This window comes from Globicephala melas, chromosome 6, assembly GCF_963455315.2.
Source record: "Globicephala melas chromosome 6, mGloMel1.2, whole genome shotgun sequence".
NCBI classification, from domain to species: Eukaryota; Metazoa; Chordata; class Mammalia; order Artiodactyla; family Delphinidae; genus Globicephala; species Globicephala melas.
The window spans coordinates 73742127-73886305 of NC_083319.1; the positions used below are offsets into that span (position 1 = coordinate 73742127).

Consider the following 144179-nt stretch of genomic DNA (forward strand, 5'->3'; position numbering starts at 1 on the left):
AGGTCACTGCTACTTTCCGTGTCTCCTGGTGCGCACGAGACCTTGTGTGTGCTCTCCAAGAGTGGAGTTTCTGTTTCCCCCAGTCCTGTGGAATTCCTGCAGTCAAACCCCACTGGCCTTCAAACCCTGCTGGCCTTCAAATGCTCCAGGGGCTCCTCCTCCTGTTGCCAGAACCCCAGGCTGGGGAGTCTGACATGGGGCTTAGAACTCTCACTCCTGTGGGCGAACTTCTGTGGTATAATTAGTTTCTAGTTTGTGGGTTGCCCACCCGGCAGGTACTGCACCCCTCCTGCTGTATCTATCTTTGTGGCTTCTTCTTTGTCTTTGAATGTAGGGTATCTTTATTAGTAGGTTCCAGCACTTTTTTGTCGATGGTTGCTCAGCAGTTAGTTGTGATTTGGGTATTTTCGTAAGAAGAGATGAGTTCACGTCCTCTACTCCATCATCTTGTCTCCTCTGTCCAAACTATACACTTCTAAATAAACCATGGGTCAAAGAAGAATTCACACAAGAAATTTTAAAATATTTTTAAGTGATTGAGAATAAAAATACAACATCAACAGTTACAGAATGCAGCTAAAGACGTACTTAGCAAGAAATTTATAGCTTTAAGTCTTTCTTTATATGAGAAAAGGAAAAAGATCTAACTTTCCACCATAAAAGCTCCAAAAATAGAGCAAAGAAACCCAAAATGGTGAAAGAAAATAATAAAGAGCAGAAACCAACAAAATAGAAAACAAAAGTCGTAGCCAGCATAATGCTATTACCATATACCCACAAAGACATTATAAAACAAAAGAAAATCACAAACCAAAATTCCTCAGGCATATCAGTGCAAAATTCCTTAACAACATATTAGCAATGAAGACATTAAGATCACATAATAAAGGGAGATTTGAATGCCAAGAATACATGTAGTTAAGGAATAGATGGTGATTTAAAGTAACTCCATTGTCCTCTTTTCTAATGGATCCTAGGCTGGTGGAGAGTACCTATGGTAGAAAGGTTGATGTGTTTCCACAAGCTATTAAGATAGTGATTGTGAAAAATGAAATATTGGATATATTCTTAATGGGAGGCATTTAATGTGGGAAATTGGAAACTAGAAATTTTGAGGTTCTAAAGGAAAACCTAGAGGAGAATCAGGGAAATTGTGATAGGGTTTGCTGGAAGGTCATAATTAAATAAAAATTCTGCTAGATTTCCTTCTAGTGGGTCCAGCCTTGCTTACCTGAAGTCAGATATTCAGGAAACTAAATTTGAAGCTTTCTTATGGACAGGATATTTAACCTAAGCACACAGACTAGCATGAAGTAAGCATTTAAGTAGACACATAGTAAACAGAAGAACATCACTGATATTTGAATTTTTCCCACATTATGACTTTCAGGAACCTGAGCATATGAAAGAAAGTAACATAAAGTAGATATTTCAAAGTACAGATCTTCATCAACTTAGGATGGGGTTTCAATGAACCCATCCTCAGTTAAAAATATCAGAAGTCAGAAATGCAGTTAATACACCTAGGCCAGCAAACACTGCAGCTTAGCCTCGCCTATCTTAAACATGCTCAGAACACTTACATTAGCCTACATGGGGTAAAGTCACCTAACACACACAGCCTATCTTATCCTAGTGTTAAATCATGGAATTTATTGAATACTATACTGAAAGTTGAAAACAGAATGGTTGTGCTGGTACAGAATGGTTGTAAGTGTGTTAGTAGTTCACCCTCGTAATCTTGTGGCTGCTACTGCCCAGCATCACAGAGAGCATCATACCAGATATCATTAGTCTGGGAAAAGATCAAAATTCCAAATTTGAAGTACAGTTTCTGCTGAATGAGTATCACTTTTGCACTAAGGTAGAAAAAATCATAAGTCAAACCATCATCAGTCAGGGGTCGTCTGTACTGGTGAAATTTATCTGAAAAGAAGAAGAGAGTAAATTAATACCTATAGGGAGTTTGGAATTGTACATTGAGTCCACATTTCTTTAAAATTTCAGGTTTTGTTTTAAGAGAATTTTCTATCAGTATATAAAGAGTAATGTTTTGATTTTATTTACAAGTTAAATTATTTAACTCTCCCCCCGCCAAATCTTCACGTAAAGTGCAGTTTTAAGATCGTGTGCCATTTTTATCTGTGGTATAGGATACCTCCTGCTACTCTACCATGTGCTTCTAGGAGTGTTTATACATTGTTTGAGAAACATCTGACAAAGTATCAATATTTTAGGAAAGCAGAATAAAAGGAGAATATTAAAATTAGGGCTCTGCAATGGTATAACGTGCTGCTATGAGAATAAAGACCATGTGTTTTAGTACTTTTTCATCCACAGTGTAAGACACATGAGTTCTCAGTACCTACACCTAATTGGAAGATGACTAATTGGTTTCTGCCTTTTGTTTTTTTTTTACCAGTTCTTCTCTTAACCCTTGTCCCAGTAGCTCACTGACATTTTGTGTAAAGTTCACTTTAAAGTTAAACCTTCCCTTCAATACAGCATTTTAATTTAACTGTTTTCTAAACTCACTAAACAAAAATGTTTAAACAGCAGGTACATATTTGGAAATGAAGGTGCTATTTACAGCATGTACGTATGACATGAAATATACCTACTTTAAGGAAGAGAACAGTGAAACAATGTTTTACTGTATTTTTTATTATAGTAAAATGTATAGTTCTTCGAGTAAATTATTGTGAGAATACAGATATTTCCATAAAACTCCACTGCAGTTTATTCATATTTACAATTATAATAAATCTTTTCCAACTCAGCTATAATAACCTGATTGAGGCAAAAACTGAATTGCAGAAGAATGGCGTCTGCAGTGTTGCCCCAATTTTACCGCAACGTGTATAAGCAAAGTGTAATTATGCAGTAAAAATAAACTTAAAGAATTATGAGCCAGGTTTACAGATTAAGACATTCTTTTAATATCTGAGCAGTCAGTGGTAGTGTTAGTTATCTATGGCAATTCCTTACCATGGATTTACTAAAGCCTAAACATTTAGATTTCATTAAAGCCTATCCAGTGGACAGGAATGCTGGACTAATTATTTAATACCCAACAGCAGGGCCTTTTTACGTTGTTAACAGGGTGTATTTGCAGTGCCCAGAAGGCTTGGGGTTATCACTCCAGAAAAGCTTGTTTCAACCTCCTGATTTCATTTGGTTCTCCTAACGCCTCACTGGACCCCTGCGATTACCTTTTTCACAGCGTTTATCCCACTTTGTTGTCATTTCCTTGTTAGAAGCCTGACTCCTCCACCAGCCTGAGTTCAAGTCTGCTGTGTTCTTTTTGGTGTCACTACCACAGTGCCAGCACATTAGGAAATGTGATCCATAAGGACAGAGCAAGCATTACATCCATGGAACAAGTATATGTTTGTTCTCCTAGACACATCACCAGGGAGATTTTGGTGTTTGTGTGCAATGTTTTTAGACAGCTTTGGTCAGTTTACCTGGTCTAGGACCATATCTCCTTCTCCTAGTGCTGCTTTCTGTCCTCCAGCCCCATTCCCCACCCCAAGCCCCGCTGAAGGAATAAACCCCTGGTAGAAAGAAGTCAATAGGAGAGAGAGGGATTATTTGCCCAGATCTTTAAGACTGATTTTTTAATCCCTGTCTTAGCCAGAGTTCTCCAGAGAAACAGAACCAATTTCTCATCTATCTCTATCTATCTATCTATCTATCTATCTATCTATCATCTATTGAGAGAGGTTTATTAAAAATTGGCTCACGTGATTATGAAGACTGAGAAGTCCTGTGATCTACCATCTGCAAGCTGGAGACCCAGGAGAGCTGATGGTATAATTCCTGTCCAAGTTTGAAGGCCTGAGAAGCAGGAGAGGTGATAGTGTCAATTTCAGTCCAAGGGTAAGAGAAGATAAAATGAGATGTCTCATCTCAAGCAGGCAGGCAGGAATGGGACACATCCTCCCTTATTCACTTTGCTGTCCACTTTACTGTGTTCACCACTTCAAATGCTGATCTCATCCAGAAATGGCCTCTCAGACACACCTATACATAATGTTTAATCTGGGCACTCTGTGACCCAGTATGTTGACGTATTAAATAAACCAACAAGGTCCCACCTTGAGATCATACGTATTCCTGCCCCTGGGTTCAATGAAACATTTCCTCTTTTTAATGATTTGCCTGTTTGGCTTAATCGAAACTGGTTTTATTACAAGTAATGAAATATTTTAACTAACATACCATAACTTACGACTTTTAGTTTGAAGTGTCAGCAATGAATAAGCTGTATTTTTCAATCAAATGGTTTTTCCTCATTCATCTGTGTTGCTACTAGGTCATATAGTAAGTGGGTTTATCATGGGCACTATTATAGCACAGTTAAATCTCAATCTGCAAAAACAGGAGGTTGGGTGGGAGTCTCTGTTTAGTATCTTCCTTAATCTTTTTGTTATTTAAATTAAAATCACCTGTTTAAATAGCCAAACTTAACTTCAAGCCATAAAACAGGCACTCCTCAGAGTAGGAGCTTTAAAAAAATTACCTTCCTGTAGAGACAAGTTGGTATCTTAGCACTGAGCTTGTTTCAACGATTACAGTGATGTCCCAAACCACATCTTGGGGAGCCCATTCTACTGCTGACCTCTGTGATTTGGGGGAGTACCCAGCAAAAAAAGCAAATGGTGATATCCGATGTTTCGGAAATAAACTTAGGCGTTCACACATAAATTCTACCCCTCACTAACTCCTAGGCTTTTTAGGATATTTCTTTATAAGTAGTTTACTGCTCATTCTGGTGTTTATGCTTTGTGATGACCTTTGCAGTGTGGCAAGAGGAAGGTTTTATGTCCATGCTCTCTTGTGATCATTTTGTCATAAACAGCCTGGCATAATCAAAGAAAACTTAATGAACTGACAGTAGAGAGAAGCAATATGGGATTTGTGTTTTTTCATGATTTCCGTTTATTTACGTAGACTCTCTTAAAGTTTTAGCCACCTTAGATGCATACAGTACACACAACTCATGTTATAAGTGAGGACACTGAGGCCCAGAGCTCAACCCAAGATTAAAACTTGGTTAAAATCTATCACTGAACAGGTTGTGGAGGTCCTGATTTCCTGTCTAGTAATCTTTCTGCCTCACTGTGCTTATTTTTGGTAATACCAATTAGGCAAAAAACCAATTTATTTATTAATAGGGAAAAATACTTGTGGTAGTATCCTTCCTAAAACAACCTATAAGTGACCCTAGTCGTTTAAAACAGCAAGCAGAACCTGAGCCCTGACCCAAGACATCTAATTTCAGGCAACACTAGCATACTGCCCTCACTCTGACACTAACCAACCTGACTCCATTGGACATTTATGCACCCATTCAAAACAATAACAACAATAATAATAAACCCTAAATACCCTTATCAGTACAAATAACCTGCCGTCAAGTGACATAAGATTCTTTTCTTTTCTAGCAGTTCTCATCAAATTAATTCCTGTCTACTGTAAATTAAAACATTCAAAGCAGCAGTCTGACTAGAAACATAAACTATTCCAAGGTATTTCCAAACCCAGTCTACTTCTTATAATATTTAGTGCGTATCTTGTTTTGGGACTATTTTTGCCTTGAGTGTCAAGGAAAGAGATTTCTATCTGAATAGACAAGACATGAAGAAAATGTAAATTGTCCATATATGAGGAGGATGTTGTTTGTTGTTGTTATTTGGAGTGACTTCACAAAGTAGACTACAAGAGTTTGGGTATGGGTATGGCTGAAGCTTCCTAGGCTTTCTATTTTGGCCACTATTCTCCCACTCTTTTCAATCCATAGCTATGTGGCTATGGAATACCATTATTTACAACGTATGCACATATAAGTCTTCTGGAGCTAGACCCATTTAGAAATGGGAAGGTTATGCACAGAGAGTCCAGGGTCTAAGAGGCAGATGGTCCAGATCAAATTCTAGCTCTGCCACCTTATCCATCCGATGAACCTGGGCAGTAAGACTTTAAAGCTTGACTAGGCGCTATGTAAAATTCACAGTTGTGAAAATCAAATAAAATTGTCATGAAGGCACTTTATAAAAAGTAAAAATCACTAAACGAATGTCAAGTATAGGCCCCAGGAAACTTAACTGAGATCAACATGAGTAAATCTTTACTTACTTTCACAGCAAAAAAAGATCATTAAGATACTTCTTTTAAGTTCTATTTAATAAGACAAAATGCCAAGAGGGAAAAAAAAAATTTGGAGAGTCTGCTTAATAACAGACCATGATTAATCACTTTAATAAATGGGTTGATGTTGGCTATGCTACTGATCATCAAACCAATTTCAGTAATTCCATCAATGCAATAAAGATATTTCATCCAAATTTTCTGAGCCAGTGGTTGGCTTAGATTCAGATATGGAAATTTCTGCTTGTGTTTTTAAAATAAATTGTGTCTTGTGGCAGTAAAAGAAAAACGATATCCTCAATTTTAATTATTACAGTGGTTTTCTAATGGTTCTCAGATGCAGAATTTTTGTCCGAAGGAAACCTTAGTAGGAAGTGTCCTATATGTAGCAGTACGTTTGTTTCAGTTGATGTTAGAAGGCTCTCCACAAACCCCACCCAAGCTCCAATCTGCCCTCTTTGCTCTAGAAACACCTGAGGAATAGCTACATGACGCTCTTAGGAGCACAGTTTGAAAACCATTCGTTCTGGAAACAAAGCACTTTGAAGTAATTTGAAATAAAGTTTAATCATGATGCAGTCTCACAACAATGCCAAATGTTACCTTTGGCACAATGAGATCTTAGATATATCTGTTGATTGACTAGCTCTATGGGTTCATATAAGGAAGCAATACAAATTATATTTTCTTTTCTCGAAGTTCTCATTGATTAGCATTAGCTTCTAAAAATTCTGACCTCAGTGATATTGGATATTTTTTAGTGGTCCTGGCTACTTCTCACAATACACTTAGGGGTTGACCAGATATCATGCTTGTTAGTTTTCTGGTACAGCTTCCATTTATAATCAGTTTTCATTCACTTTGATAATTTGCCTAATGAAAATGCTGTACATTTTATAAAGATATATTCTCCCCACTTTATACACACAAAAAACTCTTGGTTTGAAATATTCCCTGGATGGAATTATAGAACAAAAATTTATATTTGAGCATATGTTTCAGAAACATTTTGACCCTATAGCTATTTAAAACTGGGAAAGATTCCTAGCATTCTGATTTGATCCAACAAAATTGAAATCATGAGAGTAAAGGGTAAACTCCTATTTCCACAGACTTTCATGCTTACAAGAAACAAGAAAAGAGAGTGAGAACTTTAAGTGAATTAAAACGACTGAGAATTATGAAGTTGCCCATAAAACTTTTCCTTATCAATTGCTTCTGGATAGAGCCTGATCTAGGCAGAATATGAAAGGAACCCTCTTGCTTCAGATGGTAGGACGTCCTTCTAAATCCAGGTTTTTCAGTAAGGCTTTGTGATCCTTATTCCCAGGAATTCAGCAAATCGAGAAAGAATAGAGAAAATCATCAAGTGTTATCATGCAAGTTTCCTTATTTTTCCATATCCATCTGAGCTTATTGGAACCTCTTAATTGATGAATGAGGACTTTATCAAGCCTGGCAGGAGTCGTTATGTTTCTGATTTTCCTTGAAATGTATCTGTCATGCAGCTCAAAATTGAATAGCCAGTTTGGGGCCTAACCAGAGACATGGCACTGACTTAAGATACTCTGAAGGGGATGAATGATTAATGCAGTTTATAGACAGGATAGCGCTGCTTCTGTCTCACATGCTTTTTGTATGTAATCTCCAGTGGTTCAAGTTCAGATGGATCTAATGAAAAAGGACTAGATGTTTTCCACCTTCCCTTCAGAGCATGCTGTACAATTTATCCACTGACAAAATGTGCTAATGAAATGTCACCTTGGACAGCTTGCTAAAGGATTGATGGGCTGAAAGTTTTGCACTTTAACTTTTGCAGGAAAAATGAATAAGTCCTCCAAACTCTGTATGATATAGAGATCCATTATGGTTTTCTAACTCAGGAAGTAGCTATGCCACTGATGGAATAGTGGATAGAGAAAAACACTGATGGAACAAAGTTTATAAATAAGGAAATTGAGGATGTGTGGCTTTATTATACCTCCATTCTAAATTATTGTCAAGTTACATGATTTTATGAAGGCATTTCCTTCTATATACCTTACACAATTGTTTTCAATCTATTGGTCTATCAATGAGAAATAGAACCATCAGCCTCTGTAGACAGTTATCCTATTTCTTTATTTGTTGTTTGTCCCTTCATTACCAGAATCCCAACTATATAACCTATCCTGAGAATGGTTTTAAACCTTTTAATTCTTTCCACTCATAAAAACTTCATAATCTGTGAGCAATGGCCACTGGAGACCATTAAAGAAAGAGAATTGAAAATGGCAGACAAAAAAATCAGGATGTGGAAGAAAATAAAACTGTACATAATCAGAGAGACTGTTGATAGCAGTAAGAGAGCAAAATATACAAAGTGGACCAGCACTGAAATGATAAAATCAAAGACGCAAGTGAAAATTAAGCAAAAATAATGGGATGCAGAAAATAACTGAGTTATAAGCTATGTACATCTACACTGACCAAAATAAGTAAAAATAACCACACAGTGACTCAATACACACACACACACACACACACACACACACACACACACAAACATACACACACAGAAGCTTAAAGTGTATAGGCCTACAGAAAGTAAGTTAGTTAATGCCTCATTTTATCTAGAATGGTGAATGGAAGAGAAAAGAAGGATATTTTCTTACTCCTTAGTCCAAGGAGAAAATCTGGTAGAATCTACCAAGGCAAGAAAATTATCTGTGATCAAGTTCCATAATTGTTAAAATGAGAATGAGAATATTATTAGGGTAATGCTAGCTGCTATAATAATTAAGTCAAGTCCCCAAATTTCAGAGGCTTAATAGAATAGAAATTAGTTTTCCACATAGTATCAAACTTAAAACAGTGGGGAGTTAACATTATCCTCTGCTAAGACTGACAGATCTTGATTCTTTCCATCTTGGGGCTTCACTATTTTTAATATGTAGTTCTCTAAAGGTTGCTTAATGTATAAAACTTCCAAGAAAAAGTAACATGAGAGTCAGCGTATGAGGTGTTTATAAGGCAGACCTAGTAGAGAGCCACTACTCTGTAGACTATATGACTAATCCTAACTACAAGAGGTTGGAAAATGTGGACTAGGTGGATGTCTGGAAAAAGGAGGAAACAAGACAAATAAATATACTGATAGCAGTTCCTTTCACTTTTGTTGGAAAAAATCAAAGAATATAGTGCCTATATAATAAGCTCATTATCTCATAAGCATTTCTTTTTAATTTTACCTGTCCCTCTAATATTAAATGCCTCATAAGTATTATTATTATTTGGTTCTAATTAGGATAATTATTACTTGGTTCTAATTAGGATAGCTATTTTTGTAACCATTGTTGGGAGGGAGCGGGGGAAGACACAGCAAAAGGACAATTTACTTAATAAAAGTGAAAACAAATAGATTATGCCCTTTTGATTATAAAATCACTGAAAAGGGAGGAGTTCTGAACTCACTGACCTTCACGGTCCTTTTGGAACTGAAATATGTTTGTCCTTGATTTGTTAATATTCTGCCATATTTAATGCTCTCTTAACACATATTCTGTGTATTGCATCTCAGCATGATTTCTAATTTTTTATTATGTACATACTTGGATGGTAACGATGACATAAAAGCCGCTCAAAGGTATATTGAATATTTACACTTGTTTCATTTTTAAATCCAAAAAGATACTCTGTTTTAAATGCATCCATGTCACATTGTAGTTGCCAAGATTTTTGAAGCATGCTAAACTAAAATTTGACAAAAGAAGTTACCAAATTGGTGATTAGAAATTCAAAGACAGGATTAATTTTGTTTAATAACTTATGTTTTATGTGCTAGATATTTTCAGCTTTTGAAACTCATATGTTTTTACAGTCTAAAAAATGAGGGCTGTCACTGTGGCCTATACAACGTTACCTTTCCCTATAATAGAAGTGTGATTAGTACACAGATACTGACTCAATTACTGATGTTTATGTAAGTTTTTGTGATTTTATATACTTTTAAAAATTATGATTGATATTACTCTTAATATAAGTGGATGGAAAGATTACTGAAAACAGAGCAAGATTTGGAGTTAGTTAGCAAGACAAGTTTGAATCTTGTTTCTACTTTAGGTTGCATGCATTTGAGTGTTTCTTAGACTCCCAGGATTATTACTTTACTGTCAGACTTTGGTTGCTGAATTATGAGCCTCTTATAGATGAAGTTACGTGACCAAGGTATAGTTCCTACTGATAACAAAATACCCTTGTCGAACACCTAATATGTACCAGAACAATTTTGCCTGGTGCTTTATCTAATCAGCTCATTTAAATTTATAATTATCTTATGAAGAAGGTAATGGTTCACTTAAGATAAGCAGTTAATATATAGCGGGGAGATTCCAAAAAAGCTGAGAGGGCCAGAGTGAGACAAAAGAGAGGTATTAAATACAGAATAATAAACACCTAGCAGATTAAAGGTATCTCAGGAATTCCCAGCTAGAGTTTCCATCCACGCTATGTGGTTAAGGAAAAGAAGCAGAAGTGCTGGTAAGATGCTAAGTGTAGGATAAAAGCAGGATTTGCTTTGAACCTTCCTGGACCGTGATGAATTTGGCAAATACAGAGTGGTATATACTAGTAAAACAATTATTCTTGAAGAAGTGTGTTTGTGGGAGGTTGCTGGAAAGGGGAGTGTATAGGTGGATAGGGTTTTACTAAATTATCCACATAAACCTACTTAGTTTTCATTGTAGAGTGTTGGTAAAGGAAACTAGTGTCCATTCTACCTATTTCTTAGGTCAAGTTCCCTGGGAAGAGTCAAAATCAGACAAAGGGATTGGCGGAACTGTAATGCAGTTGCAACAAATTCCTCAGGCGATCTAGTTGGTATGGCCCCCAAATTGAGGCAAGGTGACAGGGCCTTTGTCCCTCAATGGAGACCAGTCACTGACTGCAGCCATCCCCCAGGGTGGGAATGGCAGCAGTACAGCATAATATTTTCTACAGTGGGTAGATCTCCTACTGTAAAAAAGTCAAAAAAATCCTTAATCCAAATGAAAATTTCAGACATTTACCACAAAATAATCAAAAAGAGGAGAATTAAGTTATATAAAGGACCTGAGAAAATGGTAGGAAATAACTAAAGTTAGTTAATATTATTTAATAAGACTCAGATGAAATATATTCAGATGATGGAAATAAAGTAGATCGCCTTGTTGTCAGATGTTTGTAATACTGTGTGAATTCGGGGATTGTTGAGTTTCTTACGATGAAATAAAAATATGTGGATTTGTAATTTCATGCATTTTGGTGCATGAAGTATCCCAAGTTTGAGATAATCATTTCCCCAAGCTCTTTTCAGTTTCAACAAAAATACAACCACCCAAATCACTTTGGATACAAAATTTCTGAGAAGACAAAGATTTGCTGTGCTCCAGCCCCAGAAAGGAAATCAACTGAGCTGGAAAGGAGGGACTCAAAGACTTGAGATGATCATAGAGAGTGAAGTAGCAACCAGGTTATGAAGGACTTTGTTAGGCAGAGAAAAGGTCTTGGATTTTGTTCAGTGGGGTGATTGATAGAGCTGCTCAAACGGGTTTCTGAGAGAGAGCTGATCACTAAATTTTCATAAGTATTGTGAGCCTGTTTTTAAACATCATCCACACTCAAGGTTAAATTAAATTATTTAAATTTACAACTAAATGAATCATTTTGGAAACAAAGACAATCAAAGCCCACCACTTCCTAAATTATTTTGCTATAGTTTTCTATTATCACAATAGACATTTTACAACTATTGTATCTATATGGTGGACACGCAATGCAATGGAGTGCTACTGCACACCTCTTTCCAGCTCCACATTCAGTGATATCACATGACGATGCTGGCTTGAAACTGGTGGGAGTTTTGAAACAAAGGAAATCATTAAGCTAATCACTACAAAACAGAGATTTTTTTTTTCATTCCCCAGAGAGCTGGTTGCTTAACATTTATCAACAATTAATCTAATTCTAACTGAAATGAGAAGAAAATAAAGATTTTTAAAATATCTAATTGAAATAAGAAAATTAATTTTAGCAAGACAGTGGCATAATTAAACTTTGTTTTGTTTGCTTTTTTTTTTGGTTTTATGTTTAAGATAACTCTGGCTGTTGTGTAGAGAAAAGACAAGAGAAGCGAGGGAGAAAGTTGGGAAGTTAGTGGGATTTTATTATAGTCACGTATGCTGGTCTCAATGAAGCAAAGAGAATGAATTAATTAGAAATAGGACAAATATTGTTGTCAGACTTGAGGAAGAGAGAAAAGGATCCAGGATGACTGTAATATTCTGGCTTGAACAGTGTGTTCCTGATGGTGCAATTTACTATGACCATAAAAACCAGAGGAAGAAGGAGTAACAGAGAGCTGGTGACAGGAGTGAAGGAAGAAACAGTGCAGTTTTGAACATGCTAAATTTGAGGTGCATTTTAAATATCCAACTTACATAGCCTGGAGCATCATGCCAGGGAGTTAAAGGAACATCAAAAGCATTGAGAGCCTTGGGACTGCATGAGATCACCAAGGAAAGAGGGTGACAAAAGAGTAAACATCCTACATCAATGTCTTTATGACTCTGACACCTCACATTTCTGCTTTTCACTTGATGTTGACAGAATGTCTTAAAGCATTCCTACTTTTTTAATACTCCATGGACAAAATAAAGCAAGGCCTAAATGCTGTGGTTTCTGTTTTACTTTGGTGAGTTTTAGCCATATACTAGCTAACGCTCTTCCTTTCAATCCTGGATTATTTCAAAAGTCCTCAGTATTACAAGAATTTTCCCTAATGGGTGTGTAGCTGCAAAGAGAGGTAATTCAGTGATCCAAAGACAAAATCCACTGACAAATTATGTATAGACAAGAAGAAGAGATAACAAACCACCTTGATGACAATCATGATGATTACTCTTTTCAGTTTCTCCTTTATAGAATAACCTCTTTAGGATTCCAGAATCATTGTCACCTGTAACCGACTGATTGATTCCCTTGATTCCAGTTCCTTCAGCAAGTATCCTAGCCTGTGCCAGTTCCTTGGAAAATACATGCATAAAAGCCCAAGCATTAGGCAAACTTCCCTTGCATTAAGACCTAACCATCCCTGCCAGAAGTCAGTAATAATCTGACATATACTACAGACTTCAATTGTACAGAGAACATATTGTAAAATATATATTTCCATATTCTAATATTTGCAGATCTTGAGATATACATCTTTAAATTTTATGACTATCACAGACACAAATGTCCAGATGTTAAGTTTTAAAACAGATCCAAAGCATCATACCTATACCAGAGTCCTCAATGTCTGACCAAGTCATGGAAGCAGCTTGAACATCAGCTAATGAAATTTGCTATTTGAAGCAAATATAGAACTTATTGTTTGCAAAGGTGAACATTTGGAAAGATCTATCTTTCCTACATATAACCAACCTGTTTGTTTGGTTTTGAATGCTAAGTTCTTACTAAAATTCTAACTCTATACAATACTACAAAGCTTCAGTAATCAAAACAGTGTTGTGCTGGCACAAACACAGACATATGGATCAATGGAACAGAATAAAGAGCCCAGAAATAAACCCACACACCTACGGTCAACTACTCTTCGACAAAGGAGACAAGAATATACATGGAGAAAAAGTATCTTCAGCAAGTGGTGCCTGGAAAGTTTGACAGCCGCATGTAAATCAGTGAAATAAGAACACACCCTCACACCGTGCACAAAAATAAACTCAACATGGCTTAAAGACTTAAACATAAGACATGACACCCGAAAACTCCTAGAAGAGATCATACGCAAAACATTCTCTGACATAAATCATACCAATGTTTTCTTAGGTCAGTCTCCCAAGGCAATAGAAATAAAAACAAAAATAAACAAATGGGACCTAATCAAACGTACAAGCTTTTGCACAGCAAAGGAAACCATACACAAAACAAAACAAAAACTACGGAATGGGAGAAAATATTTGCAAACCATGCAAACGACAAGGGCTTAATTTCCAAAATATACAAACAGCTTATACAACTCAACAACAAAAAATCAACCCAATTGAAAAATGGGCAGAAGACATGGACATTTCTCCAAAGAAGAAATACAGATGACCAATAGGCACATGAAAAGAGCTCAACAGCACTAATTATTAGAGAAATGCAAATCAAAACTACAATGAGGTACCACCTCACACCAGTCAGAATGGCCATCTTTAAAAAGTCTACAAATAACAAACACTGGAGAGGATATGGAGAAAAGGGAACCCTCCACTGTCAGTGGGAATGTAAGTTGGTGCAGCCACTATGGAAAATAGTATGGTGGTTACTCAAAAAACTAAAAATAGAATTACTATATGATCCAGCATTCTCACTCCTGAGCATACATCTGGAAAAAACCATAATTCAAAAAGATACATGCACCCCTATGTTCATAGCAGCACTATTCACAATAGCCAAGACATGCAAACAACCTAAATGTCCATCAACAAATGAATGGATAAATAAGATGTGTACATATATACAATGGAATATTACTCAGCCATAAAAAAGAACAAAATAATGCCATTTGCAGCAACATGGATGCTAAGTAGGTAAGTCAGAAAGAGGAAGACAAATACCATATGCTATCACTTATATGTGAAATCTAAAATATTTCACAAATGAATCTAGCTATGAAACAGAAACAGACTCACTGACATAGAGAACAGAGTTGTAGTTTCCAAGGGGGAGGGGAAGTGGGGAGACATGGACTGGGAGTTTGGGGTTAGTAGATGCAAACTTTTACATATAGAATGGATAAAAAACAACGTATTGCTGTATAGCACATGGAACTATATTCAATATCCTGAGGTCAACCATAATGGAAAAGAATATTCAATAAAATGTGTATATATATCTGAATCACTTTGCTGTACAGCAGAAATCAACAAAACATTGTAAATCAACTATATTTCAATTAAAAAATAAAATTCTAAGTTTGTAAAATAAAGTCCTTATAAACTAAGAAGTTAAACCTTAAATCAGTTTTCTAAGCCATATATGCCTATATGGAAATGTGCTGTCTACCAACTAATTTTTTTTATTATTATTATTTTAGCCAAGAAACAGAGCTAAGCCCAGTACTCCCAAATGCATCTACTATATACCATATATTAGGTATCTCCCAACACTTCATTTTAACAAATGCTGATTTATATGCTAGCATTCCTTTCACTATGCTTTCATTGTGACAGTCTTCTGCATTTTACTAAGATTGTATGTACCTGCTTTGATAGCTATTCTTTTCCTTTGAAAATTAAAATTCATCAGAAAATTTCCTATATTATTAATTTTTATTTCTTTGTCTTTTCTTTAACTTTTTGGATGCTCATATATCCCAAAATAGCACAACTTAATAAAGTCTATCTTTGTAAATCACCACTTAAATCTCAAAAATAATCATAATTGATTAACTGGGAAAAAGAAAATAAAAGACATTCCAAATACTCAAAGCTTTCAATGACATGCCTTGAGTTTTCAATGAAGTTTGATATAAAAACTGAAAAGAGCTGAATTTTTCTACGTAATGAAATGAATTTTTTTTCTAAGCTTCTGAACTTCCCATCCCTGAAAATAAAGCCTGGGTTAGCATCTGCCAAAGGAACTTTGGAGGACATTTCTTCACTGGCTGGAGAGAGTCTACTTTTTCATCTCTATTTATCAGTGTACAGATAAGGGAAAACTTAACCAGTTCACTTCTGTATTTCCTTCAATATCTTCTTTGGAAGGGAAAGAGGCAAGAAACCTCATCCTATGAGATCCTATGATCTCAGCCTATGGATCCTCATCTCATAGGATCCATAGGATCCTATGAAGTCCTATGTACTTAATGGAGATGAACTACAAATTTTGCTCTGAGCTTTCTGGCAGCAAACATGAAAAAGCAGCATAACACAAAGTCTAACATGATTTATAAGTTCCATAATTCCATGGACCAACCCATTAGATAAAAATAAATTATATGTATATAACTTATTTATATATAATATAAATATATAAAATATAAATATATATTGTAAATATAAATGTATATTGTAAATATATATCGTAAATATATATTTTTATATATATATATATATGTATATGCATTCCTGCCTCAAGACTGAAATTTTTCCCAAGTGTCTTTAATTAGAGACAGAAGTGTAAGTTAAAAAATATTGTATTCAAAATGTCTTTATAGTAAATATCAAAAAAATTCCAAGGGTTGCTCCTAAAGCAATATTAAGTCTAGAAAGGTAAAGCACTAAGACATTTTCATAATTTGTTAAGAAAAGGTTTGAGTATCAGTTGTTCAAATTTCCAGATTTTATGAAATATTTTAGACAAAAGAAGACCATAAATGTTTAACTGTACTCAGTCTGATTTTTATTCTGCATATTTTAGTGTAAATATGAAGAATCTTTTAATTTGGAGATAATGAAAACTTTCTGTATAATTTGTTCACTTCCCTTAACTTTTCTCTACCCTTGCTTTACCTCCAGTCTATAAAATCAAAGAAAACATTTTTCATTATATTGGTGCTTTATTTACCTGTGCTTTGAGTCCTTGGATATGCAAGAGAATGCAGCAATGAGATTGCTGCATGGAGAATCCAATTCAGTCTTTAAAATATTTGAAACAATTTAAAGAGTAAACAGGAAGAGTCTGTGGCAGTAACATCACATTTCAGTGTTGCTCAGAATGAAGAAAAGCTGGGAGTTCTGCAGAGTCAACAGTCACAACAGAGAAGGAAGCACTGAACCTGAGTTAGTACTAGCTTTAGAATTCTGTTATTTAATATTCACTAAGGGTATTCCAAAAATGTCAGGGCCTGCCCTTTAAACTTTTTTTGTGCATCTGTGCATTTTCTGCCCTTTTAAAGCCCTGATTCACTAACTTTTTAAGCCAGTGGTGAAAATATTTCTAGTTTCCACTGAGACACATTGGGGAAAAATGGCATTTAATAATAATTAGATGAAGAATATTTCAGTTAGAATCAAAAGGACGTTCTGGGAACTTTTCTAAAGGAGTAGACACACAATGAGCTGGAGAAGCAGGAAGGCTGGTGGTGTAATTCAGCCTAAGTCTGAAGAGCTGAGAAGCAGGAGCTCCTGTGCTTGGAGGCAGGAGAAGATGGATGACATCCCAGCTCAAGGAAAAAGAGAGGGGATTCACCCTTCCTTCTTTCATGTTTTTTTTTTTTTTCCATTCAGGCCCTCAACAGACTGATGCTACCACCCACATTGGTGAGGGCAGATCTTCTTTATTCAGTCTACTAAATCAAATGGTACTCTCTTCTGGAAATACCCTCACAAACACACCCAGAAATAAAGTATTATCTGGGCATCCCTTAGCCCAGTCAAGCTGACATAAAATTAACCATCACAGGAAGGGCGCATGTAAATTGAAGATGGTTAACTGATGCTTTGACTTTTCTGTGATCCATGGTAAAACTCGGGAAGTTGTGCTATCTTAGATAGTAGGTTGCCTATCAGATTATTAACTACTCTATTCAACTAAAATAAAAATCATTATTGAGTTTTGCAGACCTGAGTAAGCCTCTCAAACAATGGTTATGCCCTAATATAAAAAGTGATGAAATTAAACATTTTAGAGCAGTTTTTATAGTGATTCATTTGATTTCTTAGGCCTTTTGTTTTGTGCTCTACTTATTTAAATATCTCCTTTCAGTGATAATAGTTATCTTATTTACTCAGAAACAAAACAAACAAAAAACCCAAGGTAGTAGAAATACTGAAAACCAGAAACTGTATTAGAAATAATAGGAAGGTTTATCAAGTACAAGCATAAGCACATATATAATTGTTAAAGATCTATTTTTATCCAACTAATAATTGCTTTCCATGTCAAACTAATACTAAAAAATATAATTTGTGGGCTTCCCTGGTGGCGCAGTGGTTGAGAGTCCGCCTGCCAATGCAGGGGACACGGGTTCGAGCCCCGGTCCGGGAAGATCCCACATGCCGCGGAGCAGCTGGGCCCGTGAGCCATGGCCGCTGAGCCTGCGCGTCCGGAGCCTGTGCTCCGCAACGGGAGAGGCCACAACAGTGAGAGGCCCGCGTACCGCAAAAAAATAAAATAAAATAAAATAAAAAATAATTTGTGGGAAAAGAGCACAGATAATATCCATTTAGTAAATAGAATCAATATGGCCTTCCTGTGAGAAATTCTTTAGTTATATGATTTAAAACAAAACTAAACTAAACTAAAACTTAAACAAATCAAAAATTAAGTAAATTAAAAAAAAACTGTAAGAGGGAGAAGAGGAGTGTCAATGCTGGTACAGTGTCTTAATTCAGTAGTAGGTAAGCTATAGCACATGGGCCAAGGTTGACCCACCACCTCTTTTTGTACAGCTATGGAGCTGCAAATGGCTTTTATATTTTTAATTCGTTTCAAAAATATTAAAAAACTAAATATTTCATGATGTGAAAAATAGATAAAATTTAAATTTCAATGTTCATAAAGCTTTTTTGGAACACAGCCACAGCTCATTCATTTACGTATGGTCCATGGTTTCTAGGCTGCTACAACAATGGAATTGAGAAGCTGTGATTGATAGAGTGTATATGTCCCACAAAGCAGGACATATACACTGACTGGGCCTTTGCAGGAGAAATTTGTCTATTCCTATGTTAATTCAGAGACTTGCTAATTATTACCTGTTTGAAGAATATTAATGGGTAAGTGTTTATATCACATTAGTAAAGTTATGGTAAAATATTTAATACCTATTATATATAATACGCATGGATATAGTATAAACATGAGTATATATATTTTTTTAGTCCTTACTAATTGTCATGTACTGTGCATATTACACGCCTGTCTCATTTAGTTCTCCCAGGCAATATATGCAATATTTGAGTTATTTCACTTAACCCCTGAAGTAGTCATGCAAGGATGTGCTAGAGTTAAACCCGTTTAACAAATGCAAATCCTGAAATTCACATAGACTATCTGGTTTCCAGAGTCAAACATCTGGAACTCAAGCCCCATTTAATCTAACTCCAAATTTCATACTCTTATTCACTGCTACAACTTTATGTTTAGTTACATATTTATATAAATTAAAATTTATATACAAATGCTAAGACATCAAAGTCTAAAGCAATTATGCAGCATATTTATTTTAATTTCAATTTAAATATATATTTTGCTGTTTCAAGAAAATCTTAAGGACAGCAATAAATAATGTATTTAATGTTGCCAGATAGAGCCTACTACTGCAGACAATGGCAGTTTCATAAAGGGCCAATATATTTTTCTCTTTTTCTCCTGGAATATTTTCTATCTAAGCAGAGTGAGTAGCCACAGAGAATATCACTCATTCTATGAACCTCCAGGGAATAGTCCTAAAAACACTTGTGAGATAGTAGATGAAAACTGAAGGAGGAAGGGAACTGAGGGAATAGTAAGCAGAGGAAAACTGGCCATCTGCTTACCAGTCTGAAATTAGTCCGGTTTTTCTCCAGCTAAATTCACACAAATTAAGTTCAAGTGATTAAATTGTACCAAGTGGAGATTCATAACCTTCCTAATTCTGTGAATCAGGAATTAATTATTGGTGGGAATGTTCATCAAGACTGTCCTGACCCACAAAAGGCTCTTCTCCAGCCATTCTTTTAAATATGTTCCTAGGGGGGAAAACGTCTCATTCTGGATCTTGGGTTGTAACTGACTTAGAATTGAATTAGAATATCTGAAGGGATTCTAATAAAAATTTAACCTGTAAAACTACACATTATTTGAGACTAAAACACTTTGTGACAAATTTACTAAAGTGAATTATATTTTTAAAGGGAAAAGGGAGACACCAGTTAAAGAAAAAAATAATATTCTATGTATAAATATAAGATGTAAAGTGTCCATTTTTTTTCCTTGATGAATGATATTTAACTTAGTACAAAGAAACTAAAATTTAAGAAATTTCTACATATGCCAGTAAACTTATTAGATGTTTCACTTATGCTATTTTGTATAATTCCTACAGCAGCCCTGTGAAACATACATTTTTCTCTCATTTAAAAATTTAAGAAAAGACAAAACAAAAGTAGCTGTTGTAGAGTAAGTCCTTGCTCGTGTTCATTGTTCAGTTCCTTTTCCCCTTATCCATACTGGATAGAGTGTTCCTCCTTTCCCCTTGACTTCAGGCGTGGCCATGTAAATTGCTTTGGCAAGTGGAATACTGTATTAGTGAACTGATGACACAGGAGGTTTAAAATATGCTTCCGTTTTTGGCTTTCTCTTTTGTGCTTCTGCCCTTGTCATGAGAAGTTTTCCCTGGCATCTTAATACCCTTCAGCTGAGCCCACAAGCTGACCCAAAGACCATGGGCAAGAAAAACACTTAATGCTGTATGCCACAGATTTTTATGTAGGAAAATATGACTGAAAAATTGGTGATGGGATGATACCATAAAACAAAACAAAACACACAAATGGGAAAAACTAAAATATGTGCTGTTTTATTTGGAATTAGGTGGGAGGCAGCAAAGAGACTCTCTTACGGGAAGCTGGAAGAATGAGCCCTGTAATAGTGGCAAGACTTTCGGTAAAATTTTAGTTACAGTTATTTAAAAGAGAGAAAATAAAATTTTGAGGCAAAATGTTGAATGTGTGAGTTACTTAAGATACTACAAGAAAGTGATGAGCTCATTAAAGAACAAAATAAAACAAAAACTAGCCAGTTGGCAAGCGAAACTTAGAATAGAGAGCTCAAAGATTGCATGGCTGGAGAAAGGAACTGTCGGTCTTCAAATCAAAGGTGTATCCTAACCAAGATGGCCGTAATCTTCCCCTCAGCTTTCTTCCAATGCTAGGTCCCCTGCCTCCCTTATTTTAGGGCGTTTACTTCAGAAAACTTTCTATTGTAAACTCTTTCTCTGCCCTTTTGAGAGGTAAATATTCTCCCAGCCTCTTGCCAGTTTTACAATACAAAAAGGGTTTTCTTATGTAAAGCAATTATACTCCAATAAAGATGTTAAAATAAATAAATAATTCATTCATTTTTAAAAATAGAATTTTCTCTACCTAAATTATGGTGAACCATGGAAGGAACTTAAATAAGTAAGTCCATTACATTTTTTAAAAAAGTTATTATGAAGATAATATATATTTGATTTTATTCAGTAAATGTGTACCTAAAGACATCATTAGATTGAATTTTTGTAAGCCTAATAAAAATGTAAATCCATTAAAAAAAAAAAAAAAAAAAAGACCTGGGAGCCACCTCTTTGAAATACAGTCATCAAGGATGAGAGTGCTCCTACCTCCCAGTCCCAGTGGAAAGGTAGGCTAGTGTCTTCAAGGGGCATCAGTTAGCAAACACAGATGGCCTAATCATAGAGAAAAACATCTGCAAACTCAGGAACAACTGAATGTGATGGCACATCCCACTGACCAATCTCCTTCCTTAATGTCCTCTAGTCCTTTTCCACTAGATCACTCACCTCAGCACTTAAAAATACATTCACCTTGAGTTCAGTCTCTTTCCTCTGCGGCAATAAGCTTAACTAAGGCTTCCTGTTTTTTTTAACTTTGTCCAGTGTAATCTTTCTTTGACAGTCCACTGAAGAACAGCCTCAGATAAAGGACAACTACTCACTCTGAGCATTACACTAAGACATGATCTCAGAGCAAAGACTAAATCAAGCCTGTGGCTGTGACATTCTTTGTTAAAACCTCTGAAAGGTGTAAGATACATCTAGTAGATCTTCGAAGCCAACAAGACTCCTAGGAAATGTAGGGTCATAAGCCCATAGAATCCTGATGTATACAAACCTCTAGTAACTAAGGAGAGAGAGAGAGGTATTTTGTAAAACTATTTTAGAGGTGACATTTGGCACATGGATTTGACCGGAATCAAATACATAGAAATTCAGAATGTTTCAAGAGAGTTGTACTAGCAAAGGCACCTCCTCCTGCCTGCACTAAAAGAATATGAGATTTTTGAGATATTAAAAGACATTCAGCAGGAAGCTGACCAAGAAATCTGCTCGATGCCCTTTTCAAAAATGGCCAAGGAGAATGATGCAAAGGAGAAAATCCCAGAGAGTGGAGTCAAGAGCTAGAGAGAACAATCGACTGAACTGAACTGAAGCTTAGTCAAGGTACATTTCCTGTCCCCAGGGTACAGGATTCTGGCAATATTTGCTCCTTAGGATCTCAGAATTGCTGTAGACTCATAACTTCTATTTGCCTCCTTTTCTTTCCATTTTGAGTTAGGGGTGTTTATTGGGTTATCCTGCCCTTTTCTACCATCACATGTTGGGTGCATGGGATGGGAGGGGTGCGGACAATTTATCTAGCTCTCCAGATCCATAGGCACTGCATCTGGACCTGGTTGAGCCTGATGCCATGTAAAAATGGGACTATGGGGATGTTTTGAAGAGGAATTTAGTGTTTTTCACATGGGGAAATGGAGTGAATGGATATTTGTGACCAAACGGAAGCTGGAGTTATAGCAGCAATAAAGACACCCCACTCCAATCTCCTGATTATGGGGAGGGTGAATGTGATGCTGGATTATATGCAGATGACTATGAAATGACAAGAGGTCTGTTTGAAATGGGTTGATGACCTTGGGGTGACATCTGTCCCAGTCAGAGGAGCTCAGGGGTATTGAGGAAGTTCCAATTTTACATATGTATCTCTTAATAGCATCTAAAGTTTAAAAACTTTAACTTTACTCACTAAGTAACAGAATCCTCAAGAGAGATAAAGTATAATGTTAATTATTAATAAATGATTTAAAATATTATTCTACTTGCATGACAACATGTTTTAATTAGGTTGAAACTGCATACTAATTGGTAAATCTAAGTTGAGTAGAGTCTCCTTGGAAGCATACATTTACTTTTACACAGTGTTTTAGATAGTTTTATCTATTTGCATGTTTGAAGGAACTTGTGTTAAAATCTGATCTTAATATTGTACATATGATCACCACAACTGGTTAATACCTGTAAGGGGAAGAGTACCGAATTAGGAATGAGATGTGCTACTCACCACCTCTATGGCCTGGAACGTGCATTTAACTTCCCTGAACATCAGTATCATTTTCTATAAAATGGGGCTGATATTAAATGTATTGTAGAGTTAGTGTGAAATTAATTGCTGCTATAGTATATGCATAGTTTCTATTGAACAGTAAGCTCTCAGAGATTTAATTTCATACCTGTCCCCCTGTGAACACCCACACACAATTTTTCCTCAATGCATAAGAAATTGTTTATCTGACATGAAATACAAAGTTGGAATCTTTAAATGGATCTGTGGGCTTAGGACACAAAATGCTCAACTCCATTCACTCTTAATTTTCAGCCTGTCCTTTTCATAGTGCTGGTCAATCACATCAGAACTAGTTGTTCTATTCTATGGCTACTTCTCTTCTTAATCATGGTGGCTTAGAAGACCAAAATATTAGAAAATCAAATTAATTCAAAACAGCAAGTTATTTGAAAATAAAGAGGCTTTAAATTCAGGAGAATGTAAGTCGTAGAGGATAGAGGTAGGAGCTGATCTGAACTTGTTAAAACCTTATCTAATGGTATGTCTCCAGATCGCTCCCCTTGTGTTTTGTGTAGCCAGTTGCCACATTGGAGATGGTGCGAGGAGGGTAGATGTAAGGCTTAGCTCCTACAGTGATGCCTATAAAATGACCAGTGGTCTGTCTGAAGAGGGTTGATAATCTTGAAGTAGACATCTCTTCTATTGGAGGGGCTTGGGGAACGCAACTACTTTCTGCTTTTACATCCTCTCTCCTGTGCAGGGCCTGCTCTGCTGCCCTGCCCTCTCAGTCTGTTGCTCACTACATCTGAGCCTATCTCACTGGAGTATGAGGTTAGATAGGTTTAGATTCAAATCCCAGAACCACTATCCAAAGAACCATATAATCTTGTATAAATTTCCTAAAATATTAGAACCTCCCTTCCTTAACTATTAAAGAAATTTTAAAAAAATCCAGCTCATAAAATCCACACCTCTTCTCAGATGAAATGAAACAACATGTGTCTGTGATGTAGCATGACAACCTTTAGCTGCCATTCAATAGAAAACAGCTAAATCAGCTTTTATAGCCTCACCTCTTTAAAAAAAAGTCACATATAAACCTGAGGCAAACAATATGTTGAAGGTCCATGTGAAAATTTTATCAGATATCCTTTGGAATTAAGAAACAGAAGGAAATCAGAAATTGACAAAATTCACATCTGGTTCTACCATGAAAGTAGAACAGATTAACTTCTGAGTTACGGGTACACACAAGGGGATCACTTCTACTGAAAGTGTGGTCCTCAGTATTGATTATTTGGATAACAAAGTCAGTTTCATCAGTCTGTTTTTAAATCCTAATATAATTTGTTGGAAAGTGTTCCAAAAGCATTTATTTCTGGTGACATTCTAGCTAGAAATAGATAAGATGCCTTTATAAAAAGGTATTCTGTATTAGAGAGCAAATATATCAGCACTAATCTCTTGAGTTAGAACTGAAAAAAGGTATACAGATAGTTACCATAACCATTGCATTTTAAATGGTCCAGAAATGTCTGGTAAGTAGAAGCTTGTAGTAAATATGTATGAGAGAAGAAATGTAAAGACTTGAATTTTGCCCAGAGCACTTACTGAGACTATTTGGGAAAACAGAGGAAGACCTTTTCTGAGCTTACCAAAAAGTTGTCATAAATCCACATTTCTGTACACATACACTCACGTACACACACAATACACATTTTGGTTCCAAGGAATTGAAGTATGGTGGTATGTTATAACAAGAAAAAAATTTAAACTAAGATTTTTTTAATCTCTAATTATTTCCAAGAAAACATTTGAGTCTAGCTTATTAATTAATGTAAATTTATATTCGAGATTGAAGTTTGTCATCTGACGTGGAAAGCTGAAAGGGAGAACAGATCATTAGTTTTCTAACAACCAGTGTTCTGCGTTTAATATAGACTGCTAAAGAAAATAAGCAGCAGCTTTGCGGATTATTCAAAGGCCCAAACTTCAGAAGGAGAGTTTTAAAATGTTGTACACTGGAAGCAGAAACAAGGAAATGGACACGCTTAAATCCCCAAGGTCAGCAAGAGATCAGTTATAGGCACCTTTCAACCTAATCAAGACAGGTTATTCACTCTTTACACTGTGTCAACGATATAAGAGAAAAATATCGATAGAGAAATGTGATGAACAGACTTTACAACTCCAACCACTGTGTTCCTGCCCTTGTATTATCCTCCACTCCCTTGATTGTGAAAGAGACCTGTGACTTGCTTCTATCAACAGAATATGACAAAAGTGATAAGATGTCACTCCCCCGATTAAGTCATGCTATATAAGACTTTATCTTGCCCCCAACTGCTCTCCTTACTGACTTCGAAGGATCAAGCTTATATGAGCTGTATGGTCACAAGGAAATGAATTCTGCCAGCAACCTGAGTGATCTTGGAAGTTCATCTTTCCCCATCGATCCTCCAAATGAGAACCCAGTCCTGGCTGATATCTTGATTGCAGCCTTGCAGAGGACCCAACTAGGCTGTGCCCAGATACTTCACCCAGAGAATCTTTGAGATAATAAATGCATATTGTTCTAAGTCACCAAGTCTGTGACGACTTGTTACATAGCATAGAAAACTAATATACGGAAATCCATCAATCTTCACAGAACAGCTTGGTGAAGGTAGAGCTTTCTTTGGAGTATTGTTTGGTTTAAGGATAACTAATCTCTTTTCAGGTGCCTTAGTAGTACTGGACTACACATTGTGTGGAGAGGGCTCATTTAATGCCAAGTAACTATATGCAATGAAGCTTAAGCTCCAAATTCAAAAAAATGAAGGCTAAACGGGGAAAACCTATCAGACTGATTATCCAAAGAACTTATGGTTTCACCAACTTATTTTCTGTTGTTTCTTTTCTTTCTTTTTTTTTTTTTTTGCGGTACGTGGGCCTCTCACTGCTGTGGCCTCTCCCATTGCGGAGCACAGGCTCCGGACGCGCAGGCTCAGCGGCCATGGCCACGGACCCAGCCACTCCATGGCATGTGGGATCTTTCCCGGACCGGGGCACGAACCCGTGTCCCCTGCATCGGCAGGCAGACTCTCAACCACTGCGCCACCAGGGAAGCCCTGTTGTTTCTTTTATTTTTTGTTTTTAATTGTGGTAACATTGGGGTAAAATACAATTTGCCATCTTAACCATTTTTAAGTATACAATGCAGTAGCATTAAGTACAGTACATTCATATTGCTGTGCAGTATCCAGAACTCTTCATCTTGCAAAACTGAAACACTGTAACTATTAAACAACTCCCCATTCTTCCCTCTGCCCAGCCCCTTGCAACCACCTTTCTACTTCTGGGTTGGATTTTGACTACTCTAGGTACCTCATGTAAGTAGAATCACACAGTATTTGTCTTTTGTGATTAACTTATTTTACTAAGCATACTGTCCTCAAGGTTCATCTATGTCGTAGCATGTGACAGGATTTCTTTCTTTTTTAAACCTGAATAATACAGTAACTCCCCTACATATGAACCTTCAAGTCACAAACTTTCAAAGATGCAAACATGCCTTTGCATGTCCAATCATATAAAGTAGTTCACGTGTCTGGCATACATTGTCATGTGCATGCATCCTCTACAAGTGGTTGTGCTTTTGTGTACTTTACAGTACTGTATAGAGTACAGTAGTACAGTATCTTTATTTCGAACTAGATCTGCAAGAGGACGACTTCATTGAACTCCTTGCTGTGCAACACAAGGAGCTTACTAATGAAGACCTGATGGAAGTGGAGCCCCAGAGAAAGGATGAAGAGAGACAAGAGGAAGAAGTAACTGAAGAGCTGAAGAGATTCACGATGCAGGAAATGGCAAGGGGATTTTCTTTATTTGAGGAGGCATAGGATCTGAATGTAGAACGGTACACGGAGGTTGCAGTAGCCGTTCAGTATGCAATCTACTGCTACCACATCATCTATGATGAGAAAAAAAGAGCAACTACCCAGACATCACTGGATCATTTTTCCAAGAGCATAGAGAGAATTGAACCTAGCAAGGAACCGGAACCTGTGCTGTCAACATTAGGTGAGAATGAAACTAGAGCTTGCCCTCCATCTCCTACTGCTGGTGATCCTTCAGCTCTACCATCTCCCACCTCCTCTCCCTCCTCCAGTCAGTAACTCTTCTTGCCTGTTCACTTGATGCCAGCCCCTGTATGCCAGCTGTTGTACTGTACACTGTACTTTTCAAGGTACAGTACTGTAAGATTAAAAATGTTTCCTTTATTTTTTGTGTTTGTTTTTTATGTATTATTTGTGTGAAAAGTATTATAAACTTATTACAGTACAGTACCCTATAGCCAATTGTGTTACTTGGGTACCTAGGCTAACTCTGTTGGACTTAAAAACAAGTTAGACTTACAAACTCACTCTCAGAAGGAACTCGTTCATATGTAGGGGACTTACTGTATTCTATTATTTGTATTTACCATGTTTTGTTTATCCATTCATCCATTGCTGGACAATTAGGTTGTTTCCAACTTTTGGCTATTGTGACTAATTCTGCAATGACTATATAAGTGTACAAATATTTCTTCAAGACTCTTCTTTCAATTATTTTGTGTACATACCGAAAAGTGGGATTGCTGTATCATATGGTAATTCTATTTTTAATTTTTGAGAAACTGCTGTACTGTTTCCATAGTAGATGTACCATTTAACATTCTCACCAACAGTGTACAAGGTTTCAACTTTCTTCATATCCTCACCATTTTTTATTTTCTGTTTTTTGATGGTAGCCATCCTTACGGATATGAGGTGGTATCTCATTGTGGTGCTGATTTCCATTTCCCTAATGGTTAGTGATATTAAGCATCTTTCCCTGTGTTTTTTGGCCATTTGTATATCTTCTTTGGAGAAATGTCTATTAAAGTCTTTTGCTTCTTTTTTTTAATATATTCCAAATATGATTGGTTTATTTTATTTTACTCTGATGCAAAACCAAAGATTCCATGACCACAAAGAGACCTATATAATACAAGGTCATGAAAAAGTGGTGTGGGATATGCAGGACGTGATGAACAACTGGAGAGTCGGGTCATCTCCTTTGTAACATGACACTACACCATTGCTGAGCAACACATGGAAAATAACACTGCGGAACTGAACTGAAATGTGGCACGAACGTGACAACTTCCGGGCATGACTTCAAGCACACCTCCCTTAGGATGGACTCGATATCTAGACTTCAGTGTGGGGAGGATTACAATTCTTTGGAAGAATAAAAAGTTCACACTTTTGCAATTTCACAGAAGAATTTTAAGGCCAAAACATAGTGGGTTCATTTCTCTTCACCTCCAGGGACAAAGCTGATGCTTTACTCAAAACCACGTTAAGAAGAATTACAATCCTGCAGCCTGTGGAACAAAAAACACATTCACATAAATATAGACAAGATGAAAAGGCAGAGGGCTATGTACCAGATGAAGGAACAAGATAAAACCCCAGAAAAACAACGAAATGAAATGGAGATAGGAAATCTTCCAGAAGAAAGAATTCAGAATAATGATAGTGAAGATGATCCAAGACTTCAGAAAACGAATGGAGGCAAAGATCAAGAAGATGCAAGAAATGTTTAACAAAGGCCTAGAAGAATTAAAGAACAAACAAACAGAGATGAGCAATATAATAACTGAAATGAAAAACACAGTAGAAAGAATCAACAGCAGAATAACTGAGGCAGAAGAATGGATAAGTGACCTGGAAGACAGAATGGTGTAATTCACTGCTGCAGAACAGACTAAAGAAAAAAGAATGAAAAGAAATGAAGACAGCCTAAGAGACCTCTGGGACATTAAACACAACAACATTCACATTATAGGGGTCCCAGAAGGAGAAGAGAGAGAGAAAGGACCTGAGAAAATATTTGAAGAGATTATAGTTGAAAACTTCCCTAACATGGGAAAGGAAATAGACACCCAAGTCCAGGAAGTGCAGAGACAAACCCACAGCAAACATCATACTCAACAGTGAAAAACTGAAAGTATTTCCTCTAAGATCAGTAACAAGACAAGGTTGCCCACCCTCACCACTATTACTCAACATGGTTTTGGAAGTCCTAGCCACGGCAATCAGAGAAGAAAAAGAAATAAAAGGAATACAAATTGGAAAAGAAGAAGTACAACCGTCACTGTTTGCAGATGACATGATACTATACATAGAGAATCCTAAAGATGCCACCAGAAAACTACTAGAGGTAATCAGTAAATTTGGTAAAGTTGCAGGATACAAAATTAATGCACAGAAATCTCTTGCATTCCTATACACTAATGATGAAAAATCTGAAAGAGAAATTAAGGAAACACTCCCATCTGCCATTGCAACAAAAAGAATAAAATACCTAGGAATAAACCTACCTAGGGAGACAAAAGACCTGTATGCAGAAAAGTATAAGATACTGATGAAAGAAATTAAAGATGATACCAACAGATGGAGAGGTATACCCTGTTCTTGGATTGGAAGAATCAATATTGTGAAAATGACTATACTACCCAAAGCAGTCTGCAGATTCAATGCAATCCTTATCAAATTACCAATGGCATTTTTTTACAGAACTAGAACAAAAAATATTAAAATTTGTATGGAGACACAAAAGACCCTGAATAGCCAAAGCAGTCTTGAGGGAAGAAAATGGAGCTGGAGGAATCAGACTCCCTGACTTTAGACTATACTACAAAGCTACAGTAATCCATACAATATGGTACTGGCACAAAAATAGAAATATACATCAATGGAACAGGATAGAAGGCCCAGAGATAAACCCATGCACCTGTGGTCAACTAATCTATGACAAAGGATGCACGGATATATAGTGGAGAAAAGACATCCTCTTCAATAAGTGGTGCTGGAAAAATGGGACAGCTACATGTAAAAGAATGAAATTAGAACACCATGCACAAAAATAAACTTAAAATGGATTAGAGACCTAAATGTAAGACGAAGCGATATAAAACTCTTAGAGGAAAACATAGGAAGAATACTCTCTGACATAAATCACAGCAAGATCTTTTTTGATTCACCTCCTAGAGTAATGGAAATAAAAATAAAAATAAACAAATGTGACCTAATGAAACTTAAAAGCTTTTGCACAGCAAAGGAAACCATAAACAAGACGAAAAGACAACCCTCAGAATGGGAGAAAATATTTGCAAATGAATCATCATACAAAGGATTAATCTCCAAAATATATAAACAGCTCATGTAGCTCAATATTAAAAAAACAAACAACCCAATCCAAAAATGGGCAGAAGACCTAAATAGACATTTCTCCAAAGAAGACATACAGATGGCCAAGAAAGCACATGAAAAGCTGCTCAACATCACTAATTATTAGAGAAATGCAAATCAAAACTACAATGAGGTATCAACTCACACCAGTTAGAATGGGCATCATCAGAAAATCTACAGACAACAAATGCTGGAGAGGGTGTGGAGAAAAGGGAACGATCTTGCACTATTGGTGAGAATGTAAATTGATACAGCCACTATGGAGAACAATATGGAGGTTCCTTAAAGAACTAAAAATAGAATTACCATATGACCTAGCAATCCCACTCCTGGGCATATACCCAGAGAAAACCATAATTCAAAAAGACACATTCACCCCAATGTTCATTGCAGCACTACTTACGATAGCCAGGTCATGGAAGCAACCTAAATGCCCATCAACAGATGAATGGATAAAGAAGATGTGGTACATATATACAATGGAATATTACTCAGCCATATAAAGGAACGAAATTGGGTCATTTGTAGAGATGTGAATGCATCTAGAGAATGTCATACAGAGTGAAGTAAGTCAGAAAGAGAAAAACAAATATCGTATATTAACGCATATATGTGGAACCTAGAAAAATAGTACAGATGAACTGGTTTGCAGGGCAGAAATTGAGACACAGATGTAGAGAACGTATGGACACCAAGGGGGGGAAGCGGCGGGGGTTGGGGGTTGTGGTGTGATGAATTGAGAGATTGGGATTGACATGTATACACTGATGTGTATAAAATGGATGACTAATAAGAAGAAAAAATAAAAAATAAACATACACAGGTTATTTGTGAGTAAAAAAAAAGAAACAATTATGAGGTCTCTTGGAACTCCAGAATTCACGGACACCTCTTATAGCAATGGATCATGATTATTTACTAATAAAGTTCACTTGATATGGACATGCAGAAATTAAAAAAAAAAAAAAATTACTCTGAGGGTGTAAAAAAACAAAACAAAACCACATTAAGCTTCTAGTTCAAATCCCAGCCTGACCTTGTGCCCTCCTGCATTGAAGGTCTTTCCATGGATTAGAGCTGACAGGGTCAGTTTCACTCCTGCTTGAAGGGGCTGAGTATAACGCAGCCAATCAGGCTGGCATTATTCACTTTAGCCGATAGAGAAGTTCTACAATCCAGCTTGTACTTAGCAGCGATGCTGAAACGTGTGTTGTTACTGCCGGTGGTCCACAAGAGGTTTATTGATGTTTCAATCTTCTCATTCACCTTCTGGTAGATCTACCTTCCAAATTCAGTGCCGTTGTTCATATGAGTGTGCAGCTGGAAGTCTGTGGCCTTGTAACCCAGGGCGAAATTATTGTGACAGTTTGGATTTGGCTGTGTCAAAACTCATCTGATAACCAGCAAGCCAACCTTCAAAGGCCAACACAGCCCAGCCATAGATGGTTTGGTCCAGAAAAACTGATACCAACATTACTGCCAAGACCGAAAGAATCTCGTTTATAGGAGGCCTTCAAGTTCCCACTCTTCTTTCCTGTGTTCCCTACAAATATGGTATCAAGAGTCAGTTTTGACCCTTCAGCCAACTTATTCTATTCTCCAAAGACATTTCTGTCCCAAGAGTACTGTCTGTGTTCCACTTTTGGGTGAAGGTCAGTCCATAGTTACAAATCTTGTATTTGGTCTCTAGGTTGCCTGATGCTTTCCCTGTATCATTGTAAGCATGACCAGAAGTAGAAAATTCCACTCCACTACATGACTTGGTTCTCAGATCTATTCTGACCATGCCAAATCCATATCCTTCGTTGAAGACATCCTTGGCAGCCTTTCCTAGGTCACAGTAAGTTGGTGTGTTACACATATCTCCGACGGCAGGGCCTGTCCGCCCAGCCAGAAGAGTCCATCCACTCCACTAGAGCACTGCTTAAGGTCTTCTTCAGGCCAACGCTGTCCGCGCCTGTGCAGCCCCACACCTGCGGTATCTGTGCGCTGCGAGCCCCACACTGCGGCTGTGCCAGAGTGTTGCACCGGGGTCGCGCACCACACACGAGAGCCGGACTAACACCCCCAACTGTCCGAGTGTGCGCGTGCGCGGCAGGGCCCGGCCTTTGGCTTCTTTCTTAATTATTTTTGTTGTCGTTGAGTGGTAGGAGTTTTAAAAATATATACTCTGAACATTAACCCCTTATCAGATATATGATTTATAAATATTGTTTCCCATTCCATAAGTTGCTTTTTCACTCTGTTGATTGTGTCCTTTGATGCACAGTTTATCTATTTTTCTTTTGTTTCCTGTGCTCTCTCTTTTTTTTTAAATCACACAAGTATTCCCCAGTGCTCTAATCCAAGATTCAAAGAGAATGATCATCATCACACAATGGGATGGAATGGAATAGATTCATCAGATGCAGTCACAAGTCCCAGTCTTTCTACCTTTTAGGGATACTTGTCTAACTTTTTTAGTAAAAGCACTGCTTAAACCCTGTCAAATCTCCATGAAGGAGATGGGCTTGAATGTATAGTTCTCTACGTCCTGCTTATTGGGCTTACCTATAGCTAGAGTTGGGCTGTGGGAGCATCTGAGCTCTCTCTTTGGGCCCACCAGACAAAACAAAAAACAAAAGAAAGAAAACCAAAGCAAACAAAAATACTTCCGAAGTATAAAAGACCATGTGTCCAATTTTAAGGATAGATATCGACTATAGCATGGGGACGCAGTGTACAATGTGGTGGATAATTTTACTGGTGAGGACTGTATCCAAAATAACTGAGTGTTCAGGAAAAAATTTACTAAGTATTTCATCTCAGAATTGCTATGATAATTTGGCATATAACTGTAACTACCTCTGAACAAGTTGCCCTGTCAGGAATATGGAAGAGGCGAAAGTTCCTCAAAAAATATTTTAAATTAAAACCAATATACTGGAGTACTAAAATAACAAAACCTCTTTGTGACCTCAAATAATTCTCTCTCTGGACGTGTTCCCTTACCTGTAAAAAATGATGCTAAATAAATGAGTTGAGTTAATCTGTCTTTTAGTTTGATTCAAAATCAATGAAGTATATGGGAAAAGCAGGGTGCCTACATGATTACATGACTTCATATACCTCAGAATGGGTTTTGTTTTACATATAATTAAAAGCAAATTATAAGCAAAGAAGATAATTACAACATCTTACAGAGTTCATGTGTGTGTGGTCATGTGGTTAAATGTGGATGTGAGGGTACTGCACAAGGTAAGCTCCTTACAGTGAATTTACTAAGTTTACATTTCCCATACGGCAAGTTTCTTAAGGGTATTTAAGGTTTTAATGCAAGAAGCATGCGTGACATTACTCTGTTAATATTACAGGAAGTCTTTACTTTTGTATAGCTTATTTTGGCTGTAATAAAGTCTGCAACTCACATTTTATATGCAATAAATGTATAGGATCTATTTCTCTCAGGGTCTTTAACAACTATCTTTACTACTGCAGCAAAATATTTTAGTGAAAATGTGTGATTTGTGGGTGCTAAACATGGAGATGAGGTTGGAGGGACATGGTGGGACAAAGTGGCATAATGGGCTGTGAGGATAATAGATGCATTCTTTGGTTTACTGGATGACCATTTCACACCAAGAAGTAAATTAAATTCATGCAGTAATAATTTTTTAAGAGCCAGAAATACAGAACTATAGAGAAATGAACCCATGTGAGCTCCTTCTTTTAGTCATATTGGCCCACACAAGACTCCTAAACAGTGTGTGTACCAAGCACAGTAAAAGATGATACTGAAACTATTCCTTTTCCTTTTTCCTTTCCTTTTCCTCTAGCTTTTCTTTTCCATTATGAGGTATGCTTAGCTATTCAGCAAACAATTATAGATGACAAACTATTGTACTAGTTATGTCATGAAGAGCTAAAGAATGTTGGCAGAGACATGAATAATGCTCAGAATTTTCACTCAATCTTTAAGTGCAGTATTACTATTAATTCATTCTAGAATTATACAGACATTAGCAAGGTACATAATTATGGTAGTAATTTTCTTTAATATTATAATGTCTTATAAATGTTAGGATTGCTTTTCCAGAAGAGGGAAGATAAAAGTTTCCCTTATTCTGAACTTAATCTTCTGTGAATGAGTTACCCCAATTGCCCTCCCCAAAGTCTACCTATGGAATTGAGCTAGAAAACACCATGTCCTACACAGCAGCAAAAATTGCTACATAGTTATTTGTCTTTAAAATACCCTTCTTGTAAACAAGAGGAGTTATTCAAGAGATTTGCAGCATATCCTTGGTGAAGACAGGAGAGGAGAAAAATCTAGAGGTATATGTATTGTGCTTTGCTTTATATCATAAACATGTAAATGGAAGGTCAAGCATTTATTATTTTAAACAAATTCAAGTGAGGAGGGATGTTTTATTTTGTAAATAATTATGGCCTTATTTGTTTTAAGTTCAAATCTCCATACATCAAATTTTATTAAATGGAGCACATCTGTATGAGATCTAAATGGAAAACCTGAGAAGAGTTCATGTTTAATGTAGTGATGATTTAATGAATTAATCATTCATTTGTATATTAAATATTAGCCAAATATTTACCTAGACTCTGTTTTGTTCGGAATAGACTAGATCTTACTGCAGGAACAAATAACCACTATTACTGACTCCAAACAGACCAAAAAAAAGTTTATTTCCTACACTAGTTACATGTTGGTGACAGGATAACTAGGACCTCTGTTCATTGTCACGTCACCTCCCCTCTGAGACTCAGGCTGATGAAGCATTCACTAGCTACACCATGCCAGACACTGTGGTAGAACAGGAAAAGAATATGTTCAGGCCCGCATCATCTCTTAAAACTTCTACCCAGAAATGACACGTCACCATGACTCATGTTTCATTGGCCAACACAAGGCCCATAACACGAGTCTGAAGTGCAGTATGAGAAATGCAGTAAACTGAATTTCCTATTCACATGTTTAGGTGTGATTTCCTGTCCCTAACTAAATACAGAAAACAAGCAAAAATCAGTGTTACTTGTTTCAGAAAACACTTGACCCTGAGAGATGCGCATGCTAATCAAGTAATTTATTGATCAAAACTAACATCCCACTATCAAGAATGGCTTCAAGACCTTCACTTTGTTGTGTCCACCATGCAAAGCCATCATGTCATAAATATTTCCTGATCTCAACTAATTCACATTTTGCAAGACACAACTTAAAATCACCTAGCTCAGGCCCCAAAACCCTGTAAAAATTCTCCATTGATTTCCCCTTTCTGACACAATGTTAAAATAGTGTTTTCTCTTACTGCAGCTGGTCAAAGAAACTTTGCCTTGCTTAAACACTAAGTTTTTATGCTGGCTTTCTGGAGGACTAATTATTTGATATATGCCTACTCCACACCTGGAAGGAGACAGGAAATGAAATATCACTGAGCAGCATGAATGGTAATCATAGTATTTATATGTAAAGTGTTGTGACAGGCTTTTGAAATACAGATTTGAATAAGGCCCAAGCTTTGGCATATGATAGGTGCTTCATGTTTGTTAACTGAATGACTGAAATATAGAAAAAAAGGCAAGTGTGTATGAATCTTATAATATTTCATGAAGACAATGATAATAATAGAGTTAGCAAGATAAATAATTAAGGTCTATACAACCTCACTGCTATGCAACCCCATGTTTTATCCAGGGTTAATTTTTTTTCTGATTCTCAGGCCTGTTTCCCCGGCCTGAGAGTGAGAGTACCCCACAGAGAGGCTGACAGTTTCTTCTCAATATGGTTTGCAACAAATCACGTCATAGGAATTGAAGAACTTCAGAAAGAAAACCTAGTCTAGGAGAGAATAACATATTTGACTGTTTCTCAAATTTCATTCTCTTCCATGTCTATAAATCCATGAAGACACAATGTTTTCACCTCCTAATACCTAATACAGTATAGATGTACAATAAAGATTTTTAATGAGTGAATGAATATTAACTCCCTTCATTCTTGTGGCATTTATTGGGCTCACACTATATACAAAACTATGTGCTGGAGAAACCACCATGCTTCTAAAAGGTGAAGAGTAGCTGGGCCTTCTCTTAACGCTAAAAGGCTAGGCACATTTCCTAAAGAAATAATTGTATGACAAGCAACATGATACAGTAGAAAGAGTTCTGAACTTAGAATATGTTTTCGATGCCAGCTCTAGCATTTGATTCTCTGTGTGAACTCTGGCAAGTCTCTATGTGCCCCCACCTTGGTTTCCTAGCCTACAAAATGAGAGGTGATATATTTACATTTTAAATGTGTTATGAGCAAGCAAATATGTAATACTTGGAAAATAACTTAGCACCATCTGCATTTAAGCCTAGCAAATTGTTTCTATGTTTCCCTCTTTTATCTCTTCATCTTCTGTCTGTGATCCTTTAGCATCCTGTGGCATTTTATATCCTGCAGTGAATTGTAATTCTCTATAGATTTGTCTGTATACTTCCCTTCGCAACTTCCCTGAGGACAAGACTATTTTATTCATTTTTACATCCCACACGTTTACTACAGAGCCTGATGTATAGGAGATGTTCAGTAAATGTTTGAAAAATGAAAGAATATATATAAATATATAGATGAACTAATAAGAGAATGAATGAAATGAGCTGTGGAATTAATAACTTTCAACAAAGTTTTTGATGAATCATTATAGTAAGAGGGTCCCTGGCTCCTCTCATCTGTGTACCTTTTTTAAAGACAAAGATGTAACTGATGTGCAGCAAAGGATGAACATCAACCCTATACAGCAATTTTCCCAAACTTCCTCGATGATATGAATTACTTGGGTATTTATTAAATATACAGTTTCCCAGACCTTTGTCTTAAAGATTATAATTTTCCAGTCTGGAATATCATTAAGTAATTTGTATTTCTAACAGCTACTCCTAGGTAATACATAACATTATGGAAATTTGGTAAATACTGATCTAGAATATAAAATGTAATAATAGTTACAACAAAACATATAGTGCCTGCTAGGTTACATTATTTTACTGCACTAATTTACTTCATTAATTTATAGATATTGACTCATTTAATCTTCACAACAACCCTAACAAGAAGTCATTATTATTACCTCTATTTTACAAATGAGTAAAACTGGGGTATGGAAAAGTTAAATAACTTACCCAGGTTATGGAACTATATATGGCATAGGTGGGATTTGAAAACTGGCAACCTGACTTTTGAGTATGTACTCTTAATTTTTCTTGATTACTTCCTCCCCAACAATGAAAACAGTGCATAGTGCTACACAATTTAAAATATATTATTTTTACTATTTCTGAGAGCAAGTGATGCTCACAAAGATCCATTAGAATTTCCAAAGTACGCACCACTTGAGGATCTGGATTTGCAGTGCACGGGAGAGCACCACGTGGTTACTGACCAAACTCTTTGGAAAGCTAGTGTATTAGTTTGCTACTGCTGCCGTAACAAAGTACTACAAACTTCGTGGCTAAAAGGCACACACATTTATTATATTACACTTCTAGAGATCATAATTCCAGAAAGAGTCTTATGAAGATACAATCAAGGTGTTGAAAGGGCTGATCCTTTCTGGAAACTCCAGAGGAGAACCTTGGCTTGTGGCTGCCACACTTTAATCTCTGCTTCCATTGTCAAAATGCTCTGTCCTATTCTGTTCCTCCTTCTTCCCTCTTATAAGAGCCCTTATGATAACATTGAGTCAACCTGGACAATTCAGGATAACCTCACCAGTTCAAGTTCCTTAACTTAAATCAACTCTGCAAAGTCCCTTTCATCATGTAAATTCACATATTCACAGGTTTGGGGACTTGGGTACCTTTGGTGGCCATTTGGTACCCTAGCACACCAAGAGCAACACAAGGGGTTACCGCATAGGACAGTTTCTTAATCTAGATGTCACGGAGCCTCTTGCTGTACTCTATGTGTCCACCAAAGGACGGGGATTGGGTGAAACATTTTTCAAAATCTTGGCTAGAATACTTGGGGGAATAAAAATACAGGTTCTGATTTGATCAAGAAATCATCCTTTAAATACCCATGAAGAACATTATACCCAACTAATCTCAGTCAGCAACCCCTTCTTTTTCTTACACGGGAACTGTTCTGTTATCCCAAGGTAAAAACTATCCATGGGGAGCTGGGTACTCGATGCTTTCCCGGAAGCCTAAATCCAACTAATTTTCATATTCCACAAGAGTTTGCTGTGGCTTTACCTACAAACTAATAACAAACCGTCTAAAATTTGAAGTCATAAAAAATCCTTAGCAAGGTTTTACAGACGCAAATCATGCCCAGTTGAAAGATTCTACCTTTCTGAGACAGAAGAGTGTTCGTATAACACAGAGGAAATTCTGTAAAGGGCTGTCTGTATCTTAATGATAAATATTCCTGTCCTGTTGAAAATTCTGCAGCAAGCTTTAAAAAAATCGAATCATAGACAGCATGAGGAGCTGCTGGAGGTCACAAAGGACTAAAATCTGTAATAATTTGCATGTCTCTATCAGATAATAGGAAGCAAGATGTTGACTGAAACAGTTTCATTTCAAATGATCTCTGTGATATTGATCAAATTGGGAGCATGCCAAGTAAAAACATGTTTTCTTATTAATTCTTAAATTGCTTCTCTCATTTTGCAAATGTAAGTTAATGCATTGACAAGAGGAAAAATGTTACTTGAAGTAGAAACAAATATGAATTGGCTAACAGATGCAGGAAGCTAAATAGCAGTCATCTTTGGAATAATTTTTCTAGGCTTTGTTAGTTCATATTTTATGGAGCTAAGAAGAAAGTGTTGAGTTTTCCTATCGCAATGTTCCATTAAGAGTATTTCCAGAATAAGCACCACATTACGTTTTGGATCTTGCCGTGAACGACAGGACAGCACTGAACATCCTCTGGATGACTTATGAGCAGTGAAATTAAGTTGTTTGCAAAGTTATCTTTGGGGGCAAGGTAAATGAATTGATCTGAAACTAATGGAAGTTTGTCTTAGGTCCTGGAACATTACCCTGAATGGCTTGAAGGTGTCACTTTAAGCAAAGCACTTAAATATTTTGTACTAGAATCTCTCCTTTTGTATAAGACAGATATTATATACCTGCTATGTCTTTACCTAAAGTCCAAGAGTACTTTAGAGATTTGCAAGATTTTTTCATTTTTAAGGCATTCCAAAGAAAAATTGAACATGTAGGAAATAAGTATAATCTTTTCATGTCATATTCGATATAGATTAAAAATATTCCAACCCTTATGTTGACAAATATCATTCTGAGGGATTTATCTTAAGGAATTATCCAAAAGACAAAACAGGCTATGGTCAAAGAACAAAGATGTTCTTTTGTGTATTAAATGTGATAAGAAATATATGAAAGCAATGAAATTGTCCCAACTATTGACATTTGATTATATAAATAATAGAAATGTGTTTAGTTGATGAACACTTTCATTAAAATAAATGATAATGAGATCTATGTGGCAGCATTGAAAATTAAACAGTGTTACATGGAATTAAAAGTGAACCCTTTTTACAGGGATAAAGACGCAGACGTAGAGAATGGACTTGAGGACACAGGGAGGGGGAAGGGTAAGCTGGGATGAAGTGAGAGAGTGGCATAGACATATATACACTACCAAATGTAAAATAGATAGCTAGTGGGAAGCAGCCGCATAGCACAGGGAGGTCAGCTCGGTGCTTTGTGACCACCTAGATGGGTGGGATAGGGAGGGTGGGAGGGAGACGCAAGAGGGAGGAGATGTGGGGATATATGTATACGTATAGCTGATTCACTTTGTTATAAAGCAGAAACTAACCATTGTAAAGCAATTATACTCCAATAAATATGTTTAAAAAAATTAAAAAATAAAAATAGCAAAGAAGAAAAAGTGAACCCTTTTTACTAATATAGCAAATATGTTATCCATATGGATGAAAACTGGATGAGATGTGCACAATTTAAAATGAAATATGTTTGGGTAAAGATCTGAGTGATATGTATTTATCTATTTTTACATTTATTAAACATCCTGTAATGTTATACAGTCTTTACAATTTTTAGAAATACTTAAATTAGGATTTTAAAAGGAAAGAAATAAAGACTTATGGGGGAACACTTGACTTTTTTGCTCTTACCATCCTGTTTTTCATCTTTTCCATTCCCTAGACTCAGCCAACATCACTATCTTCACTGGAAGCTTTCTCTATAATTCACACGACTGTTTAAAGGTTTATCATTCACAGTGTTCTGCTAGTGAAAGAACTCTATAGCGGCCTGCAGGCTCTGTCTAGCTGTCTCTTCTCCTGGCTGCCCTTGGGTCATCCACACCACTGCTGGTAAAATGCCAACAAGAAAATTAATGGAGCATCCGCCTATACCCTGATTCCTTCCTAAGGGAGCCTGTCTCTGGGGAGCAACTAAAAGGGCAGGAAAAATGTGCAGAAAATCTCATGGGGATGGAAAGACGTGAAGACAGCTGGTAGATTTGGCAAACCCACGTCCCTGCAGAAACCTGTAGCTCAGAAATAATGCAACCCACTTCTCTATGAATATGCATGTTACTAAACTGAAAGTGGAGGGAGCATCTCTGTGAATGCAGCCATTTTAAAAAGAGTAAACCAGACGTTGTGCTCAGAACTATGCATGCATGATCTCATTTAATTCTCACAACAACCCAAGAGAGAGAAAACGTAATCTCCATTTTGTCAATGAGGAGAATGGGGCCCTGAAAGAGTTAATGACTTTCCCTGTGGCACCCAGGCTTACCAGAGAGTGTTGCAACCTTCTACGTTTTCGTTTAGTCTCTGAAGACAGTGTAACCAGGATTATGTAGAAAATACAGCAAAACAAACACCTTTTCCTCCATACCAGGAGATCCACGATCATGCCGTTGGATCAATGGTCCAGGGCCTTCATATTAGCTGCTTCAATTTGCTAATTAGATAGCCTTTAAGAATACAAACTTTCCTAATCAAACTAGCAAATGTTGGCATTGCATTTTGCTTCTTCAAACACCTGAAGTAACACCTCTGAGGTGAAGGAAAGAATGTCACGTGTATGATCTCATCTTTGGATATTCTATTGTACGATACCATGTCTTAGAACATGTGTGACGGGTAAATGTTTTTAATGATAAGTTTAACTTGTGACCCAATGACCCATATGTATGCTTGTTTTCCACTTGCCTTCTTAAAAACACATGCAGTTAATTTCAATTTATAGATACTCATTTTGTTTTAACATCTTTTACTATCTAGGCCAGACCACTCTGGTGATGTGGGAGAGCTTAGGTAGATTACATACATGATGAAGTGGTAAGACAAAAAGAACTCTAGTGGCTAACATATGCCAGGCATGGTTCTGGACACATTACATATTTATTTCAGTCTTTACAACTGGCCTTCAAGATAGATACTGTTATTCCCATTTGTACTTTTGAGAAGATAAAGGTTTAGGAGTTTTCCCAACAATATCACACTACTGGTGAATTGTTAGAGCCAAGATTCTGAAACAGACTTTCTAAAGTCTTTTCCAAATACACCAATATTCCTTATATTCCCCAGAACAGCTCAAGCACAATAATACTGCCAGGATCTCACTTCCCTTGCTGGCCTTGAAATGGTGCATGGGTTCTTAGTTGTAATCAACAGAAACTGACTCTGATCAATTAAATTTGTTTTAAAGGTTATTAGATAACTCAAGGAATCACTAGCAGGGCTGCAGATTGAGACATGGAAAAACAATAGGAACAAGAACAGCTCCTAAAACCATAGTCACAATCGTCCCACAGAACCAGTCCTATAAAGATACCATTGCTGCCGCCATTAACCCCCTGATGCCAGAGCTTGAACCTCCACCATCACCCCTGGCACTAGCTGCTCAACACCGGACACTGCCTTTGCCCATGGCCACTGCTGCCCTGGAAACTCGAGGAGTTGCCTCTTCCACTGCAGCCTTCCATCCACATGGGTTCTTCAGTGTCTCTGTTCTTTACCTGAATTCCCTAACTCGAAGTTAAAGTGAGGTCGAGCATGTCTGATCAGTGGAGCCCGTGTCACATGCCTCCACTTTAGTCACAAGGGGTACTGCAAAACCAAGTATCTGATATTCTCAAATTCTTTCATTATAGATAGGCTGTCACTGCCTTTCCCCAAAACTCAAAAATGCTATCCTCACATTAGCAATAGGAGAGGACAGCTCTCCCCCATTCCCACCATCCCTGAAAAATGTCAACAATACATCTGAGTTTGTTTCTCATTCTTTTGGCTTCAGAATTTAAAAGTTTCCTTTAAAATATAAAGAGGATCACCTAAAGAGGACAAACATTGCTCTGAACAAGCCAGCCCTTTAGATCCTTCTGGTTTATGTGATTATTTCACGTAAAAATCAAAGTTCTAAAAAGATGGGCTATAAAAAAAATCACGTTGATTTAGGTTCAAGGGTAGGAAAAGAAGAATTAATAGAGAAAGGCAAAACTGGTTTGTTTTTGTTGTTGTTCAGTTGTTTGTTCTGCAGACCTGGGAGGTAATTCTAGGAAAAGTGACTGAGAGGGAAAAAGAGGCAATATGACCAGAAAGTTACTTAAATAACAAATGGGTATGCATTCATTCATTCTTTGCTCCAACAAATATTTTTGAGCGTCTATGCTGCCAGGCACAGCACTAAGTATTGGGGATACAAAAACTGTGTAAAACCTACTCATTCTTTTATGCTGTTTGCTTTCTTCATGTCTAGGGTGCTCAGTAGCTCACAGATATTTCCCCATAAGGGGCTAATTCTCAGGAAACCAAACATGATCATTTTCTTCTAAAACATCTACCTGGCATGAAATGAAACTAGATTGCACTGGTTCAGTCTGTGTTTAATATTCTGAAATCATAATTTGAGCCATAAATTCTGTTCCTTTCAAGTGATTGCTGTCTGGGGATTCTCACAGCAGTCTTGAGTTTGGGAGTACTCAGATCCTTTCCTGGCTGTCACTGGCTTGTTTAAGTGACCCTGAGCAAATGAGTTAAGCATCTCTGGGACTTGGTTTCTTCATCTCTAAAAGACGGATAAAAATACCAGCCACCTGTTGTGAAGATCAGGGAGCTAATGTGTCTCAGAAGCTTTCAAATCTCTGGCTCTAAGCCTTTTGCTATCTATGCCTAAGAACAAAGACAACTCCTCATTGCTTTCACCCAAATGCTGCATTCAAAGGAATTAAAAAAAAAACAAAAATACAATATTTGAGTTCTACAAGACTTGAAGCTTATTTTGTATTAGTTTAAATTGCAAACTGTTTTTCTCTGTTGTACTCTTGGCACTGCCATTTTTTAAATACAGCTCTTCATTTGCATAGTAATTACAAAGTTTAACAAATAGCATTAATGTCTGAAAGAAGGAGGTACACTCCATTTAAATTACTGACAGTATTGCATTACACATTTTTAACCTCACTTAAAAAAAAAAGGAAAGCTATTCCATTCTAATGTGCTGTACAGATTCCCAGAGCTCAGCAATATTTGTGCTTTCAGAAGGTAAAATCTCTTCCTGTGCTCTTTAGTGACTTCTAAAACCCTATTCATAAATACTGATTAGGCACTATTTCACCATAGACACAGTGCTGTTGGCACAACTCCCCACTCACAGCCAGACTGGAAATGTTAGTATAGTAAATTAGGCCAAATATCCTAGCTGTATTGCACATGAAGGATCATCTTTAATAAATAGACGCTAATGTAGCACTTGGATCACTTATGGCTGTAAATGTCAATCCTTGGTCTTGATTTCAGGAAGTTTAAAAAAAAAAGGAAAAGAAAAGGCATTCAAGGAATGTGTGCTATTTTAATACAAATGAATAATAAAGAGCAAATGTGAAAATATAATTTGTTTTTTGGAATAATGGTAAGTTTGAACAAAAATACACTACTTAATAGTAGTATGAGGAAAGGGAAAAAAGAGGAAAGGAAGAAATCTCTCATTCTTCCCACTTATGTCTCTGTAGTATTTGTTTTCCTTTGTTTTTGTCTAGCTCTGTTCCTTTGTGCATTCTATACTATGTATTTTTAACTAGTCTCCCTTTCTCCTCAATTGTTTGTCCATACTTCCTTTGAAGAAACTCAGTTCCTCTAGAAATGAAGCATCCTTGATGAATGATTCCTGACTTACCATCCTAACCACTCCACTCACATGCCTTTGTATCAAATCAGTACACACACACACCCACACACACACAAAACTCATGAGCAAACTGGACATGATGAAATTTAGTTTAGAAAACTTAGTCAGGTGGGCAAATGATCATGGCTTTATCTTTACACTGGCCAGAGGTAAAACAGCTTACTTCCTACCATAAAACTTATCTCTGAAGGACATATAGGAATTTCAAATAAAAATAGAGGTTATATGAGATAAATAATATAAAGAAATTTGATCTGGCTTGATACACTATGCAAACATTTTAACCCACCTATTCATTGTCCTGGAGGTTTAGCTTGTTTGGTTTTCTGAGTTGCGACAGCAGATGCAATACCTAAGAGTAATCACAAATCCCTGATTTCCAGCCAAATGTCAGCAACTTATTAGACCTCCACAAGTCAAACTTCCCAAGTCTCAGTTTCCTCCTCTGTAAATTAGTGTTAAGAGTACCTATCTCATAGATTCATTGACTCATGGAGTCAAAGGACTCAGTACAGTGTTTGGCATATAAAGGGAGCCCAATAAACAGGTGATATGAACATCACTATTTCTAAATGAATGGAGTCATACTGAGTCTTAATCCTTACGGATTTGATATTTTATTCACAGCTTTAGCCTGAAACAGCTTGTTTTTCATGTGTGATCTCTGCCTTAGGAAAAAAAAAATGTCTTCTCTTTGGTATATCCTTAGTCTTAAAATTCTATGCATACAATAGTTTTTTTGTTTTCATGCTCTGTCACTGACCTACACTCTGAAACCTTCAGCAAAGTACCATAGTTTTCACAAATTTTATTTTCTAAAACTTCCTAAATACTATAGTAGTAGTTTACATTGTGAAAGTCATGGCATTTTCAACTTAAAATGAAATTATCTGTGTTATAATTTTATCCTTAGAGTCAACATGATATGGTTTATCATGGGGAGACATCTACAATAGAGATTTAAAGCATTATGCTGAAGAAGTGCCTCTGCTGTATCCATCCAATAATAGCCTTCTCTTGGATAAACTCCAAGAGGAACCTGATACAGTCTTCATTATAATAACTGTATTAATAGTTTAGTGATTGTTTGATCCCCTGCTGTATGCCGGGTACTATTCTGTGTGTCTTCCAAAAGACTTAGTTGTAACCTTTACCACAGCCATTCAGTAAAATAATTATATTCTCATTTTATATTAGAAAATGGGAACTCCCTAAGTTAATGCATGAGGTCACATAGATAATAGGAGTAATCACCTGGATTCAAACATAGGCCTTTGTTGGGCCTCAAACACCTATGTCTATTTTGCTGTACCATTCCGTGTTCTAAAATTAAATCATAGGGATATTTGCTTAGCAATACTGATTGTTCAGGTCTAACATTTCCTTTAGTGTGAAAGAAATGTTCCTTTTTGGTAGGTAATTCAGAGATTATTTCTAAACGCATACATTGTTTTCATTTTAACCTCCTTTATAGGCAATACAAATCTGAAAAGAATGAATCAACCAGTTCATGATTTAATTCCAAGAAATAAGAATACCAGATAGATTCTCTAGGTGAATTGAGTTAAGGAATCCTGAAGAAGTTCACAGGGCATGGAGTTAAGTGGTACTACCTTGAGACGTAGATTCCGAACAGGTGAGGCAGTAAAAGCCATGGAAACAGTGGACTAGAAGAATGTGAAACCTATTCTAGGTCCTGGGTGGAAGTCATAAAATGGTATATGCCTGAATTTATATAAGAATAACTCAAAAACAAGTTAGCCATGGCCAGTGGTGATCTTTGTCTGTGAGTCATTGCCAAGGTAGATCCTTGGTGAGAAGATCAAGGACTTGACACTAAAAGAGTTCAGTAGTGGTATTGGGCTTTACGGTGGCTCAGATGTAAAGAATCATTGGAAATTGAGGTACTATTTGGGATCCATGCAAGGGTTTAGGGAGGTGAGGACTTTCAATTAAACAGTATTATTTAGTTTTCCACAAAGGGATGAGATAAAATTATAATGTAAATTTTATAGATTAAACATTAATTTAGAAATAGGTTGTGGTGTGTTCTAAGAAAAAATTATGAGAAATAGATAATACAATATTAAGATAACCTATGTAAGTTTCAAAAGAATATTATAATAAATAGAAATATAATTTATGAGGGGATTGGAGATTATTTTGAAAGGTAATATTATTATCAATTATTATATTATATATATCAATATATTATATTATATAATATCAATATTATTTGTTTGACAAATTTCTGTCAACAAATAATATTGTACTGCCCATAAATTGAGTATTTACAAGTCTCTAAGAGTAAGCAGTATTCTCTGAGCATTCATCCAACAAACAGAACTGAATACTCCTAAGTGCTTAATGAGCACTGTTGACTGCTTAATTAATGTTTTCAGGTTTTTATCTCATCTACATCTCTAGGGAATACACTGACCTAACAGATGATGGCATCCCCTTTGGTCCAGTGATAGGCTTGTGAAGGAATGGGTTTATTTCCTATTCTAAGGGAGGACGGTAGTACTTTTTTTTCTCCTTCCATGAGTGTTTCTGTCTCTATTTCCTAAAGGGCAGGGACATTGAATCACATCAATCTGAACGTTATTGGAAGCTGTGCTGTAACTACAAGGTGAGTCAGCCTCAGTATAAAGCCATTCCTGTTGTAAGCAAAGTATATAAATGGAAAGAACTTGGGTCTTGGATGACATCACTTAGCTGCTGTACATGATACATCTGGAGTCAACTTTACCTTTTATTGGTTAAGCCAGTTTGCATCTATATTTTCTGTCACTTATAGTCAAAAAAATCCTAACTGATACACATGCTTTCTTCTATGTGTTGTTGATTTTTCAGGAAGAAAAGATGTTGAGTTTCTGCTCCCAAAAAGCTTATAAGGGAGCAAACAAATATATACATTATTATGTTCGGATAAAATAGTTATTAAAGAATCTATATGTAAATATATGTACATATATAAAATAGGCACATAAAATATATACATAATTACAAAACAATGGGACAAATGTTAATGTTTATCATGTTCAGAGGGCAAACACTCTCCTGTCCAATTGCTCCCACAGCAGGCAGAGTACAAGAGACCACCAGGTTACATGAATGCAGACCATGGCTTGCCCAATTTCAGATATGAAATCCACATTCACTGTCTTCAATAATCAGCAACAGCAGTGAATATGGAAACATGACCCCCATGAACGAGACCTCCCTCACACTCAGAGTCTGAATAGATCATTGAACAGAAAGATAAATTATTCCTCACTGAGCTATATTGTAGAATATAATAACAAGTACTTCTTTATAAATTTTACATTTAATTTGATGTTTAAATTTTATTCTTATTAAAAAATACCCTTGTTCTTGTGATATATATATATATACACATATACACATATATATATATATATATATATATATATATATATATATATACACATCAAGTATTACGAGAGTACCGTGGTTATGAATTTGCATTGGGGAGGACACAGTCATGGAAATTTTCATAGAGTTATCATTTGGTGTTTAAGGTAATACTCCACCATAAATTTAGGAAAGTTAGTCAATAAATATTTATTGAGCACTTACTATGTGGCAGGCAGGCACTGTTCTAGGCTCTGGAGAAGTACTACTGAAGAAAAGAGAAATAAATCTCTTTCATATGTGGCTTATATTTAGTAGGGTTGAAAAAGTCAGATAGTAAAAGAAATAAATTGTATGGTATGTTAAAACAATGAGTGCTATGGAGAAAAAATAAAGCAGAGAAGTGAGATAAGGAGTGTTTGAATTGGTGTGGGCAAGGGAGACTGCAATTTTAGGTAGGATGATCAAGGAAAACCTCACTGAAAAGGTGATTTGAGAGCAAAGATCTCTAAGAAAGAGGATTCTAGGCAGAAGAGCTGGCAGTACAAAGGTCCCTGAATCTGGACCATATCTTGCATGTCCAATGAACAGCAAGATGGCAGAGCATCTAGAGTAGGGTAAGCAAGAGAATGGGAGAAGATCTACTGGATCCCCAAATCTGGTAAGATTTCAAAGGCCTTTGTAAGTTCTTTGACTTTTACTCTGAGTAAAATGGAAGGCCACTGGAGGTTTTGAGCTAAGGGGTAACAAGACCTAATTTAGCTTTCAATAGGATCATTTTGCTGTGGAGTTAAGAATAGATGGTAGTAAAGAAAAAATATGGTATGTTTATGAAGCAAGTGGTTGGGAGAGTAGCTAAAGGTTATTCTATGCTGCAGTGGGTCCTAGATGGCAAGGTATGTAGAAACTGAGTATGATGGACCTTGGTCTCTTTGGTAACAATTCTGGACTTTCCTGTAGGTGGCAGATGCCAAAAACAGGAACAGCATGCTAACATTTATATTTCAGAGAGCACAATCATATGGCAATGTTTCCCTCTCTAGGAGAGAAATAACAGTGAGGCAAAGGAAGGCGTTAAGAGGCACTGATTGTCATGATTCAGTTTAACTGCCAATGAAGATCTAATACAACAGCAATTTAAATGAAAGGAAGTTTAAACATTGGCTGTCTAAGGTTATCAAAATGGTTCGTCAGTTGACAAGGATCTAGACTTTTTCTATATTGTTGCTTTACCACCTTAAACACTGGCCATTTATGGTATGGTCCAAGATGATTATTCCATTTCCATCTATCACACATGTATTCCAGCCAGCAGAAAGAAAAAAAATGAGAAAAGCATGACAACCTCCTCTTAAGGACATAGTAAAAAAATTGCTCATACTATTGCTAATTACATCATATAGGTCAGAATTTAGCCTCAAGATGATCATATCTAGCTGTAAAAAATGTTAAGAAATTTAATTATTATTCTGGGAAGACATGCAGTCCAATAAAATTCAGGTTTTCTCTTGCTGAGGGAATGGAAAAGAGGATATTGGGGCAATTCTCTGACTCTGCAGCAGAGGCTACTGCAGTAGTCCAGGTGACGGGTGCACAGTGCCTGGTCTCAGCCAGTGTCTCTGCAGATAGAAGACAGCAGTAGGTTTAAGAGATGTTTAAAAGGGAAATCAACCAGACTTGGTGAACAATTGAATCTATGAATGATAAAGAGCCACATCTAATCTAAGATCTCTGGCTTGGAAACTGATTTTATGACAGGGTCATTAAGTGAAATAGGGGGATTCCTGAGGAAGGAACAGGTGTATACAAAATAGAAGTTTGGTTTTGTACAGGTTGTATTTGAAATTCTTTATGAAAGTCAATATCTAGAAGAAATCCTTATTTTTATATTATATTGCTTTTTTAAAAATAATGTAAACCACAGGACACACATTCTTTGAAGTATAATAGTACTATTTGAGTGTCTGAACTCATTTGTCCTTCAGCCCTGGAAATTGCTCTAGGAAATACATTTCTATTTACTTAAGGGCTACCTGTTATTTTATTCTTGACCCTTCTGCCATTTGCTAGCATATGAGCACAGGTTACCAACTCACTCTAACCAGTTTTATTTTATTTTAGAGAGGAACAATGTTAATAAAATGCCTTAAATTCTGACCTCTCTACTTTCACATTTTCTGTGGTAATTATCCATTCAGGAAGACTCACCTTGAGAAATAAGCATCTTTCTGAAATCAATACAAAAGGAAAAGCAAACAATTGTGTAATAGCATTTCTGCCAGTCCTCTCTGTCCACAGAGATGTTTAAATCACAAATGTCAATTAGTTTTAGAGGGATTAGGGTATCACCCTTATAAGTAGGAGTCAGAAGCATATAAATAGCTGTCTGCACTTTCCTCTTGGCCTTCCCAGTTTCCATCTTTCCAGAGACCTCATCCTGAAAACATGAACTATCCCAAGAAAGAAACTTTGAAAAATACAAAAATGTGGTCCATATCAAAGTGGTTAAAAATTAGAGAGGCATTAACAAGTCTGAGACAAACAAGGAGACCAATTGTTGATCTCATCAGATCACCTCATTAGAGAACGCTAAACCGCCACTATTACTACAACTACTGCAAATTATTGTTGTTGTTGTTATTGTTTTTATCAGGTTTCAGAGCAAATGCCTTTTGACTTAAAAAAAATTCAGGGTTGGAAGATAGTCATTGGGGAAACAGATGAGAAATTACTTTGCATTAATCACTTTACATACATTCAACTCATTTAATTCATATATTTAGCTTGAGGTAGAAATTACTCACATTGCACAGATGAGGAACCTAGGTTTTACATGATATGCCACATTCACAGAAGTAGAATATGAAGAAGTAAGGATTTGAAGTCAGGCATATCGGACTTCAAAGCTTCCCAGTGTTTCCCACCACACCGTAATGCTTCTCATGTGAATCTCAGATTCGCTAAACCAAGTTTACTTTATTTGCTACATTGCCTCAATTCTCAATGTCTTGTTTAATGTGCAATGACAATTTTTATTATACATTTACACTAATTATTATATTCTACTGTCAGATCAGGGTACACAGGTCACAGGTCCCTTTCCTATGACACAAGTCTACTGTGTACTGCATTAAATTTTGACTGATAAAGCTATCAATTTATTCATTTATTTATTCAATTATATTCAAATAGTCATTGAGTAAGTACTACAATATTGTCATGTAGTGAGTGTATGTAAGGATGAATGAACCACAATACCGCCCCTCAAGGAGTCCACAGTACAATGGGAAAAACAAACAGACAAAACAGACAATGGAAATATCTGGACATAGAAATGGTGTGGGTAAAGAGATGGAGGAAAACAGAGAATGAAAAAAGCCAAGTATGGCTTTAAGGAAGATTTCACAAAGGGGATGACATTTGGGCTGGAACTTAAAGAATGGGCTTTTAAAGTGGAGAGCAGAGGAAACAGATGTGCACAAGCATAATGGTTGGAAACACCAGTTAGGAAGTTGTATTGTCTGAGTTCAAGGGTGTTTCTGCCTCTCTCCAGCTGAAAGACCTTAAGAAATCTGCTCAACTTCCATCAGCCTCAGTTTCATTATCTCTAAAATGAAAAACATAATGGTTCCTACCACATAGGGCTACTGTACAAAGTAAATTAAATAATTTATGTAAAAGTATTTTTCAGACTATGTAACCCAGAAAGAACACTCATTAAATATTAGCTAATATTACTTTGTAATGTACTGTAGCTATGCTTTCATTATTTAATAAGCACATTGTCTAGTATGGTAAATGGAAAGTCTGGATAAATATTCTAGTTAATACTTATATTTCATTTGTGAATATACAATTTTCAAAAAATTAAAATATTGAAGATGACTTGTTTCAGGGAAGACTGAGTAGATCTTTTCCCTGTCCCTAACCCCAAGTGCAACTAAAAACCTTGGATTATATAAAACAAACGTAATAATACTGAAAGACAGAGAAAAGAAAGCAGATCAGCTAGGACCCTGGGAACCAAGAAACTACACAGGAGTGAGTTTCCCTTTAGTTTGCTTTTTGCTTTATATATCCCAGACTTGGAGTTGGAGAAGGCAGAAAACTGGAAACACCAATTGGTAGAGAAAAAAAAAGCCCCAGCAGAAGGTGACTCTGTCTGGTCATGAGACTTGGAAGGGGGCAGCCTAGCAAGATGGAAAACATTTAAGACAATAACTGCTTTTTTTTTTGTTTTTTGTTTTTTTTTTGCAGTACGCAGGCCTCTCACTGCTGTGGCCTCTCCCGTTGCGGAGCACAGGCTCCGGATGCACAGGCTCAGCGGCCATGGCTCACGGGCCCAGCTGCTCCGCAGCATGTGGGATCTTCCCAGACCGGGGCACGAACCCGTGTCCCCTGCATCTGCAGGCGGACTCTCAACCACTGCACCACCAGGGAAGCCCAATAACTGCTTTTATCCAGTGAAATATCACAGAAAAGATGATGCCCCCTCCACCTATGTCAGCAAAGGCTGAGTGAGGACCCTGGACTTTCACTTTCAAAAAGCCCTAATCACTATCCTTCTCAAGTGCTCCCACCTCCCACATCCCTCACCCCCCATCCCTGATGTTGGTAAAGGGATGAGTAAGAGCCTGGAACATTCAGCCCCACTAGGCAGTAATGAGGCCTCCAACCCTGCAATGTCAGTTGAGGCCCACAGGGAGATTGGACTTAACATCTCCACTGAGCAGTAATGAGATGCTCCTCTTCCTCCCCATTGGGGTGGTATTAGATGAGGTCTAGTGAAATGTCAGGATTTTGATTACTGCCCAGTGATAATGAAGCCACCCTCCTCCCATATCCCATTCCTCCCCCAGACAGCGGAGGCCAAGTAGAGACAGTAATGAGGCACTCCAGCCTTCCTAGGCAGGGAGATATTAGTGGACTCTAGTCAAGAGGGGACTGGAACTTCTGCCCTTACCCAGCAGTAACACAAATCCCCCACCTCTGGTGTCAGTAGAGACCAGATGGGGAGCTTGTACTACAATCCCTACCTCCTTCTCTTGCTGGAGCAGTGTCTGAGGAAGCCAGCTAAAATGGAAGGTTTAAATAAGATCCAGAGTTTTATAAAACCCAGAATATCCAGTTTCAATTTAAAAAATTACTCGTCAGGAAGATCACAAAATGAATGAAAAAAAAAATAGATGTCAACACCAAGATGACAGAGGTATTAGAATTATCTGACAAGTTTTAAATAAGCATTATAAAAATGCATTAAGAAACATTAATTCACTTGAAGCAAATGAAAAGAAATAGAAAGCATCAGTAAAGAATTAGAAAATTACCAGAGACACAGAGAAACATTATATATTGATATATATTGATATATATATTTATAGAACTAGACAGAAATCAGCAAGGATATAGAAGCACCCAACAGTACCATCAACCACTAATATCCAATCAACTATATTACTTCACCCAACAGCAGCAGAATATCTATTCTTTTCAAGTGCCTATGGAACATATACCAAGATAGATCATATCCTGAGCCATAAAATAAACATAAACAAGTTTTTAAAAACCTGAAATCATACAAAATTTATTCTTTGATTACAACAGAATCAAACTAAAAGGCATTAACAGAAAGATAACAGGAAAATTTCCAAACCCTTGGAAACTAATAACACGTCTCTAACCAATTTTGGGGTCAAAGAGAAAATCTCATGGGAAACAAAAAATACATTGAACTGAATGAAAATAAAAGTATGCTATATCAAAATTGGGATAGTGTGTGATAGTGCAAGGGCAGTGCTGAGAGATACATTTATAGCACTAAGCATACATTAGAAAAGAGGAAAAGTTTCTAATCAGTAATCAAAGTTTTCACCTCAACAATCTAGAAAATTAAGGGTAAAATAAACCCAAATAAACTATAAGGGAATAGTAAAGATAAGAAACATCTGAAGATGAAAACAAAAAAACATTAGAGAAAATCAGTGAAACAAAGAGTTGGTTCCTTGAAAAGATCCATAAAATTGAAAAATCTCCAAGACTGACAACAAAAAAGAAAAAACACAAATTTGTAGAATCAGGAAGGAAATAAGGGGTATTACTACAGACCCTGCAGATATCTAAAGGATAAATATATAATATTATGGAGAACTCTATATAAATTTGAAAAGTCAGATAAAATGAGCCCACTCCTTGAAGAACACATTACCACAAACTATCCAATATAAAACATATCATTTTAATAGCTCTGTAATTATTAATTAAATTCATAACTTAAATACTCCCCAAAAGGAAATCTACAGGCTCAAATGGTTACATTGGAGAATTCTACTAAATATTTTGAAAAGAATTAACATCAATTCTACAATCTCTTCCAGAAAATAGAAGGGACCACTTCCCATTTCATTTTATGAAGGTAGTAATATCCTGACCTCAAAAGCAAAAAAAAAAAAGAAAGAAAACTACAGATCAATATCTTTCTTAAATATAGATGCAAATATTCTTAACAAAATATCAGCAAATAGAATTCAGCAACATGTAAAAAGAATTATACACCATGACCAAGTGGGATTTATTCTAAACATGAAAGTCTAGTTCAATATTTGAAAATCAATCAATAAAATCTCACCAGTCTTAGTTCAGGCTGCTATAACAAAAATACCATAGACTGGGTGGCATAAACAACAAACATTTATTTCTCACAGTTTTGGAGGCTGGAAGTCTGAGGTCAGGGTGCCAGTATAGTCAGGTTCTGGTGAGAGCCCTCTTCTAAGTTGCAGACTGCCATCTCTCCTTATATCCTCACATGGCAGAAAGGGCAAGAGAGCTTTCTGGGGTCCCTTTTATAAGGGCACTAATCTCATTCAGGAGGGCTCCACCCATATGACCTAATTATTTCTCAAAGGTTGCACCTCTTATCACAATGGAGGTTAAGGTTTCTACATATGAATTTGGAGAAGACACAAGTATTCAAGTCATTGCACCACCGTATTAACAAACTAAAGAGGAAAAAATCATATGATAATATCAATCAAAGCAGAAAAAGCATTTGAAAAAAATAACATCCATTCATCGTAGAAACTTTCAGAAAAGTAGGATTAGAGGACTTCTGAAACTTGATAAAGTATGTCTACAAAGTGCTTCCAGCTAACATTGTTATTAATGGTGGAAGACTGATAAACTGTCCTTATTTACAGAAGACACAACTGTCTATGTAGAACATCCCAAGGAATCTACAAAATAAACCTCCTAAAATGAATAAGTGAGTAAAGCAATGTTATAGGATAAAAGATAAACATACAGAAATCAATCGTAGCTCAATGAACTAACACAAAACACGTGGGCATCAAAATTAAAATACAATACTATTTATAATTGCTCAACAAGACATGAAATACCTAGGTATAAATCTAACAAAGCTTCTACAGGACTTGTATGATTAAAAACTGTAGTGTACTGATAAAAGAAATCACAGAAGATCTAAATAAATGGAGAGACATTTCATGTTTGTGTACTGGAAGACTCAACAAAGATGTGAATTCTTCCCAAATTGATATACAAGTTTAACACAATTCCTATCAAAATACCAGTAAGATTTTTATAGATTTATATAAGATTTTTCTAAAATTTATATGGAAATGCAAAGGAACTAGAATAGTTAAAACTATTTGGGAGACAAAAAGATGAATAAAGTGGAGAAATTTGTTTATCTGATTTCAAGACATGTAGTTGCAGTAATCAAGATTGTGTTGTGTTGGTATTGACAAATAGATCAGAGGAACAGAACAGAGAACCAATGAGTGGTTCCAGACACATATACCCAACTAATGTTTGACAGAGGTGCAAAAAGGAAGGCAGCCTTATGAAAAGTGATGCTAAATTGGACCTCCATAAGCCCCAAAGTGTGCCTGAACCTAAATATCATACCTTTTACAAAAATTAACTCAAAATGGATTATGGATATAGATGTGAAACAGAAAACTATAAAATGTTTAGAAAATATATATATAGGAAAAAATCTTTAGAATCGAGGGCTAAGCAAAGAATTCTCAGACTTGATACCAAAAGCACAATTCATAAAAGGAAAGATTGATAATTGGACTTCATCACAGTTAAAAACTTTCTTCTGTGAAACACCCTGTTAAGGGAATGAAAGACAAACTACAGATTGAGAGAAAACATTTGCAAACCACATATGCAAAAAGGACTAGTACCTAGAATATATAAAGTACGCTCAAAACTCAACATTTAAAAAATCCATTTAGAAAATAAGTTAAAGAACAGTCACTTCACTGAAATGAGTATACAGATGTCAAATAAACACATGAAAAGATGTTAAATGTCATTTGCCATAAGGAAAATGAAAATTAAAACCATGGGATATCATTGCATATCTATCATAATGACTAAATTTAAAAAGTGTGGGGCTTCCCTGGTGGCGCAGTGGTTGAGAATCCACCTGCCGATGCAGGGGACACAGGTTCATGCCCCGGTCCAGGAAGATCCCACATGCCGTGGAGCGGCTAGGCCCGTGAGCCATGGCCACTGAGCCTGTGCGTCCAGAGCCTGTGCTCCGCAACGGGAGAGGCCACAACAGTGAGAGGCCCGCGTACCGGAAAAAAAAAAAAAAAGAAATAATACACAGGGATCTCATTTACCCTTTACCCAGTTTCCTCGAATAACAGAAGCTTGCCAAACTATTGTACCATATCACAGTGAGGACATTGACATTGATACAGACAAGATAGAAAATATTTCCATCACCACAGGGATCTTTCATGCTGCTCTTTCTTTTAGGACTGGAGTTTTCACTAAGCATAATTCCCTCAAGTTTCATCCATCTTGTGTGTGTTAATACTTTGTTCCTTTCTATTGGCATAGATATACCACAGATAGTTTAACCAAAAAGTCATCTGCAGAAAGATAATCAGGTTACTTCTAGTTTTTGGCTCTTATGAATAAAGGTGCTTTAAATTTTCACGTACAGATTTTTGTGTAAACATAAACTTTCATTTCCCTGGAGTAAGTGACCAAGAGTGCAATTTCTGATTAATAGCATAGTTGCATACTTAGTTTTTTAAAAAAAGAAATTGCCAAATAATTTTTGAGGGTGGCTGTACCATTTACATTTATATTCCCAGCAGCAATGTATGAGTGATTCAGGTTCTCTTTATCATCACCAGCATTTTTTCTCTCACACTTTTTTTTTTTTTTCTCAACCACTGCGCCACCAGGGAAGCCCTGTGTATTATTTCTTACAACTACATGTGAATCTACAGTTATCCAAAATAAAGTTTAATCTAAAAAAAATAGAATACTATGAAGTGTATTAGCCCTGTCTTTATGATTTTCATTTTCTTGATGCTTTTCTCCTATTTTAATTTTTCCCTCCTTGCCCCATCCATCTCCCTGTTTCTCTTAGACACATGTGTTTCTTACCATTTGTGGTACTCCAGCAGTTTTTTTTTTTTCAGTCTTAACTACTACCCAGACCTTCAACCCATGCTCTGTCTTGCTGCAGCCAGTCAACCAGCTACATTCCTTTCCTAAGCTCTCCAATCACATGCCCAGAGTATCTAGCCCTTTGTCCTGCCACTTCTGGACTCCAGTGAAATGCTGCACTGGATGATGCCACCCTGAAATGTAGAGGAGTTGCCTCTCACTGGTGGCAGGGGCTGAATGGGAGAGACCCAGGCAGATAAATTTTTTTACTACTCCTGCTAGCTTGCTCAAGGAATGGTCACTATAGCTATGTCTATTTGTGGCTTATAAAACAGTGGCTGTTGTGGTAGGACATTTTCTTGTTTTGCTTACTACCCTTCCCTGCCTCGTTTTCTTACGTTCCTTCATTCTTGCTGCCTTGGGATTGAATCTGCCCCCAAAAAGTGTTGGCAGTTAATTTCTACCGCAGTTGTCGTTTTTCAGAAAGACAATTTTCATAGTTTCCACTCCCATATACCAAGTATCTTCTTTGAATTTCTAGACTAAAGCAGTCAGGCAATTATTTAGATCTGTTTAATTCTTTGGGCTTATTCTTGCCACTCTTTATGATTACAACCAGCTAAGTTGGAAACAGCGTAGCACAGTTATTTAAAGAACAATTTTTGAAGTCAGACAGACACCTCTTGCTGTGACATTTACATTTGTTTGCATTTTGAGCAAACTATTCAAAATTTAGGAGCATCTGTTTCATGAATAAATTGGTGATAATAATATTGATAGCAGAGGATTTTTGTGAGGACGAAGTAATGATGTTTAGAAGTACCTTAACAGACCACCTAACCTGTCATCAATATTATTGAATGCTCTAGTTTTTCCTGTGTTTTTCTCAACAGAGATTCTAACCAATCACAGTGGTAAGACTTCATCATTTGGGGTCTTCCTGCTTCTCCAAACAATTTGCCCTACCTATACTTCTTTTCTTTAGGCCCACTTCTCAAATTGCCACACTGGCAGCAGAATGCAAAGGAGCAGTACTTGAATGCCTGCTAGCCAAGTGTTTACACTGCTCATCATGGAAACATAGCCCAGTTACTTCACCTCTATTAGCTTTACTCTTCTTGTGTGTAAAAGAGAATAATGGGATATTGTATGGATTAAATAAGATAGCATTGATTCCAATAAATGCATATAATGGTCACAACATTCTAACAATCCTTCTTTCTTTCACTTTTTAATATTCTATCTTGCCCCAAGGTGCTAGATCTCTACAAGTAAAATTTCCACACATGATTTTAATTTAGTACTTCAGTAACTGATACTCCATGGATTTACAGCTTAGAAATACCTGTTTACAGCGATTTTTAAAATTCCACAGTGCTACCGTGAGGTACCAGTATTTTTATGTATTATTATATAGGTATAAGCAAATCAAATCAGCATAGAAAGTGCTTGATTTTTTTAATGTATTTCCACCACAGCAATTTTCAAAATTCATTGTCATAATCTTTTTTCATTAATGAATGCTCAATATTTGTATGAAAGAATATCATTGTCCATGATCTTAAAACACAAATTATATGACCTCTGTGGTGTGTTGGAAAAAAGAGGGAAAATAAATAGATGCATAAATAGTGAATGTAGCAAGGATTGCCCTTAGTGTAAAAAGATGATAAGGATAGAGGAAAAAACTGAATAAAATTAATAAAGCAAAAATTAAAAGGAAACCCCTTAAAGAAGCATTATACAACTGTTGTTCCTCGCAAGGCTGAAATGTGATATTAACCGTAACTACCAATCATACAGCTTCATTCAAGTACATTAGCCATAGAGAAGAGTAATAAATTTAGTACTGGCTTGTTTCTCATATTGAGTTACTTACTAATGTCAGTGGCAGTGGAATTACTGCGATCAAATGAACACATTTATGTGCACCTGTGTAATTTAAGTGAGACGTTAAATCACAAAAATGTAAACAACAGTGTGTGCTATTTGTCAGAAACTTCCTGGGAAAACTGTCAACCAGGACTTTATTGCTGATCTGAGAAATAAGTGTGCTCTGCGAAAGTCAGCAGCTTCCTCCTTCTAGAACTTCTCTGGGAGGCCTCGCCCTGACTTTCTGCTAGGACACTGGATTCCATCACCTCGTTTCCAGTGTGCTGCTTCCGGTTGTACATATGGGCAGAGAGAATTTATTCACTAGCTCATCCAATTTAAATCTACTGTGCTTTTTATTTTTCACATCTGTTCTCAACTTATTTTTCTTTATTCCAAAATCAAATAACTGGGAAGAAATGTTCACAGTGTACACATTTAGGCTGTGTCTATAACCATGATTTAATTTGATCTTCTAGACAAAGTTAACAGTCTAAAAACTGGTATGAAATGTTAGTAAGGAGCACATAGTAATCAAAGAGATTTGTTTATCTAGAGTAGTACTGTTGAATATAAGTATAATATGAACCATATATGTAATTTAAAATTTTCTGGTAGCCGTATTTCAAAAAAGTTAAAAAAAGAGCTGTGTATTTATACTTTCAGAACATCTCAATGAAGACTAGTCTCATCTTAAGCGCTTAATCGCCATGTGTGCCTAATGGCTACCATATTGGAAAACACAGACCTAGGCTAGAGTCTAGATATAATATAAGCTTAAGTGGCATAGAATTTTGAGAAAGGCTGTGGGATATTTCTGAATAACTGTAGACAATCACAATCTTAAGCAATAATTTAAAAAAATGTTTGAAACGATTATTATTCAAACTTTCAGGATTCCAGAGGCAGAGACTGAGTATGAAGTATGTGGATGGAAAGAAGTTTATGGTATTTAGGAGATTACTTTAAGTTTTTAAGTTAATGATTTATCAAGATGACAGAGAAAGAGGCAATCAAGCTGAGCTGTGGAAAATAATTCATGTCACTGAAATTGCAACTCAATATCAGGGTTAAAATTAGAACTGAATTGAATTAAATTTTCCTGTTTATCTTCCATACACTACACATATGGGAATATAAAGATGAATGAGGAAGACAAAATCCTTGTTTTTGAAGGACTCACAATAAAGTGGATAGAGAATATGATCTATTTGAAAAGGATAATTTAAAACAAAGCAAAGCAAAATCCAACTAAGTCCAGAAAAATTTAATTCATGACTATTGCTAGTTTTTAAAAATGACTAAGACGACAGTAGGAAAAATTCCATTTTCCTATTTTTCAGGATTAAAATATTTTTATACTGAAACAAAAACATTTTATTTGTGGAAATGTGTTTTAGTAAATAACTTGATATGTAGCAAAGATAAATCCAAATATGCTTTTCATATATAGACTTATCTTTAAATTCACATACTTATAAGATGATTTGCTTTATAAATTATACTGTCTCCTCATGATGGAAACAAAGCAGTTCAAAGAGTCCTTAAAGACACAGAAAATAGTTATGATATTTTGTGAATAAAATGGGATACAAAATTATAGATATGCTATTATTTCAAATATATAAATATTACTTAGAAAATATATTCAAGGATATATGTCAAATTATTAATAGTTATTGTTTCTAGGTCATTTATTTTCATTTATTTCTATTTTTTACTTTTCAACTATTATAAAAGAGTAATTTTAATTTCATGATAAAGCCAATGAAGCTTATCTCATCACAAGGAAAAATAATGTTGGACTTGAATTCATAAAAATTAAAAACTTCTATTAATCAATAAATATCAGAAAATTAAATGCAAAAATCCTGGAAAACTGTATGTGAAAAATATGGCAAGAAGTTGATACCCCTACTGTACAAAATTCACACAGATTAAAAATTAGGATTAAAGCAAAGAGTACAGTCAAAGCAAAGGAAAATAACACACAAAAAAATCAACCTCATTAATAACCAAAGGAATGAGAATTTAATCATGAGATATTATTTTCGAATATTAATCTAGAAAAGATGATTTTTAGTCAAAGATATTATTATAAGGCATTTGACATATGTTCAATTTTATTCACTGCTGTGAGAATACAAAGTGGAATAAACTTTCTGGGATATAGTTTGAAAATACTACTCATAACTCTAAGGAAATCTTGTCTTTATTATATTTGAACTAGGGTTTTAATGTGAAGGAATTTATTCCCATTTTTAATTAAAAAGAAAATATTTACATGTTAAAAAGATTATAATTTCAAAGTATATAGTGGTATTTTCTTTTAAAAATCATTATCTACTCATCGAAAATGTTTTCAAAGAATGTAAGACGCTTCTACTCTTAGTAAACAGCAACACTAGAAAACCTGTGTTTATTCACAATATAGCAGCAATGATTAATCATATTTTTAAAGAAGTAACCCCAAAATATCAAAACTGTACAACAGTGGTTACTATACTGGATTTTTTTGCCAAGCATCAGTAAAATGAGACAGCTTCAATTTTTTCTTTAATGTTTTAAGTCAATAGAAACTTAATCCAATACTTTATAAATTATACTGAAGCTAATGATAAGTTTTCAAAGCCTTTTTGAGGGTTTCTTGAAAGCAAAAGGCTGAAAGTCACATAACATGTAAGAAATTAATATCCATCCTGGTGTGGTAAAAATGGTTAACATAATACATGGAAAACAGTATGGCAACAAATTGAAATGCATATATATATATACCTTTTTTTTTTTTTTGAGTAAATAAGCTCCTTGCACTACACTGCACTGTCTCCTACCTTCTCCATCTTCTGTTATCTTTGTACAAGAACAGAGATAAGGAGGCTCTGTTCCACCTCTGCTGGGAACTTGCAAAACGGTTTCACCATTCTGCACATGTCCACAAATGACTGCAAAATCCCCACCGGTATTGATGTGGGGGTTACAAATAAAATTTAGCAAGTAGGCAAATTCTTAAATACAGAATCCACAAATAATGAGGGTCAACTCTATACATGGCCAGTAAACCCGAGTCCATAAAATATGCTTTGAAAGATGTAACACACACAAATGTTGAAATTTATCAGAGATAGGAGAGTGTGGATAAATGTCAGCTATTTTATCCTTCATTTTCTAAAATGGAAATATACTAGTTGTAAAATAATGTTTTAATAAACAATGAATTCTGTGTTCTTTGCTGTAGAGAATAACTTAAATATCATTACAGGCATCTAGTTTTTTTTAATGTCTTTTTAAATCTAAATGAAAACTGTTATTAAACTATCCATTTTAGAGTATTCACATTAAGTCATATAGTGTTGATAATCAAAAATTGTTAACTTCATGTTATGCAGAAAGAACTCAAAAAGTAAATGAAGAAATATATTTTAACTACTTTAACTGAATATTTTTACTATCAGACGCATAGATTTCTTTCTACATTCCTGATATGTTGTTTATGTGAGTGTGTGTGTGTGTGTGTGTGTGTGTGTGTGTGTGTGTGTATCTTCCACTAACAAGGAAAAGCAAAATTTAGAAGGGGAAGATGAGAGTAAATAAGAAAAAAAGCAAAAATTCCACAAGTGGCATTTCACTAAAACACTTTTTATTCTAATGTTCTAAGCAATATATGGAAATGACTGCTTTTTACAAAAGCAATTTCCTTTTTGGCCTGATGAAAGTAAAAATTTCTGTATGTTCAAATGCATTTCAAAATTCAAAGGACAGAACAGCCTTGGCATTGCATGGTTCTTGCTAGCAGTTGGGTAAATTGACTACATAATGAGTCCTTGGCTGTCCCTAACCAAAACTTTGCTGGACAGGTTCATTTACAATCCTCAAACAGAATGACCTTCCATCTGGCTTAATGGCCCCTGGATTGTTGCAAATGCGACCTGACATTTCCTTATGGGTGAGTTATTAAATTATATCACAGAGCACAATAACATAATTTGGTTTCAGAGCCTAAGTGAAAGTGATAGTCCAGCAGATTAAGATGTAAAATTCCTTTGCAAAATTAAGTTATTTATAATCTGATGCATACCCCCTTGTTTTATCTGCCATATAATGTAATTACTTTCCACAGTACTGTAGCTGCATATACTGACAATGCTGACAGAACAGAAACATCATTTGAAGAGGGGAAGAGAACTTCAGCCAGCATGTAACTGACTTTTATAGCTATCTTTTTAAAGTGAAACCACTTGGAATTTTTTCTTTTTTTTTTCCCCCCTAATGGAATTGATCCATTAAGCAGTGCTTCTCTCTTTCACTTAATAGTATTAGACATACTTAACTCTATGAACTAAAATTCCTTAATATATCCTGAAATACCTGCTTTCAGATGACTAATACCAATATATTTAAATTTGGGGTTTTCATATATTTAGCTATTTCTAGTAGTTGTGATTGAGTGAAAAGTAAAGCAATGTCTCATTTGTTACTCTATCAGACACTTATTACCTCTAATTCTTTAATAGTCTGAATTAATTTCAAAGACAAATAAAGCTTAAAGAGCAACTTATTTTTATAATTATTCATAGATAATATAAAATTCCTCTTAGATTTTTTGCCATTAGAAAAAGAAAGATTTGAAGGTAGTATTTGCCTGTTTGGACAACTAGAATTTCCATTCTAACAGTCAAGAACTCTGTCCTGCACCGAGTTCAATCTCTTTCCTAGAATTTTGTAACTTTTTAAAGCATTTTCCTTTATTCTGTTCACTCATGTGTGCTGTTTACTTGCCATCAACCCAGCTTTAGTTTAACATTCATTCAGCAACTTCTTTTGAGGGCTTACTAGTCAGGCCCTGTGCTGGGTTTTATAAAAACAAAGATAGCAATGGAAATAACAGTAATGTTAGCTAAAATGTGACTAAATACAAGACCTGCAAGACCTGCTAGGACGAGTCTATTTTAATCACATATGTATCCCAATTGACTAAAATACATCTGAAACATATTAAGAGCTCAAGGGAATTCCCTGGCAGTCCAGTAGTTAAGACTTCGCCTTCCAATGTGGGGGGTGCGGGTTCAATCCCTGGTCAGAGAGCGAAGATCCCACAGGCCTCGCGGCCAAAAAACCAAAAACATAGAACAGAAGCAGTATTGCAGCAAATTCAATAAAGATGTTAAAAATGGTCCACATCAAAAAAATCTTTTAAAGAAAAATAATTAGGTGCTCAAACCGTGGAATAGTTCTCGCCGAGTGCTTCACATGTGTATTCTCATGTAGCCCTAAAAGATGTCCCTACTGGAGAGCTACTGTTATTTCTCCCTGTTCCACATGAGGAAAAAGAAGAACATTTAATCATTTTTCCAAGGTCATGAAACTAACAATGGCCAACCATGTCTTGAAGCCAGAGAGACCGGTTCCAAAGCCTATTCTTTGAGCAATTGTCCCGTTATTTGTCCCTGCCCTCAGGAAGCTCACTCACATATGTGAGCTTATCCACAATACAGACATCTGAAATTAACTTACTTGGTGATCTTTGTACATTTATGAGAGCATTTTTTATATTCAGCTCTCATCATTCAGATCCATGATATAAATTATACTATATATGTGTATGTGTCTCTGTGTGTGTGTGTATACATGCATATCAAGAAATTTCAACTTTTTTTTTTAAAGATTTTTTTGATGTGGACCATTTTTTTTTTTTTTTTTTTGCTGTATGTGGGCCTCTCACTGTTGTGGCCTCTCCCGTTGCGGAGCACAGGCTCCGGACGCGCAGGCTCAGCGGCCATGGCTAACGGGCCTAGCCGCTCCGCCGCATGTGGGATCTTCCCAGACCGGGGCACGAACCCGTGTCTCCTGCATCGGCAGGCGGACTCCCAACCACTGCGCCACCAGGGAAGCCCCGATGTGGACCATTTTTAAAGTCCTTATTGAATTTGTTACAATACTGCCCCCCTTCCATGTTTTGGTCTTTTTGGCTGCGAGGCATGTGGGATCCCAGCTCCTCGACCAGGGATCAAACCCGTACCCGCCCCGTATTGGAAGGCAAAGTTCCAACCAGTGGACCACCAGGGAAATCCCAAGAAATTTCAATTTTTTAATAAAACTAATTTGAGTCAATGAGAGTTAGCAACTTCACTTGAAGGAATATCATTCTCACATCACTGGTTTTATCAACAGTTAATTTGTCTCACGTTCTGTCTTCCAAACTACATCACTTAGAGCTTTAAATCCAAGATTAAGGCTAATTTCCTGCATTAAACCTTCCCTCATTTAACAGTATTTACCAGTTCATGCATCTCTTAATCTAACTGGGCTGTGTCTATATAAATCCGAATAATCTTATGTCAGGATGAAAACATCAAGCTCATGTGAAGTCATGGAGATGCTATCAAGTGAATATTTTCCTTCTGAGTTGTTGAATAACACCATTTCTATGGATTACTTATCCTTTTTTTTCTTCAAAAAACCCTACACACAGTCTCTCACACCTAAATGCTGTTGTTTCATTTTGGAGGGGATGGGAATTGAAACTCAATGACCCTAAAGCTTTTTGAGGTTATCACACACCCTCAATAAGTACAGAAATCAGGCCTTCTCTATACTGTTAGCACTTCCACATGGTTCCTTCCTGAGAATTAGAAGAACCCACGGAGTGCTCAATAAATGCCATAGTTATCTCTACATTATGGTATTTAAAGCTTGCCAGTCATTTTCCATACTAAAACTAAGATTTTATTTATAATTGTTTAAGGATACTACAAGGCAAGTACTTAATCTGTATTTTGCAATTGAAGAAACTACTCTCAGAAATTTCAAAAAATGTGACCAGGGTCAGCCATTTAGTGGAGTTAATGGATTTCCACTTTGCCTCTCCTTGAAGATGAAGGATTTAGCAAGACTATAAAGTATTGCCACCTTGTTAAATAGTTACTGTGTGCCAAGTCCTCCACTCATTTCCCTACCCTACCATAAGTCCCCAGATATGTCCGCTCCAGCCAAATGAGATTGGCCAATTCCAGGCTTCTTTTCCTGCCCCAGGGACTGTTCATTTGTCTTTCCTCTGATAGAGGGTCACTGCTCCCACCCCTCCTTCCTTCCTGTAACTCCACAGACTGAAGTCGTGCCAGCCCTTAAGGGTCAAGTTCAAATCTACTCTGACATCTTTTTTTTACCAGCTGAATGTGAATTCTCCATGTGCTGCACACTCACAACCATAATTTGCCCCTGTCGGAAGTGACCTCACCCTGCCTTATAGTGTAGTTTTCCCTTTTCTCAATTTTGTTTACCGACAAAGTTCTAAGTCTCTCCAAGGGTAGGAGAAATATATATGCCCTGCCCTCTTACCACATACTCACCCTCTCCTAAATACGTACACAAGGGGTGTGCTGGAAAACTGACTCTCCAAAAAGAAAAACTAGAAGAGCAGTGATTTGTTGTACTTGCCTGTTTTAGTGATGTAAATACTCCTCCTTGCCCAATTTCAAGCTGCCAACAATTTAACAACCAGCTCACAAAATTTCTTAATGTTTGAAAATTGACCCTTGGTAGCTTTAGGAGCTGACTCATAGACCCACATTTACACTGACTAGCATAGTTCCATGTACACAATCAATAATCAGTGGTAAGCAATGAAGGAAGCCAGCAAGAAGGCGTACAGTACAGAAAGACAGGAAGGCAGAAAACTAAGTGGGAACATCTCAGTTTTTCAGATTTCCTATCGTACTAATAAAGCAAGACAAGCATATTACAGTCTTGTTTCCCGTTATTCTTGATGAAGGATCTCCTTGCTTTTCTCAGTCTCTCTCTCCCTCCCTATCTCTCTCTCTCACACACTCACACACACATACACACAACTGTTTTTCCTCTTTCCTCAGCCTCTCTCATCCAATAGCTAAAAATTATCACAGCAGGAGGAGAAAACCCATGGTAGTAGATTTTGAAAAACAGAGCATTAGCATCCTCCAAAATTCACAACGGCCCCTTCCAACAGTCCATTTGACAGTGTTTTCGTTAATCCAGGCAGAAAAGCTCAGGTTTTAGGAGTTCAAGCATTTTACATCTCCAGGAGACCACCCACCTTGTTGCTTTCCACTGGTAGCTACCCTGACCTTGATGTCTCTGCAGCTAATGGTCCTTCATAGAATTCTGAAATGGAATTACTAAAATCTCATTTGGTTTTGTGTAAGTTCTTGTCATTGGGCAGAGAGAAGTTCCTCAGGAACGCAGTATTCAATTCCATTTGGACCAGCGTGATAGCTGGAAGGCAGCTGTAACGTTTATTTAGTCTTTCAGTTATTTTATATCGCACCCATGATGAAAATGCCCCAGGGAATAAACTAAGAATTAGCACATTCATTATAAATAAAGCATTAAAGAACAACAGCAATTAACAGCTCAAACTAGTTTTTTGGTGCTATCATTCATACCAAGCCACTAATAAAGAAAAAAATAACAAGAATGGGAGAAGACAATAAACCACTAAATTACCTCTCTCTCTCTCTCTCTCTCTCTCTCTCTCTCTGAATGTCTATCTCCCTACCTACGATCTGTAGTTATCCTAAGTCAGGTTTTTAAATCCTGGTTCTGCTACTTCCTACCTCTGAAATATATTCAATTAATTTAAATTCTCCAATTTTCTATATCCTCATCTGCAAGGATGATGTCTAGTGTATAATAGCAGTGTTGCTAATTTCTGGCTTTCTGTTGTTCTCAGTGTTTGTTTCAGTTCCCATTTCCTCTGACTTGTAATAAAAATGGCATATTTTGAAAATCACACACAATTATCTATTTCTGTTGAGATGGGAACAGCCTAAACCTGCAGCATAAAACATTTAGGTTATATAATAAGCAGGTGAATTTTACAACAGTGAACATTTCAAATGAAGTAAGGATTACTCTCTTCATAGGAGAGAATATAGAAGAGAATTACTGAATCTCTCTGTAATTCTTAGAAATTATTCTCCATATATCATGCATTTGTTTATTGGTTCCCTTCTAGACAGTCGTTCTAAATATCCATTTTTTTTCTGCCCTTCCTCCAAGGCTTTCTACAAAGATATTTCCTCCACGACTAGATAATATCAGCTCCTCAGAGTAATTCTACCAGCCTCCTAGAGTTGGTGTTAAGGTTTATATTATTTTATCTTTTAATGCTTACCACAGTGTGCTATTATATTATTTTCTTGTTTCTCTTCTTTTATTACTTTTGGTAGTTATTGCACACTAGAATATTAACCTCTGCCTGGGCAATTTAAGTGTATAATGATTGCCTTTATATCCCTAGAACTTAACATTATGTCTCATATAATAACTGCTGGTTGACGAAATGGATGAAGGAGAGAATCTAATAAATGATCATTTTGTGATGGAAACAGAAAGTTTATTTGTTCTTATGGAAGTAAAGAGTACACCATGCTGCGTAGGGATCATACTGATACAGCCAATGTAAATTAATGTACCAGGTAAGAAAGGTCCCAACTCTCCTGTGTCTCTCAAAATTTTAAATATTCAAGCAAATATAATTTCTAGATCATTGTCTAAAACTCACTCTTACATATGATTTAGAGAAACTCATGGTACTCTATTGATGTCCCACGATTAATATTCCTTGAGAAGTATATAAGGGTATTTTTATAGCCCTAATATAATTTACAACACCTACACATCTCTTCAAACTCAGATAATAGTAAAAACAATTCCTTTGTATTTAGCTTGGTGTTAAATTTTGGAAAAGTTATTTATATACATTAAATCAACTTATATTTCACTTGAATCCAGTGTTCTTCTTGAGATGAAATGGCCTCCCTGCTTTGAGGGTGGGGAAAGATTTAAACAAAAAAAACCCTTCTACTTTCACATTTTCAAATGAAAAGGATATCTCAGTCACTTGTAACACATCTTAATTGCTTCATTATATTTTTATAGAGCACCTGAATTGCTTGGAAGCAGCTTAATTAAAATGGTGCTTGTTTTATAGTTAACAGAAATGCAAAAAGCACATATCCTGCAGCACAATCAATCATATATTTTCTTTGCTGCAGTCTTAAAGACAGTGTAGACTTGAGCAGATTAATAAGGCACGGAAACATCTGAGCACCACTGGAATTTAGATGTGTGCATCTTCTTGGACCTCAGCTTCTCATAAACTTTAATGTGATCTTTTCTTGAATCTACTGTATCATTTAATGAATCACGGACCATATTATATTTTTGGTCTGACTGTTCATTCACCTCTGTACGTTATGCAAGAAAGGAAATTTTCAATAAAGCAGCAGTTATCATCAGGTACAATTTCACACTGCATTGACAGTTAGTTTCACTATTATTTTCAGTAGAAGTTATCAGGAAACTAAGAGACAGTTTTGAATCCTAATTCAGTGGCAGGCATGTTGTGTGGTCTCAGTTAAATCACTTAATTTATCTGTGCTTATTTCCCTTTTCTAAATAAAACGGACTTCTTCCCTGGGGATATGTAATAAGCTTTTTGCATGATTGTGACTTAAGACTCAGAGGTAGAAAGGATAGAGGTGTAGAACTTGAGAGGGTTTGTACAGGAAAAAGGTGCTTGCAGTACCTGAGGGTAGCATCTGCATGCGAATTCCTAATGACTAAGTAGCTCACTATAGGACTCTTGCAACAGTGCTGGTATGACCTGCCACTGACATTTTTCTTCCTTACAATCACAATCATATTAGAATTCCCAAGTTCTTAAAGGTATATGCCAGAGCCTGCTTCATTTCTCCTCTGGGAGTGAAAAATCAGCGGATTTTTTAGAAGTTCTTCTTACCTTGAATTTATTCCAGTATTTATGCAAACCTATAACATAGCACTCAGTCATTCATTTGTTACTCATTCAGTGACTACTTACTGAACATTTACTATGTTTCTGGCACAGTTGAGGTCAGATTTTATTGTTTTTGACATCAGGGACTAATTATCAAATATAGATATGAGATATAGGAGATAGACAATGTGATCCTCAGAGCAAGAAAGAAATCTTAAACATTAAAATATGTACATTTTCAAGGAGAAATTCATAAACAAAATTTCTAACCATGTAATACTGTGTCACATTTTACGCTATAAAGTGATCCCCCCCAAATACACATACGCGCACGCGCGCGCACGCACACGCGCGCGCACACACACACACACACACACACACAGGAAAACTTTAGTTACATAGAGAAGAATGAAAAGAAGTAGAATAAGCTTAAGATAAAAAATCACATGTTCCCTTGACCAGAATAATCCACCATAATGGGAAAACTACCTCTAACTAGATAAATAACAGTTCTGTTTTGGTGGGTTTAATGGTAGCTGCCAAAAATATATGTTCCCATTCTGGAACTTGCAAATGTGACCTCATTTTGAAAACGTCTTTGCAGATGTAATTAAGCTAAGGATCTCTAGATGAGATGATCCTGAGTTATCTGGGTGAGGTCTAAATTAAATAACAAGTGTCCTTATAAGAGGCACAAAGAGCAGAAACTCACAGGGAGAAAGAAGAGAAGGTCATGTGAAGAAAGAATAGGGATTGGAGTGATGCAGTCAGAAGCCAAGGAATGTCTGGGGCCACCAGAGGCTGGAAAAGCCAAGGAAGAATTCTCCCCTAGAACTTTCAGAGAGAATGAGGCCTTGCAGATACCCTGACTGTAGACTTCTGTTCTCCAGAACTGTATGAGAATAAATTTGTCTCTAAACTACTAAGTATGTGATAACTTGTTAGGGCAGTCCTGAGAAACTAATACATGTGACAAACATTTTGTCTTTTCACTACATAATGAAATTAACCTGTATAAACCAATAATGTTGTAAACTGATTGGTGTGAATCTGAATCCGCCCAGAAAAGTTTAGGAGCATCACAAGAAATCTCAACCCCATCCATGATGGGATCATTTTCCTCAGCTTATTTGATTTTAATTTTCTTCATTTTATAATATATACCTTTCAGTGTCATCCAGATAAACAAAGCATTGTTTTTCTGTTAAGTTCTTGCCTCTTCTAGCCATCTTAGAAATTCGTGAGCAGTCCAGGATAGTATTCAGTTTCATTTTCTTCTAGTTCTTATGGTTTCTGCTTAAGCTTTCAAGCCCATTTCCTATACCGCCATTTCGGTATTACTCATCCAAAAGAAATCTTTATTACTGTCTGCTCTTCTTCTCTCACATTTTCCCTTGGACTTTGTTAACTTCATCTGGTGAGCTGGTTGAACTTTCTAAATATATTACACAGTCCATTCATTTAATCTTCTCAATAACCCTATAAACTGGGTACTGCAAGTGCTATTATTCTCCATGTTTACTGGATGCGGAAACCGAGGCACACAGCATTCAGAGACCACATTCAAGGTGGGATTGGACGTCAGGCAGTTTGTCATAATCTACGTACTTTGGTGTTTCTCTGACACATCATCATTTCCTTGGAAGACCTCGTAATGATGAGGTACCTTACCAACTACTACATCCTTTAGAAGCCTGGTGAAGAGGGAAACAAAGCGGTGAACAATCCCAGCAGAAAAACATGTCCCATCTGTGTTTCAGAATTCCTAACAATATAGTCCTATCTGGTAACTATCTCTAGGATACTGAAACTCATCTCCCGTTACCTCCTAGGTACACCATTTATGTAACTGCTCCCTTTGTCTTAACCTTCTTATTCCAGAGCCAGGCCTAATTTGCTTTTCATAGCCAAAATGTTTATCAAAACAGTTTTCTAAAAAAGAGGAAAATATCTTTCCTCTCCCAACCCCAGTTGTCCTATGAAGGTAGAAATCTTTCTTACCCAACAATCAAAGATTCCAATCCCAACTGCAGCCACCAAGAATGTTAGAAAAGACTGCACCAGCTTTTACATTTGTCTTTTCCTTCTTGTCCTGTCTACAGCTATTTTTACATTACAATATTCATTTCTATCAGAGTCTACAGCAGGGGCAGTGAGATGTGCATGTTTAAATTATCATCATATCCACAATTTTCAACAGTCTGCCTTTTTGAACTACCATTTCACTAGCACTGGCAGCTTATCTTTGAAATCTGACACTCTGCAAGATATACATTGCTCTGAAGTTCACGAACAAAACTTTATCAATCACTTAGTCTCTCATTCTCCAAAGCTAAGGGATCATTTAGCTCTTTCATAGATGTCTATAAACTTGAATGAATATTTGTATAACTATTTATGTATATACCTATTTCTCAATATTTACAAAGGATTCTTAGAGGGGGAGTTTCTAGCTCTCATTGATGTCTGTATTCTCTCTATACTCCGTTGCCTGATGAATGGATAGACGGCTAAATATTACTTGAAGTGATCTTGTCATTTTGACCTCATTTGTTCAAGAAGTTTTGTGCTTGAAATGCTTTCCCCCTCAATAATCTTCTTGATTAACTGCCCATCTTACAAGGTTAATGCAAAGGTTTTCTTCTATATTAGTAATTTCCTAACTTCACTGAACATAAGAGTTACAAGGTTATATTGTGGGAAAAAAATCTCAAGTCCTCTAATTAGAACACCCAAGAAAAGGCAGGTATTTCTAACGAACACTGCAGATGAGTCTTATGATCAAGCACTTTTGGGAAAAGTTGAATTGTATGAAATCTACAAATGCCAGTGAGAAACATTCTCTCCAATAGTTTTGTACCTTCTTCAGAACACTTTTAACACTCTATCTTAAAATACACTTTTAGGGACTTCCCTGGTGGCGCAGTGTTAAGAATCCACCTGCTAATGCAGGGGACACGGGTTCGAGCCCTAGTCCTGGAAGATCCCACATGCCACGGAGCAACTAAGCCCCTGCACCACAACTACTGAGGCCACGTGGAGTAGAGCCCATGCTCCGCAAAGAGAAGCCACCACAATGAGAAGCACCACAAGGAAGAGTAGCCCCCACTCGTCGCTCGCCGCAACTAGAGAAAGCCTGTGCACAGCAACGAAGACCCAATGCGGCCAAAAATTAATAATTTTTTTTAAAAAAACACACTTTTATGTGTATAGTCTAACTCTGCTATGAAACTGTTCCCCGTTGAGAGTTAGAAACTCGTTTGAGTCAAATTTTGAATTTACTATAGTAGAGCATAGTGCTTTGCAAATAATAAATACTTGTTGAGTTGGATCATTGCATGGACTCTGCTCAGTCATCTTTCCACACTCAACTCAAACGGGTGAAAGAGCTACAATTTGCTTAAAAGACAAGTTTTAAATAAGTGTAGGGTAACTTCATTTATTTATTATTTCTAATACACAAAACATTAACATAATGCTTAATATAAATTGAGTCCCACTGACATTTTGTTATAAAAATTTAAAAGCCTGATATAGTTAGTAAACTTTTCTAATATTAAAACGTTATTTACAAGTTTTTCTTGACTTCTGATAACAGTCAAAAGACCCAATTATAAATTTACTTCTTCTAATATATTAAGTAACAGATACCTGAGAACAGATTTTTAGAAAAACCTACAATGAAGGAATAATCAAAGAGACTGAAAAACAAGCACAAGTTGAGAAAAAAATGGATCTTCTAAGGAACTGAAGTTGACAAATAGCAAATGAAACATACTGTTGACTAAATGCAAAACATAACACATCAGTCAGGATGGCCAGACAAGCAGAACCACAACAGCACGCTGAAAGTGCAAAGGAATGAGATCTTCAAACAAGAACTCTTCTCAACAAGTTTACTGAAAATTAGGAGTCTATTTTGACACTTCAAAAAAGAAAACAAAGAGAACCTTATGACAGGTATTTTCTCACTGCAGAGTGCATGTAGGGACTCCTGTGATGATCAGTTCAGGCCATATTACTAGAATGACAAGAGTGATTCATGTCCCTGAAGTCATACTTTTTAAAGTTATTTTTTTCAATTTTAGGTTTTGAACTTCATTTCTGTTTCTTTGTCTTTATGTAAATGTCAAACATACAGAAAAGCAGTGTAATGTAGTAGTTAAACCCCCAAATTCTGGGGACCTTCCACAAGTTGCTTAGTCTGTCTATCCCTCAGTTTTCCCTCTGTAAAAAAGATGATATTAATGCCTAAATCATGGAATTATTATAAGAAGTAAGTGCATTAAATGAATTAAAGTGCTTACTTCTGTAGAGGACTCAATAATTGATACCAATTGGTGGTAGCAGCTACAAGTAAATAAAGAGTAATATATCAAGATGACTTAAGGGGCTTCCCTGGTGGCGCAGTGGTTGAGAGTCCGCCTGCCGATGCAGAGGACACGGGTTCATGCCCCCATCCGGGAGGATCCCACGTGCCGCGGAGCGGCTGGGCCCATGAGCCATGGCTGCTGGGCCTGTGCGTCCGGAGCCTGTGCTCCACAGCGGGAGAGGCCACAGCAGTGAGAGGCCCGCGTACCGCAAAAAAAAAAAAAAAAAAAAAAGATGACTTAAGTACACATAACAGAAAGCCTTAGCTATCTAGCTTAAACAATAGGGCAATTTCTTATCACTTGTGTCAGGCAGCTTAACTGCTCCCCAAAGCAGTTTTTGTAATTTTTGTAATCCTAGGATCCTGTGAATATGGCCAAAGGGAATTAAGATTTCAGATGGAATTACAGTTGCTCATCAGCTGGCCTTGAGATGAGGAGGTAGCATGGATTATCCAGGTAGGCCCAGTTTTAACACAAGCATCCTTTTAAGTGGAAGGATGAAGCAGGGCAGTCACAGTTAAAGAAAAGTGAAAACAGCAGAAGAAGCTGGAATGATGTGATTGCTGACTTTGAGGATGAAAGTGAGCCACAAGTCAAAAAATGTGGTCAGCCTCTGGATACTGGAAAAGTTAAGTAAATAGATTCTGCCCTAGAAATTTGAGAAAGTAATGTAGCCGTGCCAACCACTTGATTTTAGTCCACTGAGACCTATTTTGGACTTCCGATCTCCAAAACTGTAGGATAATACACTTTGTTGTATTAAGCCACTAAATTTGTGATAATTTGTTACAACCACTATAGGAAACGATTATATCACTCAATACAAGACTCCATAATAATCTCCATTGCAGCTGAGCAACATCATCAAGAACTCAAATTTCTTCCATCTTTTGCTTTGCTATTATCAGTGTATGGCTAGCACCCCTGACCAACATAAAACACCTTCACCAGCTTCCAACTCCCTGACAACTTTACAAACCTACACAGTGAAGATCTGAGGACAAATAGATTATGTATCTTCCTTTTATTTCTGTTTGAGGCTTGTCAGTTTATTTTTAGTATCTTCATCATAAAGGTTTTGTATTCTAATTTTATTAAATATACCAATCTTTCCCCTTGTGATTTGTACTCAATTTTGGCTTTGTTTGCAATTTTCCACCACTGAGATCATTTCTCCAAAAGGTGTACACTTTCGTCCTTTGGTCATAGTTTAAAATCAACTTGGATTTTACTCATGTATGGTGCGAGGAATAGATCTAATTTTTTCATAGATATCTAAGTTTCTTAATCTTACTTATTACAGAGCAATTTCTTTCCTCAATGACTTGTCATATGTCACCTTTGACTTAAATAAAAGTCTGTTTATAATGTATATTTATTTGGGGGCTGTCAAGTATGCTGCCCACATCAAATGGTTTATTCTTGCATATTCTACATGATTTTCATTGCTGTCATTCTGTAAAAATTCTTTGTATATGGTAAGGCAATTTCTTTTTCCATCTTCTTTTTAAGAATTTTCAACACAATTCATTCCAAGTGCATTTTAGAATTAATCAAGTTTTATAAAATATCCTATTGGAACTTTGTTTAGAGCTTTCTTGCTCTTCGAGATTAATTTGGAAAGATTTGTTAACTTTCTGATATTTATTTTTTCAACTAGGAACATCATGTATCTCCCTACTTATTCAGGTTAAATTTTACTTTATATCATTCAAAAAAGGTTTATAGTTATTTCTATAATTTTGCTATCTTGACACGTTTATTTCTAAGTACCTTATGATTTTTGTTATATGCCTTTTTACATTTTTTAATCAATTTTAATATTCTTTTTAATTTGATTGGTTACGGCAAGAACATGACAACACTACTTATATTTGTATCTAATTAAATTGATTTCTCTTATAAATCTGAAAACAAATTTCATATATTCTATGTAAACAATGACAAGTTTTTATTTATCTTTCATCTATCTGCTTTTTATGACTCTTACTACTGTTTATGGACTTATTACTTAGTTTCTGACTTTAGTGGAAATATTAGGGGTAAGAGTAGGAAAACTTATCTTGGTACTGATTATAAGGGAAATTCTATAATATCCCTACTAAGTATGATATTTATTTTTTTTCTTTTGGTTATCCATTTTAAGTTTAAGGAGGTTTGTATTTCCAGAATTTTTATTCTTTTGTTTGCGGTTTCAGATAACTCTTGATCAAGATAAATTGTTTTCGACTGGATTGTATGTTTTGGCTTATTGCAAACTCATTTTGGAACAGCTTCATCTGTGGGAATCTCACCACAAAGTTCTTGCATTCGGTTTTCCCAGGTAACCCAGCTAGACGCCGCTTTTATATTTATTTCCCATGTCAGAAAGTTAATCTAGGGCTTCCCTGGTGGCGCAGTGGTTGAGAGTCTGCCTGCCGGTGCAAGGGACATGGGTTCGTGCCCCGATCCCGGGGGGATCCCACATGCCGCGGAGCGGCTGGGCCCGTGGGCCATGGCCGCTGGGCCTGTGCGTCCAGAGCCTGTGCTCCTCAGTGGGAGAGGCCACAACAGTGAGAGGCCCACGTACCGCAAAAAAAAAAAAAAAAAGTTAATCTAAATGCAGTCTTGAAACTCATGAGTGCAGGCCTGATGTTAGAATTCTCAAGGAAACAAATTTTTGTTTTTTAATTTTTTACCCAGAGCTCAAGCTGAGGCTTAGAAAGTTCTCTATAATCTTCATCTGCAGGACATATTTTATCTTGTCTACTCTTTAGTAGAAGCTGTAAGCCTTTAAGAGTCCCAGAGTTATTTACACACCTCAGTTCCAACTCCCTGACTTCTGTAGACCTAATGATTTAACCCTGTCCTTGTATGGCTAAAGATCAAAACTATAAGTTACTGAGACTGACACATATACCCAAGGAAGTGCAAAGTATATTATTATCATATTTGATTTCTATTTTCTCTTCCTTCTGTGGATTTTCCCTAATTTCTTATTAAACTAGGTATTTTAATTTGTTTGTTGCATTTTTAAAGCATATTCAGTGTTTTAAAGAAGGTAATTTTTCAGCTTACCTAGTTCAGCATATTGTCACAAATGAAAGCCCCATTTCTATTATTTGTAGATAAGTTTAATAGATTTATATTTATTTGATTACTGATATACTTGGACTGCCTCATAAAATTATTTTTGAAGTTTTATGTATGTATTAAGTTTTATGTATGTATTATATATAGGTAACCTCCTGACTGTATTAGATGCTAACTGATTATCCATATTTATACCAGCCCTGACTAGATACTTATTTTTTAACATCTTTATTGGAGTATAATTGCTTTACAATGGTGTGTTAGTTTCTGCTTTATAACAAAGTGAATCAGCTATACATATACATATGTCCCCATATCTCTTCCCTCTTGCGTCTCCCTCCCACCCTCCCTATCCCACCCCTCTAGGTGGTCACAAAGCACCGAGCTGATCTCCCTGTGCTATGCGGCTGCTTCCCACTAGCTATCGATTTTACATTTGGTATGTATATATGTTCATGCCACACTCTCACTTTGTCACAGCTTACCCTTCCCCCTCCCCATGTCCTCAAGTCCATTCTCTACGTCTGCATCTTATTCCTGTCCTGCCCCTAGGTTCTTCAGAACCTTTTTTTTTTTTTTTTAGATTCCATATATATGTGTTAGCATACAGTATTTATTTTTCTCCTTCTGACTTACTTCACTCTGTATGACAGACTCTAGGTCCATCTGCCTCACTATAAATAACTCAATTTCGTTTCTTTTTATGGCTGAGTAATATTCCATTGTATATATGTGCCACATCTTCTTTATCCATTCATCTGTTGATGGACACTTAGGTTGCTTCCATGTCCTGGCTATAGTAAATAGAGCTGCAATGAACATTGTGGTACATGACTCTTTTTGAATTATGGTTTTCTCAGGATATATGCCCAGTAGTGGGATTGCTGGGTCGTATGGTACCGACTAGATATTTAGAAGGTAAGGATACTGTTCTAGATAAAAGCTCTACATTTTACTCATCATAAGAGTTGTGGTTATAAAATATTTAAATTTTGAGTAATACTGTGTGCCAGATACTTTTCTATGATTAATGAAAGTAAAGCAAGTTTATTCCTCCTGATGAAATAGATCATTTATGACTTGATAAATTTACATGTTCCTGAGTGGTTTTGCTGTTTTGTCCAGATAGATAGTGGGGCCAAGTAACTCAGGTGTCTTCCAAAAGCACATATGTAGCTCAGTGCCGAGTTATTTCAAACTTCAAATTTCAGGGAAAGAAGATGCCAGGGTATCAATTCAGCTTCTCTGTTTTAAGAATACCTTTGTGGCATCTTTAGTTATGTATCTGTGAGTCCACCAATTACCCTGGGGTCAGGGTGCAACAAAAGCTTTTCTGTATATTGAAGAGGGTTATCCTTCCCAATATCAAATAGTTTTCTGATCTAGCCACTGGAAGATAAAAAGATAAGAATATTTGCAAAACCTAAGAGTATAACTCAAAAGGAATGGTGTTATTCTCTCTTAAAAGAACTGTGCCAGGACTTCCCTGGTGGTGCAGTGGTTGAGAGTCCGCCTGTCGATGCAGTGGACATGGGTTCGTGCCCCGGTCCGGGAAGATCCCACATGCCGCGGAATGGCTGGGCCCGCGGGCCATGGCCGCTGAGCCTGCGCGTCTGGAGCCTGTGCTCCGCAACGGGAGAGCCACAGCAGTGAGGGGCCCGCGTACCGCAAAAAAAAAAAAAAAAAAGAACTGTGCCAGTGCCTTTGTGAGACTCTGGACCAGTACTGGAATCATCTCAGCAGTCAACAAATATACTTCTTACTGTACCTGTTTTCAAGAGGGACACTATGTGGAGGGATCGAAGTATTGATAACTATAGTAGAAAATATGGTTTCCAATTTTGAATTGTTATTAGAATTAATGTTGGGGTTTTTTCCAACAATGAGGTATCTGTAAACAAGAATACCTCTGTAATGCTTAAGTCTGCAGGATTCTAGGACAATTTTTGGTGAAGAAATGGGACTGAGAGAGACATTTTAAAGATCACTGAGGGTTTAAACAACTGATTCAAATTTCAAAATGAGATGAGACCTCATTTATATGTCAAGCAGTGAAGTGGGACATACTGGTTAAAATGTACAATCTCATGGATAAATCAGAAAAGAAAGAAAAGAATTCTTTTTAGTGTATATCAGGAAAAGGTGAGTATGATAGCAATGAATGAAATAGGAACAACTATAGTCATAGACTCATGTTTGAATAACACTTTTTGAATGGTTAAAATTCTCAGACTCTCCTAATTTAACCTCTCAAGGGTTTTTGTATTGCTTTGAATGAGTACCATTGCATTCAATTCTCAGATATATCTTACCCAAGGGCACATGTTGGTAGACTTGTGCCAAATAACTCTACTTCAGCCCAGTAATGGGTATTAGAGAAAGTCACTTTTTAATGGTCCAAAATTGAAAAGGGGAGCAATCATCTCTAATCCATCACAAAAGGACACTGGAAAACATCTCTTGTAAAGTTTGTGAGAAACTAGAAGTGTAAAGGAGAAATAAGTAAAGGAAAAATAATAAACTAGGTAAATACTACCTATAGATAAAATATTTGGGTCTATAGATATTTTATCGAATAATTCATTTCTTATGGAAATCTTCCAATGAGTTTTTAAATGACAGTTCTTCTGAAGTATGACCTATCATTGGGCCATTTCTAGTAAATGTTCTATGGATAATTAAAATAAAGATATAATCTCTCTTAACAAAATTCTAAGTTTTGTTTCCATAATGTTATATGTACTTAATGTTATACTCAAAAACTTTAATATTGATACAAGTGATATATTATTCAACAATATATGTAAGTCAAATTTTTTGGCCCTTAATTATTCTTTTACATCCTTAAACTCTAATAGATTAATACATCTATATTAAAATAATTTTTCTCTCAAGTCTCTTTATTCCAAACATATTTTGCCAAATATGTGTCTCATTCAGTACAAAACTCTTCGTGATTGTTATGCTTTGGAGGCAATTTTGTAAATATAAACTGACCCTCTACTTTTTGTTAATTATTTTTGTACTAAATTTTATTTATCTATAGTGTTACTCTTTTTGTTTAGATTTGCCTTTGGTAATCTCTACTTTTAGTTTTCCTCTTCATTTTGTTTTATGTGTGAACCTTGTGACTGGAGGCAGCTTTAATATCAAACTAATAAAATATCAATTTCAGGAACCCTGCAAAGCTGTTTGACAGACTGTATTTATAATGGTATACTCATTTTCTTAAAAAGAGCCACAAACTATTATAAGCTTTAGGTCCCATCAAACCTGGATTTTACTGCTTGCTAGCAACACATAGCTGGATTTTTAAAACCCAATCTGAAATTCTTTCTTTTAACAGTGTATTTAACATATTCATTATAATTGAGATATTTGATCTTATTTCTGCCATATTCCTTTACAACATTTACTGTGTCTTTTTGATATGGCCTCATCCTTTTCTTGAAACTTTTTCTTTCTGCTTTATCCATTTTTAAATCAAGTTGTTTGTCTTCTTATTATCATAGTGTAAGGGTTCCTTATATACTCTACATATAAGCTCTGTGTTAGATCCATGTTTACAAATATTTTCATCCAATCTGTGTCTTGACTTTTTATTTTCTTAATTGTGTCTTCTGAAGAACAAACATCTTTAATCTTGATGAAATGAAATTTAACCAATTTTTCTTTTATGATTTATGCTTTTTGTCTTATTCAAAAAATCTTTGCCTAACCCAATCACAAATATTTTCTCTTAGTTTTCTTATAAAAGTCTTACAGCTTTAGTTCTTATTTGGGTCAATAATCCATTTTATGTCCATTTTTATATATATTATGAGACAAAGGTCAAGACTCATTTATATTTGCAGACTTTAGCAAGTAGAAAGACCTCATAATACAGGCATCAGGTAGACTCTTCAGAAGGATACTGCCTTAGTATGGCTAAAAGAGTTCTATTAAAGTCTATCCTAAACCTACTCTTAAAAAAAGGCTTTAAAACAAACCTCAAACCTATTCCAAGCCCTCTGTAAGCTTTGGGAATTCTTTGCCCTCCTGCTTTCAGGTGGTTCTTTCCCAGGCCTCAAGTAGTTCCTTGTCATGTATGCAAAGATTAGTACTAGGCAACAAAGGCTGGAAGAGATGCCTCTTCAGATCTCAAGAACTGAAGATCACTTTCTCCCTGTGAAAGTACCTTTTCTCTAGTATTCCGCTTTGCAAATTCTAGCGTCCTGGACTCCTCAAACTCTGAGCTGTCTCTTCAATCAAGAGACCTCTGGAATCTGTGGTTCCTCACCCTACAGATGCCTGAAAACTGCCTCCAGGCAGTACACTGAGGCAATGGTAGAGTTCATCTTGTTTATATCCCTTTTCTTAGGCATATACATCCTGCTCTGTTTGCTGTACAATATCTGAAAACTGATAGTTCTTATATATTGTCTGGTTTTCTTTTTCATGAAGTGTGGGGCGTGGCGGGGGGAGTGAGTAAATCTGGTCCCTGTTGTTCCATAATGGCCAGAGCCCAAATATGTCTTGAGTAATGTACAGGGTAACCATTTTAAAGAATAAAACTCTTTTAAATCTTTATGTTGTAAATAAATCAGTGATCATGAAATATATCTCCCTTTAAGAGCCTTATTTTTACTTACATTTGGAAAAACTAGAAAGTGCTGCCATTCTTTCTAGCTGTTTCCAAATGATTATTTTATTGACTAGGTTAACTTTCAAGTTAGAAAGCTTGAGCTGCCTGATATAAGAGGTAAATTCACAATTAAATTTCATTAAAAGTGTAAGAATGTCACTGTACCTGGTATATAAGCAATTGTTGAATGAAGGAGAAAGATAATTAGAAAGTGGAAGTAATGAGAGAATTCAGGAAGAAGTTAGAATGTCTTAATAGACAGTCAGTAAGAGAATTTGGGGGTTCACCTTCAAAATAATGGAAAAAAAGTAATTTAAAGTAGTTACCATCCTACTGATTCTCATTCTAGATTCTTTTCTTTATACCACCCACATTCCTTTCTTAATAACTCTTTTAATGGGCCATTTACATTAAGTTTTTCTAGAATAAATTGATCACGATTTTACACTGTCCACAGAATATCAGCTCTTGCCTGACAACTGAAATACTTCAATACAAACAAAGGAATTCACGCTATGAATAAATAAAGACCATAATAATAAAAAAAAGTTTTAAAATATCATCTCTGTTCTATCTTAATTATTTAGGGCACTTACTTTTTTTTTTTTTTTTTTTTGCTGTACGCGGGCCTCTCACTGTTGTGGCCTCTCCCGTTGTGGAGCACAGGCTCCAGACGCGCAGGCTCAGTGGCCATGGCTCACGGGCCCAGCCGCTCCGCGGCATGTGGGATCCTCCCGGACCAAGGCACGAACCCGTGTCCCCTGCATCGGCAGGTGGACTCTCAACCACGGCACCACCAGGGAAGCCCCAGGGCACTTACTTTTTGGCACAATAGGTACTTAGGGAAACTTAGGAAGATTGCAATAAACATCATATATATACAAAGCTATAAATGAGAATATAACAAATAACACCAATAGTAATGAATGTAAACTAAAATTGTCCATCAGCAGTTATGAACACATTTATTTGGGCTGTATGAGGGAGAATATTCATAGATAGCCACCCTTTTCAAATCATACTCTGAGAATTCATATGTATTTTGAATAAAGTTCTTTGAAATCTAACACTGAATTTCCTCCAAATATTCAAGTTTGTTTAATGTAAGACTCATAGAGCTATAGTTTTCATGAGGACAGAACACAATTCCTATTTACTTAGAAATAGTTCCTATTTACTTAGACATTTTGTTCCGGCTTAACTAATTTAAATGTTTCAAATACTCAAAGTATGAATGAAGTTGACTACTAAGGAAGAGGCTTCCAAAATAACAATATATTCTCAAAATAAAATCTCGCATGGTTCATGAAAATATCTGGTTGATTGTGGCCACAATGCAAATTACCCTATATGGTGATATTTTTTCCTCTCATTTTTAAGAGACACTCTTGTACTTGTGTGCGTGTGTGTGTGTTTTACAACATTTTATAAGACTACTGACTTGATAAAGATAAAAGGAATTTGGGGAATAATGCATGTGCGTTAAATACAGTGTATTTTCTTGTAGACTGTAGAAAAATACAAAAGTAGATTGTTTAAGGGCTATGTCTCTCATAGTAATAATAGGTTCCACTGAGTTCTTCATATTTTCCCATTTAGTTCAGTCATCTGGATTTGTGAGATATGGACCAGAGATATATTAATAGGTGAATTCTATTTGTTGTAACTTTGTTTTCCTTTATGCAAAATCAGCTGGGCCATAGCAACATCTTCTTACTAACAGGTATATTCCATTTGTGTATGCATTCATACCAAGCCTCCTTCCAAATAGGAACTGAGATAATTTACAAAGATGCATGTGTACAATATTATTTAAAATATAAGTAAAAGATCATGGAAAAATAAATATCCAATGAAAATAATATAAACTCAGAAGGAAAAGTAGCATCTCAACCACCTGTCACATGTTTCCCCACACACTTTGAAAATTGTCATAGTATATAAACTAAAACAGTCTGACTTAGTAAATATATTTTATTATTACTATTACTTTTACACAATTCATATAAAAATTTCCCACTAAAAAATCCTCATGGCATAAAAAGCCTTTTACATCACAGTGTCCGCCCTCTTTTTAAGTAATATCTTCACTGTTCTCTCATATGCAGTATGGTTTAGTTACCCAGAATGTCTCCCCATTTCCTTCCGTGTCACGTTCTTGCACTTCTGTGCCTCCCTGTCTCTACTTCAGAGCCTACCTCAATCTCTCTCTCTTTTTTCCTTTGGTTAAATGACATGCAACATTTAAATTCAACCTTAGTGTTTATTCCCACTGAAGACTTCCCTAGAACCACAGAACAAGTTTGTCTTCTGTGGACCATCAGAATTTTAAAACAATCCCCAAGATAGTATAATAGTGCCTCTCAAAACCCTTGCAATAATGTCTCATATGCTTATTAGCTGCAACAGACTGACACACAGAAAACTTATCTTGTTCAATTCTACATTCTCAACTAGGAGCACCTTATAAATGAATACTCTATGAGTACAAGACACACAGTAAATTGTGGTCTCCCTTATATTAGCGTAATGATGGAGCCCACAGTAGAAGTGAGTGAGAAGTCAATAAGGAGGAGTCAAATAGGAGAGAGACAGACTCACATGAGGACTGAGCACCAAAGTCCTCAAAGAGAATCATGGTTTTAGAAACATAACCTTATAAAAAATGTTTCATTAATCTGGATTAATCTCACAATTAGTAGATTTATTTTAAAAATCCATAGGAATATGGAAAGTTTGGGGAAATGCTTAGTATTACCAGTATAATCCATATAAATTTCACCTAATGTGAGTTATATTTTTAAAGGAAGTCACCTCCCTTAGTTTGCACATTGAAAGCATTTTTATTTTATTAGATATGGCCTTTCTTTGTGGCTGTGATGAGCTATCACAGTCCAATTTTCTTTCAATTGTACAGTACAAAGAATTTCTCCTTAGGAGCTGCTTTTGAATATTAAAGCATAGAAATAATTTTATTAAAGCAATTTTATTTTATATAACAGCAAAATTCAGCAAGCCTAAATTTTTCATGAATATCAGCATTACCTGAATAAAATTTAATTTACCAGTGGTACAATATGAAAATGCCCTGGTTACCTGTTCACAAAAGTGAGGGAGTATCCTAACAGTTACAGCTTGCTGTGAATCATCACAGTTTCACCAGAAACTGAAAAATTAGTAATATTGGGCTCAGTAGCACCCTTCATTTATGTCCATTCTCTGTTTTACAAAGTGGTTATCCATAACCTTATTTAGCCTTACTACAACTCTGTAACCTAATAACTGTTTGCCAATTTATTTTACATAAGTGAGAAAAAGAGACTCAGAGATCTGAAAGTGACTTTCCAGGGTCATGAGACAGAGGAGGGCAGAGCTGGGGCTAGAACTTAGGTTATGTGACTCCTGGCTCAGCAATATTTCCTCTCTTGAATAACTCTATTTCAGCTTTGGGATGGTTCATTAGAAACTATGGTGTCAGGTTCAGAACTATGGAGTAAAAGAAAGTACAAAAGACCTAGAGGGAGCTAGAAGAAAATCAAAAGTCACTCAGAGAATATTCATTCATACATTGATTCTTGCAAGAAATATTGGACATCTATTATGGGCCTTTCACTCTTATAAGTATAGAGAATTTAGCATTGAACATACGTATTATTTTAAATATCCCATTTTCAAAAAAACTATGAGACATGCAAAGAAACAGGAAAGTCTGGCCCATGTACAGGGGGAAAAAAAAGCAGTCCATAAAAACTATCCCTGAGATTGCTCTGACATTAGATTTATTAATAGACAAATGCTTTAAATCAACTTTTATAAATATGTTCAAAGAACCAAAGGAAATAATATCTAAATAAATAAAAGAAAACATGAGAATGATGTCTCACCAAGTAGAGATTATCATTAAAGAGACAGAAATTATATTTTAGAAATTAAGCAATTAGAAATTATGGCATTGAAAAGTATAATAACTGAAATTGGAAATTCATGAAATGTGCTCAAAAGCAAATTTGAGCTGACAAAAGAAAGACTCAGAGAACTTGAAGAAAGATCAACTGATATTATGCAGTCTGAAGAACAGAAAGAAAAAAGATGAGGTGAAATGAACAGAAACTCAGAGACTTGTGGGATACCATTAAGCACACAAACATACTCATAATGGAGTGAGGCAGGGGGAGGGAGAGTAGAAGGGGGAGAGGGAGGCAAAAAGAATATATAAAAAGTATTAAAAAATTATTGAAAAAGCTCAACAAATTCTAAGAAGGAAAAACTCAGAAATCTATACCTAGACACATCAAAATCAAGCTTGGAAAGACAAAGAGAATCTTCAAAGCAACAAAAGAGATGACTCAACAAATACAGTGATCCACAATAAAATTAACAGCTGATTTATCACCAGAAACCATGAGAACAGAAGCCACTCGGTTACATATTCAAAGTGAGAATGAAAAAGACTATCAATCAAAAGAATTTTATATCCAACAAAACCATCCTCCACAAATTAAGAAGAAATTAAGACATACTCAAATAAACAAAGACTAAGTGAATCTGTCCCTAGCAGACCTGCCCTACATGAAATACTAAAAGGAGTTTTTCAGACTGACATGAAAGATTAGACAATAATTTGATTCCACACAAAGAAATAAAGAACACTAATGAAGATAATACAAAGGTATACACAGGTTAATATAAAAGACAGTATGTGTTTTTTTGTTTGTCATTTTTTCTTTTCCTAAGTGATATTTTAAAAAATACCAACTGCATAAAGCAATAATTATAAAACTGTGTTGATGGGCTTAGGTACAAAGGTGTAATTCATATGATAATAACAGTGCAAAGGATTAAGGAAGAAAGAGAGTTATGTAGGATGAAAAAATTTTGTATGTTCTTCTAATAATGGTGGTATTAATCTGAACTAGAGGGAGACTGGTTGAAGATGGCAGAGTAGAAGGACATGCACTCACTCCCTCTTGCGAGAGCACCGGAATCACAACTAACTGATGAACAATCATCAACGGGAAGACACTGGAACTCACCAAAAAAGACACCCCACATCCAAAGACAAAGAGAAGCCACAATGAGATGGTCGGAGGGGCACAATCACAATGAAATCAAATCCCATAACTGCTGGATGGGGAACTCACAAACTGGAGAACACTTAGACCACAGAAGTCCACTCACTGGAGTGAAGGTTCTGAGCCCTACATCAGGCTTCCCAACCTGGGGGTCCAGCACCAGGAGGAGGAATTCCCAGAGAATCATAGACTTTGAAAGCTAGCAGGATTTGATTGCAGGACTTCAACAGGACTTGGGGAAACAGACTCCACTCTTGGAGGGCAACACAAAGCAATGAGCACATCAGGACCCAGGGGGAAGGAGCAGTGACCCCATAGGAGACTGAACCAGACTTACTTGCTAGTGTTGGAGGGTCTCCTGTAGAGGTGGGGGTGGCTGTGGCTCACTGTGAGGAAAAGGACACTGGTAGATAGAAATTCTAGGAAGTACTCCTTGGTGTGAGCCCTCCCAGAGTCCACGGTTAGCCCCACCAAGGAGCCTGTGGGCTCAGATGCTAGGTTGCCTCAGGCCAAACAATGAACAGGGAGGGAACTCAGCCCCACCCATCAACAGACAAGTAGATTAAAGTTTTACTGAGCTCTGCCTGGCAAAGCAACACCCAGCTCTACTCACCACCAGTCCTTCCCATCAGGAAGCTTGCACAAGCCTTTAGACAGCTTCATCCACCAGAGGGCAGACAGCAGAAGCAAGAAGAACTACAATCCTGCAGCCTGTGGAATGAAAACCACATTCACAGAAAGATAGACAAAATGAAAAGGCAGAGGACTATGTACCAGATGAAGGAACAAGATAAAACCCCAGAAAAACAACTAAATAAGTGGAGATAGGCAACCTTCCAGAAAAAGAATTCAGAGTAATGAGAGTGAAGATGATCCAGGACCTCGGAAAAAGAATGGAGGCAAAGATCGAGAAGATGCAAGATATGTTTAACAAAGAATTAGAAGAATTAAAGAAAAAACACCTAGAAGAATTAAAGAACAAGCAAACAGAGATGAACAATACAATAACTGAAATGAAAAATACACTAGAAGGAATCAATAGCAGAAAACCTGTGGCAGAAGAACGGATAAGTGACCTGGAAGACAGAAAGGTGGAATTCACTGCTGCAGAACAGAATAAAGAAAAAAGAATGAAAAGAAATGATGACAGCCTAAGAGACCTCTGGGACAACATTAAATGCAAAAACATCAGCATTATAGGGGTCCCAGAAGAAGAGAGATAGAAAGGACCCGAAAAAATACTTGAAGAGATTATAGTCAAAAACTTCCCTAACATGGGAAAGGAAATAGCCACCCAAGTCCAGGAAGCACAGAGAGTCCCAGGCAGGATAAACCCAAGGAGAAACATGCCACGACACATAGTAGTCAAACTGAAAAATTAAAGACAAAGAAAAATTATTGAAAGCAACAAGGGAAAAATGACAAATAACATACAAGGGAACTCCCATAAGGTTAACAGCTGATTTCTCAGCCAAAACTCTTCAAGCCAGAAGGGAATGGCACAATAAAATGCAAAAATAAAATAAATAAATAAATAAATATAAATATATATATATACACACCTCAATAAAGGGGCAAAAAGAGAAGTGATCCTCAAAGCTTACTTCGTACACATACTTAGAATAAATACCATGTCTGTTACCTTATTATATTCTTAATAGTTGCTATGCAATAGCACCTTAGGGCTTGATGAGTTTTTTAACTCTTTACTCTGCAAGAAAGTTAAAAAAAAATAATAAACAGTGAAAAAATTGTATGTTTATTTTAAATTTGAACCCAAAACACAACTTAAAATGTGTTATATTTAATATGAATATCTCAACTTATCCACTTATATGGGACAAATTTTCCAGTTTTGAAATTAATAATGACTTTTAATAAACTGTAATATTTACACATTAAAAAAAAGTGATGAAAGGGAAAAACCTACAACCAAGATTACTCTACCTGACAAAGATCTCATTCAGATTCGACATAAAAATCAAAAGCTTTACAGACAAGCAAAAGCTAAGAGAATTCAGCACCACCAAACCAGCTCTACAACAAATGCTAAAGGAACTTCTCTAAGTGGGAAACACAAGAGAAGAAAATGACCTACAACAACAAACCCAAGAGAATTAAGAACATACATACATATCAATAGGAACATACATATCAATAATTACCTTAAATGTGAATGGATTAAATGCTCCAACCAAAAGACACAGGTTTGCTAAATGGATAAAAAAACAAGACCTGTATATATGCTGTCTACAAGAGACCCACTTCAGACCTAGGGACAAATACAGACTGAAAGTGAGGGGATGGAAAAAGATATTCCATGCAAATGGAAAGCAAAAGAAAGCTGGAATAGCAATACTCATATCAGATAAACTAGACTTTAAAATAAACTGTTCCAAGAGACAAGGAAGGACACTACATAATGACCAAGGGATCAATCCAAGAAGAAGATATATAACAATTATAAATATATATGCACCCAACATAGGAGTGCCTCAGTACATAAGGCAACTGCTAACAACTATAAAAGAGGAAATCAACAGGAACACAATAATAGTGGGAGACTTTAACACCTCATGTACACCAATGGACAGATCATCCAGATAGAAAATTAATAAGGAAACACAAGCTTTACATGACACAGTAGACCAGGCAGATTTAGTTGATATTTATAGGACATTCCAGCCAAAAACAGCAGATTACACTGTCTTCAAGTGCACTCGGAACATTCTCCAGGATAGATCACAGCTTGGGTCACAAATCAAGCCTCAGTAAATTTAAGAAAACTGAAATCATATCAACCATCTTTTCTGACCACAGCACTATGAGATTATAAATCAATTACAGGGAAAAAAACATAAAAAAACACAAACACATGGAGGCTAACCAATACGTTACTAAATAACCAAGAGATCACTGAAAAAAATCAACAAGTAAATCAAAAAATACCTAGAGACAAATGACAATGAAAACACGATGATCCAAAACCTATGGGATGCAGCAAAAGCAGTTCTAAGAGGGAAGTGTATAGCAATACAATCCGACCTCAAGGAACCAGAAAACTGTCAAATAAACAATCTAACTTTACACCAAAAGGAACTACAGAAAGAACAAACAAAACCCAACGTTAATAGAATGAAAGAAATCACACAAAAAAGAGCAGAAATAACTGAAATAGAAACGAAGAAAACAAGAGCAAAAAAATCAGTGAAACTAAAAGCGGGTTCTTTGAGAAGACAAACAAAATTGATATACCTTTAGCCAGACTCATCAAGAAAAAGAGGGAGAGGACTCAAATCAATAAAATTAGAAATGAAAAAGGAAAAGTTACAACAGACACGGCAGAGATACATAGCATCCTAAGAGATTACTACAAGCAAGTCTATGCCAATAAAATGGACAACCTGGAAGAAATGGACAAATTCTTAGAAAGGTATAACCTTCCAAGACTGAACCAGGAAGAAATAGAAAATATGAACAGACCAATAACAAATAATGAAATTGAAACTGAGATTAAAAATCTTCCAGCAAACAAAAGTCCAGGACCAGATGGCTTCACAGGTGAATTCTATCAAACATTTAGAGAAGAGCAACACCCATCCTTCTTAAACTCTTCCAAAAAGTTGCAGAGGAAGGAACACTCCCAAACTCATTCTACGAGGCCACCATCACTCTGATACCAAAACCAGGCAGAGATACTACAAAAAAAAGAAAATTACAGACCAATATCACTGATGAATATAGATGTGAAAATCCTCAACAAAATACTAGCAAACAGAATCCAACAATACATTAAAAGGATCATACCCTTTTGTGATCAAGTGGGATTTATCCTAGGGATGCGAGGATTCTTCAATATATGCAAATCGATCAATGTGATACACCATATTAACAAACTGAAGAATAAAAACCATATGATAATCTCAACAGATGCAGAAAAAGCTTTTGACAGAATTCAAACCCATTTATGATAAAAACTCTCCAGAAAGTGGGCATAGAGGGAACCTACCTTAACATAATAAAGGCCATACATGACAAACATCATTCTCAATGGTGAAGAACTGAAAGCATTTCCACTAAGATCAGGAACAAGACAAGGATGTCCACTCTTGCCACTATTATTCAACATAGTTTTGGAGGTCCTAGCCACAGCAATCATAGAAGAAAAAGAAAAAAAAGGAATACAAATTGGAAAGAAGAAGTAAAACTGTCACTGTTTGCAGATGACATGACACTACACATAGATGATCCTAAAGATGCCACCAGAAAACTACTAGAGGTAATCAATGAATTTGGTAAAGTTGCAGGATACAAGATTAATGCACAGAAATCCCTTGCATTCCTATACAATAACAAAAGTTCAGAAAGATAAATTAAGGAAACAATCCCATTCACCATTTCAACAAATAGAATAAAATACCTAGGAATAAACCTACCTAAGGAGGCAAAAGACCTGTACTCAGAAAATTATAAGACACTGATGAAAGAATCAAAGATGATACCAATAGATGGAGAGATATTCCATGTTCTTGGATTGGAAGAATCAATATTGTGAAAATGACTATACTACCCAAAGCAATCTACAGATTCAATGTAATCCCTATCAAATTACCAATGGCCCTTTTCTCAGAACTATAACAAAAAATCTTAAAATTGGTATGGAGACACAAAAGACCCTGAATAGCCAAAGCAATCTTGAGGGGAAAAAATGGAGCTGAAGGAATCAGATCCTTAACTTCAGACTATACTACAAAGCTACAGTAATCAAGACAACATGGTACTGGCACAAAAACAGAAATATACATCAATGGAACAGGATAGAAAGCCCAGAGATAAACCCACGCACATATGGTCAACTAATCTATGACAAAGGAGGCCAAGGATATACAATGGGGAAAAGACAGTCTCTTCAATAAGTGGTGGGAAAACTGAACAGCTACATGTAAAAGAATGAAATTAGAACACTCTGTAACACCATACACAAAAATAAACTCAGAATGGATTAAAGACCTAAATGTAAGGCCGGACACTATAAAACTCTTAGAGGAAAACTTAGGAAGAATACTCTGACATAAATCATGGCAAGATCTTTTTTGACCCACCTCTTGGAGTAATAGAAATAAAAACAAAAATAAACACATGTGACCTAATGAAATGGAAAAGCTTTTGCACAGAAAAGGAAACTACTAATAAGATGAAGAGACAACCCTCAGAATGGGAGAAAATATTTGCAAACGAGTCAATGGACAAAGGATTAATTTCCAAAATATGTAAACAGCTCATACAGCTCAATATTAAAAAAAACAAACAACCCAATCAAAAAATGGGCAGAAGACCTAAATAGATTTCCCTCCAATGAAGACATACAGATGCCCAAGAAGCACACGAAAAGCTGCTCAACATCACTAATTATTAGAGAAATGCAAATCAAAACTACAGTGAGGTATCACCCCACACTGGTTAGAATGGGCATCATCAGAAAATCTGCAAACAGCAAATGCTGGAGAGGATGTGGAGAGAAGGGAACCCTCTTGCACTGTTGGTAGGAATGTAAATTGATAAAGCCACTATGGAGAAAAGTATGGAGGTTCCTTAAAACACTAAAAATAGAATTACCATATCACCCAGCAATCCCACTACTGGGCATATACCCAGAGAAAACCATAATTCAAAAAGACACATGCTCCCCAGTGTTCATTGCAGCACTATTTACAATAGCCAGATCATGGAAGCAACCTAAATGCCCATCGACAGACGAATGGATAAAAAAGATGTGATATATATATACAATGGAATATTAGCCATAAAAGGGAACAAAACTGAATCATTTGTAGAGACACGGATAGACCTAGAGACTGTCAGAAAGGGTGAAGTCAGTCAGAAAAACAAATATCGTATACTAACGCATATATGTAGAATGTAGAAAAATGGTACAATCGGTTTGCAAGTCAGAAATAGAGACACAGATGTAGAGAACAAAGTTATGGACACCAAGGGGGGAAAGTGGTGGGGTGGTGGTGGTGGTATGAATTGGGAGATTGGGATTGACATATATAAACTAACATGTATAAAATAGATAACCAGTAAGAACCTGCTGTATAAAAAAATAAATAAAATTCAAAAAAAAAAATCTGAACTAGATTGTTAAAAATTGAAAAGCTAATTGTAATCATCAGGATAAACACTAAGAAATTTAAAAGAATGTACATAATTTACAATATAAATAGATAGCAAACTTTCTCCCAGATGAGAAGATATATTCAGATTCTAAAATTATTTTAGTATAATAGGCAACAGTGATTCAAAATGAATATTTACAATTATGGAGTAATTAAGGCTGGCTCAAAAATACTCGGTTCTCTGAGTAGAATTGCACTTATTAGCTGTCTGTGAGTCAGGCAGCCATGTGTCTTGTTTTGACCAAGTCTTCAACTGAGACAGAAACGGCATGCTTCAGCTCTAGGCTGTAATTTTATAAGCCAGAGTATGGTCTGCAGTCGTTTCTGCCTTTACACTAGTGGAAGCTTGTGTAGAGACTTGAGTCCTCATTAGTGTTGTGTCTCTGAATGGCCATGATATTCAGAGACCTCAGGTAGTGCACATTGGACATATGCTGTTAGTGGAAACAGACTTTCATTGTATTTAGCCATTGAATTTGGGGAGTAATTTGTTATTGCCACATAACTAGCCTATTATGACAGATAATAGTAAAAGTAGAATTTATTACAAAGCCTTTCTCTAGGATTAAGTCACACTATGATTCTGTGTTTGACAAAAGATTTAGATAATTTGGGAAAAGTTTTTAATTTCAGTTATTTTACTTGATCTTTAATAGGTGGCCCATATGACATCCAAATTTGTTATCAGGTTTCTTATTCTCTCCAAGAATCTTTTACTCTAATAGGGCAGTTTTCTCTGTTATCTCCTAAGGAAGCATGTGTGTTTCTGCCTCCATGCCTTTGTTTGCTTTCCTCCTTGACTTAGCATACTCAGATTACCTTTTAAAATCCTATAACAACTTCAGTGACCAATTCAAGTCATATTTCATCCATCAGAATTTCTTTCATTCTTCTACTCCACATAGATAATAAGATAATAAGGTATCAAGTACCAACACATACATGCAAAGCTCTGGTACTTGCTTTTCATGGGTTATGCTATTTAGACTTTACAACAAGGTTATCATGAGGAATTTAGACTGAGAAAGCATCATATCCAAGCCAGGTACCTCATACATCACTATCCCCTATTTATAGAACCAGTATTTTTAAAAACTGTGGTTCTATACTTTTAACTATTTCTATTTTGAGCTCCTACTGTACTCAGCTCACTTAGGAACTCAGTCATTGATTTTTCCCTAATTCTATCATGTTCTTCAATTCTGTCCTCTACATAAATTGTAAATTCGGGTCTCATGGTGATTTGGTATCTCATCCCTTGCACAGAAGTGACTATTATTCTAAATATCTCAGTTTAGATTTTAGGATTCAAGAATTTGAAATAAAAAATAAATAAGGTACACATGATTCTTAAAGTAATAAAGTCTGATATGGAACCTTAATTTTTTTGTTTTGTTTTGTTTTGTTTTGCGGTACACGGGCCTCTCACCATTGTGGCCTCTCCCGTTGCGGAGCACAGGCTCCGGACGTGCAGGCTCAGCGGCCATGGCTCATGGGCCCAGCCGCTCTGTGGCACGCGGGATCCTCCCGGACCGGGGCACGAACCCGCATCCCCTGCATCAGCAGGCGGACTCTCAACCACTGTGCCACCAGGGAAGCCCAGAACCTTAAAATTTAAAACACTAGTTTTAGCTGAGAAAAAAACTTCAGTGACTAGGAGGAGAAAGGGATATTAAAATAATTATGTTATTATGAGTTACAGATCATTTATTTGTAGAAAACAGACAATATATAGACATCAGTGATGACTTTTCCAGTTTTTTTTCCAGTTGTTCAGATGCAGATATAACTGCTAAGCTTGTGGTTTATTTGGGTTTCTAGAGGGAAAAAAAAAAAAAAAGGTAACTCATGCATATCAACCACCTATGTGGAAGAACACAGCTAGATGGCTAGGGTTCCTGAACATTTTTAGGGTTATCAAAAGTATCAGAAGTGCCATTTTATTCTCCTATATATATCTCCTATATATATCCTTTGTCATTTGCTTCATTTGCAAATATTTTCTCCCATTCTGAGGGCTGCCTTTTTGTCTTGTTTATGGTTTCCTCTGCTGTGCAAAAGCTTTCAAGTTTCATTACGTCCCATTTGTTTGTTTTTGTTTTTATTTCCATTTCTCTAGTAGGTGGGTCAAAAAGGATCTTGCTGTGATGTATGTCATAGAGTGTTCTGCCTATGTTTTCCTCTAAGAGTTTTATAGTGTCTGGGCTTACATTTAGGTCTTTAAGCCATTTTGAGTTCTTTTATTTTTTTTCTTTTTTTTTTTTTGCAGTATGCGGGCCTCTCACTGACGTGGCCTCTCGCGTTGCAGAGCACAGGCTCTGGAAGCGCAGGCTCAGCAGCCATGGCTCATGGGCCCAGCTGCTCCACGGCATGTGGGATCTTCCCAGACCGGGGCACAAACCCGTGTCCCCTGCATCGGCAGGCAGACTCTCAACCACTGCACCACCAGGGAAGCCCTTGAGTTTATTTTTGTGTATGGTGTTACGGAGTGTTCTAATTTCATTCTTTTACATGTAGCTGTCCAGTTTTCCCAGCACCACTTATTGAAGAGACTGTCTTTTCTCCATTGTATATTCTTGCCTCCTTTATCAAAGATAAGGTGACCATATGTGAGTGGATTTATCTCTCAGCTTTCTATCCTGATCTATTGATCCATATTTCTGTTCCATTGATCTATATTTCTGTTTTGTGCCAGTACCATACTGTCTAGATTACTGTAGTTTTTTAGTACAGTCTGAAGTCAGGGAGCCTGGTTCTTCCAGTTCCATTTGTGTTTCTCAAGACTGCTTTGGCTATTCGGGGTCTTTTGTGTCTCCATACAAATTTCCATCTGTTTGATTTGTATTTAATTTCTTTAATCAGTCACCTTAAAGTTTTCTGCATAGAGGTCTTCTGTCTCCTTAGGTAGGTTTATTCCTAGGTATTATATTCTTTTTGTTGCAATGGTAAATGGGAGTGTTTCCTTAATTTCTCTTTCAGATTTTTCATCATTAGTGTATAGGAGTCCAAGAGATTTCTGTGCATTAATTTTGTATCCTGCTACTTTACCAAATTCATTGATTAGCTCTAGTAGTTTTCTGGTGGCATCTTTAGGATTCTCTGTGTATATTATCATGTCATCTGCAAACAATGACAGTTTTACTTCTTCTTTTCTGATTTGGATTCCTTATATTTCTTTTTTCTCTGATCGTTGTGGTTAACTCTTCCAAAACTATGTTGAATAACAGTGGTGACAGTGGACAACCTTGTCTTGTTCCTGATCTTAGAGGAAATGGTTTCAGTTTTTCACCATTGAGAATGATGTTGGCTGTGGTTTTGTCATACATGACCTTTATTACATTGAGGTAAGTTCCTTCTATGCCTATTTTCTTGAGGGTTTTTACCATAAACGGGTGTTGAATTTTGTTGAAATCTTTTTATGCATCTACAGATATTATCATATGGTTTTTATCCTTCAATTTGTTAATTTGATGTATCACATTGATTGATTTGCATATACTGAAAAATCTTTGCATTCATGGGATAAACCCCACTTGATCATGGTGCATGATCCTTTTAATGTGTTGTTCAATTCTGTTTGCTAGTATTTTGTTGAGGATTTTTGCATCTACGTTCATCAGTGATATTGGTCTATAATTTTCTTTTTTTGTGATATCTTTGTCTGGTTTGGGTATCAGGGTGATGGTGGCCTCGTAGAATGAGTTTGGGAGTGTTCTTCCCTCTGCTATATTTTGGAATAGTTTGAGAAGAATAGGTGTTAGCTCTTCTCTAAATGTTTGATAGAATTCGCCTATGAGGCCATCTGGTCCTGGGCTTTTGTTTTTTGAAAACTTTTTAATCACAGTCTCAATTTCAGTGCTTGTGATTGGTCTGTTTATATTTTCTGTTTCTTCCTGGTTCAGTCTTGGAAGGTTGTGCTTTTCTAAGAATTTGTCCATTTCTTCAGGTTGCCCATTTTATTGGTATATAGCTGCTTGTAGTAATCTCTCATGATCCTTTGTATTTCTGCAGTGTCAGTTGTTACTTCTCCTTTTTCATTTCTAATTCTGTTGATTTGAGTCTTTTCCCTATTATTCTTGATGAGTCTGGCTAATGGTTTATCTATTTTGTTTATCTTCTCAAAGAACCAGCTTTTAGTTTTATTGATCTTTACTATTGTTTCCTTCATTTCTTTTTCCTTTATTTCTGAATTGATTTTTATGATTTCTTTCCTTCTGCTATCTTTGGGTTTTTCTGGTCTTCTTTCTCTAATTGCTTTAGGTGTAAGGTTAGGTTGTTTATTTGAGATTTTTCTTGTTTCTTGACATACGATTGTATTGCTATAAACTTCCCTCTTAGAACTGCTTTTGATGCATCCCATAGGTTTTGGGTTGTTGTGTTTTCATTGTCATTTGCTTCTAGGTATTTTTTGATTTCCTCCTTGATTTCTTCAGTGATCTCTTGATTATTTAGTAGTGTATTGTTTAGCCACCATGTGTTTGTATCTTTTACAGTTTTTTTTTTCCCTGTAACTGATATCTAGTCTCATAGCACTGTGGTCAGAAAAGACACTTGATACAATTTCAATTTTCTTAAAATTACCAAGGCTTGATTTGTGACCCAATAAATGATCTAACCTGGAGAATGTTGCATGAGCACTTGAGAAGAAAGTGTGTTCTGTTGTGATTGGATGGAATGTCCTACAAATATCAATTAAGTCCATCTTGTTTCATGTGTCATTTAAAGCTTGTGTTTCCTTACCTATTTGCTGTTTGGATGATCTGTCCACTCGTGAAAGTGGGGTGTTAAAATCCCCTACTATTGTGTTACTGTTGGCTTCCCCTTTTATGGTTGTTAGCATTTGCCTTTTGTATTGAGGTGTTCCTATGTTGGGTGCATAAATATTTACAATTGTTATATCTTCTTCTTTGATTGATCCCTTGCTCCTTATGTAATGTCCTTCTTTGTCTCTTGTAATAGTCTTTATTTTAAAGTCTATTTTGTCTGATATGAGAATTGCTACTCCAGCTTTCTTTTGATTTCCATTTGCATGGAATATCTTTTTCCATCCCTTCACTTTCAGTCTGTATGTGTCCCTAGCTCTGAAGTGGGTCTCTTGTAGACAGCATATATACGGGTCTTGTTTTTGTATCCATTCAGCCAGTCTGTGTCTTTTGGTTGGAGCACTTAATCCATTTACATTTAAGGTAGTTATCAATATGTATGTTCCTATTACCATTTTCTTAATTGTTTTGAGTTTCTTATTTTAGGTCTTTTTCTTCTCTTGTGTTTCCTGCCTAGAGAAGTTCCTTTAGCATTTGTTGTAAAGCTGGTTTGGTGGTGCTGAATTCTCTTAGCTTTTGCTTGTCTGTAAAGGTTTTAATTTCTCCATTGAATCTGAATGAGATCCTTGCTAGGTACAGTAATCTTGGCTGTAGGTTTTTCCCTTTCATCACTTTAAATATGTCCTGCCACTCCCTTCTGGCTTGCAGAGTTTCTGCTGAATCTGAATGAGATCCTTGCTAGGTAGAGTAATCTTGGCTGTAGGTTTTTCCCTTTCATCACTTTAAATATGTCCTGCCACTCCCTTCTGGCTTGCAGAGTTTCTGCTGAATCTGAATGAGATCCTTGCTAGGTAGAGTAATCTTGGCTTTAGGTTTTTCCCTTTCATCACTTTAAATATGTCCTGCCACTCCTTCTGGCTTGCAGAGTTTCTGCTGAAAGATCAGCTCTTAACCTTATGGGGATTCCCTTTTTTGCTATTTGTTGCTTTTCCCTTGCTGCTATTAATACTTTTTCCTTGTATTTAATTTTTGATAGTTTGATTAATGTGTGTCTTGGCATGTTTCTCCTTGGATTTATCCTGTATGGGACTCTGCACTTCCCTGGACTTGAGTGACTATTTATTTCCCATATTAGGAAAGTTTTCAACTACAATCTCTTCAAATATTTTCTCAGTCCCTTTCTTTTTCTCTTTTTCTGGGACCCCTATAATTCAAATGTTGGTGTGTTTAATGTTGTCCCAGAGGTCTCTGAGACTGTCCTCAATTCTTTTCATTCTTTTTTCTCTATTCTGCTCTGCAGTATTTATTTCCACTCTTTTATCTTCCAGGTCACTTATCCATTCTTCTGCCTTAGTTATTCTGCTATTGATTCCTTCTAGAGAATGTTTAATTTCATTTATTGTGTTATTCATCACAGTTTGTTTTTTCTTTAGTTCTTCTAGGTCCTTGTTAAATGTTTCTTGCATTTTCTCCATTCTATTTCCAGGATTTTGGATCATCTTTACTATCATTACTCTGAATTCTTTTTCAGGTAGACTGCCTATTTCCTCTTCATTTGTTTGGTCTGGTGGGTTTTTACTTTGCTTCTTCATATGCTGCCTATTTGTCTGTCTTCTCATTTTGTTTAACTTACTGTGTTTGGGGTCTCCTTTTCGCAGGCTGCAGGTTCATAGTTCCCATTGTTTTTGGTGTCTGACCCCAGTGGGTCAGATTGGTTCAGTGGGTTGTGTAGGCTTCCCGGTGAAGGCATCTGGTGCCTGTGTTCTGGTGGATGAGGCTTGATCTTGTCTTTCTGTTGGGCAGTACCGTGTCCGGTGGTGTGTTTTGGGGTGTCTGTGAACTTAGTATGATTTTAGGCAGCCTCTTTGCTAATGGGTGGGTTTGTGTACCTGTCTTGCTATTTGTTTGGCATGGGGGTGTCCAGCAGTGGAGCTTGCTGGTCATTGAGTGGAGCTGGGCCTTAGTCTTGAGACAGAAATCTCTGGGAGAGCTTTCACCAATTGATATTACGTGGGGCTGGAAGGTCTCTGGTGGTCCAATGTCTTGAACTAGGCTCTCCCACCTCAGAGGCTCAGGCCTGACACCAGGTCAGAGCACCAAGACCCTGTTCAGCCATATGGACATCCTATAGGGGAGTCACTGCATGCTATGCAGGGCCACAGAAGCTCCAGAGTTTGGTCGGGTGGCAAAGACAGGAGCAAGAAGAAACTCTAGGCCAGAGCCTTTAATGGGGTTTCTGAACTTGAGTTTACTTGGGAATAGCAGAAGAACTGCAATTCTAGAAGGCACAGTATTGCAAGTCATAGGCCAGTCTGTGGAGAGTTCAGGATGGGCTGTATTTATGGGGAAGGACCACCAAAAAGTAACTTTTTAAATTACATGTTTTCCTCCTCAACTATCTTCTCCCTGGTGTTTTCCAGTCATAGTCATATGTTCTTAGTTTCTTCTCAAATAAAGAGTTTGCTGCTTTAAACACCACTGAGGCAATATCATGACAAACACTCTGGAAGATTCTGTTCTGTCATCTTTCAAATTGTCATCCAAGTCCTCATTTCAAAAAATGCATCACTGATAATGATGCAAAAGGGAGAATATCAGAGCATGATTTCTGGATCCCCAGTAGAGATATCACTGGAACATGGAAAAATGGTTTCTTAACTTCATGGAAATCATATGGGAGCCAGGAAAAGAGAATGAATACTGAAATACACATTACCATTCTTTGGTAAGGTCCCTTAAGATTAGAATCACAGTCAGTTAGTTTTGATATCATAGATTGTTTGGCACTGATGAAGTTTCATGGCTGTGTAATTATTTTTGAAGCTTTCCAAGACTGTTGAATTTCTATAATAAAATGAAGATTAAGAACTCTGTTCAGCTCTCAAAGGTGTTACAAGCTATCCTAAGGCAATAGCACAGCTCCTACTACGGAATGTATCCAAGCTCCAACTTGTAGGAATAGTCTTCAATCCATGGCTGATAATGCTGGTGACAATAAGAAAAGGAATGTGATCCAAGTCAGAATTCTTTCTAAGAGATTGTATCACTGATACACATTCTGCAATTAGGTGAACACCTTTTTTCTTTGGATGTATGCTGAAAGTCAGATGCTAAATGTTAACTGTAAAACTGTGTTGATTATCTTAAGTAAGATAGATAGAAAATCTGAGCATTTTAAGCAAAAAAGATTGTGACTTGTGTTGAATAATAATTACTTCACATGCTGTACGGTAACATCTCATTTTGATTTAGCATAGGAAATTAGGATTTCCTCCTTTTCTTCCCTTCCCTTCCCTTCTCCTTCATTCACTTTCCCCCCTCACTTCCTCCTTTCTTCTATTCTTTCCTTCCTTTCTTTTCCTCTATCATTACATTTTTTTTCTTTTATTCAGATTGGGGAAAAAGTTAAAATTTGTAACAGTTCTAAATCCTATCTAAATTTGGTCTGTTGGCATCTAAACTTTGAGGTGTTTTTAATGAAATTTTTCAGCAGAATTACTTTAGGAAGTAAGATTTGCCTCTTAAGCATTATTAATACAATAAAAACAAAGTATTCTTATAGAGAAATCAGAATATTTTGGTGCATGTCTTCAACTCATTAAGATTTTTTTTCTGGAAAATATTTACTACACTGAGTTATATTATAGCTAAATTAAATATGGTGAATGGATCTCTCCTAAGGGGATAAACTAAATTAAACTGGGAAGAGACCAAATCTAATTGTATTGCATCTTTATAATCAAGCAACAAGAATTACCCCCATCCTTTTATTATGGTAACATTCACACTTTAACACTGTGGCTGATATTCTGCATTTTTCTAAAGGAAATAGGAAATAAAACATTAAAAACTAAAGTACTCTTAAAGATTACTCATTTTTGGTAATGTTATGTGTTCATGTTTCTGGACAAAAGTGTTGTAAAATTTACTAATTATATATAATCATTTACTTTCCACTATTTTCTTGATAATTTAGTCTTTATATTTCGTCCACTTATCTATTCAACAAATATTTATCAAGCAGCTAGACAATGGGAGCACAAAGAATACCACATGGTCCCTGCTTTCAGGTCTTCTGTCTACTTGGGCAGACTTATAAACTAATGGAAATAAGTAGATAGAGTAATAGATAAATGGGTAGATAATAGATAGTAAAGGCTCTCTAGCAAAGCTGTATAGAAAGTGCTTTTGGAAGAAGAAAGTGGTGAATTTTTTTCTGGGGGTAAATCCAGATAAATGTAATAGGAAAACAGACAGTTACATTCAGTTTCTGAAATTGAGTAGAGAATGATAAGGCCTATCTAAGCAAAATACTAGCTAACACTTATTAAGCATCCCATATACATTTTACATATGTAGCAAAACAGGACTAGAAAGGCAGGTAAAATGTCAAGGTCACACAGCTGATGAGTGGAAGAGTTGGAATTGGAACTCAGGTGATTTGACTTTAGAATCTACACACACTCTAGATAACACTGCAAATGAATGGTAACAAGAAATCTAATAGATTGTTCTGGATCATAGAATCTGAGATGCTTGGGAACCTATGGTGATGAGCCTAGATATTATTTATGGTTTATTATGAAAGCCCTAAAGTGTTTTGCCAAATAATTTAGATATAATCCATTAAAAAGTATCCAAAGCTCTTAAGCAGAGAAATCATAAGCTGTGAGGAAGGTAGTTTTTTAAATCAAAACTACAAATTTAGAATTTAAAAGTAAGAGAGACAGGACAGTTATTTAAGGGACAGGAAAGCTACACTGCAGAAAGGAAGGGTGGGAGTACACCCCAATCAAAGATTGGGTGGGGTACACTACAGTTCCCTCAACTGTTTATTATTGTTAATTCAGGGTCTCTGTAGGAGAAGAAGGGCCTGGAGTGCTCTAGTCTGCCATCTTGCTGACATCGAGCAACTCACTTTTTAAGCCACAACCAGTTTTAATGTATTTACCTAAACACTTCAATTCAATATTACCTAGGATGAAGTCTATATCTCAAAATACTTTAAAGGCTCCTCTTGCCTTTTGGATATAAATTACTCTTAAGCACAGATGACAGGGCTTTTCATGATCTAGCCTCCACATAGAATTCCAGGTTAATTTCTTCCCTGAACTTGAACTCTACAATATAGTCAAGACTGATTTTTTAGCCAACATACTCTGAAGAAATCAAGATCAAGGTGCCAACTGATCAGTTTCTGGTGAGGGCACTCTTCTTGGGTTGCAGATGGCCATCTTCTCACTACATCTTCATATGGTATTTCTTCAGTATGTGCACATGGAGAAAGACAGAAAGATATCTCTCCTTTCTTATAAGACCGGTAATGCCATCATGAGGCCCTCACTCTCGGAACCTAACCTAACTCTAGCTACATCCCAAAGACTGCATCTTCAAATACCATCACATTTGGGGTTAGGGCTTCAATATACGAATTTTAGGTGGGGAGGCACAAACCAATCCATAGCACACCCCAACCTCAATTCTACTTTCCCTTTGCCTAACTAACCTCTTCTCAGTTATTTTTCCAATATATCTTCGCAACTAATTCCTAATATTTCCTGTGTAACTCTAATTCAACTTAACTTAGATTTTTTAATTTTATTGTTTATACCTTTTAATCTGTCTTTTTTTTTTTTTTTTTTTTTTTTGTGGTATGCGGGCCTCTCACTGCTGTGGCCTCTCCCATTGCAGAGCACAGGCTCTGGACGTGCAGGCTCAGCAGCCATGGCTCACGAGCCTAGCCACTCTGCAGCATGTGGGATCTTCCCGGACCGGGGCATGAACCCGTGTCCCCTGCATCGGCAGGCGGACTCTCAACCACTGCACCACCAGGGAAGCCCTAATCTGTCATATTTTATCTATTTTTTCTTCACACTTCCATCAATAACTTCTTCAGATTTCTATGTCAGTTTATTTTCTCAAGTGTGCTCCATATGCTGTATAATTTGTCCATTAAATTATCAGTTTGTAATCATAACTTTTTCTATTTTAAAATTTTCTTTTCACATTTTATCTGTGTTTTTAAAGAATTTTGATTCATTGTTTATATATTTTTTAATTGTCAATTAAAATGTGATTGTTATCTCTTATGGTAGCATATTTTCTTATATGCTCTTAATTTTGGATTTTGAGCTCATATGATGAGTTCCTCTAGAGAAGATTTGTATTTACTCATGCCAAGTGGCCAAGGAGTTAGTTACTATCTCATGATATCTTTAGTTAATTTTTTTTTTTTTTTTTTTGCGGTATGTGGGCCTCTCACTGTTGTGGCCTCTCCCGTTGCAGAGCACAGGCTCCAGACGCGCAGGCTCAGTGGCCATGGCTCACGGGGCCAGCCGCTCCGTTGCATGTGGGATCCTCCTGCACCAGGGCACGAACCCGTGTCCCTTGCATCGGCAGGCAGACTCTCAACCACTGTGCCACAAGGGAAGCCCATCTTTAGTTAATTTTACTGGCTTTAGGTTTTCTGAGATGCCTTGGTAATGGAGACTTAAGCCCAAAACCTTGTTGGTAGAGAGACTGAATTACAAACTCTCTAGGGAAATTCTTTTTTTTTTTTTTTTCCTATCCAGTGCTGTGGCTAAAAAATAGTTACTATGTTCATGTTTCTGTGATGGAGTAAATTTTTCCCTGATTAACATTTTCCCCTTAAGATGCAAAGCTAAATATGAGAGTTTGATTTGTACCTTTTATCTTGTACAGGCTTAAGACATTGTCACCTTTCATAAGTAGCTCTTAAAACTACTCCTGGTTTCCTGCTCTTAGCAGACATCTTCGGAAAGCCCAGAATTTACTCCTGTTTACTACTCAGATTTTATTTCTTCATTTATGTCCCCCAAGAATTCCCTTTGTGTGTGTGTGTGTGTATGTACCTTCCCTTATATTTTTAGATATCTATCACATGTAATCAGCTTTCAGCACTGACTGATATAAAAAATGTTTTTCTAGAATAACTACTTATCTATTTTGCTAGCAGCAGCAGAACTTTCCAATTCATTAGATCTCAACTTACAGCTTTCACTCACTAGATCTCTTCATCATAGATTTTGTTAGGTACCTATCTGTGCCAGTTAACCATTTATTGCCTCTCAGCTCCAATTCATTCTTTTTGCCTGCTTTGTGAAAATGGATTTGGGCCCTTTAAATATTTTCTTTGGCAGGCACATTTTAACTTTGTCAATAAAAAGTACTATAGAGAAATATCAGGAGAAAAGGGTTTGCTCCCTGCTTCCTGTGAGCCCTGCTCAGTCAGTTCCCAAAGTGTGTGGCTTCTCCAGTGCCCAGCTCTTGCTGTGCACTTTCCTCTTTGGGCACATTTTGTAGCAGTGTGTCTGATAAAACACCTCCTCATCAACAGTTTTCCCCAACACCCAAGAGGATCTATTTCTGGAAAGTTCTAGAGGGTAGATTTCCAGCAAGTTCTGCTGGTGCAGCACTACAGTGACTTAGCTGCATACAGTGAACCATGGAAGGCCCTCTCCAACAAGGTCTGGATCTCAGCCCTTGGGAGAAGGACATGGGCTTTTTCTTGGATGTTCTATCTCAGAGTTAGTGGTAGTGGCTGCTCCTTATATTTGCTATTCTTGTATTCTTTAGAGTTCTCTTTACTTCTTGTTAACCAGTCCCTCTTTACTTCAATCCTCTGTTGTATTTAATTATTCTTCACATTATCTAATACCTTCTCATAAGACATTTTTGCCTCAATTTACTTATAAGTTTGTATTGTAAACTCATTTAAAGGCCTGTGTTCCCCATAGTATGCTAGCCACTTCATAGAAAGTACCTAATATATATATAATATATATATATAATATATATAGAACAAAAGAAAGACTAAAAATAAAGCACTGCCCAATATTTACCTACATTATGCACAACTGAAAGTTTTAATTCCCTAAAATACCTAAGAAGTTCATATATATATTCTCCTCTTCAAATGTAAGTGAATGTTTTCCCCATGTTAAAAACAGTTTAATCCAAATTAACCAAATGGCATAAAAGATAAAATTAATAGTAAAAATGTTGAATACAAAGGTATAGAGACTTAACATATATGTTCTGTCAATGGAGCTAGTCTTACCAATATATCCAAGTGTGGACATTATAAGAACATCCAAGTGGATAAAAAGCCAAAATTTACTATGCTTATACAGCATCTTGCTTCCCACTGAAACAAACTTATAATATTGAGATACTTCACAAAAATCCTCTTTGTAAAGAATGTAGTATAATATCATAGTTGAGGCATACCTAACTTCATCTAAATAGCTTCTGATTCAGCTCTCTGGCAAAGGAAAACGGCAATAGTAACAGAGGGAGGAAAGAAAATTTAATAAGATCATCTGTAGGAGGATAATATTTAGAAAAGCAATTGCTGTATTTTTCCTTAGTTTCCTATGTCCATTTTCTTCTTTGAAGAAAATCCACCATCATTATCTTAAGAGGAGGATAATAGGACAGAACACAAAGAAAAATGCAATATATTTTTAAAAACTTTTTTTCAGGCATAAAATAATAGACTTGGAAGAATGTGTGATTATTCAGCATCAGTATTACTCATTAATACTACTTTCAACCTGCAAAACTAGATGGAAGTTTCCTGTACTGGCAAAGGGGGAAAGAGTTATACAGTCTGTCCTCTGTATTTGTGAATGAGAAACCCATGGATACAGACGGCAGACTGTACTACATCATTCTGTAAGAGACTGAGCATCTTCAGGTTTTGGTATCCATAGGAGCAAGCAGGAACCAATCCCCTGCAGAAACTGAAGAGGGACAACTGTACAGGGAAAGATGGAAGCTTAGAGGCTAGTGGGTCTCTGATAAGAGTCTCTGCCATGTTCTTCTCCTACCAAATTTGAATAGCTAAGAATGCCAGAAAACTCATAACCCAAGTTGAGATAATCAGAAGAGATATGACAGAATTTTTTAATACAAAATGAGCGAATTAGAGTACATTTGAAGTTCAAATCAAGAGCACAATCTTCAAAAATTCTTTAAAATTTGCTTAATTAATTAAAGTATGGTCAGTTGCATGTTCAGTGGACAACACGGCTCAAGGAAATAAGATTAAGGGCATGGATCCACTGTTGAAACCTGAAATGCTCAAGTATCCTGTAAATAAGTCTGGAGAAAGAGGCATATATCAAAAAGAAGGGTGGGTGTCACTACTGGCATACAGAATTTACTGGGATCAAAAATATATAAAACCAACTAGTTTTTTTGGTTTTTCTCTTTCTCTGTGATCTTTATTTAAGGTTTGCCTCTATTTTTTGTTTTATTAATCCAGTCTTAAATCTTTTAAATTGAGATGTAATTGATTTATAACATTATATTAGTTTCAGGTATATAACTTAATGATTTGATATTTGTATAATGATCACCACAGTAAGTCTAATCAACATCTATTGCCACACATGGTTATAAATATTTTTAGAACTTTTAAGATCTACTCTCTTAGCAACTTTCAAATATACAATACAGTATTATTAACTATAGTCACCATGCTGTACATTACATCTCCATGACTTATTTTTTTTATTAATTTTTATTGAAGTATGGTTGCTTTACCATGTTGTGTTAGCCTCCACTGCACAACAAAATGTATCAGTCATACACATACAGATATCCCCTCCCTTTTGGACTCCCCTCCCATTTAGGTTACCACTGTGCACTAGGTGAGTTCCTGGTGCTATACAGCATGTTCCCATCGCTTGTCCATTTTATACATAGTATCAATAATGTATATGTGTCAATCCCAGTCTCCCAGTTCCTCTCACCCCACCCTTTTCCCCCTTGGTATCCATACTGAATTTAAGACTAGACACTATAAAACTCTCAGAGGAAAACAGAGGCAGAACACTCTTTGACATACACCACAGCAACATCTTTTTTGACCCACCTCCTAGAGTAATGAAAATTAAAAGAAAACTAAACAAATGGGACCCAATTAAACTTCAAACCTATTGCACAGCAAAGGAGACCATAAACAAGATGAAAAGACAACCCTCAGAATGGGAGAAAATATTTGCAAACGAAGCAACTGACAAAGGATTCATCTCCAAAATACACAAGCAGCTCATGCAGCTCAATATCAAAAAAACAAACAACCCAATCCAAAAATGGGCAGAAGACCTAAATAGACATTTCTCCAAAGAAGATATACAGATTGCCAACAAACACATGAAAGAATGCTCAACATCATTAATCATTAGAGAAATGCAAATCAAAACTACAATGAGGTATCACCTCACACCGGTCAGAATGGCCATCATCAAAAAATCTACAAACAATAAATGCTGGAGAGGGTGTGGAGAAAAGGGAACCCTCATATATTTTTGGTGGGAATGTAAATTGATACAGCCACTATGGAAAACAGTATGGAGGTTCCTTAAAAAAACTAAAAATAGAACTATCATATGACCCAGCAATCCCACTACTGGGCATATACCCAGAGAAAACCATAATTCAAAAAAACACATGCACCCCAATGCTCATAGCAGCACTATTTTCAATAGCCAGGACATGGAAGCAACCTAAATGTCCATTGACAGAGAAATTGATAAAGAAGATGTGGTACATATATACAGTGGAAGATTAGCCATAAAAAGGAAAGAAATTGGGTCATTTGTAGAGATGTGGATGGACTTAGAGAGTGTCTTACAGAGTGAAGGAAATCAGAAAGAGAAAAGCAAATATCATATAATAACGCATATATGTGGACTCTAGAAAAATGGTATAGACGATCTTAGTTGCAAAGCAGAAATAGAGACACAGGTGAAGCCAACTAGTCTTTTGAGAAACTTGTACTACTCAAAGAGCTCAGTGGGGATTAGACAGGATTGTGATTGTTCAAGACAAAATTAGTAAGTTTTACCCAGACTCCCATTTCTATAGGCAGGCAGCAGCCCTCTCCATATGAGTCCATTCCAACAAAGATAATATAAAGAAAAGGTCAGGCAGGAGGTGGAGCCAGGAGCAAAGAGATGGATCGACTGAAAAACAATTATGGGGGAACATTACTGGAGCTTCATTAAGGAACATTAGCAACAAGGTTTTAGAATAATTATGGACGAACGACTACGGTATGCCTTCTATTTTACTCTTTTTTAATGGAAGCATTTATAGCAATTATCTTGTCCTCACCCTGTTACTATTTTTGGGGGTTTTTTTGAGATGAATCGCTAAAAACCTGACATCATATTTCATAAAACCCAGATCAAGAGGAGCCAGATGTAGAAATTGACATCTGACCATATCGACCCAGATGTAGAAATTATTACAAAATCCTAGACTTTGAGTCTTTTGCAAATTGTCCCAGTGGAGGAGTAAATGTATTCTGTGCTTTAAAGGGAGGAAAATGACACTTGGTAACCAAAGGTTAGTCTATGACAAATTGTACTATTATTTCCAATTATTTGCTGCCTAAGTGTAATAGGATTATACCTCTCTCCCCAATGTCACGTTATTTGTACTAGCTTTCTGTAAGAGAAATATTACTATTTTTCCCTGTCCCACAGTCATAAGGTTCAGTCATGTGACTTACTTTGACCAGTGAAACAGAAGAGGTGACAGAAGGTATCCTGAACCAAAGCTTTTAGATCCATCTTGTGATCCTTCTAGTTAACCTGCATTTCACTCTATGTCCCCCAAAATAGCATGTCCAGATTTAGCTGGATCCTAGAATACAAAAAGCCAGCTAATTAAATATAATTGGCATCACTTTTAATCCACAGTATGAAAAAAATAATAGAGAGTTTATAATCTTAGACACTAGCAAATGGGAAATCTAACAATTTTAATCCTAAGGATACATAGTGCCTTTTATCCCTGATATCTACCTTAATCCATGAATCTTTATTGAACTTTAAATATTTTCAGATTAGAAGCTTCTGTGGGGGACCATCCATGTTTAATAGTATTTCTTCTATTTTCCTGAATGTTCATGACAGTGTATCCAGATCAATAAATGTCTGCTAAGACTTCTCTGAGGTGCTTGAGAGTTTAGGACAAAGCTAAGACATGGAGTACACAATCTTAGAGCTAATGATCTCCTATTTAACACTCAGAGGAAGAGTAAAGTATCAGAATGGGACTAATTTTCTAAAAGGATTGAGGAAAAGTAATCAAGCGTAATATTCTAGGAGGCAACAATACCATTTTTAAAGTAAATTGCAAATTGTTAAGATGAGTTCTAAGTAAGAAGTGTCAATAGACATTGGAACATGCTGAGATACTATATAAATGTCATTGAGTCAGTGAGAATTGTGTGAATAAAGCCTGCTGATTTAGGTCAACTTGGAGAAATTACTGAAAAAAACAATAAAGATGTTAATCTTTAAAATCTTTTTTCTTCTACTGCATGAGAACTGATCATCCTAGTTGCCCACTTATGGGCAAAAAAGGAGCTCAAAGATTAGCACTTGAATATTCATCACACCTTTATGAAACTGGTAACAGGAAATATGTATTTTTAATCACCACAGAAACTGACTTATTTGCATGATAATTACCCAAAAGTTAATAATTTAAGAATTGGCCATTCCCAAAACGTGAAAGTATTTATGAGCCCTGTCTGGCCAGGTGTGTTGTGCCTTTTTAATTTTTTTAATAAGTCACAGGATAGCACTATGCTTAGAACAGAGGGGGTGTACATATAGTACATATATACATATAGCAAATGCTGAATGATTGAATTGATGAACTTAAGACTAAAGCTCAATTATCTTGCCTCTAATCACGCTCCTGTAGGTAACATACACATACTATGCCCAAGGAAGCTCCTCCTTCATTCTCTCTTTAATTAAGTTATTGAAGCATTGAGCTTTAGAGTAGTGAGTGAATTTTGAGATATTGGCCTATTTATTTTGCTTCTATGAAAAAGTTTTTATGGGGGTTCAAATAATGTAATTATGGCTACTCTCCAAATTCAGAGAGTAGAAAAGTGGGAGGAGTATAATTTAACTCTTGTGAAGTATCTGTTAAAAATTACTGTACCAGGAGCATAATAATACCAATGAGCAATGGTAGCTTGAATAATTCAGTACCATGACACTCTTTTTAAGGCAGCACAAAAGTGGGTTCTAATATCTATTGTTTATTTCCAGGCTAACACATTTATTGTCTCCAAAGAAGGGAAAAATACCTCTGGAAGTTGGAAATTTTTCACGGAAAAAATAAACAAGATATCTTGCTATTTCTTCCATAAAGTCCATAAAGGTCCAGATGTTGAAATGCTTTTACAAAGCAGGTCATAGGCAGAAGCAGAGTGAATGTTATAATAGTAGGCAACTGAGGCATCAGGTATTGCAGGGCAGAACTAGGAAACATTTCTATGAAGCTCTGATGTACCATACCATGCCTGCTAGCCTTTAATCAAGGAACCAACTTGTCTGCCTGTGCCAGTATTCCCCTTTTAATGGATATATTACACATTACCGGTCCAATCTATTCCAAGTTAGAAATAGCTTTGCTAAAGAGAGATACTGTAGAACAATGGAAAAGCCCAGGATTGTGAGTAAAGATTAGAGCATAGGAAGAAGGAACAGGAACTAAAATTTGTTCTATAACTGACCACATGACAAGTGCTATGACAAATATTATCTAATTCAACTTAATTCCCCCAATAACCTAGAGACAAATGTAGTTGTAGTTCACTTTGAAAAATAGGAAATAGGTTCAGAAAGATGATGGAAGCTACTAGATGTCACACAGCTGTTCTGTTGCTGTGCCACGATATAAATGCATGCCTGTCTTATCCCAGGTTCCAAACTCCCTTCCTTGCTTCTGCGGCTAATGACCTCCATGAACATTTGCGAGTTACATTCCCAAGGTCTATGCTTGGGTTTTCTCTTCCTGTCATATTTAGATAATACCATTTATTGTTATAATGGTATTATTTACCATTATAACCATTAATGGCCATTAATCTAGGTGCTTTTGAGAAGTGTTTTGATAATAGGGAGGTGAAGTATTTTCAACATAGAGAAGCACTGTGCAATGTAAGTTACTTATAGCTTTCAGTGAATTTACTCACAGTGGAGGGAGAGCCATTTTACTAACACTTTGGGCTTCTCTCTGCTTCCTCATCTCTTATCTGGCACATCGAAAAACACAATCTGACTTTGCCCTTATTCACAATAAAGCTAAAATGCAATTTTTATATGCCTAAATTCTTTGTCTCTCAATTGTTTCAGAAATTGAAAAGGAGCAGTTTATATTTTTCTTCCTTTTTTGAAATTCATTATTGACATTCCTTGTTTTCTACTTTCAACTACCAATTCGTGGACATAAGCCCTTTGAAAATGTCCAGTTTTAGATGTGACATGATTTTGTAACCTTCTCGATATCTTTTAAAGTAGTTTTATTTAGTCACGTAAATCTTGGGTCTTACAAACAAGTTAGGCCCTTGCATTAGAAAAACAGGAAACAAATATTTGGGGACATATTTTAAGTAACTGCACAATTATGTTGTTTTTTGTCAGGCACTAAACTTTAATATGCGATAGCAACAAAATATACTTGCAATCTTTGGAAACAGATGGAAGATTAAGTATATGGTTATTAAAATATCCACTTATTGTTCTCTAGTACAATACGTTTTCCTAAGTTTGGGCTTATTATGGTGATTAATGTGATAGTTAAGTACACTAAACGGCCAGGAAAATGTAGAAGTTTAGTAGGCAACATCTTGCATATGTGAAATCTCAAGGAATGCTTGCCATGTAAAAATACACCCTGGCTCATAAATACATTTTGAAGTTCTTACTAATCTCAGAATAAAATAACAAGTATCATTGCTTTACTATGTACTCGCTGACACCAAGATAAGGTATCTACTTATCGGAGAATTATTTTTCCTTTGGATACTTCAAAAAATATTTTCTATTTTTCTGTTAAGTTGAAATAAAGGAAATGTCGTAATTACTGTCGCATTCTTAGAGCTCTGTCAGGTACTTAGAGGTTCAGGTTGATATGACTGGGATATCTGCACTCATTTTGGTATGCTATATTGTTATTTGTAAGAAATATCTATTTGGTTTTTGTCCTGGATTTCTGGCACAGAGTTCCTAAAACTCTTGGAATTTCCTAAGTGTTGAGAGCAATAAAGATAGCTTTTGTTATGTTAATGAGGAGACTTTCAGAAAGCACATAAGAATGGGGGCTGGCTGCCAGAGATGAACAAGTGATTAGAGGATTGGAACTTTCAGTCCCACCCCACTGACCTCCAGGTAAGCAAGAGGGGCTAGAGGTCAGATGGATCGCCAATGGCAAATGATGTAATTAATCATTCCTATGTAATGAAGTCTCCTTAAAAACCCCAAAAGGACTATGTTCAGAGAGCTTCTGGACTGGTGAACATGTAGAGATGTGGAGAGAGTGGCACGCTGAAAGAAAGAATGAATGGAAGCTCTGTGCCCCTTCCCACATACCTGGCCCTGTACATTTCTTCCATCAGGCTGGTCCTGAATTATATCCTTTTGTAATAAACCAGTGATCTAGTAAGTATAATGTTTCTCTGAGTTCTGTGAGCTGCTCTGGCTAATTAATCAAATTGGAAGAGAGGGTCCTGGAAGCCTCTGATCTATAGCTGGGGATCAGAAGCATAGGTGATAACTTGGGCTTGTGACTTGGAGGAAGGGGGAGGGCAGTCTTGAAGGTCTCGGCCCTTAACCTGTGCCATCTGATGCTATCTCTGGGTAGACAGTGGCAGAATTAAGATGAATTGTAGGCCAGAACTTTGCTGGTTGGTGGCGCGGGGAACCTCCCCCAGATTGGAATTGGTACCAGAAACCCTTTTAGGTACATATCCTGAAGTGGGTGGCATGTATGCATATAATAAGTACCTAGTCTCAGAAAAATTAGTCACAATCCCTTTCAAGATTCTCTTGATATTATAATCTCTGATGATGAATGGGTTTCAAGGTCCAGGTTAGGTGATACCTAAATAGCATTCATAGAATCACAGAATTTTAGATTTTTAGGGAATTATAAAGGTCATCTAGTCTGTTAATGTGTTATAGTTTAATGTTTTCCATATCCCTTTGGGATTTCCCTCTTATCAATGAAGCATCTTTACCATTACATACAAAATATTTTTTGATAAATTATTTCATTTAAACATGAATGAATAAATATATATACATAATTAAAATAATCTCATATCAAAGTTATAATAAAATTTTAATTCATTTTAAGATAAATTAACATTAAAATAAATTATATATGGATATAAAATTAAATTAAAATATTTTATATATATATGTGTATATAAATGTATATATACCTACATACATATAAACACAAACTCTCTAAGTCATCTTTTTTTTTTTTTTTTTTCGCAGTATGCGGGCCGCTCACTGTTGTGGCCTCTCCCGTTGCGGAGCACAGGCTCCAGACAGGCAGGCTCAGCGGCCGTGGCTCACGGGCCCAGCCGCTCCGCAGCACGTGGGATCTTCCCAGACCGGGGCACGAACCTGTGTCCCCTGCAATGGCAGGTGGACTCTCAACCACTGCGCCACCAGGGAAGCCCTAAGTCATCTTTTTTATAGCAGTAGGATATGCATACTACGAACAGTGATCTTCTTGAAAACCACTCATTGTGTTTACATCCTGTCCTCCATAGTAGGACATCTCTGAGAACAAATGTGAGCAGATATCTGTATCCCTGTAATATTTATTAATTGATCATAGTTCTATAATTCTATGATCAATAAATAAACTGAGGTTCAGAGGAGGTTATATATTTCTTCCAGGTAATGTCTTTTAAAATATATTTAAATAGAGTCTTAGAAGTTACCAGATTGTTTAAAACAAGTACATTCCTTTGTGGGTAAGCCATGAAAAGATATACGCAAGAGAAGTAAACATATAAGAGTTGTTTCCAGCCATGTGGTCAAAGATAACTGAGTGGTGACAGAATTGGTAACACATTGTCACAGTTTTGGGTGTGAGTGGCTAACTAGTTTGATACCATACTCAGTGAGAAAGCCTTCTTGATAACTTTTACAGCATTGTAAAAAGTATGTTTTTTTTGCAAAATGCTACTCATATGATACTAGTCTCATAAACAAGGAAAGCATTTTACTTCTCAGATCTTTTTTTTTCCCTCCCTATTTCAAAATATGTTTTTGTTTTTTTAAAGAAATGGCACACAGAACAATGATTCCAGGCCAATTCTGTTCATTTCAGATGGATAGATTTTCAGCACATTCACTTCACACTGTAACTTTTTTTTCTTCTTAAGCTTACCATGAAGATAGCTACTGAAGAGCTAGTGAATGAGCTTGAAACAAGATGAGTGTCTAGGATGAGAGAATCTACAGACCCTTACCTTTATACCTACAATCTTGACAGCCCTCTCTTGCAACACTTCCCTGCATGTTCACTATCCTTCAAAATCCTTCATCCTCTAAGCCCATCAAACGTATGATGGGCTTACCCATTAAGTTTATTTTAGAAAATAAAATTCATAAAAAGATCAATTTTCTTAGAATCTTCACTTATAAAGAATCAGCATAAAACAGCCTCTAAATTACCTAATGTTGGTGACAGATGCTTAGTAAAGGTTTCATGTGTCTCCACTTATCCTAGTTTATCATAAGTCTCTCATTCTGATCCCATAGTTGTATTCTTATTTAAATACACACACACACAACAATATAGCATAATGGCAATGAATGCATGCCCAGTGTATATGAACCACACAATTGTCGTGGTTGCTTGGCAACCACTGACAGGTACTATATACTGGAGAGCAAGGGGATACAAAGCAATGAATGAAAGCCTTATCATCTGCACTGATTTCGGGTGAAGGGAAACTGTCTTCAATGCAAAAATGCCTCCTTTGGGTTATGAAATACAAACAGAAGAAAAAAGTTTGTCTATTTTTAAAAATTAAGCTAAATCATCAGTTGTATTGTGATAGGACAGTAAGTCATTTCATGAAAAAAGTAGCTGATTATTGGTCAAAAGAAGAGATGGATGTACCTAACAAATTAGTTCTTGAGTGTACTCATTGTGGTAAGGTGAACTACTGATGTTGCTTTGAACACATATGTATTTTCCCTCTTATTCCCAGATTGAAGGAAATCTTACTAGACTTGAATTTTTAGCATGTATTAAAAAATATATATATTGGTCCAAAGTAAAAACTTTTGCTACTTTAAAACACTGTAGGACTTCCCTGGTGGCGCAGTGGTTGGGAGTCCACCTGCCAATGCAGGGGACACAGGTTTGAGCACTGGTCTGGGAAGATCCCATGTGCCGCGGAGCAACTAAGCCCGTGCGCCACAACTACTCAGCCTGTGATCAAGAGCCTGCAAGCCACAACTCCTGAAGCTCCGGCGCCTAGAGCCCGTGCTCTGCAACAAGAGAAGCTACCGCAATGAGAAGCCCACGCACCTACAACAAAGAGTAGCCCCCGCTCACTGCAACTGGAGAAAGCCCGCGTGTAGGAACAAAGACCCAACTCAGCCATAAATAAATAAATAAATAAAAACCACTGTATTTTTCTCTCCACAACGTCTATGATACAGTTGCATAATATCGTATGCAACTAAAGGAAATGATATTATACAACTATGGTATAGTTGCATAATATCTTATGCAACTAAAGGAAATGAGCAGATTCAGTCATTACTCTTATTAAACCTTTTTAGTTTTGACTTCCCTGGTCACAAAATTTCATGTCTTACTGAAATGGCTGTTTTCCATATTATGCATTAATGTCTCTGCTTATACTTTTGCACCTTTTAGTTTCGGAATACTTGTTTCCTTCCAGATAGTCACCTTTTGTTCTCCAGGTAAGATAGTCAAATATATTTGCACTCAGACGTCTATAGAAAAATAATTGTGTTTCTTTTAAACATGCTACTATCAAATATTGCCAGAGATATAAAACATGATATCTGAGTAAATTTCATACCTAACACCTTCAAAATGTACTTATATATCAAAGCTAAAATGCTTATAAATTTGAAATTTTTAGTCCCATTGCTGATACTTTAAATTACATCATTTTAATTCCTTCAGTTGCAGGAAATACCATGTGTTACATTTTTAAAAATGATTAGGAAAAGCAGATGAAAGAGCAAACTCTACACTTGCTACCATGAGTCTAGGAGGAGAGAAGATTAAACTGGTGGGAGACACACAATTTTTCTTAATCTCCAACTCCTGTTGGCTCTCCCATGATAAGTAAATTAGAGAAAACAGATGATTCTAAAAGATGTTTTCATTTAACAAATATTAATTGAGTGTTTCCTACAACCCACTACTAGCCTCCTTTTGTAAATAAGAAAGCAGGGCCATAGATAGGTTAAATAACTTGACCAGTTAGAAAATGTTAGCCAGTGATAGAGCACAGACAAAATCAAGACTCTCAGTCTGAAACCTAAACACTTAATCCCTGAATTTCATTGCTTCTTGGGATCCTTTAACTCATCTGAGTGTTCAACTGAAGGGGTCACTATCCCTCTCTGTAATACCAGTTACTTGACCATAATATACCATAGGAAACTGAAATTACCAATTCCTACGTTCATGGGAATTCATCTGCATTTATGACCCACATTTGTGAGTTCACCTGCAGTGTATGGAACTGAATTTACCTCTCCAAACTTTCCACTTTTACTGCCGTTTGGTTTCATTACTATGTTCAACAGGAAAGACTTGCCTTTACCTTTCCCCATTGGACAACTTAACCTAGAGGAGTTTGATCCCACAGTCACCCAATCACCAGTCAGATTTTCTTCAGCATCTCACAAAGAAAGCCATTTAAGCAGGTATAAATTTTAGAAACTTTAGTCCTTCTAGAAATGTTGAACTTCTCAGTAGTCCACTTGTTTTCATACCTTTATAGAATATACCAAATCATTAAAAATTATTATGGATGAATAGCAGGGATTGCTTTAAGAAATCGAGTTTATAGTAGCCCCCCTTATCTTCAGGGGATACATTCCAAGACCCCCATTGGATGCTTGAAACCCTATATACACTATGTTTTTTCCTATACATACATACTTATGGTAAAGTTTAATTTATAATTAGGCACAGTAAGAGATTAACAACAATAATAAAATAGAACAATTAAAACAATATACTGTAATAAGAGTTATGTGAATGTAGTCTTTCACTCTCTTAAGATACTTCATTGTACAAATTTAATGCCTTTTCCACCCTAATTAAGCACTTAATCACACACAGTGGCCATAACTTTTGCGGTTTGAGGTGCAAAAACAAACCTGGCAAAAAGTTCTTTTTCCTTCTTCACAATGTCTTTGACAGAAGATTTATTATCGTACGTCTTAGCAACCTTAGCATATGATCTTTCTCTTTCCTTATTAAATCAATATCTTTCACCTTTTCACTTTAAAGGATGCACTTTACGGCTTCCCTTTGGCAAACCGAATTGCCAGCATCACTACTCTTGTGCTTTGGCACCATTATTAAGGAAAATAAGGCCTACTTGAACACAAGCCCTGTGATACTGTGACAGTGGATCTGATAACCTAGAGACTACTAAGTGACTAATGGGCAGGATGAATTGGACAAAGGGATGGTTCTTGTGCCCAACAGGGCAAGATTGCATCACTGCTACTCGAGATGATCTGCAATTTAAAACTTATGAATTGTTTCTTTCTGGAATTTTCCATTTAATATTTTTGGACCGTGGCTGACCATGATAACTGAAACTTACGAAAGCAAAACCATGGATAAGTGGAGACTGTTGTGCATGCTATCAGCTTATTGTACCTGATGTAGGTTGTTGAAAGTTGATTAAGGGGAATTGAAATTTCCAGTCCAAAGTTTTCCCATTACAAACTTATGTTATCTAACTTAAAGAAAGTAAGCTGTTCCCAGAACAGTGTGAATTATTTTATTTTTGAATTTTTCAACACTTGTGCTTTAACAGAGGGAAAAAAATAAATAGCTCCATTTAATATTAGGTACTTTACCTTTTGGCTTCTAACCATAAACAGAAATTAATAGAGGTGATTCGTTTTTTCATATATACATCAGCAATGATTGGTGTTTCCTGATATACAATATTAAAATCAAGAGGAATTCATTTGAGTTTAGGTCATAGGCAATGATATGTAATAATATCCTCAAGTAAATAAACATTAAGGTATTCATATTTTCAACTGCAAAAACTCAATCTAGATCTTGTCATAAAATTTGAAATGCATTTGATGGCATAATCAAAAAAAAATGTTAGAGTATCTTGATCTATCTATAAATGTGTCTTAAGAGAATAAATATAGCAATGATATAGGACTTGGGATAACTTTTTCCATTGATTCTCAAATAAGTAAAGTAAGAGCTATGTACAATTAAAAGTAAAATATTGAGAGTGGGTAGAAAATCATCCATAATTTAAAGAAAAATATTGAAATTCTATTTATTACAATAAAAAACAGATAAATATTACTTATATATTACTGCTCCCTTACTTGAGTGGTACTTGAGTAGTTCCTTTCAAACACTGAGTTATAAGGCTATAACAGTGAGTAAGGACTGATGTTCTCACAGAAGTTTCTGTCTGTAATAGGAACGTATTTCATAAATCAGAGTCTTCTGGATAATGTTCAGTGTGGATGTTAGCAGTTATTTATACTTCACATATTAGAATTCCTTTGGAGAGTCAATCTATATGAAGGCCAGAGGCCAATGATGCCTATTAGCCTAAGAAATAGTTCGAATTTTTGGTCATCCATAGGCTGACCTTGGTTGTCATCTCCTTTTCTGAAGGACTGAATCTCTCTACCTGAATGGCATCTTGATGACTGGGAACTCACTGTCTATATAGAGACCACCCACATGAGCAGTATTTGCTGGCTGAGATCTGTGATTCCCACGATTAATTTCTTGCACTAGATCCACAGTTACAATAGTCAGTTCACATGTAGAAACATGCTGCTTCTACATCTTAGACTGTGACTTCTGCCATGACGTAGAAACTTCTAGACTGTTTAAGCACCTGACTTCTCCCACTTAGTAGAACTGCTCCATGGGGCAGATCCACTCTGCGTGTATTTTTTCCTTGTTAAGAATCTCTTCCTTCCCTTATTTCTTGTATTTTCATGCATCAAACAAAATTTATAACTGGGCTGCAAGTTCTGAGTTATGGAATGTCTTTATACATCTCTACTAATGTCAATGTATTAAAATTGTCATTAAGTTATATTTGTTATTAAGTGTGCTAGGCACTTTTCATACACACACACACACACACACACACACACACACACACACACACACACACACACACACACACACCCCTAAACCTTACAACTATTTGAGGTTACTGCAAATATTCCTTTTTATCAAATGAGGACACCAAGGCACAGAGAGTTTATGGACATTCCATAAACTCTCATAGCGAGAAATTGACAGTCAGGATTTAAATCTAGGTGTTTTGACTTCTGAGCCTAAGCTCATAAACACTACATTTCAATTGCTTTTCAAAGTTTCTTTTTAACGGGGTTACTAATCTAGTAATTCAGAGAATGTGGTAGTGTAGTCGACTTAGAATTCAATATAGCATTTGATGAGATATGTCATGGAAATATTTTTCATCTCTTTTTGAGATGGAGAAGTATGTGCTGAATACTTATTTAATCAGGTAGATTTGTACCTGGTCTCAGGATTAAAGGATCTATGCTAACCTGGAGGGAAATGTGTTGTTAGGCCATAAAACTCATTTCAATCTCAAAAGTTAAGCATATTTACTAATGACTTGTGTTTACATATGCAAAACACAATGATCAGACTTACAGATGAGGTAGAGAGGGTAAATGCTTTGAATTCCTGAACCAAAAATATGTTGATAGACTGCAGGAAAGGACTGAATATTAAAAGATAGCATTAAACCAGGGGGAAAAAAAAATCCTAAGATTTTGTACTTTCCTTAGTTCCTCAAGACAAGTATAGAAGTCCATATATTGGAGATGTGGACAAGCAACAGCATCCACGGGAATGGTTTAGAGACATTACATCAACAAATCAGGGCTTCCCTGGTGGTGCAGTGGTTGAGAGTCCGCCTGTCGATGCAGGGGACACGGGTTCGTGCCCCGGTCCGGGAAGATCCCACATGCCACGGAGCGGCTGGGCCCGTGAGCCAAGGCCGCTGAGCCTGTGCATCCGGAGCCTGTGCTCCGCAACGGGGGAGAGGCCACAACAGTGAGAGGCCCGCGTACCACAAAACAAAACCAAAAACAAATCAGGCCCCTGTAATCACCAGTTTACTACAACCATCAATAAAGATAATCTGAGCATAGGTATCTTGGAGAAAATAGGGCAGTTCCTACGATGAAGGAAAGGCTAGTGCCACACTATTCAGTTCTGGTCATACCACAGTTTTTTAATGTTTATCAATAACTGCACTCAAAAGATGGTGTGAATAGCAAGGACGTATTGTTGGGGATATGCAAACAGTTTGGTGAAGGATGCCATACGACATGAGAATGCTTGAAGAGGGTACAGATGCTTAGCTTGAAAAAGAAATGGAAACATGTTTAAACTTAGTATTTAAAAGACATTTTTGAAAAGAATAATTAGACAATTGTTTAATCCTCCCAAGAGTAAACTTGAGGGGTAAAGGTGGAAGCCATAATGAGAAAAGCTTCTGAACATAAAGAAGTGCCTTGAAACATCCAGAGCTACCAAGTTAGGAAACAGTGAATACCCAGGCATAAGACTGAGAGCTATCTTGATCTATAGTTGTAGAAGGATTTCAGAGATAAACTGGGATGTTGGATTATATGCTAGTGAAGATTCCCTCCAAACTACAGAAAGTTAGGGCTCTTTCCCTTGCCACCCTTTGGTTTGTCTGTTCCTGAAAACTGAGGTCAGATAGGGAAGTGTTAGAGAAAAAGGTAACTGCTTGCTAATAAGTCTACAGCAGCTCGACACCATGGAAATCATAGGCCTGCTACGCAGACCCGGTCTCCTTGAGGAACAGCAGCCTCTGCCTGCACGGAACTTTTATATTCTAGTCCATCTTCTGTTCTCTGCTTCCCATACACTTAAGTCTCACTTCAAATTTTAAAGATATTTTCCAAAAAAAAAAAAAGGTAGCTCTTTAACTTCTATGACAACAACAAGGACTCCATTATTCCTCTCCTTGACAAATATTGTTCTGATGCTACAAAAATGTTTAAAGTAGTATAGTGGGGATTGATCACCTTAGTGGTTCATGTTGAGTCTTTCAATATGACTCCAAAGAGAATATGTTTAATGCAGGATCTGCCCAGTTGCTGGAGCAGAGTGCTACATGCTTACACTAATACCTCAGAGTAGATTTGCACTGGCTTCCACTGTCTTGGTCCTATCTTTCAACAGACTCTTATCTTCATTCTCTGAAAACTGGTTGAAAGGTAAAGATTAAAAAAAAAGGAAGGGCATTATCATCACTTAAGTGCTGAACTATGAGTTCCTCTTTCACATTTACTATTGCATTTGGTCCTTATACCAAAGTATGAGAGTAGGTGTGGCTATCTTGATTTCACAGATAAGGAAACTGAAGTTCAGCTATGGGGAGGGACTGACTCCAAGGCAGAGTACTGGCTGGTGTTAGAGCTGGAGTCCATAATTACACCCACTGGTCTTCTCCCCACTGAGGAGAGGGTGGAAATACAAACAGAGAATGAGTGAGCTTTCAAAAATCTAGTCCTTAATTGCTGCAAATCTACTCCCTGTAAAGATCTGCCATTAATAGGCCCACGAATACAAACAACCCCCAAATAATCAGCATCAGACCACAGGGACTCTGGGAAAGCAGAACCATCGGAGGAAAAAGTAAGTCTCCAGGCTTTTTTCTGTACCCCATGACCACTAAAACCTTAGAATAGAATCGTATCTATTTATGACACATTCTAGTTTTTGTAGACACTGGGCTGAAAAGAAATCAGATTCTGACTAAATTTAATGCTTAACTCATATGTGAGCCTGAAAAAAATAAAAGAAAAAGCATATTGTTTTAATGATGGTACATCTGCATGAAAATGATAAAGAATTTTGAAATGGAAAAAAAATTTTCCCACTTTGTTGCTCAAGTTACTGTTTTATTTCTTTGGAATAGGTAATTAGAAATACTTACTTAAAGGAAAGCAATAATACGTCCAATGTTGCATAAAATCCCTTCGGACTTGATTCTCTTTCTTTCTGAAGAACCATATATTTCTTTGCTACCCTAAGTTCCTTCTGAATAAGTTATAGCTTTATCAGACACAAGAACAACACCAGACAATTGCTATATTCTGTAAAAGTATAGCTTCATAGTCTATATATGTGTGAAAACATTGCCTATAGCTCTTTTGCAGATACTGATCAGTCCAGCTATCTTATGTGATTTCACGTCTGCTCCAAAAGTACTTTTTGTGCAAATATTCAGGAGATAAAGACACTAGGAAACTCCCAAAACGTAACTACTGCTAAAATCCATACTTCCTTTCCATTTTGTGAAATAGAATATGATACACTTCCTTAGTTTTAAAGGTATTTATAGAATTTTATTTTATAATAGAATTTAAAACAACCCTTTCACATAAAATGGGCTTAGTGAATATTTCTTGAACAAATGAGTGAATTCATAATAGTAATTCACTTTGGACCTTGAATTCATGTTAATATTTCAACTACCAAACTACTGTTTTCTAAGCTCATCATTACATCATTATCAATACTAACCTTTGTAAAATGATACCTCTCTTTAATTTCTCTTTCTGATCTTTCATTTTAGTGTATAGGAATGCAAGAGGTTTCTGTGCATTAATTTTGTATCCTGCTATTTTACCATATTCATTGATTAGCTCTAGCAGTTTTCTGGTGGCATCTTTAGGATTTTCTATGTATAGTATCATGTCATCTGCAAACAGTGATGGTTGTACTTCTTCTTTTCCAATTTGTATTCCTTTTATTTCTTTTTCTTCTCTGACTGCCATGGTTAGGACTTCCATACTATGTTGACTAAGAGTGGCGAGAGTGGACATCCTTGTCTTGTTCCTGATCTTAGAGGAAATGCTTTCAGTTTTTCACCATTGAGAATGATGTTTGCTGTGGGTTTGTTGTGTATGGTCTTTATTACATTGAGGTTGGTTCCCTCTATGCCCACTTTCTGGAGAGTTTTTATCAGAAATTGGTGTCGAATTTTGTCAAAAGCTCTTTTCTGCATCTACTGAGATTATCATATGGTTTTTGAATGAAATCCCTACCAAATTACCAATGGCATTTTTCACAGAACTAGCACTAAAAATTTTTACAGTTTATATGGAAACACAAAAGACCCCGAATAGCCAAAGCAATCTTGAGAAAGAAAAACGGAGCTGGAGGAATCAGGCTCCCTGACTTCAAACTATACTAGAAAGCTACAGTAATCAAGACAGTATGGTACTGGCACAAAACCAGAAATGAACAGGATAGAAATCTCAGAGATAAACTCACACACCTATGGTCACCTAATCTATGACAAAGGAGGCAAGAATATAAAATGGAGAAAAGACAGCCTCTTCAATAAGTGGTGCTGGGAAAACTGGACAGCTACATGTAAAAGAATGAAATTAGAACACTCCCTAACACCATACACAAAAACAAACTCAAAATGGATTCAAGACATAAATGTAAGCCCACATGCTATAAACTCTTAGAGGAAAACATAGGAAGAACACTCTTTGACATAAATCACAGCAAGATCTTTTTTCACCCACCTCCTAGAGTAATGAAAATAAAAATGGGACCTAATGGAACTTAAAAGCTTTGCACAGCAAAGAAAACCATAAATGAGACAAAAAGACAACCCTCAGAATGGGAGGAAATATTTGCAAATGAAGTAACTGACAAAGAATTAATCTCCAAAACAGACAAACAGCTCATGCAGCTCAATATCAAAAAACCCCCACAAAACCCAATCAAAAAATGGGCAGAAGATCTAAATAGACATTTCTCCAAAGACATACAGATCGTCAAGAGGCACATAAAAAGATGCTCAACATCACTAATTATTAGAGAAATGCAAATCAAAACTACAATGAGGTATCACCTCACACTAGTCAGAATGGCCATCATCAAAAAACCGACAAACAATAAATTCTGGAGAGGGTGTGGAGAAAAGGGAACACTCTTACACTGTTGGTGGGAATGTAAATTGATACAGCCACTACGGAGAACAGTATGGAGATTCCGTAAAAAGCTAAAACTAGGAGTATCATATCACCCAGCAATCTCACTACTGGACATATATCCTGAGAAAACCATAATTCAAAAAGACACATGCACCCCAATGTTCATTGCAGCACTATTTATAATAGTCAGGGCATGCAAGCAACCTAAATGTCAATCAACAGATGAATAGATAAAGAAGATGTGGTACATATATACAATGGAATATTACTCCGCCATAAAAAGGAACGAAATTGGGTCATTTGTGGAGACATGGATGGAGCTAGTCTGTCATACGGAGTGAAGTAAGTCAGAGAGAGGAAAACAAATATTGTATATTAACACATATATGTGGAATCTAGAAAAATTGTACAGATGAACCTATTTGCATTGCAGGAATAGAGATGCAGATATATAGAATGGACATGTGGACACAGTGAGGAGAGGGGAGTGGGATGAATTGGGAGATTAGGTTTGACATATATATACTACCATGTGTAAAACAGATAGCTAGTGGGAACCTGCTGTATAGCGCAGGGAGCTCAGCTCGGTGCTCTGTAGTGACCTAGGTGGGTGGGATGTGGTAGGTGGGGAGGGAGGTCCAAGAGGGAGGGGATATAGGTATACATATGGCTGATTCACTTCGTTGTACAGCAGAAACTAACACACATTGTAAAGCAACTATACCCCAATGAAAAAATAAATAAAATGAAATGATACCTGTCTAATAATAATGTTTTATTAGACTTCCCTTGAATCAGTACACTTTAGATAAACAAAGTTTCAATGAGTGTCATTATGTGCCCTGCATGGTTCTAGATGTGGAGATACAGGGATTGGAAAGAGGGAGTATCTGCCCTCAAAAGTTTTACATCTAATCAGATGGGTAGGAGAAGGGTGCTGATAAGAAAGGCCGTAACAAAGAGGGAGACTACCCACTGGGCGTTCAGTGCAGGAAGACCATGGATCCATTTTAAAGATTCAGAAAACTTTTCAAAAGAGTACATTAAAGATAGATCGAGCAGGTAGAGCTTTGACAAAGACTGGTGGAAAGAAGTTTCTACTTTTTTTCTACTCTACTCCAAAGGTGCTTGATCCACTCTGGACTGAGTCTGTGATTCCTTTACAGGATTACAAATAACAGTGATCTGAGTGCCTTTTGTGATCTTTAGAATTTATCAAGTTACTTTATATACTTCACAGTACTGAGTTCTCATATCCAGCCCACATGCTGGGCAGAGCAGACACTACCATGCCCATTTTTCAGATAATGAAACTGGGCTCTAAGATTTCCAAAGTCACCGAAATAATAGATGATTTAATGGAAAAAAAACACCTTTTACCTTGGGAAACCAATGCCATTAATGCTGCTATACTTCTAGGTCGTATCAGCTGTAGTGAGCTGTCACTCAGAGAGCAAGGCAAGCTTTTCATGGGAGTAATGCCATCTATATTGTGTGCCTTAAGCAATACAATTTAACCAAGAATTTCTTAATTACCGTCAACCACACTAAAATATTATGTTGTGAATGATAACAGCACATGCATATGATCAGGAATTAGATCATCTGGAAGGTTTATAGAAAGGGGGAACACTGGAATGTCTATTGAGAATTTGCCAGAGAATAACACGGTACATGTCACAGTTATCCTGGAACGAGGCTTCAAGTTCTACAAGTATATCTCAACCAACTGAAAGGACATCACAGGCAGGGTACTGATGCAAGATGTTATTAGACATTTAGGGTAGACAAATATGTATTCAGATAAAGAGCTGTGAAGAAAGTTCTCCGGTAGAAAGCCTGTTCCTAGATGGGATGGGATGGTTTTCCTTGGCTTCTTGGCTGAAATCTATCTGTCCTGAGAAGACTGAAAATTTAAAAGGAATAGAAGGGGCACAGCAGGGGAAGCATTGAGAGGAAACCCAGGCCAGTAGCAGCATTTAAATGTCAGGATCATTTCCCCCCATGTATGGCTTTAAGCGACTGTTGTAGTGGAGGACTCAGTGCTGACTTTGCTCCAACCTTGGAGAGCAGTTAAGGGAAGGAAAAACTGAAGACTTCTTTTCCCTTTAGCCTGCACAATCAGATTTATCTGAATTGAGCAAAAAATTCAAAAGAATTTATGCAAAATTACTGGAATTTGAGAGAGCCCTCACCATACTTCTCAAAAGTACATGCATCGCATTTGAAATAACCCAGATGTGTGAATTTCTAATGTCATCGATATTGCTGTTTTCAGATAGGAATCTAACCATTAAATCCAAGTATTCTCAGGAAAAATCTCAGCCCCCACACCCCAAACATGAATTTCCTATTTGTCTTTCCTTATAGAAACTATGTTTTGACTTCTTGAAGCCAGTGTAAGCCTTTGTTTCTTTGCTGTCTGGAAAATAACAGACAGTGTGACCCTGGCTATCATCTTTTTTCTCAACTGCTGATCTGATTCCACCTAATAAGTAGCAACTAATGGTGACTATGGCAATTCAAATTAAAACGAGGAGAGTAGAATGACGTGCAGACAAAGCTCAGATGTGGGTTTGTTGATATTTGTAGCAGGAGGTTAATTAGCATTAACAGAAGTATCAGCAGTCACTTGGACTTACTCATAAGGTACCGGCTGCTCTCAGCAGTACAGTACAGAGGAAAACAAGTCAAAATAGTTTTCTTTTTCCTCTTACAGAAAAACCATTTACAAAAACAAACAAAGTAATTGGATTCTTTTCTGTTTGCTTTCTGTTTCTCCTTTCCAGCTAAGTGTTTGATTTAGCTGCTTCTTTTGCTCCTTCCAAGTCCTACATGGTTTGAGTAATAATAGTGTTAGTTGTTCTTTCTTTTTCCCTTTTTCATTCCCTTCCCCCCTGCCCCCTTCCCCATCCTTTGGTGGTTGTTTTCCCTTTAGGCAACCATTTTATGTATAGGCGCTTTCAATTTCAATGAATGATGGGTATATTTTTATGGGTGGTTTATACATTTTGGGTTATATAAATGCAGGACGTACATCTATCCCTCTGATCACTAAACCCATCTAAAACTTTTGAAGCCCCTACCTTTCCCTATTCTATGCAATGATCAGAATAAATGTTATTTCCAATGTTTCAGCCTTAAACAAAGCCCAGAAAGAGGTTTTATTTGTTTGACTTTGTATTTTTTTTTTCCATTTGCACTCTAATAAAAAAAGGAACAATATATTATTTTTTTTAAATGAAAGTTCCTTTTATCTATATTCAGGAGAGCTTAGGATCATTTGAAAAGCTATTCTAGGTATTCTGAAAATAAATGTCCATGGTTTAGTGCCTGCAGAATTATTTAATATACACATATCATTATATTATTTAGTCATTCTTTGATGTTTTATAGAAAGTTCATTATTTTAATCTATTGAGAAATGTTAATTAATAATGAAAGATCAATAAATAATAACCATAATGTGAATTAAAATATCTCCTGCTGTGCGAGACTGTAGTTACTAGAATTTTGATGAGGACTTTTAAAATTAATTTCTTTGTTCTTTTCTTCTGTACAGGGAGCTGGAAATGGATTCAAAAGAAAATTAAGGAAATATATATATATTTTAAAATTCTGACCACAAATCAAAGACAGGCTTAAAATTCTTTGAGGAAAATTTACTCAGTGGTGATAAGACATATGGGATTGCGTGTGCCACCACTGTTTTGTACAAAAACCTAAAAGGAAGTTAACTGTCACATTATTTCCACTTAGACTTGCCAAATCAGATGGAATATATCTGTCTGTCTATCTATCTATCTATCTAACCTATCTGTCATCTATCTATATCCAAATCTACCTATCTAGATAGACAGAAAGACAGACAGATATCAAGACATTAGCTGTAGATTATTTTATAAATGGTACCAAGTACGAATCATAAATATATAAGTATTTCTTACCAAGTATTATGGCTCATTGGATAGACAAGATAGATAGACAAATTCCTCAATTAATGCAACCCTATCATACAGTGGAGGATACTGAGGTAGGCAAATGCTAAGTGAGAACCGAAACAGTAGTTATTTGGCATCTGGGCTGGGGATAAAATCTAAGTCACTGACCCTTCATTTAGTAGCCTTTCCTTAAATCTACAGTGCCATATATAAGCAAATCTATAAGCATTATCTTGGAAATGAGAATAAAGAAATCTTTGGTCTTGATTTATCTTCTACTTTTTCTCTGTAAAAATGCACCATAAGGAGTATGGTATGTAACTTATGGGCTAAGGAATTGGACATGTGTTAAAAGTGAAGAGATTTTAGGATTCTGTTCTGCTCAAATTTAACTTCAAATTTCAAAAGAGTACCCATAACTTAAACCCCCATGATTGATGAAGGAGAGTGAAGGAAGAAGAATTCTCATTTCTAGCTATATTCTGTTATTTTAACGAGGAGGTGGCTACTATGGTTTCTTCAGTTTGATGACAGCTAATTATCCAAACCATTAAAACAAAAGGAGATTAAAACAAAAGGATGTGGGTGTATGGATAAGAGGTATACGTCTATATTTTCTTTGTCTTGTCAATGGAGACAGGCAATATTTGGATGTTTGGGATTTTTTTGTTTGTTTGTTTTGCTATTTTTAATGATCTGAGTAGACTCTGGCAAATGGCTATCCTAAAAGAGAATTTGGGCTGCTCAGTAATTGAACATTGAGTTATCACATGAAGTAAGAGGAGATTCCAAGCTTGAAAGGCAGACAAAGTCAAAGTGTGTGTGTGTGTGTGTCTGTGTGTGTGTGCACACGCGCGCGCGCACGCGAATGTGTGCACGAGAAAGAGAAAAAAGGAGAGAAAGAAAAAGAGGCATCAAAGTCTAGGTAACAAATGCAGGAGTTTAGAAAACGACTGACAGAAGTAAAGAATCAGACTTTCTTGGGTCTGTTGATTTTTCAATAATAATTTAAAAAGTTAACATTTTTGAGCACTTTCCTGGCAATTTTTGCCAGTATTCTGGTTTTTACATAAGTCATCTCAATTAATTCTTATAGCAATTTGTGTGTGTGTGTGTGTTGGAATAGTATCTATGATTATTTTCCATAGGAGGAAGAATAAGCTATGGCAAAATAATTTCCCCAAGGACACTTAATTACAAAGTAGCTGGCAGAAGCTGGATTTGAACTCAGGAATTTCTAGATCAAGAACTGAAAGTTCTTAGCCATTCTATTACAATGTCTCCCATGATCAATTGCTCCTATCCAAGACCAGGAGGTGTATGATTTATAGGTGATTTGGGCTGGCATAGAGAAGCAAGAGCCTCCTGAAAGACAAAGCAGGAAAGCAACTGAAATTCTCCTATAGCTCTACTAGTTAAATATACATTATACAGGAAAACTTAATTTTTTTAAAGGACAAGTATCTTTCTCAAATTCCCTTAAATGCCTAGCAAGTTGATGCTAGGAAATGTGCCATTTTCTCATCCTTTTAGTATATTCTTTCTCATCATAATGCCTTCCTCCAAATAGCAAATGGTAAATGAGGGGAAAAAAATCTATATGAAAAAATGTGGCAAGAATATTGAAATAGCAATTAAGAACAGATGGATGTTTTGTAAGTACAAACGAGTTTTAAAATAAATGAGGGTTCACAAGAGGTTTGTGAGAATCAGTTAATATCCTATTGAAATACTGAGACACATATGTAAAAGTCTACCAAGTTCGGCTCTATTTGTGAGTCACCAGCAGTAGTACAGAATATTTTTGCACAACAGCCAAATTAAGCACCTCTTTCCAATCTTCATGTCACAACACTTTTTAGATATAATTCACCCCTTATTTCCCAGCCCAGGTTTTTGACTGACAGTACCTTTTCTACTAGATGAGAAAGCACCTACCAATGTCAAAACACAGGGCTTATATTCTACTAACCTGTAATCTTCGACTTGAGGTCACTGTGGGTCCTTATACTCACTATTTGCCTCCAATCAAAGACACTTGGTCCAAGAGATCCAGATGAAGAAACTGGAGCAGAGGAAAAGTGATCCTCACCTCACATAAGATCTTCTCAGGTGTGTCTTGTGTAGAGAAACAGGAAGTTTCTTGAAGCCACTGCTGAGAAACAAAATTAGAAAGAACATGTGGATCCAGGTTCAGTTTTTTGGTTTGTTTGTTTGTATAAAGTATGGTGACCCTATTCACTAGCAAAATGTGGCCTGGTGAGTATAAAGACACCAACATTATTTTCTCCAAAATTGCCCTCAGGGAGAGGAACAACCTTGAGCAAATATTACCTCCATTTGACGGACAGAGATAGAAACAGGGAGAGTCTAGTGCAGCTCTTTCATTTCAAAAGAACCATTAGTACACAGGGCAATCCTTAATTCTATTTGCTCCCTATTAAGATGTGGAGTAAAAATAATTTATTGATGGCTTCTCAGAAAGAAGGGCATCTAATTTTGGAAGCTAGTATTTAGGGTACCAATAATGATATCTAATTATTGAATAGTTACCTTATGTTAGGTATTATATTAAGAGTTCCATGTATAGCATTTCATTTAATCTTCATAGTGACACATTAGAAAGTACTATTATAACTACACGACAGATACAAAAACTGAGGTGCAGAGATGTTAAAGAATTTACTCTATACCAAAACAAGAAGTAGGTGGACTGCAAACTGAGTCTAGGCAGTCATGAAATTCCCTTGAAGAGAAAAGATTATGAAAAAAGATAAAATTTACTTTATGAATTTAATATGCTATTCAATATTAATATTTAATGTGACATTGTTAAGGAGAATGAAGTAGCACTTGGGATATGTAATCAAATATAACTCCATGTAAAACCTGGATATCTGACTTCAAAATACGGTCCCTTCTGCCTTGCAGTTTTTGCAGGAGTTGCTTATTCAGAAAGTAATGGTCTCCTCCTTCCTATTGCAATGAAGCCACCTGTGCATGCATATCTGCAGATGATAATCATCTATGGGACAAGATGGAGAATGGGGAAGAAGTTGAGGAGGGCAGAACTATGAAGAACTTGTGGTGTGTCATAACCACATTCTCTTTGTGACAGTCAGTGTGCCGCTGGTCTTTTCCTCCCTGATAAGAATCAGAGCACTGATAGGAAGAACACTCTTTGACAAAAATCACAGCAAGATCTTTTTTGATCCACCTCCTAGAGTAATGGAAATTTAAAAAAAATAATAAACAAATGGTGCCTAATGAAACTTAAAAGCTTTTGCAAAGCAAAGGAAACTACAAACAAGATGAAAAGACAACCCTCAGAATGGGAGAAAATATTTGCAAATGAATCAACGGACAAAGGAGTAATCTCCAAAATATATGAACAGCTCATGCAGGTCAATATTAAAAAAACAAACAACCCATAAAAAAATGAGCAGGAGACCTAAATAGACATTTCTCCAAAGAAGACATACAGATGGCCAAGAAGCACATGAAAAGCTGCTCAACATCACTAATTATTGGAGAAATGCAAATCAAAACTACAATGAGGTATCACCTCACACCAGTTAGAATGAGCATCATCAGAAAATCTACAAGCAACAAATGCTGGAGAGGGTGTGGAGAAAAGGGAACCCTCCTACACCACTGGTGAGAATGTAAATTGATACAGCCATTCTGGAGGACAGTATAGAGGTTCCTTAAAAAACTAAAAATAGAATTACCATATGACCCAGCAATCCCACTACTGGGCATATACCCAGAGAAAACCATAATTCAAAAAGACACATACACCCCAGTGTTCATTGCAGCACTATTTACAATAGCCAGGACATGGAAGCAACCTAAATGACCACTGACAGATGAATGCATAAAGAAGATATGGTACATATATACAATGGAATATTACTCTGCCATAAAAAGGAACAAAATTGGGTCATTTGTAGAGACGTGGATGGATCTAGAGACTGTCATACAGAGTGAAGTAAGTCAGAAAGAGAAAAACAAATATCATATATTAACGCATATATGTGGAACCTAGAAAAATGGTACAGATGAACTGGTTTTCAGGGCAGAAATAGAGACACAGATGTAGAGAACAAACGTATGGACACCAAGGGGGGAAAGTGGCTTGGAGGTGGTGGTGGTGTGATGAATTGGGAGATTGGGATTGACATATATACACTAATATGTATAAAATGGATAACTAATAAGAACCTGCTGTATAAAAAAATTAATAAAATAAAATTCAAAAAAAAAAAAAAAGAATCAGAGCACTGCGACTTTGGAGCATTCACCTTGCTGATAGAGAGGGGAGATGTAAATGCCAGGAGGAAAGAGTTAATGGGTAATACTTTCCTTTCCTGAGAAGGTCCACATAAATGAAAATATTCCCAGGAACCATTTTATTCTGCCTCCTAAAATTTAATCTCAAAATACTATTTATTCAGACATTTGCCCATTGTTTCATTAATTTTGTTCAGTAGACATGTTTTTTGTCTTATCACATGGTGTTCAACTGTAAATTGTTTTTGCATCCAGACTGGTTTGCAATAATCCCAGCAGTAATTTCTTTTTTTGTTTGAATTTTATTATTTATTTTTTAATACAGCAGGTTCTTATTAGTTATCTCTTTTATACATATTAGTGTATACATGTCAGTCCCAATCTCTCAATTCATTCCACAACCACGACCACCCACCACCATTTTCCCCGCTTGGTGTCCATAAGTTTGTTCTCTACACCTTTGTTTCTATTTCTGCCTTGGAAACCAGTTCATCCATACCATTTTTCTAGGTTCCACATACATGCATTAATATACTATATTTGTTTTTCTCTTTCTGACTTACTTCACTCTGTATGACAGTCTCTAGATTCATCCACATCTCTACAAATGACCCAATTTCATTCCTTTTTATGGCTGAGTAATATCCCATTGTATAAATGTACCATATCTTCTTTATCCATTCGTCTGTCGATGGGCATTTAGGTTGCTTCCACGTCCTGGCTAATGTAAATAGTGCTGCAATGAACATTGGGGTGCATGTGTCTTTTTGAATTATGGTTTTCTCTGGGTATATGCCCAGTAGTGGGATTGCTGGGTCATATGGTAATTGCTGGGTCATATGGTAATGTTTTTAGTTTTTTAAGGAACCTCCACACTGTTTCCAGGGTGGCTGTATCAATTTACATTCCTACCAACAGTGCAAGAGGGTTCCCTTCTCTCCACATCCTCTCCAGCATTTGCTGTTTGTAGATTTTCTGAGGATGCCCATTCTAACTGGGGTGAGCTGATACCTCATTGTATTTTTGATTTGCATTTCTCTAATAATTAGTGATGTGAAGCAGTTTATTTATGTGCCTCTTGGCCATCTGTATGTCTTCTTTGGAGATATGTCTATTTAGGTCTTCTGCCCATTTTTTGATTGGGTTGTTTTTTAATATTGAACTATATGAGCTACCTATATATTTTGGAGATTACTCCTCTGTTGATTAATTGGCAACAACGGATTAATTTGATTCCTTTGCAAATATTTTCTATTATTCTGAGGGTTGTCTTTTCGTCTTGTTTTTAGTTTCCTTTTCTGTGCAAAAGCTTTTAAGTTTTAATAGGTCCCATTTGTTTATTTTTGTTTTTATTTCCATTACTCTAGAAGGTGGGTCAAAAAATATTTTGCTGTGATTTATGTCAAATAGTGTTCTTCCTATGTTTTTCTCTAAGAGTTTTATAATGTCCAGCCTTACATTTAGGTCTTTAATCCATTTTGAGTTTATATTTGTGTATGGTGTTAGGAAGTGTTCTAAGTTCATTCTGTTACATGTAGCTGTCCAGTTTTCCCAGCACCACCTATTGAAGAGACTGTCTTTTCTACATTGTATATCCTTGCCCCCTTTGACATAGATTAGTTGACCATAAGTGCATGGGTTTATCTCTGGGCTTTCTATACTGTTCCATTGATCTATATTTCTTTTTTTGTGCCAGTACCATACTTTCTTGATTACTGTAGCTTTGTAGTATAGTCTGAAGTCAGGGAGTCTGATTCCTCCAGCTCCGTTTTTTTCCCTCAAGACTGCTTTGTCTCTTCGGGGTCTTTCGTGTCTCCATACCAATTTTAAGGTTTTTTTGTTCTAGTTCTGTGAAAAATGCCACAGGTAATTTGGTAGGAATTGCATTGAATCTGTAGATTGCTTTGCATAGTATAGTCACTTTGACAATACTGATTCTTCCAATCCAAGAATATGGTATATCTCTTCATCTGTTTGTGTCATCTTTGATTTCTTTCATCATTGTCTTTAGTAATCTGAGTACAAGTCTTTTATCTCCTTAGGTAGGTTTATCCCTAGGTATTTTATTCTTTTTGTTGAAATGGTGAATGGGATTGTTTCCTTAATTTCTCTTTCTGATCTTTTGTTGTTATTGAATAGGAATGCAAGAGATTTCTGTGCATTAATTTTGTATCCTGCAACTTTACCAACTTCATTGATTAGCTCTAGTAGTTTTCTGATGGCATCTTTAGGATTCCCTATGCATAGTACCTTGTCATCTGCAAACAGCGACAGTTTTACCTCTTTTCCAATTTGTATTACTTTTACTTCTTTTTCTTCTCTGATTGCTGTGGCTAGGACTCCCAAAACTATGTTGAATAATAGTGGTGAGAGTGGAAATCCTTGTCTTGTTCCTGATCTTAGTGGAAATGCTTTCAGTTTTTCACCATTGAGAATGATGTTTGCTGTGGGTTTGTTGTACATGGCCTTCATTATGTTGAGGTAGGTTCCCTCTATGCCCACTTTCTGTAGAGTTTTTATCATAAATGGTGTTAAATTTTGTCAAAAGCTTTTTCCGCATCTATTGAGATGATCATATGGTTTTTATTCTTCAATTTGTTAATATAATGTATCACATTGATTGATTTGCATATATTAAAGAATCCTTGCATCACTGGGATAAATTCTACTTGATCATGGTGTATGATCATTTTAATGTGCTGTTGGATTCTGTTTGCTAGTATTTTGTTGAGGATTTTTGCATCTATATTCATCAGTGATATTGGTCTGTAATTTTCATTTTCTGTACTATCTCTGTCTGGTTTTGGTATCATGGTGATTGTGGCCTCGTATATTGAGTTTGGGAGTGTTTCTTCCTCTGAAATTTTTTGGAAGAGTTTGAGAAGGATGGGTTTTGGCTCTTCTCTAAATGTTTGATGGAATTCACCTGTGAAGCCATCTGGTCCTGGACTATTGTTTTTTGGAAGATTTTTAATTACAGTTTCAATCTCATTACTTGTGATTGGTCTGTTAATATTTTCTACTTCTTCCTGGTTCAGTCTCAGAAGTTTGTACCTTTCTAAGAATTTGTCTATTTCTTCCAGGTTGTCCATTTTATTTGCATAGAGTTGCTTGCAGTAGGCTCTTATGATGCTTTGTATTTCTGTGGTGTCCATTGTAACTTCTCCTTTTTCACTTCTAATTTTATTGATTTGAGTCCTCTCCCTCTTTTTCTTGATGAGTTTGGCTAAAGGTTTATCAATTTTGTTTATCTTCTCAAAGAACCAGCTTTAAGTTTCATTGATTTTTTTGCTGTTGTTTTCTTCGTTTCTATTTCAGTTATTTCTGCTCTTATTTTTATGATTTCTTTCTTCTACTAACTTTGGGTTTTGTTTGTTCTTCTTTCTCTAGTTCATTTAGGTGTAAGATTAGATAGTTTGTTTCAGATTTTTCTGGTTTCTTGAGATAGGATTGTGTTTCCATAAACTTCCCTGTTAGAACTGCTTTGGCTGCATCCCATATGTTTTGGATCGTCATGTTTTTGTTGTCATTTATCTCTAGGTATTTTGTGATTTCCTCTTTGATTTCTTCAGTGATGTCTTGGTTATTTAGTAATGTATTGTTTAGCCTCCATGTGTTTGTGTTTTTTACGTTTTTTCCCCTGTAATTCATTTCTAATCTCATAGCATTGTGGTTGGAAAAGATGCTTGATATGATTTCAATTTTCTTAAATTTACTGAGGATTCATTTGTGACCCAAGATGTGATCTATATTGGAGAATGTTCCATGTGCATTTGAGAAGAAAGTGTAATCTGCTATTTTTGGATGGAATGTCCTATAAATATCAATTAAATCTATCTGGTGTATTGTGTCATTTAAATCTTGTGTTTCCTTATTAATTTTCTATCTGGATGATCTGTCCATTGGTGTAAGTTAGGTGTTAAAGTCCTCCACTATTATTGTGTTACTGTTGATTTTCTTTATAGCTCTTAGCATTTACCTTATGTATTTGGGTGCTCCTATGTTGGGTGCATATATATTTATAATTGTTATATCTTCTTCTTGGACTGATCCCCTGATTATTATGTACTGTCCTTCCTTGTCTCTTTTAACATTCTTTATTTTAAAGTCTATTTTATCTGATACAAGTATTGCTATTCCAGCTTTCTTTTGATTTCCATTTGCATGGAATATCTTTTTCCATCCCTTCACTTTCAGTCTGTATGTGTCCCTAGGTCTGAAGTGGGTCTCTTGTAGACAGCATATACACAGATCTTGTTTATGTATTCATTCAGTGAGCCTGTGTCTTTTGGTTGGAACATTTAATCCAGTCACATTTAAGGTGATTATCGATATGTATGTTCCTATTACTGTTTCCTTAATTATTTTGGGTTTGTTTTTGTAGTTCCTTTTCTTCTCTTGTGTTTCCCAATTACGGAAGTTCCTTTAGCATTTGTTGTAAAGCTGGTTTGGTGGTGCTGACTTCTCTTTGCTTTTGCTTGCCTGTAAAGCTTCTGATTTCTCTGTCGAATCTGAATGAGATTCTTGCTGGGTACAGTAATCTTGGTTGTAGGTTCTTCCCTTTCATCACTTTAAATATATCATGTCACTCCCTTCTGGCTTGTAGAATTTCTGCGAAGAAATCAGCTGTTAACCTTATGGGAGTTCCTTTGTATGTTATTTGTCATTTTCCCCTTGCTGCTTTTAATGATTTTTCTTTGTCTTTAATTTTTGCCAATTTGACTACTATGTGTCTCGGCGTGTTTCTCCTTGGGTTTATCCTGCCTGGGACTCTCTGTGCTTCCTGGACTTGGGTGGCTATTTCCTTTCCCATGTCAGGGAATTTTTTTACTATAATCTCTTCAAATATTTTCTCAGGTCCTTTCTCTCTCTCTTCTCCTTCTGGGACCCCTATAAGGAGGATGCTATTATGTTTAATGTTGTCCCAGCAGTCTCTTAGGCTGTCTTCATTTCTTTTCATTCTTTTTTTCTTTATTCTGTTCCACAGCAGTGCATTCCACCATTCTGTCTTGCAGTTAACCTATCTGTTCTTCTGCCTCAGTTATTCTGCTATTGATTCCTTCTAGTGTAGGTTTCATTTCAGTTATTGTATTGTTCATCTCTGTTTGTTTGTTCTTTAATTCTTCTAATTCTTTGTTAAACATTTCTTGCATCTTCTCGATCTTTGCCTCCATTCTTTTTCCAAGGTCCTGGATCATCTTCACTCTCATTACTCTGAATTTCTTTTCCTGGATTGTTGCCTATCTCCACTTCATTTAGTTGTTTTTCTGGGGTTTTATCTTGTTCCATCATCTGGTACATAGTTCTCTGCCTTTTCATTTTGTCTATCTTTCTGTGAATGTGGTTTTCGTTCCACAGGCTGCAGACTGTAGTTCTTCTTGCTTCTGCTGTCTGCCCTCTGGTGGATGAGGCTATTTAAGAGGCTTGTGCAAGTTTCCTGATGGGAGGGACTGGTGATGGGTAGAGCTGACTGTTGCTCTGGTAGGCAGAGCTCAGTAAAATTTTAATCTGCTTCTCTGTTGATGGGTGGGGCTGGGTTCCCTCCCTGTTGGTTGTTTTGCTGAGGCAACCCAGCATCGGAGCCTACCCGGCTCTTTGGTGGGGCTAGTGGTGGACTCTGGGAAGGCTCACGCCAAGGAGTACTTCCTAGAACTTCTGTCTTCCAGTGTCCTTGTCCCCATGGTGAGCCATAGCCATCCCCCCCTCTCCCTGCAGGAGACCCTCCAACACTAGCAGGTAGGTCTGATTCAGTCTCTTATGGGGGGGTCACTGCTCCTTCCCCTGGGACCCGATGCACACACTACTTTGTGTGTGCCCTCCAAGTGTTGAGTCTCTGTTTCCCCCAGTCCTGTTGAAGTCCTGCAATCAAATCCCACTAGTCTTCCAAGTCTGATTCTGTGGGAATTCCTCCTCCTGTTGCTGGATCACCAGGTTAGGAAACCTGACGTGGGGCTCAGAACCCTTTCTCCAGTGGATGGACTTCTGTGGTATAAGTGTTCTCCAGTTTGTGAGTCACCCACCCACCAGTTATGGGATTTGATTTTATTGTGATTGTGCCTCTCCTACCATCTCATTGTGGCTTCTCCTTTGTCTTTGGATGTGGGGTATCTTCTTTTTTGGTGAGTTCCAGTGTCTTCTTATCGAAGATTGTTCAGCAGTTAGTTGTGATTCCGGTGATCTCACAAGAGGGAGTGAGCGCACATCCTTCTACTCTGCCATCTTGAACCAATCTCCTCTCTCGATGAGTAAAGTTTCTTTCCAGTTGCTCTCCTTTTTGTCAGAGTGCCAGTTCCACTTCCAGTATTGTTCTGCTTAGGTTGCTGGGAGGCCAGTAATTCCTTAACATAAGTTTTAAGAAAGACCATTTCCTAGAATTTTCTTTCAAAGAAGAGTATTAGTAAAAATATCTCTGAATTCTAAATACTCGTATTAAAGGAAAGACAGTACATTTACTCAGCCAGCAATGGTTGTTGAGAACTACATTGTATATTCCCTACAATATCTGAGGAACTGTGAATTTGCAAATGAAGTTATGGTTTTTCCCCTTTCTGCAAGACTGTCTTTTATTCTCTTACTCTCCTATTTGCCCAGCAAAACAAGTTAAGAGTTTACACATTTTGTTGCAAAGATTCTGAGGGTTTGATGAATGTTCATTCATCCATTCTGCAAGCATATATTGTCCATTATGTATCGGGCATGGGGTAGGTCCAAGATATTCAATCTTGAGTAGAACATGGTGTAGGAATAGGAGCAGAAAATCAGTTGAATTTTGAAGACATAAAATGGAAGTGATTCCTTGAGTGGGTGTATTTGAATTTGAATTTTTGGTCTGTCATGTATTATCTGTATGACCTTGAAAATGGAACAATTTTTCTAAACTCCAGCCCCACACTGGTAGAATGTGATCATTAATTCATCTTTCACAGGACTGTTATGACAGTTTAATGACAATGTATAGAACGTATTTCTCAGCTGGCAATTTTTAATACATATTAATTCTCTCCTCATTTTTAATTCAGCCACACATAAAGGTAGACAAAGCAAATTCAGAAAGGATGTTTCAGTTATGGAGGTAGAAGGTGAATAAAAGCTTTTGGGAAATAAGCTCTCTGCTGAAATAATCTCATTTATTAGACTAAGGGAAGGTCTCTTAGAAAGGCCTTGCTTGCTTTCTCAGCCTGAACTTTTTTGTTTGTTTGTTTTTTGCAGTACGCAGGCCTCTCACTGTTGTGGCCTCTCCCGTTGTGGAGCACAGGCTCCGGACACACAGGCTCTGGACGCGCAAGATCAGCGGCCATGGCTTACGGGCCCAGCCGCTCCGCGGCATGTGGGATCTTCCCGAACCGGGGCACGAACCCGTGTCCCCTGCATCGGCAGGCAGACCCTCAACCACTGCGCCACCAGGGAAGCCCAGCCTGAACTCTTTAATCCATGCTCATCAGAGTACATAAGACCAGAAAATATCACACTGAACCTCTGATAGTTTTGGCTTATTTTTCCACAGAGCACAACCCAAATGCGTTTTCCTCAGCATCATTTGATCTTTCATTAAATTAATAAACTTCTCTTTTGAAGACAGATTAATAGTTCTATTTATTATGACATAACTATATGCAAAGGAGTTTATCCTTGGTCTTCACAACAATACTGTGAACTAGGTATATAATTATTTTTATTTTATGCAAGGGAAAAGTGAGACTTATAAAAGTGAAATAATTTGCCCAAACTCACATGTCTACTATGAAGGACTGAACTAAGGTTTGTCTGGCTGCCGTGATTATACTGCTTTGAAATTGCAATAAAAAATAATTATTCCACTTTTTAAGCAATTTCCCCAAGAAACAGAGGACAGAGGCCCTTGCTTCTTTACTTCAAAGGCTCTTGAAATGATATTGCTTAGCTGATACTCTCCTAAATTGGTTTATCCTATGGGAACAATTAAGCAATAATCACTTATAAGTGGCTTCAGGGAAATGCTGAAGATGGACCTTGTTAGTCTACAACTCCTAAACAAAATAATTGAAAATATGGCCGTAGTTAAAATAGCTTTTTGTGGACTTCCCTGGTGGCAGAGTGGTTAAGAATCTGCCTGCCAGTGCAGGGGAAATGGGTTCGAGCCCTGGTCTGGGAAGATCCCACATGGTGCAGAGCAGCTAAGCCTGTGTGCCACAACTACTGAGCCTGTACTCTAGAGCCCACAAGCCACAACTACTGAGCCCACGTGCCACAGCTACTGAAGCCTACATGCCTAGAGCCTGTGCTCTGCAACAAGAGAAGCCACCTCAATAAGAAGCCTGCACACCGCAAAAAAGAGTAGCCCCCACTCACCACAACTAGAGAAAGCCTGTGCACAGCAATGAAGACACAATGCAGCCATAAACAAACAAACAAATAAATAAATAAATAGGTGATGTGTGATCACTACACACTTGTAAAAATAAATACCTTTTTGTTTCTGTGGAATACATGAGAATATATGGAATAAATTAAGGCACATTTGTTTGTATAAGAGCATAATATACATTTGATACAAAACGGAAATTTTGGGCAAGAATGCACTGTTTTTGTCCTGATAGAAAGAAAATGATGCCTAATGGGGCAGAGTCAAGATGGCAGCGTGGGAAGATGCGGAGTTTGTGTCTCCCCACAACTAGGGCACCTCCTGGATGCTGGTGGGGGACCTCAATGCCCAAGGAGATGGGAAGATCCCCTGAGCGACTGAGTAGGACATGGAGGGAGTAAAGGGGGAGGAGAAGTGGAGGCCTACAGGACCGGCTCCCCTGAGGGGGTGGCTGGGAGGGGGAAGGGGTTCCCAGACCTGGAGGGACCCTTGGGGGCTAGGAGATCAGGGGAAATATGCCTAGCTTTCCCCTGCCCCATCGGGCCAGGAAGCCTATGGGGCTCCTGGGCCAGGCCCTCTGCCCTCCAAGGCCCTCTGGGACACGTTGGTCCTAGGGGAGTAGGAGGGAGGCAGGGGGAGAAGAGGAGAGGTGGCGGGCAGAGAGGGGCCCTCCTGGACTGGAGGATCAGGGGAGGTGCAACAGGCATTTCTGCCACCCACTCAGCCCTGGGAATCCTGTTGGGCTTCTGGGTCTGGTCCCCTACCTTCCGGGCCCCTACTGGCCATGTGGCTCCTTGGGCATCGGAAGGAGTGGCGGGGTGGAGAAGAAGAGAGGCCAACAGGGAGGGGCCCTCCGGGATCAGAGGATCGGGGTAAATGGGCCTAGCATTTCCCCCGCCCACTCGGGCCCAGTGAGCCTGCTGGGGTTCTGGACCTGATCCTCCGACCTCAAAGGCCAAAGACACTCCTGAACCCCTCCTGCTGTGTTGAGCCTAAGCCCCAACCTCTACCCACCAGGGCCTTTTCCGGCCCTGTGGGTCCTAAGCATAGGCCTCGCTCCCTGCCTAAACCGCAGCCCTGCCTAAGTACCGCCCCACCAGCCAAGGCCTCTTCTGGGTTTTTCTTTGCCGCCTCTTTTTTACTATTGTGGCTCTATTTTACCTTCCACTTCTTGTTTCATCTCTATTTGTATTTTTTTAATTCTCTCTAACATATCTGTTAGTTTTCTAATCTTGTTTTATTTTTTACTCTTTGTTACTGTTCTGCTCCTTTTTTTCTTTTTCTTTTCTTTTTTTTTGTTTTTGCTGCCCCATGCGGCTTGCACAATCTTGGTTCACAAACCGGGGGTTGGGTCAGAGCTACTGTGGTGTGAGCTCTGAGTCCGAACCACCAGACTAACAGAGAACCTCAGACCCCAGGGAGTATTCATCAGAGTTAGGTCTCCCAGAGGTCCTCATCTTGGCACCAAGACCCAGCTCTACCTAACAGCCTACAAACTCCAGTGCTGGAACAGCCTACAAACTCCAGTGCTGGAAGCCTCAGGCCAAACAATCAATAACACAGGAACACAATCCCACCCATCAAAAAAAAAAAAAAAAAAGAGAGAGAGACAACAAGAAGATATATCACAGATGAAGGAGCAAGGTAAAAACCTACAACCAAATAAATGAAGAGGAAATAGGCAACCTACCTGAAAAAGAATTCAGAGTAATGATAGTAAAGATGATCCAGAATCTCAGACACAGATGGAGGCATGGATTGAGAAAATACAAGAAATGTTTAACAAACATCTAGGAAAACTAAAGAACAAACAAACAGAGATGAACAACATGATAACTGAAATGCAAAATACACTAGAAGGAATCAATAACAATAACTGAGGCAGAAGAACGAATAAGTGAGCTGGAAGACAAAAGGTGGAAATAATTGCTGAGGAGCAGAATAAAGAAAAAAAAATGAAAAGAATTGAAGACAATCTCAGAGACCTCTGGGAGAACACTAAACATACCAACATTCGAATTATAGGGGTCCCAGAAGAAGAGAAAAAGGGTCTGAGAAAATATTTGAAGACATCATAATGGAAAACTTCCCTAGCGTGAGAAAGGAAATAGTCACCCAAGTCCAAGAAGCACAGATAGTCCCATGCAGGATAAACCCTAGGAGAAACACACCAAAACATATATTACTCAAAGTAACAAAAATTAAATTCAAAGAAAAAATATTAAAAGCAGCAAGGGAAAAGCAAAAATAACATACAAAGGAATCCCCATAAGGTTATCAGCTGATC

At 36.6% G+C, this 144179-nt stretch overlaps 1 pseudogene; it reads right to left on the reverse strand.

Annotated features, from left to right (window-relative positions):
* Positions 1–31475: 31475 nt before the first annotated feature.
* LOC115838983 (voltage-dependent anion-selective channel protein 3 pseudogene) lies at positions 31476–32360 on the reverse strand (annotated as a pseudogene).
* Between the last annotated feature and the right edge of the window lie 111819 nt (positions 32361–144179).